The 124,499-nt window shown below is 41.0% G+C and overlaps 2 protein-coding genes across 5 annotated transcripts; one reads left to right on the forward strand and one right to left on the reverse strand.

The window, feature by feature from the left end:
* Nucleotides 1–29,900: 29,900 nt before the first annotated feature.
* LOC103458460 (SLIT and NTRK-like protein 3) lies at nucleotides 29,901–58,583 on the reverse strand. Its single transcript, XM_081603207.1, has 7 exons — nucleotides 57,659–58,583; nucleotides 52,486–52,767; nucleotides 52,068–52,319; nucleotides 51,723–51,838; nucleotides 48,928–49,860; nucleotides 46,721–46,940; nucleotides 29,901–35,643 (listed from the first exon to the last, which is right to left on the reverse strand). The coding sequence occupies exons 2-7, from the start codon at nucleotides 52,699–52,701 to the stop codon at nucleotides 34,483–34,485; spliced, it is 2,898 nt and encodes a 965-aa protein (XP_081459333.1). The 5' UTR covers nucleotides 52,702–52,767; nucleotides 57,659–58,583; the 3' UTR covers nucleotides 29,901–34,482.
* Nucleotides 58,584–69,349: 10,766 nt separating this feature from the next.
* Nucleotides 69,350–106,897, forward strand: nrd1a (nardilysin a (N-arginine dibasic convertase)). Of its 4 annotated transcripts, none has more exons than XM_081603534.1 (33): nucleotides 69,350–69,489; nucleotides 69,985–70,212; nucleotides 71,960–72,200; nucleotides 74,386–74,415; nucleotides 75,409–75,490; nucleotides 78,385–78,538; nucleotides 79,427–79,500; nucleotides 79,696–79,791; nucleotides 79,955–80,077; nucleotides 81,602–81,659; nucleotides 83,172–83,245; nucleotides 83,429–83,498; nucleotides 83,729–83,806; nucleotides 85,619–85,739; nucleotides 91,378–91,436; nucleotides 91,712–91,766; nucleotides 91,860–91,964; nucleotides 93,337–93,460; nucleotides 93,730–93,816; nucleotides 95,271–95,390; nucleotides 95,506–95,557; nucleotides 95,811–95,961; nucleotides 97,260–97,387; nucleotides 97,562–97,724; nucleotides 97,880–97,911; nucleotides 98,081–98,219; nucleotides 98,716–98,763; nucleotides 98,832–98,884; nucleotides 100,499–100,582; nucleotides 100,801–100,891; nucleotides 101,061–101,177; nucleotides 106,204–106,293; nucleotides 106,383–106,897. In XM_081603534.1, exons 2-33 carry the CDS (start codon nucleotides 70,037–70,039, stop codon nucleotides 106,614–106,616), a joined length of 3,309 nt encoding a protein of 1,102 aa, XP_081459660.1. In that variant the 5' UTR covers nucleotides 69,350–69,489; nucleotides 69,985–70,036; the 3' UTR covers nucleotides 106,617–106,897. The 4 variants fall into 4 exon arrangements, with proteins under 4 accessions (XP_081459660.1, XP_008397508.1, XP_008397511.1 ...); XM_008399286.3 differs by having other exon boundaries at nucleotides 69,386–69,489; nucleotides 69,889–70,212; XM_081603533.1 differs by lacking the exon at nucleotides 69,350–69,489 and adding an exon at nucleotides 69,508–69,754 and having other exon boundaries at nucleotides 69,889–70,212.
* The last annotated feature ends 17,602 nt before the right edge of the window (nucleotides 106,898–124,499 follow it).

The raw sequence follows: 124,499 nt of genomic DNA on the forward strand, positions 1-124,499 counted from the left end.
TCTGTGGCAGCCATCTTGGAGGCCCGCGTCCAACCCAGGTCTTTAACGGGAAGTGAGGTGATAAGAGCTGGCGTTTGATTGGTTGAGACTTAGAAGAAAGTTCAAGTGATTGAAATAATAAAATGACTTGTAAACTGTGCCAGAAAATGTTTGCTTGATGTTTCCTTTTGATAGATAATTGTCAATGTTTTTATTATTCATGTGAATTTTTCTTTTTCCGTTCTGTGATTGACCGATTTGAATTGAGAAGGCGGGGTCTGAAGTGGCTGGATGTAGCAAGAGACTGACGGTAGGGCGGCCATTTTGAAATCTGCTATGATTCCAGGAAATAAAGCAGCTTTGTAACTAAAGCCATAGAAAAAGGAAAGAGAAGAAAAAACACAAATCAGTGGACCCATGATGGTTTATAAATATCATTTTAAAAATAACTTTTAAATGATTAAAAAAAAAAACCTTGGTTGTACTTGAGGTTCAAGAGCAAACAACTGCAACAAATAGATGTAAATTGCACCACTTGAGCTGAATTCCTCCTACATGCATTTAGTGCAAACTGCTTTGTAAATCTACTGCAAAAAAAAAAGTATCAGGAGAAAAACCTTTTTTTTTTAAAGGGAGACTACTCTGCTTCACAAATACAGGTTTTTAATTACCCGAGTTTCCCTTTTTGAATAAACACCGAAATTAATTAATCTCTCAATGAGATTCAAATTCATCCGAGATGCATCTGCGATTTACCTAACCGAACAAAAGTGTTTATGTGGCTGTTTACTGAAGAATCAACAGCTCAGGTACACACAAACGCTCATCATCCTGCATTTACATCGAGTGACTGCGAGCTCATTGAATAGATGAAACATCCTGCAGCAGCAGCAGCGTCTGCATGCTGTTGATGTCAGACGCTGTGAAAAAAAGCACCTCAGTGGTTGTCAAACAAGACAAACGAGGGCAAACACAGGATCTCAGCTTGACTTTGGCTGTTCCGTTTTCTGTGTGGGTTGCTGCCTTTTGCGACAACCTGACAACTTGTGGGACAACACAAGCAGACACGGGGAGTGATGCTGATTCTTTTTGTTCTCGGGGTTTATTGTCCAGCAATGGCTGCCATTGTTGCAGTTACAGCGTGCCTACGGTGCCTTCGAGCTGCATTAGTTGGAGACCTAGTGGAGACACGAAAGTTGTAAAAAAAAAATGAAAAAAATCTCCTGTTTCAGTTGGCAGCTTGAGCTAAAATGCTTGGAATGACTCATAGTATTTTCCCCATTTATGCCACGTAAAAAAGAAAAAGGATAGCTTCACTCTTAAACTATCTGGTGCAGAATATACCCTCATCTAGGCGTGAGGAGTATGTTAATGCTGGAGTTATAATCATTTATTTCAATGTTTCCTTTTTAAGGGTTGGACTAACAAAACAACTTCAGTGATTAAAAAAAAAGATGCAACATTACATTTATAGACGTTAAGATTCCACATTTACAAATATATTGTTTTTTATAAATGACTCTCAGCAAATCGAAGAGAAGCAACACTGATTTGTTGCCATCAACAATCAGTTTGACAGAATACTTGACCTCTTCCTGGAACAATTCGTGGAACAGTTACTCAGATTGGCAGGTATTCTACCAAGAAACCAGATTTTCAGCAAAGTGCATGAATTTTTTATACGGCCGAGCTCTGAACCATTCCAGAAACATTTGAATCGTTTCCACTGAGCAGTGGGTCGATGCAGTGTTTTATGGTCTGGCACGTTCAGGAGAACATTTCCACTGCCAGCTGGCATCTTACTGGGAAGGCAGGATTAAACCCCCCCCATCCCCACATGCCAAACGCTGCGTCATGCTAGTGAGACGACAAAACCGATGCACCAGTGCCGTGTTTGTGTCGAGTCGTGACGTTTTTCTGTTCCCTAATCAACGAGATATTTTGCGTGACGCCAGATGCGTAAAGTTGTCCTGAAGATGAGGAGGGGTTTGGGGGGCAAGGATTGGTGCGGTTGTGCGAGCCGCTTCTACAACGGAAACAGACAAAGTAGCGTAGTGAATCGCAGCCACCCAGGCCTTACCGCTCAGTGGAAACGAGGCATCAGTCTAAGCCGTGTCCCTTTCCACAGTATTGTGAGTTTTATACCAGCTTGAACTGACAGTGTGTCAACCAAGAATGAAGCTTCTGCACTAAAATGGACCCTTTAAAGCTCACAGTGACAAGAAGCACGTTTGGTAGTTTGTTTTATGAAGATTTGGCAACTCTAATCCTTCGTTTGTATTGTCAAATGAAGGATTTTAGTTAATTAAAAGCAGTTAATATTTTGTGTTATACATTTCTGTCACTTTTGTTCATTTCTATCCTTGGTGGGGTTTTTTTTTTCTTGATCCATGTCTCTACTTGTAGCCAATATTTTCTTGAGTCTGCCTCCCATTTGCTTCAGCCTCTAATATTCCCCCTTAAGCCGGTGCGACAGTCGAGCTGAGTTGTATTTTTTATATATTTTTTTCTAAATCATGCAGTGCATGAAGGTTTCCGTCTCTGTCTCCTTTCCCTCTTCCTCCTCTCGCTGGTTTTTCCAGCAGACTCTAATAATGAGCACATAAACATCCACAACCTGCTGTCCATTTATTGATGGACCGATATGCCGGTTGGATCCGTCCGAGACAATTGCGCCGCAACAAATCGTGCTTTCTGGCATCATCATCCATCATCGCAGTGTGACATGTTCAAGTCCCGTACGATATTTGAAATTGCAAGCTGTAATTAGTTCTGCCCGGTTCCATAAAACAGTAATCCCTCCCCGCAGTATTTACACTATTTGTTTTTATTAGCTCCCTAAAAATGTCTCCATAGGCTCCACGTTTTCATCGTTTTTAATGCTTGATTCCTGTTAACTGCTGCTGTGTACGTTTTATGCTCTTACTTTCTTAATGGACTTCTTATTACCTGGATTATGCTTCCTGTCTCCAGTGAGGTTCTTTATGACTTCCACTCGTATAGATAAACTCTTAAAACCTAACAATACTTAGGTTCTGTTGGAAATATTACTTTTATTATGCTAGTTTTAATGCTAGCTTTAGCGCATGTTGAAATATTAGACTGATCCTGATTGTTTTGAGTAGGCCTCGATTTAGACTTATAGTTTAATCAATATATAACTTAATCACTAGAACATTTTTCTTAGGTATAATGATCCCGATTTGATTAAAATTAGTCTAATCAGTATTTTTTTTATATTAGATCACATTCTTAAGAGTCTATAAGTCATATATTCATCTGAAAAATGTTTTAGTTTGTTAAACCAAAGAAGTTGAAAACTAATCAGAAAATATTGAGAGTAACAGATGTTTTGGTATTGAAACTGCTCATGTCTGTTTTATAAGAGTTTGAAGATATTATATGAAAGGTGCTAATTTTTATAATCAAAATCTGCTGTTGGATGCACTGGGTCAGAGGAGAGGTCAGGAGAGCCAGTTTGAGGCAGTTTGAAATGAGAAACACAGATAGCGGATAAACTTTGGTCCCACTTTCTTGAGTAAAATGTTTCTGTATGAAAATTAACACATCCATTGTTCGTACCCTGGGAAAGTATGCAAGGAGGATAGCTTAGACCAGGGGTCCCCAAACTTTTTCCTGTGAGGGCCACATAACTTTTCCCTTCTCTGGTGAGGGGCCGGAGTCAGTTTGTAACAGAAAAAGTGTAACGATTGCAGGAGTGCCTAAATGTAAAAATGTATTGTTTTCCAGAAAGCACAATCAAATAACCCTCTCTGGGTTTTTCACAGAACAAGTCAGGAAATAAATAATAACACTATTAATGAAATAAATAATAACCAAACAACCTTCTCTGGGTTCTTCACAGAAAAAATCCAGGAAGGATTATAGTCCGTATTTTCCAAACTATAAGCCACACTGGACAATAAGCCTCAACCCCAAAGTTTTTTTTGTTGTTTTTTTTTAAAACCAGTAAACATGCACATATAAGCCACAGATATCTCTGCCGCTCCAGGTTTTCCACAACGATGCAGCAGCAGCAGAGGGGGGCGGACACCTAAAATTTGAGTAATAAAAGGTCATTTGAACATCACAATTATTACGAATGAAAAAGAAAAAGTTGCCAAGTTTAAATTTAACTGAACTGATTACGGTAGTTTCCGAACAATAACTGCAACAGTAAAAGTGCTGATCGTTCGTGTTGCTACTAGCATGTGCTAATTGAAAATAGGCGCCTTCTTCTTCTTCTTTAGATTTCAACGGCAGCTTGCATCCATTATTGTTGCACTACTGCCATCTACTGGATCCTAATATCTATACCTCAAATTCTCATAATGATCCCAGTATTTCCCCTCAATAGCATTGAGGGGAAAAACCTTCTTTTTCCCCTCAATGCTATTTAACTGATCAACAACATTCTCAAATTTCAATTCCGTTTTAATGGGTGCTTTCTTCTTTTATTTCCAATTTTAACTTCCAAGGATTCACTTCCTGCTAAAGAGCCCCCTGGTGGTTGAAGAAAAATCCACATATAAGCGGCTTATAGTCCGGAAAATACGGTATATGAAAAAAAAATAATCTGAATGCTCTCTGGTATTGTTCAGGGGGCCGGACCAAATGTGGAGGCGGGTTGGATCCGGCCCGCGGGCCATAGTTTGGGGACCACTGGGTTAGACAGTGGATAGATTCATCCTTTGGCCTTGGTAACACCTGCATGGTCTCTGGCATGCAAACAGCAACACGTCATTACGGGCTGTTTGAGACCACCTCTAAACAATACGTTAGAACGCATCTGACAGTAGAAACACACCTTGATATAAAAGTAACTGAGCTAAAACATCTGGTCAGATCACTGGGGTGGAACTGTCTTAAGGCACATCTTTGTATTTTTGTATTTGTTCACAGGTAATTAATGTTTCTTTTCCGGCTTGGTATTTGATGGTCATGTTGAGCTGTTGGTGTGATTTTATGCACTTGATTGTTTGAATAAATTCTGGTTGATTGTGAAGTTGAACAGTAACTGTTGTCTTTATGGTTTTTACACACGACATTAACGGACCTGGGCAGACAAGACAACAATGAGCAACATTTAGAAAATATCTTGTTTCTCAGCAGTGCCTAAGTACCTGAGGTAGTGAAACAAATGCTGAATATTTGTTTCGCTACCAGTGGTTCTGATGGCTTCGTCAAACTGGACTAATGGAGTATTAATAGATGAAGCTCCACATTCTTCCACTTCTCCTCAAACCAACACCTCTGAAGAGGAAACTTGTACATAGCCGGCTGCTTCAATAGGTCAATAACCCTGAACACAAGTCACATCTGATTCCTCATAATTCAGGCTAGAAATTCAGTTTCCCTGAATCCTGTTGAAGATTTATGGACTTTGCTTAAAGGTCAGGTTTTGTGCCAGGAAAGCGACCGTCCGTTTCTAATAACTCAGTGTTTGGTTGGGGTTCATTTTGCATCAATTACTGCATCAATGTGTGAATTTTTCCTCCACTTTAGAGTTTGTTGTGCTGTATTTATGTGTAAGCCTGACACTTTAATAGAATGCTTTACATTATTTTAAATTAATTTGCTAGGTTGCATATTACTATTTCAGTCCATGCGTTAATGAAGTAACGGTTCAAATAAATTATGAAAAGCTAAAAATAAATTTGAAATTCAATCCCAAGCTACTTCTGACTGTAATAATAAAGAGTTTGGGATGAATTTTTATTTTTATTTTCATTTATTGGAGCAAACGAGCTGAAAACTGAATGTCAAGAGGTAAAACAAAACAAACAAATTCCCTTTGGTTCAGTAAAAAGACACTCCGGATTTTTTATTTTTATTTTTTTTAAAAGTACATGGATGAGTTACAGAAAAATAAAGCCGGGGTTTTTCAAATTACTCCTACCTCATTTCGGTGTTTACGATTACATGAATTTCCACCAGATGCCGTTATGAGGATCAGCTTCGTGCGAGCTGCAAGCGCCTTGTGTTTTCAATAAAACATAAGCTCATAGTGTTCTGAAAGGTATTATAATAAATTTCCAGTTATTACAGTGGTTGCTGCTCTGTTTGGCTCTGCAGAGAGAAGTCACAGGACAGGCCTGCCTTTGCCTTGTGGGAGCTTCGCCCTGTCACTGTAACACAAGCAGACACTCTTGCTGCAACACCGACATCAGCTAATGTTGGCCTTTGCCATTCACAGTGCCTTGCAGACGTATTTGCTCTCACGTTGACTTATGTTGGAGACTTTGTAGTTAGTTTGCTTGGATTTTGTGTTGCAGATCGCCGCACAGCGGCGCATAATTCTGAAGCGGAAGAGAAATTACGCACAGATCTCTCGACTGTTTTAATGAATGCAAATCTGAAACGTGTGGCATGTCTCCACATCTGAAAGTTTTGACAATTATTCTTTACAGAATTGATAAAGTTCAATCAGGTCGGACGGAGAGCATCTGAAACTTGACTTAAGTTCTTTTTTGGACGTAGGTCTGAACTTTGACTAAGCCGTTTTGGCATTTTGACACATTTATTATCACCCATTATTCTGTTTACTCACCATGTTTCTCAGTGGACATGTCGATCTTGACTCTTACAAGAGTCGCTGTCTTTGGTGAAGAAAAGCCTCCCCGCAGTATAACTCTGCCGCCACCATGCTTTACAATTGAAGGGGTGTGTTCAGGATGATTTGCAGCATTGGTTTTTTACAAAAGATCCCAAAAAATTACATTCCAATTCATCATGTTACCATGACAAAATAAGGAAAACAAGTTGAATGAGTATGAATACTTTTAACACTGAACATACATAGAGTTACTTGTCTGTTTTTCTTCTTTCTGCTCCAGTTCGGTCTCAGCAACAGTTCAAACCGGCCTGCGAAACAAAAGACCGAGCACTCAGTCCTATAAAAAAAAAGCTCTCAGAGCTCCAAAAGTTACTGAACAGATCGACTGTGGGGCGCAACCTCCTACGGTAGCAGCGGTTGCTTTTAGCCTTCATCTTCTGGTCATTTCTTTATGGACCTTGAATCTCCCTGCAGTCAAATTTAGCAGAGTGCATACTGGCATGAGGCGCACAGTTCACCAGAGGCTATTAAAAACATTATTTTTTCCTCTTTTGAGTTAGCAGCAAGGATAGAGATGGGCGTAGCGTTTCCTAACATTGATGGCAAAGGTTAGCCGCCTCCTGCAGGCTCGTCTCTCTACTATCGGTCCAGTTGATCCGGTTCGATAGGGATCGTGTCTCCACGGAAGAACAACAAACCTGCACAAACAGTAAGTCTGCCATCACATCATATATTTGCATGACTAAAAATAAAACTCTTAGATGTTACAACCAGTCAAATGTGAAACATTACAACACGTGCAATTAAAAAAAAAAATGCGTTGCTCGACTGTCAGATTGAGGAAAAATCTTTACTGAAAAGATGAGATCTAGATCCTCTCATTAGAGGCTTCTTCAAGTAAGTCTAATTGCGGCCTTTTGTTCACGTCTATAAATACAACCTTAATGCCACTTTCAAGGGGAAACAAATTTGCACGCCAATAATCGGAAACATGGCATCAGAGCTAAGAGAAGTCAACCGCTAAAGCGAGCAGGCGAGAAAAGGACTTTTGAAGAGTCAAGTGATGGAGCGGCAAGGCCTTGTGAAACAGTGGGAATCGGATCGGTTTCATTAAAAGTCAAATCAGGCAGACTAGCGATGATGACACCATCAAAGGATCAATACGCGCGGCTTTGCTCACAGGGATTTGAAAGAAAAACTTTATCACAGAGGCATTATTTGCTAAATAAAGAACACAAGGATCCAATCAGCAAAACTCCCATCAAAAGAAAGCTGCCTCACATCGCTCTCAGGGGGACGGGCAGCGTCTTTAATCTGTTTCCCACGAGGGGAGACGGAGCCAAGCGCCTGGGAAACAAAGTTCCAAAGAAACAATAACTTCAGCATAAAGAATCATAGGAACAACAAAAGAGTTTGTGGAAAGAAAAAAAAGGGGAGAGATTCGGTGTTCTAAAACCACAGTGAAACCGCAGATTGGAGGTATTTTTTGCTTTTCTGAAACTGGACATCAGGCCCAAATTACCCCGGCACCTTGACCAAGAGGGCAAACACTCCCTTTTCTCATGACATGATCCACCCTCTGGGTTCCCTTACAGCAGGATAACGAGCTCTCGCTCGCCTCAGAGTTGTGGGAAAATGCCTTAAAGACGGAAGAAGACCAAGAAGCTCAGATCGCCTCGGCGACGGACTCACTCAGTTCAAAAAGGTAATGAGGCTACTTGAGAAACCCAGGAAGCAAATGTACAGAATTAAACGCTAAAACGCAACGGTAACACCAAAATTTAGTCTTAGTTTTTTTTTTTTTTTTACATTTTTTTGTATCTGGTAAAACTTCAATGCAAAAAAAGTGACTGAAAAACGTGGATGGAAATGCTAATTTCCATCCACGTTTCGCCAGAGCAGCCAAATAGTTGCCAAACATCATCCACTTCCTTTTTTTCTCTCCATTTAATTAGCTCATTTTTAACAGAAGCCTGCCAAATAGGAGTTTTGCTTCCAAAAATATATATATTTTTAATTTGTTGCTTCTCGGAGCTTGGACTGATCAAATCTACCTTAGTTAGAAAGAAATTTATTGTAATATATTCTTTCAGGATCTAAAAAGTAGAACAAAAGTCAAAACTGTGGTATTTGTGCTCAAGGTTACCGGCCATGAGAATCTCACATCGCTTCATATTTTGTTATGTTGAGTATAAGAGAGAGAGAAAAAAAAAAAAAAAGGTTGAAACTTTGAAAGATTTTAAAATACCGCATCTACGGGTAAAACTATTGAGGAAAAAAATGTTATTTGTTTCTCCCACATTCTGAACATAGACATAGGTCTACGAGTCAAATGTCTTTCTGCACGTCTGTCCTGTTATGAATGAGGAAATATACTTGAGTCCTTTACAGGAAATACTACCAGAGTAAATTTGGCACGTTCAAAGACCAGCGGTCTTTATGCAGATGGCACAGAATAAAAAAAATACCGTCCGCTGAAATCAGAGGTAATTTTAGGTAAAGAAAAAGAGTGAAACACGACACGCAGCAATGCTAGCTTTACAAAATGGTGGAGTTCTTCCTTTCATCTAGTGAGGACTGAGCGAGTGAGTGAGTGAGTGAGTGAGTGAGTGGGTGAATTAAGAGTTAATAGTGTGTTCACTAATGCAGCTTTATTTTTTGTTTTTTAAATATTGCAACAAATGGCTCCCATGCAGGCGTTAGGTGACTGCAGCCCCTCCAGGTTTGTTGCACTGATGATGAAACAAGAGACTCGAAGCGTTGGCGGGCTGCTATAAACTTTCTCCTACTTTGCTCCTCCGTTTTTAACATAATCACTGTGCTGGTATTTATCGCGATGTACTTTGCAAATCTATTGCAGCAGTAAAGCTAACAGAAGCTGCAAAGCAGTTACAAAATAGGGAGGAAATTGCAGTGGTGCATGAATCCTCCCACAACCCCCTCCTGAACCGAGATTCACTGAATTTACCTTGCTGTGCAAACATCCTCTGCAGATATTCCTTGCCTTGGGTTGTGTGTGGTGTGGTTTGCCGTTATTCACACAGATGAAATCCTCCTTCGCTCGCGTTGCACACAGTTGAACTGAGCCAAACAGAATCGTCTGGGGAGGAGCATCTGCATTCTGCAGGTGTTTCGGTCAAAAGCACTTAAATGGGCCAATTGGAGAATAGTGTGATAGTTGCTCAAAAAAAGAAATAGAAAACATTTTTTGATGTTTGCAAAAGTCATTAGTCTTCATTTGGTGGGTAATAAAAAAAATATGTGCGCAGCATTAAATCTATGGTTGGGGGGGGGGACTTCCAGTGCTGAGGTCTTTCATTTAAAAAGATAAAATGTCAAAGCTGCAGCTCGAGGAGGAAGATGAATGAAGGCGGGGTGAAACGGGGAACTGAAGAAAAAAAAACTGCCTACTTGGCTCGTCCAATATGGAAGGTCATAATTCATCAATATTTCGTTTTCTTTAAAAAAGTACTAACAAGCAAAAAAAGGATCTACCAAACAAACTGTTGTTCCCAAAGTTTTCTTTGAGGACTCGTCTTCGAGACGCATCTGCTGTCCGAAACGTTCCTTAAAAGTAAAAGAATCCAAACTTTCAACACGATACGTGGAAAATGTCAAATCTTTTTACTGTAACACAGTTTCTTGCCAGGCTCCCAAACTGCTATGATGTTTTTATTTTATTTTTTTATGTTTACTTGCCACCAATTAAGTTTGCCAAGTTTAGCTTTAACTGATCAAAGTGTTGCAAAGTTGTGATTTCTCATCATCTCTGCCATCTACCAGTTTCAGCTGAGATTGGCTGTGAAAGAGAAGCTTCACACAAATTAAAAAAAGAAGAAAAAAGAAGGACAATCCATACCAATGATTTTTGTGGCTGTGGAAATAAAGTTTAAGGAATTAAATATTTCACAGAGTCCTTTGATTTTGCTTCTTTCAGAGAGCAGGACCTCGTTTGTGAAATCAGGGTTTCTATGGATTTATCTCCCACAATCATCACCACAATTACCGAGTCTTGTCTCAGGAATATTCCAGCAGCCAGAAAAGAAAGAAAAGCTCTGATGTAGTGAAGCGTCGCAGAGCTTCACTGTGTTTCCCCCCCCACCCCCCCGAAAGCAAATCTTCCCCCTTCTCCTCCTCCTCTCCTCCACCCTGTTTGAAAATATTAAGTTTATTAAATTTCGTTTAAGCTGAATTTGTTCCAGTTGTGGCTCCAATATAAGTGATTGTTAGTAGCTCATTTGTTTTCCACAAGGGATTTTCTACTCTAATTACCGCAAGGCCTGAACCACAGTGGGGGGGAGAAAGAGAGAGAGGATGGGGGGGAGGGGGGGGGTAAAATACATTTCATATTTAACCGAATCATATTCACCCTCAAGAAAAAGAAGGGAAAAAAAAGGGTAAAGTCAGAAAATGTCAAACTTGTATGCGTTTTATTCATTGCTTTCCTCTGCAGTGAATGTATGCTTTTTGTTTGTTTGTCGGCTTGTTGCTGAATTGTGCGGCAGTGTTGGTGGTGGATGGACCCAAAATATACGTTCACAGCATTTGTAGTTTAAATCAAAACATATTCAAGTTTCATCAGACTCAGAGCCCCTAATTGCACAAAGCAGCTGGAGACGTGAAAAGACCCGCAGCAGTAAAGTGCCTTTAACCTCTTACCCCTAAGGGGTATAAATAAATTTCCGCCTGACAAAAACACACAAAGTAAATCACTTATAGCTCACAGCTATTAGATTAATAAGAACTTTGTACCTCTGTAAAGGTAAGATGTCATAGAATGGTTTTCTGGTGTCAGCACCATTGTAGCTTTGACCCTGCCTGAAATATTAGGGACAAAATACAAAATATTTTGCATTTTTTTGAACCTCGCCAAAATTTTCTTTGAAATAAACATTGAAAACACTACCAAAATAGTATTTGTAACACAAAAAAGTAGTACAGACTTTTAAATCTAAATGTTGTGTAAAAGTATACCAAATTTGGACTCAATCAGATGAATCATATTTATTTTAGAATGGTATTAGTGAGAAATTTCTTAGGCGGAGAGGCCATTTTGGCACATTTATCCAAAATGTCACCAAACTGTGCCAAATGTATTTTTTACATCAATACTGGGGGTTTGTTAAAATTAAATAGCTTATTACCATCTAATGACACTTTCTACATATAATATAACCATTGGTCATGACATTTACCCCATTTATATGCAAAATGTACCATTATGCACAGTGTAATATGTATAATAATGATGATGTGAAAGCTCTTTCTTTGACTCCAAATAGAAAACTTTTATTGAAACAAGATAAAACAGTCAAAAATACTTTTTGAATAATTTAAAAGAGCAAATAAACAATTTTGAAAATCCACCACCACCATCACCACCAAAAAAATGGACATCTTACCTCAAAGAAGGTGAAGAATCATGAGAGGTGGGGGAGGTGGGGGGAGGTTCAGCGTCACCTGAGCTTGATGGTTCGGCTTCCACTCGACTATAAATAAAAATAAAGTATTTGAAGAATTAGAGGTTTATTACAAAGTAATGAACCAAAGTAAACATGAAATCCTTACTAGTAAAATAAAACATATTTTAGTAAAACATAAATAAACAAATAACCACATGGTTTTACTTCCTGCCGTTATTACAAGCATATAATCACTGAAATAAATAAATAAATAGAACCAAAACATCAAATATTTTGTGTGAAATTGCGGGGGGAAACTTACACATCACCGAGATCAAGTCTGTCTGCTGTGTCCTGCTCTTCCTCTTCCTCCTCCTCGTCCGAATCCCACCAGCTATCAGAAGATTTAGCTCCACTCGTAGCAAATCGAAAAACTGTTGTTGTTCAAAAGCCTTCAAAAGCCTCTAAATCGTCCAGTTTCTGCTGCTATGATCGATTTATCATAAAAAAATCAAAACTGAACTCACGGAACCGAGATAACTCCACGTGCTCAGACTCCCGTATACCACACATGCTTACGCACGGAGAACGCTTGGAGAGCGCAAGAATTACGCATTCATTTAGATGGGGTTCCGGAAAATACGTTATGATTTTGCGTAGCCGACATCTTGTGCCATACTCTGAGAGTCTTTCCACTCTCACGTGAAGCCATAAAATGGCCGTGATGATCAGCTGATCGGGTGTTTTCCAGGCAGTTGCGTCATCGCCCGAGGACCTTTAAATCTCATCAGCTGTTTTTAAATAGCTCTAAAATCTTAACATTTTGGGCAAAACCTTTATGCGGAATAGTTTTTGAAAGATTAAAGCCTCTTTTAGCGGATAATAATAAAAAAAATTTAAAGGCACACGGAGCCTTTGTTTACAGAGCGAGTCGAGGTCACATGGCAGCTGGAACCCTCGGAGGGTCCGTCGGGCTTAACAGGTTAATGCACATGTCTCTTCTCGCAATTATTGCACTACTTTGTGTCGGCTTTACGCACGAAATCCAAATAAAACGCGCTTGTAGTAGCCCGGACCAAAATAAAACTCGACGCAACTGAACGAGAGAAGCGCGTCTAAAAATATATCCAAGTGCTTTGACCGCTATCACCGCAGGTGGGGGGAAAAAAAAGAAGATGAGTCCAGTCCAATCCAGTGAAGCGTTCGCCCTCAGATAAACTGTAAACAGCGTCCAATTCAGCCTCTCTGATCCTCTGCTTGACTGTGAGTGAAAGAAAGTAAGAGAAAGAGTCTGAAAGAAAAACATTGTGAAATAGACTGAGGCAGATGGGGGTGGGGGATAAAAAAGGAAAAGGTGAGTGCGCACGCTTCAGTGTTTCTATGAGGCTGAAATGAGAGAGAGAAAAAAAAGGAAGAGAGCTCGAAGGCAGTGAGGTGTATTAAAGTAATAAGGACTGAAAAGAATACTTGTTGAAAGGATGGAGATGGGAGTAAAAAAAATAAAATAAAAAATGGAGCTTCCATTCAGACCAACTCTTGCACGACAACTGGTAAATCTCTGTGTGTGTGTGTGCGGGGGTGTGCGTGTGTGTGTGTGTGTGTGTGTGTGTGTGTGTGTGTGTGTGTGTGTGTGTGTGTGTGTGTGTGTGTGTGTGTGTGTGTGTGAGAGTTGGTCTTCAACAAAACCATTATTTGGGTAGCAGAAGGCGAAGACTTGTAGCTGTAGATGTGATAATGCTGCATTTATATTGCAATATTTAAAAACCTTTTTTGGTTTGCTGCTTTTTTTTTTTGCTGGGTGTTTATTTAATTCAGCATTTTACTATCTGCGGCATCCTACTCTAATCTGACCAAAATCTGCAGTTTGTAATGTTAAAAAAAAAACAAAAGAAAAGCAAAGCTGAAAATAGACCTGTGCATAATTTGGTTTGTCTGTTGGTGGCCTAATGTGGTCTGAAATGATTTGCAGCAGCGTCCTCTCAGCAGCTGCTGCAGCCGGCGACAGCTACGCCCCGGTCTCCCATCGGCTCTCATCATTGCCCGGGAATGAGTGAAATTTCTTCTGCCATCCACTGTCCACATGTGGCTGGAGCACACAAGAGCCGCCTCGACAAAGGCGCACGCGGCGAGGGGGGGGAGAGAGGCAGAGGAAGAACGTCCTGCGGAGTGACAGAATGAAAGAGAGGGAGCAACAAACGAAGGCAAACAGCAGACTCCAAAAAAAGCATTTTTCAAACAAAGGATTCACACCTCCGAAAAGAGCCTACGGCAACACGCAAAATCCTCTTTTCTCATCAGAACAGCTCCGACTTTAAGAACTGCATAATTCGTTGCAGGTGTTGCAAATTCAATGGTGTTGAAACATCAAGATAGATAGATAGATAGATAGATAGATAGATAGATAGATAGATAGATAGATAGATAGATAGATAGATAGATAGATAGATAGATAGATAGATAGATAGATAGATAGATAGATAGATAGATAGATATGACCTCATAAAACTCACCTAGAGACACAAAAATATTATTTTGTGAATATGTGATACATAAAATGTTTTGTTACAAAAGCTAGAAAAATTTAACCAAAATGTATTTCTATTTTTTGATTTGTGAACAAAATGAATACCCAGGAAACTCCCCCCAAAACACAAAAGCCAAAAGAATTGAATGAGGTGAACCTTTTCTATAAAAACGTGAAATGAAAACCGTTTCATTTTTTTTAGAGCTGTGGTGAGCCCAATGCAGACCTCCACCCTAAATAAAAAACCCAGCGAATCCCAAAAGCCTTTGGAGGTCGTCTGATTGACAAATTACCTGCAAACGTTTCACCGTACGCTTTGAAACACGGCGGTGGCAGAATCATGCCACGGGAATGCTTTCTTTTGACAGAAAGCCGGTGAATAGAGAGGAAACTACGAATCATTTCCCACAAGCTTCACAGTTGTGCGCCACATTGTGTCGCACAACTCGTTTCTTGAGGTTGTGTAAATAAATAGATGCAATCTTCTCCCTCTGCAACAGAGAGAGAGAGAGAGAGAGAGAGAGAGAGAGAGAGAGAAGGCGGGTTTTTCTCCAGCTCGTCTCTGTGGCTTTGCAGAACAAAGTGTTGCACAGTTTCCGCTACAACAGACAACTTAAAATCTTCTGTGGGGATTTGATTTATTTTTTTCTTTTACAAAAAGATTGCTTTTTGTAAACAAAACAAAACAGAAAAACAGGCAAACAACTGCTGTCCCCATAACAATCGTTAACCTTGTGATGTTTTGTACACCTGGCACATGATAAACTATATTTAGAGGGAGCAATAACTACTTAATTCAGCGAGTTTTTTTTTTTTTTTTCTGGGGTCACTTCACATTTTCAGCCAATCTTTGTTGGCTGGATCGGCTTTTTAAATGGGAAGAAGTGCAAATAGAAGTTGACTTGTGTTGGCAGTAATAAACAGAAAGCAAAGAAAAAGTATATTAATCCCCGGAGGATCGAATGATTTTTGTGCTTCATCCTTTCAAGACAACTAAATGCTGCCGCAGAGATTGCTAGTAAAAGACGACGTTTTTGACAAACACCTGAATTGAATTTAAATCTCACCACTCAACGTAATGATAAAGTTATGACCTCCTCGCTGCTAGTCTCTGTTATTGTCTTTATCCTGGAGGTTCATCATTTTCAAGCCTGTAAGAGTCAAATATGGGTGAACATTGATTATGTTTTTGTTCATTATTATCTTATGTCTAAGGTTATGTTATGTGGAAACATTATGCAACAATCTATGTTGCTGTTATGAACTCCTTGCCTTACATGATGCATTTTGTGTAAATTCTCAATTTAGTTTAATTTTCTTGTTTGTTTTCTGAAAAAAGTGTTTGTTTTTTCCCCATCTCATATTAACAAAATTGACTTTACTTGTTTTGTTTTTTTTTGCTCAAAGTTGGTTAATGTGTGCATACATTTTTTATTTATTTTTTTTAAATGAAGCACAATTACAGTGGCAGGCTAACACATCAAATCAATTCAGCGCTGAATTATGAACACTGAATTATTTTTGCATAAACATACTCTCTCCCAAGGGCGACTTAGAGTGGTAAAGTGTATATTTTTGGGACATGGCGAGGAAGCCAGAATGATCCAGAAGAAAAGTTAAGACCCCACACCGAAAAGTCCAACTGCGCCACTTTTACAGCCCCGAGAAGCGAAATGAGTATCTGGTTCCGCATTTTATCGCCTCGTTTACGAGGATCATGTGGAGGCAAAATGGCCACATCCAAGTAGATGAGCAATTAATGTAATAAACACATAAATAAACACGCTGCGGTTTTACAAACCGGGGCTTTTCTGACGAGGACGTCTGCATGGCGGCATATGTTGCCACCAAACTTAACACACATATTGTTGAACAGCAACGGAGCCTCCGCAGATGTCTAAGTCACCGACGCCATATGCACGACTGCAGCCGCACCGTGACAGATGCTGGTTCTTAAATTTAGTGAGCATACAGTAACAAGCCATATGGCGCCTCTCCTTCTTAACCTGAAGGACGCCGCAGAGTCCATGACTTTGAAAACAAATTTAGATTTTGATGCTGTCTGACCACAGGGGCGCTCGTCCATTTCACCTCAGAGCTCCGGAAATGAGCTCGGACCGTCAGAAGGAAGCGACGTTTCTCAGTCTGCTTTTCCTTGTTTTTATCCTCTGTTTTTTTGGGGGGTTTGGGGGGTTTTGTATCTCTTTCTCTCTCCCTCTCAAGTTTTAACTTGTATTTGTGGACTGTGTTCGCTAACAATGGTTTTCAGAATTGATCCAGAACCCATGCGGGGATTTTCACCATCGAATCGTCTCTGTTTTGGAAAATTACAGCCATTCAGAGTTGGTTTGCAGCTTTGTTCTGCACCATGCAGTTATTTCTTTGGGCTCTCTATGCGTATATTTGGACACTTTGTACTGAGGACAACAAAGTCATTGGAATAGCTTTATTCATCCATGACTGCACCGTTTATCTACACACAAAGAGCAGCATATATCTCCTCTTTACTTGGAATGTTTTTATCTGGGTTTTTTTTTTTTTTTGCTGTTATGTCCAAAATTTGCATTATTTTACCTAATTTTCAGAAGCACTTCCAACTCTGAATGTCTCCAGTATCGGGGGGGACTTTTTATTTTTATTAATGGTGAGCCACTTCACTGTGACATATGAATCATTCAGGCACAAAAAGGCTTCTAAGCCTGAGAGAAGAACACGGATTGGTGCTCTGTCCACACACTACTAAGCAAATACACGATCTCAGACATGATCCCCCCCACCCCCCATCTCTTTTTTTGGACATGAAAAATTCCAGAGTTAATGGAGTTTCACAAATAAAACGACGTTTTAACGCGCAAGTGATTTCTAAAGCGTTGTTGGTTGGCAGACGAGGAATGACGCATCACTCAGGTGCTATATTAGGCCATTGCTGGAGGTTTTTTTTTTTTTTTCCAAAAGAAATGACTCAAAACTATTCAGCTGAAGTTTTTTTAGGCCTTACATTTGTTCATGGGTTTTATGGTTATGATCAAATTTGACCAGCTTAGAAAACTGGACAGAAAAAGACTTTTAAGAGCCGTAAAAAACCACTTTCAGAAATAAAAGTCTGGAAAGAGTCGCACTGATTTGTATTTATCCCCTTCTATTCTGATGCCTCAAAGTAAATCCAGTGCAACCAACCAGCCTAAGATGTCACCTAAGGAGTGATTGGTCAGTTTTAATGTGATTTAATCTCAATACAAACACAGATTAGTGATCAAACTGCATGAAGTAACACAACGGGAAGATCAGGAATTAAGTGATGGAGGTGTTTAACTCAGGGTTATGTTATAAAACCTTTAAAGAGAACCCAACCCAACAGAAAATCTGGTCATTATGGAGGAGTGACAAAAAGCGCGCTGTCACTTTAAGGCAGCATGCTACTATCCAGGGTTTCCTCCAGTGTATTATAAGCCTGGTGGGCCACCAGGTTTAGCATTGCTTATTTATTTTAGTTTTCTTTTTTAATGTTTGCATTTTTTAAAAAGATTATAGTCAATATTCAAGCATTAATCTTTCAATAACACAAAATTATCAGGAGATATTTTCAAATTTCCTGTCAACTTTAAACATTTTTAACTAAAAACACGACAGGCTGCTGGATGAATGACTGCCTTAGTGCCCCGACCACAAGGCTTAGCAAGCTTTCTGGGGGAAAGCCTGGATATGCCTTGATGCAGTGCAGGACAACATCTATTTATCCCAGAAAATGTGATGTAGATTATATATACCGGTACCTGCATGCTCCAAAAGATGTCTGAGTTAGACAGATTATTACCGTCAAACTAAAACAAAACAAAAACCCACTTCAGGGGGATGTTAAATATGTCTGTTTAGAGCTTTATTTTGATTGATTTTTAAAAGCGCTGTACCTTGTGTAATTATTATTATCTGTTATTATTATTCTACCTTTAGCATAATGACTTCATCTGTCTTTAATGGCATTCCGCTCTCAGACACTCTTCATGATGACAGCAGCAGCACATGCAGGATCCTCATTAAACAAGAGGGCGGTCTGCTCCACTTCTGCAGACGCAATCGACTTCAAGAACAACTAACTGCGCGTGCAATTTGTTGTTTCTTTCCCTTTTCTCTTAAGCAACTATTTGGAATATGTAAATCTGGCCCTTTGTGTGTGTGGAAAATCTACGTCATCCCACATCAACTCCATTGTGAAACATGGTGGTGGCAGAAGCATGCTGTGGGAAGTGAGTCAGAGTAGAAAAACTTGAGTTATTTTTCAGGAAATAATGGGAAATAATGCCAATATAGACATTTGGCAAATAACAATTGAAGCAGAGCACTTTTACAAAAACAACAACAAAAAACGGATTTACACTGAATTAAATTAAGGAATCAAGGTAAAGGGGGGTGAAAATAAAAGACATGCCACTTTTCAAAGTTTTATTGTGGACAAAAAGTTTTGAAATTTTCCTTATTCTTCACAATTATGCATCATCTTATGTTAGCCTGTTCCATAAAACGTGACAAAATCTCATGACGTTCAGGGGCACGGAAACGTTCGCCAGGCTTCGGCTAAAGACGTAACCTTTGACTTGAGACTTTTGCACACAGCCGCATGCACGACGCATTAAAACGCACAAAAAAGTCTTCAATTTCAGTAAAATCCTTTCTGTAGGAGGACTCAAAGGGAGTTAAGGAGAATTGCTTTCTCTTAGCCCTCAGAGAAAGCATTAAATAGATTTCACTGAACACTATAATTGGAAAAATAATTATCCTGACAAACAATGCTTGATTATTAAAAAAAGAAGAAGAAAAAGGAAAAAAAGAAAAACTGTCTGACAAACACAACATTTAATGTCAGGGTTAAAAAAAAAAAAATCCTGGTGTAATGAAGTTAGCAAATTAAATCAATGATGTTTGCGAGTTAATCGTCGGGGAAGCCTTATGGTAGCCCGAGGAGGAGAAGTGTCCCACCACAGCGGCGGCGGCGACGGCGAGTCGCATAACAACCGCCTGGTGAACTGTGAACACTCCCAGCCGCTGGGTTGTGTTTGCTGTTGCGGCCCCCTCTGATCCCACTGTCCCGGCGTTGTTAATGATAATGTCAGCAGTGATGGCAGCGCGCGGTGCGCTGTTTGCACAGCGCCGCGGCTCCTGTGTGTATCTAAAGCTCGGAGCGGCCTCGGCGTGAGCGCGACCCACAGGTGACCCCTGCGGTGTCCCTACTGGTCCGGAGCGGGGATAACACCCACCGCAGGCAATGCTCATTAATCATCCCATTCAAACACACAAAACGCAATCCATCCTCCCATCTTCTCCTCCTCCCGCTCCTCCTTCTCTCGCCTCCTCTTTCTTCGCCGCTCGGCAGCACCGGCACCCTGTAATGGGGTCAGCACACCCATTTAACAGAGACAGACAGAGTAGAGAGAAAGGAAAAATGCGCGAGGGGATGGAGAGAGGATATATACGTGGAGGTAGCGGCGCGGTGGGCGAGGGTGGAGGGTTGGCAAAAAAAATGAAGATTAAATAAGAAGCAACAAAGGGGGGAGGACAGCGAAGGTGGAGAATATAATAAAACGAAGCGGAAGCTGGGGAAGGAAATAATTACACAGGGAGGTGTTTGAAAGTGTGAGCGATTATCAGAGGAGAGGGAGATGTAATAGCATCAGGGCGAGAGAGTAAAGATATGGTGGTGGGGGGGGGGCGGCGGGGCTCCTACATGATGTGCTGGAAAGTTGAAAATTTTAAAGCGTGCTCTTTGAAAACGTGGACAAGAATCAGTGGAAAATGTCGTTAATTACGTGACTCCGAGTGTGTGATTCACTCTGATGCTGCGGGACAAGCGCGTGTGTACGTAAGCTGTCACACACACAGAGAGAGGGAGAGAGAGAGAGGCCCCAAAAAGCTGGCAGCGACACTCAGCCGCTCTCAGACACGCACAGGCTGTGGCGAGCAATGCCAGGGGGACGGCGGCAGAACCGGGTTCCTCCTCCTGCTGCATTATTCTCTTTGGAATGTTGTTTTTATTTCCTGGTTTCAAACTGTGCCGCACCACCCCCACCGCCACCCCCGCTGGTTATCCAGCGATGCGCAATACACACACACATGCACACACACACACACACACACACACACACACGCACACGCACACCCCCCCCCCCCCACACACACACACACACACACCACACACACACACACACACACACACACACACGCACACACACACGAGCTGCAGCACTCATCGTTGTCCCACTACCACTTTCGAGAAAACAGTCTGTGACAAGATGCCCTATAACCCAAATCAGACGAAGAAGAAGAAAAATCTGACAAAAAGTGTTGCTTTTATTGGCTTTGCGTGTCGATGAAATGTGTTGTGTTGTTGGAGGATGAACGCCTCTGGAAGAGCTGAACTTGAAATACATTTTTGACTGTTGGGGGGAAAAACGGTTTGCTGCTTTGTGCTCCAAATGCAAAGCATCGAGCGATGCGGCAGCAAACAAACAGCATCGTGACGTTGAGTCGGGAGGAGCTGCAGAGATTAAGGTGGAGAATCAGTGGACGGGAAAACGACTGGTTCACAAATCCAAAAGGCCACCTTTTTCAAATCGGACAAAATTGGTGTTAAATGTTTGTGCAGAGAACATTTTCATACGTGCTGCTCAGAAATGTTTCCTAAGGTCATGAAAGGTCATAAACCTCCATCCCCCTCATCTTCTTCTGAGATAAAAATTGGTGACAATCAACTCGACTATGTTTGTGCTGCAAAATGTTTTGTTTGTGCTGCTTCGGCTTTAAGGATATTAATGAAAGTTTAAAGGTCAAAAGGTCAACCAGCCCCCAACACACACACACACACACACACGCACACACACACTTTTACTAAATAAAGCAACCTTTAAACTTTCATTAATATCTTCAAAGCCAAGGCAGAACAAACAAAACATTGCTGCACAAAGAAAGTCAAGTTGATTGACACCAATTTTATCTGACTTGAAATAGGTTGGGAGAGGCTGGAGGGGGTGGTTGACCTTTCATGACCTCTGGAAACATTTCTCAACATCTTTAAAATGAGAGCAGCACAAAAGGAAATTTTGTAGCACAAACGCTTGACAAAGAATATTCGTTTGTTGGAATGACACAACAAACTTTTCTGAAGCAAAACTTGGAAACTGATGTCCACAGAAAAGTCACTGCTTTTTCTACATTGTCGAGTGGAAGAAGAAGAAGAGGAAGAAGAAAAAACTGGTTCTTCTTGCTTCAGACTTTGCTTAATCTGCCTAGCAACTCCTCCTAAAACTCAACACCTGAACCTGCGATTCTTTGTGAGCTTCGGTGAAGCACTGGAGAAAGTGAAGAGAGAGAGAGAGAGAGAGAGAGAGAGAGAGAGAAATGGAGATGCGAGATGCGGCGTGAGGTGGAAGGGACAGATGCATGTCGGTGCACTGATAACAGTTTGAAATTATTATGGCTTGGCCTGCTGATTTGGCCTGCTTATCGACACAGAGAGCAGCTGGAGCGGAAGCAGAGGCTGTGACACACAGCTCACAGCAGCAACAGAAGTAGCCTATTTTAAAACCTTTTGCGCAGCACCTGCTTTACAAGGTTTTATCAGTGGAACCTGCTTTCACAGGGTTGCACTGTACATCAGTCCCATATTTGATATCCCTCCACCCAGATTAAATACCACCTTTTTGTTGCAAAAAAAAAATAAAAAAAAACTACATACAGCCAAATCTGAATATGATAGATTCCACCCCTCATTGTGAACGTCTGGGGAAAAAAAGAATAGAGCTTAAAAAAGTTACATGTAAACAACTTTAAAGACTTTATATATACACTTGGATAAACTTGTAGCAAATTAGCTCTATCTTTTTATGTTGAATCACCTGTTTTCTTCTTTTTCTGCAGCGGCCTTTGGGCCAAAGACTGATTATCACCGTCACCATGGATGTTCATGCATTTCGTCAAGTCAGAATAACTGAAACTCAGACATGTGAACGTTTCTGTCGGCGCCCGTGGCGTAGACGTCTTAAAGAGCCCATAAATAAAAGTACTTTTTACTGCCGTAGTTTCATGACAAAGTGAGACATGTAGAAAATGAAACCTTTAGAAAACCTCTAGGTTAGGAAATAATTGTTCACTACAGGCGAGACTGGAGCGAAGCGGAGAATGAAATGTGTGGGAGAGCGCCTCGTCCTGTACCTGCGTAATCTGCTGGACTCCACCAGAAACCCATGTTTCAACAGAGTGATTATTCAAAACACACACAAAATTGGTTCAGCAGACAGTAAATCAGTCTTCTATGACCGTTTCAGCTCTCATGTCTAAATCCTGTAGAGTCTCATGAGGCGAGTTCAAAGGAAGAGAGAATAAGAGATGACCAGCAACTCTGGAAGATCTAGATCTAGACAGGTTATCTTCTCTGTATGCACCAAGTCTACGTGCTGTCTCGTTGGCACAAGTCGTGCAGAGAATAAACCGTATTTATCATGTTTCATTGGGGCAACACTGACCCACCATTGGAGGTCCACTAAGTTGTCTGTGTTTTTGTCTTAAAGGAAGAAAAGTCTCCTCATAAAATCCACATTAAGACGAACACAAAGGTACGCGAAGCATAAAAATGGAGTGATGTTTTCACCGTCTCTTTCTCAATAAAAACTTGTTCTAGTTTCGAAGGAGAAAGGAGTGAATTGTTTTCCGTTTCTTGCTTGTTATATTGTTTGCTTCATAACTGTCAGCTGCAGTTTAACATAACGCCCGCTCCGCTCACAGAGCCTCGCTGTTGTAGTTTGGATAAAATGTTTTTTTTTAAATATAAAATACAAAGGATTTTTAATCGTCACTCGATGAGACCGGCATTAGAAGATTTAAGTTGATTTCTTTGATGCTGACGCGTCTTTTCCCCTACACACAGAAGAAGTTTCTGCACATCAACAATCAGTTTCAGCCTTACGGTGGCGAAGCGCCCCATCAGGATTGTTTTCAGTTCATTATCAGCACTAAAGCGTGATGCTCAGGTTGTTTTCTGTGCATCCTGTCTTAGATCCTCACCTCCTCCTCCTCCTCAGGATCATGAAATACAGCGACAGGGTGATAGCTACATCCCATAACTTTATTCCGTGTTTGCTGTTTCACCCCTGTAAATGTTCATCTTATCTGACCACGGCGCTGAAATCATCGGCATGGAGCTTGTGGATATCTCCTTTCAGTCGCTTGATGAGATCCTTGATTGCCATCAAAGCCCTGTTGAGACATCCAGACTCCCTGGTTCCCAACATATCGACACCATCATAATAAAACACCACTATCCCATTACCAAAGTCTTTCTCGGCGCGTGGGGAGCTCTTGCAGTTAAAAGCAAACGATGATGATGACGATGACGATGCCTGAGTTCCTGATGCACCCCAGAGGATCTCTTCAAGGCCTTGCATTGATCAGCCAGGTCCTGGTTGATTTTTCAATGCTTCGGTGTGAAAGAAGTCTTGCACATGTTCCTTTTTTCTGTTAGTAATTAGCGGATATCTAATATTCAGTGTTATGTCTCTTTTATAAATATTTAAAAGCCCATGAGGTTTCTATTAAGATTCATCTATCCTCTGTTTATAGATTTCTCCGGACTCCCTGAGCATTGCAATTGTGTTGTGTCCTTCAGAAGACGAACAATTGAAGACGAAGAACAAAAAAGGATTTCTCATTATTTCTGAAATGAGATCAGGCACGACGAAGTGAAACATTCAATCCTAATCCAATCCTCGCGGAGGAGTCGAAGTGATTCCATCTTTTCCCGGTGTTTTGAGTCGGCCAAAGATAGCGTTACAGGCGGCCAGAACTGGCATCCATCTTCTCAGCGGAGAATAAGTGTAGGTCCTTTGTTTTTCAGCGGGCCAAAGAGAAGATCACGGCTGTTTCTTGTAATGGTAGTGATTTCCCCCAACCGAGTGCAGAGAGGTCTGGGCAGCTGGTGTCGAAACAGAGAGCTCTGTCTGCCAGAGACGAGGAAGCTAATTTATATAAGAATGGGATGAAGATTAAGACCTCTGAGGATATTATGGATTTGGGGAATTAAGCATAATGGATTTCATGTCGGGCTTTCTTTTACGAGTCTCCCGTTGGAGAGAGGTACCAAGTCTTGTTGAGAGCAGATCTGATTCATTTTACGACTGCAGCACTGGCATCGAGTGCAACGCATGTACACCCACACATAAACACGCATTCATTCGCTACGGCCACATTCATTCAACCAGCAGCAGCCCATAATGAAATATGGCTCATAAAGTGAATTAAAATGCCTTTTGTCATCCCCAAGTGCATATTTATGAGATACGTTTTTTTTTTTTTTTTTGCACTTCAGCTTTTAAAATTCCCAAAACCACAAACACACCCACTGCAGGATGTGGCAAATGTGTTATGTGAGACTCAGTGATGCAGCTAGACACAAAAGCAGGCAACAGTGGCATCAAGCAGTCTAAATATTGGCACCAGCGTTAATATTTCCCCAGCCGACTTTTAAAATACTGCAAACGGACGGATTAAACACAGCTCAATCATCAGAGAAAAGGAAAAAAACCCGCTGATTTCATAATATCAATAGCCTCAATAGTCAATAAGGAAATAAATTAACTGCAGGTTAACTGAAATGCAGGACTAGCATATTAACAAGTAAACTTTGAATGCTTCAATTAATTATTGCTTTCGGTTATATTAAAGTTGCAGCGACACATATTGATGCATACTAATGAATGTTCTGAGGTTCCACCTTGCTTCATCTCATGCACCCAAATCCTGAATAAAGAAAAGCATCCCATATATTTATGGCCTAATTAAACTCTTAAGTTTGTTTTTATTATTTATTTATTTATGTATTTATTTATTTATTTTCAGTTTTAATTGTTTTTGCTTGAATTTCCTTTGAGGTTTAAAACCGCTTTGATTTCTTTCTCTTTTTTTCCATTTTAATTTTTTTTTTTTTGGCCTCTGGGGGTTTCGGGCTAACATCCACATCTATTACACTGACATGCAGAATAATCGCCTGCAGGGCTCGGTTTGGGTTTGAGAATTTGTGCTTCGTGGCTGATCCATTTCTCAATACACCTGCAATGATATGATACGAGAAAAAATGGGAATACAAATGTCTGAAAACCACAAGACCACACGCCGATTGTTCAACTTCGGATGAAGTACGTTGGAACCTTTAGCCACTAAACATTCTGGTTTAGGGCTTCCTCTCAAAGCTGGAGTAGGATCTACTTCTCACTTCCAAAGCCATTGCATCGTTTTTACAGGAATCTGCACACAGCTGTTCAAATTGAAAAATATATTAGAGTGGTAAATTCGTAACTCAGTAACTTTAAAACACAGTTTGGGGTTCATGGTTTACTTTTTAGCAACCGTTTAGATGTTTTTGGTGGTTTTGCGCATGAGAACACCTTTTGAATTAGCCAAACAACCAGTACACATACACCATTCAAACCTTGAATACACAAATCAAATATGAGATGTTGAGCTTGATCTGCTAGTTACAGAGAAATGACCTAATGCTATCTGGAAACATTTCCTGCTCCCAACTCTTGTGTGAACAGTTTGTGGACGACCACTTCCCGTTCCAGCATGATAAAACAAACAACGCATAGAGAAAGGTCCACAGAGACACGGACAAAGAAGAAGAAATTCCCTACAGGAATTCATAAACCAACATAAATTTGTCTTCCATTTAAATAACTCAGATTTTATAGACGTAAACATTTTAAAGACGATACATCCATCACTAGCACAACTGGTTATCTTCCAACCCTGCCTTATCCATTTCCGGCATGAATTTATTGACTGTTGGGTCTTTAAAAACACATTTATGAATCCGATGTCTTCTTAACTACCGCTGGATGAGGGCGTCGCACCTCGTCCCAGACTCTACTGCAACAATACGATGAATAGGTTGACCAAACTGCAGTGTTATTGCTGCTCTACTGCCATGAATGCCTTTGAGTCATCTGAGTTCCCACTGCGCGGATTTCAGTTTATATATTCAAGGATGAGAGGATTAAAGTGTTTGCCAATGAATGGATGAGTTGAGGGCATTACAGTGCGCTTTGAATTTGCAAGCTCTGCTTAACTATATTTGCTGTCACCTGCTTTGCTGACAAACTAGGAAAATAAATGCGAAGTACCAACTCAAGAGAAAGTAACTTTGGACCCAGAGGGATAAAACAGAGACTTTGTGACCTTGCTTTGATGAAAACGTTGTTCCTCATTTGTTAAATCTCGCCATGCTGTAAAAAGAAAAGTGGAATTTTTTTTTTATTCTGCCTCTGCTCTCATTAGCTCTGCATCATGAGGACTCCTCCGACGCAAGTATTTTATTTTAATTAACAAAGAAATACGAATGTACAAACTGCACTGTGGCTGCGAGAATTGAAATGCTCGATGCCACAACTGCATTGGCGGAAAGAAAAATTTAAAGGCCCTGTTCCTGAATCTTGCCCAGCACACAGGGTTAATAAATCTCTGTTACGGCCCTGCGCCCAGACACATGACTGTAGCCGTGCTCCCCGGTTTAAAGCGGCACTTGGAGGGAGAGGGAGATATTCCGAGTTATCTTTGTAAACGGGCGCCTTCCCCTGGCTCGCGCTCCGCTCTCAGCTTCCCTGCCAGATAAACATGTTGTTCCAAACACTGGTTCTACACACGGCGTCGGGCGGAGATTAAGACCGACTTAAGTTTATCATAAATGAATTGCAAAGTCGACAGTTGTGTGGCCCACTGCCTCTCAGTTCTAAAGCCACCAGCTGTGGTATTTCGGAGGTGACGGGAGCCGCGCTAAAGGAGCCACGAGGCATTCCAGTGCTGAGGTGGGCTGTAATCCTCTGCTCCTGGCTCGTTCCTGACAGAGAAGAAAGCAGCGGGGAGACACATTCGCAAATCAGAATTTATGGTGCCCTCGGTGCCGCCTCGGAGCTGTTTCAGGGAGACAGCGATGCTCGGGGTACGTAGGGAGGTTTTCCACACGTCTCAATCTGGCATGAGAAAGCATGCAGTCTGAAGACGGCGTGAGCAGCTCTAATGTTAAACTGGCCGTCTTTAATTATTAATCCGCGTGTTTATGTAGACGGCGCACACCCACCAAGACGGAGGCATCAGGAAGAGACTCCAAAGTTTAGGTGGGAGAATGTGTTTATAGGACAACTAATGGTTGTTGTGCACTCACTCCTCAAAAATCTGGCGCGGCAAGAAGAAAGCCATTAGACACTCGGTTTCCCTGAAACCATGCAGCGGTTGAGAACGTGGGCTGCTGAGAGATGAGGCTTCAAATCGAACATTTCCGCCAACGAGCAAAACCGAGAGGACAATCCATACAGTGAAACACGGTGGCGGCAGCAGCATCGTGTTCTGGGAACTGCTTTTTTTTTTTTTTCCAGAAACAAGGAAGCCAGTCATAGTTGGTTGGTAAATGAATAGATCTGATGCCTGGAAGACAAACTGTTATAGACTTTAAGAAAAATAAATAAATCTGAGATTGAGGACGAGATTTGTGTTCTAACGCTTAAGAACAGTGGTTTAGATCCATGTTGACCCAGTCAAAGTCAAGATCCAAATCAATTCGGAGTGTTTGGGGAGATTAAAATTAGCCAATCACAGACCACCTGTGTGAGGATTTGGTTTTTTCTGTGTGTTTATTTGGTTGTCCCCAGCTGTCCCTCGTTTCCCTGATTACCTTCCCTGTGTATTTAATCCCACCTGTGTCAGTTTCCTCATCTGACCTTGCCTAAGTTGTCATTGTTTTCGCCAGTGCTACGTGTGTTGAGTTCACCAGTGCTGCCTGGATTTCTGTTTTTCTGTCAAGAGTTTTGATTAAATCATCTTTTTTTTCCCTCCACAACCTGGGTCCTCCGCATTCGTCCTCACCACCGACTTCATGGCAACCTGATCCAACAAGGCCGAGATTGAGGCTATTTTGCAGAAGAATGGGAAAAGAAAATCAGTCTCCACATGTGTAAAGTTGGCAAAGACATGCCCCAAAAGACTTGGCGGTCATAATTGCAACAAAGTCTGTTTTTCCAATATAATGGCTCCGGAGGGCTGAATACAAATGTACTCTAAATGTCATAACAGACACAAGAAACAGAAAGACGTACGATTGTTGGTCAAAAGCTTTGACCTTTCCAGCTTACAGGCAAACATAATGTGTTGCAGAGTATTAAATACGTTGCCATCCTTTAGATTGTTTTGGTTCAAAGATTGTTTAGGGTTCATGAAGCATGTTTATGTTTTAGTGGTGTCAGCATTTCCTGGTTTGGGAAGGAATCCTGAAATGTTTGGAGCAGAAAACTCGGATTTAAAAGCCACATGCGGAGAGGGTGTTTTCATGTTTTTCTGTCTGTCACAAAAACGCAGAAAAACCTTAAGACCTATAGACATGTGCAAGAACACATCAACAGAGCCTTCTTCATCACAGCGTATATAAAACCTCATGCGACGTTTTCCCAGCGTCAACCAGGCTCGTCCCTGCCATCTTAGCGTCTCTTCACCCAGCTTACTGCGGCAGTAGACTGACAAGGTAACAGACACGTATCAGCTTACTATAATAACACCTAACCAACACGCCAAGACATCTGCCATTTTGACTCGGCGCCCCATAAATAACTATTGTCGTGCTGCTCTCGCAAAGGCTCCCAAATCTCCCATCTTTTGACTGGAACCGTTTGGCGGGCGTCGAGCTCGAGCTCCGACTCTTGGCAAAGATCACGCGGGGTGACGTCGCGTGTCTTTTGAGAGCGGAGACGAAATACACACACGCTGACTCCATTCACACACTCCCCAATGAACGAATAAAGTCCTCCAGCAGCCTTAAGCCTGGAATCACCCGCTTGCTGATCTCTCGCACCTTCTTTTCATCTCCTCCCATCCGCTTCTAAATCTCCCCCCTGTCCTCTTTAGGCCCTCTCTCCCTCCCCGTACCTTCTCATCTTGCTCGACTGGTGTCTCTCTTTTAATGCACTTCAAGTCTCTTTGCTCTCCTGCTAAGTATTTCCCATGCTGATGTAGTCCATTGAGAGCCAGTGATTGTGTGTGTGTGTGTGAAAGCAGGAAAAAAAAAAAGAAAAGAAAGAAGAGGAGCAGGGCAGATCACTGCAATGCAGAGCAACATTACACAGCAGCGTTGCTCTGCGTGCCTGTTGTGTGTACAGTTTGTGTACATATTATTTAGCCGGACTTTGTTTGCTCTCGAACTTTTGTGTTTGCACGTGGGGGAAGCGTGCGTGCGTGCGTGCGTCCGTCCGTTCGTTTACGCCGTTAACGCGTCGCCCTGTGTGTATTTGTGAAGGATGACCGGGCGCAGCCGCAACTATTTGTCATGGCCGAACACCAAAGCCTCTGCAAGCTATGCACCATGACTTTTAAACAGATCTCTTTTCACTCACATCAAACCATGCCCGACTGTGCATTTCTTTTTTTTTTTTTTTTTTTTTTTTAAATATGCCGGCATGTTTATGCCTGCGAGACAAGAATATGGGTTTTTATGCCTTCACATAAACGCTCAGGAGGGACCCGCCCGGCTAGATCCATCATGCGAAGCGCCATTGTTCTAATCAGGCTAATTGTCCCGATCCTCGACACGTGCCTGCCGTCTCCACTTAACTGACGCCGCAGCCTCTCTTATTTTATTTCTTTCTTTCCAGAGGAATAAACGACACGGCGGTGGAGAAAGAGCGAGAGGCAATCTGAGCCGCAGAGGCCCACCGGCGTTTGAAGCCTAAAGACTCTTTCATCCTTGACTCTGGGAAATGAATGATTTCTTCTTTTTTTTTTTTCTCCTTCTTCACGCAGCGATGGGACAGTTCTGACAGGACACAAGCACATGAACCATGGCAAAGCTGTTAGCCTGGCAAAACACGCATGCTTTGTACAGTACGAAATAAGAATGATAATAAAAATAAAAAAATAGGATAGTGAAGAAAACATCCACCTCGCTGGAGTCGGTCCAGAGAGAGACAGTACTGTAAAAATTAGATGCCACGGGCGAGGAAGTGAGACGGGAAGCTTTAAACGTGAGGGTGGGGGTAGGGGTAAGAAATGGTGTGAAAAGGATGGAAAACTGTGCTTTAATTAGTCGTTTGTTGCTTTAACTGGCATTTAGTTTTAACCGTGCTTCTTTTGTCTGAGGACACAATGGGGCTGATGTGGTATGACTGAACTGCACAGTTTAGAGGATTAAGGCTGGACTGAGGCTCACAAACAGGAGACTGCACAAACTTCACACACTCTCCTTAAACACACACCCTCACACCTACAAAGAAACACCAACCCGCCCCTTTAATGCACACACACACGCACACACAGAGTCCCCAGTGTGTGTTACACACACACACCCACTTGGGGATTATCTGTGCAACAGAGTTCTGAACACAGAGTGAGGAGGAGGTGTCTGAAGAGCTCAAAGAAACACACACACACAGACTCTCTCTCCCACACACACACACACACGCACACACACACATATTTTCAGTGGGTGCTGCTACCTGTGTGCTGGGCAGCATATAGAGCAGCATCTCTCTGTGTCCGCCCTGTGAGGCTAAGATGACAGCCGGAGTGTTGAGAGAGAGAGAGAAGGGGAAATGGAGGAGAGGGGAAAGAACAAAAGCAAAAGGTGAGCCGGAGAGCGGCGGAATAAAGAGGCGAGGAAATGGGGAGAGCGAGGGAGGGGAGCGAATCAGACGGAGAGATGAAAGAAGAGGGGAGACCACTGCGCGAGACACGCAGGCTGGGGAAGGGGATGGTGCAGTGTGCAACCTTGGCCCCGGGGCCAGCGGCCTTACATGTCCTCATTTCACAAATAGATTGTATTGATTTCATACAGTTAATGTGGAAGATTGCCTCTATTAGCTTCTTTCCCCAGCCTTCAATGTGTGAGGAACGCTGCAGGCCATCAGCTTCGCCCGGCTTTCATCTGATCTCTCCAGCACTCTGCATGGACAAGCTCAGCGCACCTCCGGCCACTTTGTTCATGCGCTATTAAGAAAAGGAACATTCTGGATTTTTCCAAGTGAATATTTTTAAAACGTGTAAAGCAGTAGACCGCTTTCATGTCCTCCTCATTTGGTATCAATCCAAGAAAGTTAGTACTGGAGGCTAGAGCTTGCGGCTAGTCCTAAAGGGGCCCAGACCAAAGCAGAGTCACCAGCTGCTTGTTGTTTAATTGCTTGATTTGTGGTTGAGTTTATTTCAAAAACTGTTTTGTGTTTGGCTTTGCAGTTTGAAGGATTTCTACTGATAATGTAAATGTGTTCATGATATAATGCCTCATCTGTTTTTTGTTCTTGTTCCCGGTAAAGGCCGTACCACAGAGTATTGTTGAAATTTTGAGGCTGTTTTCATTCGGGAAGAGTGAAAACAGACATTGAAGATGGTACATGTACCAGAAGATGAGTATTTTTTTGGTAAAGAAATATAAGCAGATTGCACATTTTTTGTTTCGTTACTTTTTTAAATTGTGAAAATAAGTTTCACGGAGACCATCCCGCCACTTTGGATGAATAAAAGATGAATTAAAATGCAATTATTAGCATTTTCATATCTAATAAATGAAATGGCAGAACATTTCTGAAAGATGGGTTGCTTGAACACTTTGTGGACATATTTAAATCTTTGACTAAATATTTATTTATTTATTTTTAATTTTGGATTTCTCTAAGCTGTTTTACAGGGTTTAAAGTGAACTGAGGGCCATAAGCTGTAGCTGTCTTAATATTTATCCAACACATTGGATCTTGGAGATATTTGAAATCTATAGTTGCTTTGAGGTGGAAATCTCTGATTAAGATTAAAGATCAGCTAATAGTTACATTTTGCTAACATATATAGTTCTTCTGCCTTTAAACACCTTCCATCTAAAAAAATCCCATAGTAAATACTATTTTGAGTATTTTAACCATCATCAAATGTGGTTATTTACAAAAGAGATGATGATTTTGTTTAGAATTATGCAGGAAATGGAAGTTGGAGCTTGTACACCAACATAAATCTTCCCGAGTGAAAACGGATATTGAAGAAGGTACATTAAAAGCATTTCCAATGAGAAATCTAATATTTGTTTTGTATTAGATGTTTAAACGTTAAATTTGAGTTTTACACCAACTTTCTATTTTCCATTATGTGGTTACCTTGACCTGAAATGATTTACAAGTTCACCAAGCAGTTTCCAATATGGCTGCCACATACATGAAACATAGTGGAAGTCAAAGGTATAGACTATTTTACCCTTTCCTATTGATTACATTTCCCTAAACCAGTGTAAACAAAGAGTATGTTTGGTCAAAGCATTGAGAGAAATATGTTATTGACTTGAATTGAAATTAGTAGTTGGCAACAAAACACAGATAAACCTACCAACTCCACCCTAATCCTTGATTTGCAACAAAATGAAGACACCAGGAAAGTTACCTACAAAATTATGAACTATCCCTTTAAGGGAATGAAGATGGAGAACGTGAGAGTGCATGTTATTTGGGTCAGGTTGTGTGTAAGTGTGTGTGAATCTGTCACACAATAGCTACCAGGGAAAGTCTCTTTTTTTCTTTTTTTTTTTAATGTAGCACCCTTTATTGTACTTCGTGGGTCGGCGGTAAGAAGGCTGAACCAGATGCAGAATCATCCTATACATTAATATAACATGATCCCTTACAGGAGAGCTTCAACACGCAAAAACTAAGAATAAATATATTCACAACTGCCTCTACTATTGTTTGGAGATGAAAGCATAAAAAGTATCTCCATAAAAGATATTAACCAGTAGTTGATAGAAGTGTCTTTTTTTTTGAACAACAGAAAAAAAAATGCCTCTACACCTGCTTTTTTTTTGTCCTTTGTCTTTGTTGTCATTCAATATTTCCTCTGAGAAATACTTTAAAGAAAAAGAATACAATAACCTCTGTGCCTTTGTCGGGTGGAATAAAACATAAAGCAGAGGTCCTTGTGGCCCGGCTAAGTCTGAGAGATAAAGAAATCCAAAATGCATCCATTGGCTCGGTGTTCTTCTGTGGTCCTGCCTTCCTCGCTTTTGTTTCCCATTGAAACGATAGTAACAATAATAAGAACTTCCAAAATCTTTCCAGAATCTCGCTCTGCGACAATCCCGAATTAGTCCCCGTCATAGCCCTGTAAAGAAATCCAGATAAGCAAACTAAGTTTGACCGGATGAGATGAAGAAAAGTCAACAGAACTGCATACAAACAACTCCAATATTGACTGGGTAGGTTATTATTTTTGGCTCATCCAGGGAATGCAATTACTCTTCAGGTCCTTGATTAGTCTCAGTTGTCCATCAGCGTCCCGTCCGTTGGTAGTCAAACCTCTTTGTTTAGATAAATAGATCTGTATTTATAGAAAAATAAGCATTGACCATACTGCTGGCTGTTCATTGCTAAGGCACTTGGCTATATTCGGTTATTTTTCTTCTTCTTCTTGGGTTGTCTCGGCCGCTCCTCTGTCTCAACGTGCATGCCCAGCTCGCTCCAGGCCTTCGGGCTGTCGAGGTTCATGACTCTTGTTTTTGATGTTGTTAAGAGCTGTGTTTTTTTTTTTTTCACCTCCACGCAGGTCCTTTGAGAGTGATATTATGAGCATTAACGCCCACAGCCGTGCTGCAGCCTGCTAATTGTGGCGTTTGGTGGAAAAACGAAGCCTTTTTATCGCAATGTAGGACTGTGGAGGAAAAATAAAAAGCAGCGGTATCTGCAGCTGAAGTTTTGCCCAGAGGCAGAGATCCTGGTTCAGCTAATCCTTGCCAAATACCAACCCATGTGCCAGTAGTGGGGGAAAAATACAAAACCTGACCTCAGGTCCTGGAATAAAACACGGCGTTGTAGTGTAGTCCCACTCCCCCACAGGCTCCTCTGAAAACCAACCTCTGTACAGGAGGAGTCAATGTTACTGGGTGATTCATCAGCAGAAAGGGAGATGATGAGCAGACAAGAGAAAAAAATGGTAGCAGGAAGGAGGGAGGAGAGGAATTAAAGGGAGGAGGAGTGTTAAAACTGATAGGACCGGTCCAGAACTTCCATGTAGTCTGGTTTGGTCCTCAGTCTGGGTCTCTGCTCTCCATCTCCCTGCTCACTCTGGCTGCCGTGGCCACTTCCGGCTGACGAGCTGGCAGTGGTGACCACGAATGTCTGGTCAGGTCTCACTTCCTGTTTGGAGTCCTGGGTGCGGGGGTAGCAGGGCGGGGGCCTCCCGTACCTGTCGGGCAGATCTCTGAACTCAGGGGTGGGGAGTTGGAAGAGACAGTCCACAAGCTCCACCTTAGGAGTGGGACCCTGGCTGTCGATGACCGTGGGACACAGGATGCCATTCCCGTGGAGGCCAGCAAGTGCGCCCATTGCCCCTGTGATGGTGTTGATGGGGGATGAAGACACCTCCAGGGTCCACTCCTTCTCCTTCTCCGGCGTAGGGCAGTATCCTCCCTTGCACTCCTTCGAAGCCGTAAACGCCTGCTGCTGCTGCGCCTGCTGCTGCTGCTGCAGTTGCTGGTTCACATCTGCGTCCTGTTGGTCTTTGAACATCGGGTTGCTACACATGTGTGAGGCGGCGGCGGGGTCGGCTCCTTTCGCTGCCGCCTCTCGGGGCAAGATGGTGTCGTAGACGTGGTTGTGTTCGGCCAGAGGCAACGGGGGCTTTTCAGGCAGGTCGTGGTGAAGGTGGTGGTGGTGGTGGTGGTGGTGCGTCTGCTCTGTGAAGATCCCGCACTCCATCTGTATGCCGGCCAAGTCTACCTCTCCCTGGCGACGGAACGGCAGCTTTTCCCTAACCCTCAGGGCGTAGGCGATTAGTGCCGCCGCTGCGAAGAAAGCCGAGACGAACAACACCAGCAGGCTGAGCACCAACACCGACAGAGGGATCGAATCTATCCACGGAGGGGCGAGGGGTCCCAGCCCAGGCGTAGGGTACACGGATACATTTCCTCCTGCATCTGTGGAGTTTGCCATCTGCTCCTCCAGCTCGCGGCCCTCCTGGGGCTCCAGCTCAGGACAGAGCAGCTCCATGGACAGGGAGCGCAGGGCCACGCCTTGAGTCTTTTCGGGCGACTTGCAGACCGCCTCCCCCATAAGAATCATAGTGCTGAGCCCCTCGAGCCAACGCTTCAGTGGAGCCGCTTCACAGTTGCACTCCCATGGGTTCTGCTGCAGGTCCACCTGGAGAAATACATCACACCACAGCACACTGTCATTGCATAATAGTGGGATAATTACTGATCTGCCATGCAATGCAGATTCATGAATCATTCTGTTAACTGTTCACAAAAATAACTAATTTTGCAGTAGCCCTTGCGATGTATATTATTAATTTAAAAACATCTCCAAATAAGCTGAGTGCATGCATTAGTGAGGCAACAAGGAAGAAGAATGATGTTTACTAAATTCAAAAATCTTACAAGCACACTGAGCTTGTAAGATTTTTATTTGTGAAGGAAATCCTAAATAGCATGTGTCGTTTTTCTCTGCTTGTACTGCAGCTTTCCATGTAGCGCAAGCTTCTAAATTAAGGTAAAAATGTATTATGAGTAGCATAAATAAAAAAAAATACTGTCATTAAGTGTGGTGGAGAAAGTGAATGACCTGTTTTTTTATTGTTTGAATGGCAGAGCGCAGTATTTAGTTTTGAACCCGCTTGCGAAGGCTCTCAAAACAGATTCCTGCTATGCTCCAGCTGGTTATGGACAACCCAGGGTTTACATAAGTACTTTCTCAAAAAACAACTCCCAGGCAGGCGAACATGCGGGAGTACCGCAGCGCCGAGTCCTTAACAACAGGCAGGATGTGATGCAACTCTCCCCTGTGCCATAATCCAATAGGTATGCCCACAAATCCATTTTCTGCCTCCCAGCTATTGACTGCAGGTCCTAAAACAAACTCAAATATTCTCTTTGAAACACTTTGAAAAAGCTAAAGCAGATTATGCACAAAGGGAATCACATCAAGTTGTATTGTCTGCAGGACTGATCTGTTCCGAGTCTTTAGCGGCGACACTGGCAGTGAAAGCAGATATTCTCTCTGTCGCACTTCCAAGGCGCTGGCGCAAATGTTGTCATGCTAATTTGGTTAGGCCATCTCCTTGGCTTGCAGAGATAGATGGATGATTTTAATTTATTTATTTTTTTTAAAGAAGGAGATGATTCAGCATTGCTGTTGCGGGAGCCGCTCCTTTCCCGGTCATCTCGCGCTCAACAGCCGGATGCTTTTTTTTTTTTTTTCTTCCTTTATTGGCATCAGTCCACTGTGGGCTTTCACAATCATAGCTAGAACTGATGGGTGACTAGAAACAACGCACAGCTGCAGTTCTAAATTAGTTTCAACACTGCTGCTAAATACAAATTTTCATGCAAAAAAATAATATTTTCCAGTGTCTGCATTCTTGCAAGACGCGATTTAGCGTGAAGGAGCCAAATGACACACAAATATGTGGCCAAACTGTCAGCTTAGTTTTTTGTTGTTGTTTTCTTTTTCCCTTTCCGTCATAACTTTCACGGTGATGATCGTACATCTGTCTGAAATTCTCGAAGCATTTTATTGCACGCTTTCATTCAAATCCCTTAAACTCTGTCACCCTGTCTATCATTTAAGAAACTGTCCGACGTAACCAGGAGTGTTTACAGTTTACAAGCCTGGTCACCAAGTGTGCGATTTGCTGTCAAATTGTCAATCAAAGCACTACTTTGGTAAGAAATTACAGACCCTTGCTTACCCCCGACAGGTGTTACTATTATGTCAGCCCATGCTGTGTGCTTTTGTGAAAATGGAGGCCTGTGGTTTAGTACTTGAAAGAAATGCCTTTTAAAAACAGTCTAAAGCATTTTGTTACCAACCAGAACTACTGCAACGTGCTACACTTACATGCTGCATATGGGTTTTGACTTTTATCATTAATTTTTAAACTTATGGATCTGACATTGATAGTCATTCTCAGTAAGCTGATATTTGGTTTGTAAATTGATCGGGGCGCTAAGTAACAGGTTTCATTTGTCCAATAACCAAAATCTGGATTCTGAACAAAAGACCCAAGTTCACTGGAAAGCAGGTCAATAATAAATTTTTCCATCCAGAAGTAGCAATCGTTGCTCTCTGTCCATCACCTCTGTGTGTCGTCTCATGTACACAGTACCAGGATTCAAAGTCAGGAAAGGGTACACACACATCTGCGTTTCAGTCGAGGGAATTTTTTTATTCCTGATTTGCTGTTTTTGAATAAAACCCAAGAAAGCCAAGAAGATATAATACGTATTTTTAATAAGTTACAATGAAGCCCAACGTGTTCAGCCTGAAATGAAGGATTCCATTTATTTGCTGTTCTGGGCTCCCTCATTAACATGAAGATCAAAGATCAAGCAATTATTGTCCAAGATTTATTAGAGAGCTATAAAAATTCCCACCAGGGGAGAAATTCAAAATGTTCTCAGCAAGTCCCGTGTCTTCTAATTGATCTCTTTGCTCAAACAGTGATTTTCCTTCAGTCGTTAGGTTTGCTCTGGGTGGCTCCCAGAAATCAAGTCGATATGAAGCATGTGTTAGAGTTTCTGGCACAAGGATTTTAGCTGAAGTCTCTGGTGATGAGACGCCCCCTGAGCTTTAGCTTGCCAAGCCTTCACTCTTCTGATGAATGTCTTCCATTGTTTTATGAATAATAAGACTCGGAGTGAGCCTGAAGAGAGCGAGTTTGACAAACAATCAGAAGTGTTGGAAGAAATGTCTTTATGGGAAATATTTATTCTGTAGATGATATGCGGGTGGAGGGGGTGGAGGGTGGGCAAATTCAAACACTGTCAATATACAATTTCAATCACTTGTAGAACATCTTTAGCAGCCATAATTTAATAACACTTGCATTTATCGTTCTCTCGCGTCACTGCTGGTGAGGACATTTTGGCCAGTTCTTCTTTACCGGTGTGTATAAATGTACAGCTCACAAAAACTCCCATTAGACTTTGACTGAACCACAGCATACACTTTGATTTTTTCCAGTTTCTGCTATTCTGTTGTCGATATAAGCTGCAAGCTTTGGGCTCATCTACTTGCCTGAGCCCATATTAAGCTGCCATTCAGATGTTTGGCTCTAAAACACTCGATAGACACATAAGATCAAACAGCCCCTTTACACATTTATTCAGTTTATTTTCCTTTAATCCCACTTAAAGGTTTCAGATAACCAGCTTTTAATATCAGGCTGCTTGATTACACTCGAAATGCGGTTTTCAAGCGATGACTTTGTTTAGGAAAAAGCCATCCAGACAAGCTGACCACATTCTTTGAAGGCCGAGTTTAATTTCACCAGCCACACACAGGCCTCATTAACGTCTGTCTCATAAAATGAAGAGATCCTGTCTGACATAAAGCGGGCTACAAAATCGCAAAATGTAAAATATCTACAGAAATGTGGGAACAGATGAAAAACACTAATGGCATTTTTATTAAAGCTTCAGAGACCAGCATGAGGGTCATTATCCACAAACACAACAGCGTTTAAACTTCACCAGCCGACCAAAATTATTTCAAGAATCCATCAACAACTCATCCAGGAAGTCACAAAAGAGCCTGGAGCAACACTGAGGGAACTGTACTTGTCTCAATTATGTGTCCATTGTTCAACAGCAGGAAGAGACAGGAAAAGAAAAAAAATGACATTCCTGGGTGAATTCAAAGCTGAAAGTACTAAAAAAACAACAACAGGCTGACCCACTTACGCTAAAAACCCAACTTAAAGATTTAAGAATTTTAGACTGAGGGGGATTATTTTATTATTTCTTGGACTGTTTCTCAATTATCTGGATTATTTGTCCTAATGGGTGGTAGTAGTAATCCTGCTAGCAGAAAAATCATGTATAAAACATCCATTTATCAGTTTGTGTAGCAGGACAATGATCTGAAGAGCACTAGCTCTTGTAACCCTGAAAAGCTAAACTAAAGTTAGGTGTTGGGAATGGTCCAGTCAAAGTCTGGACTTAAATCTGGTTGAGATTCTGTGGCATGCCTTTACACAGTCAGAGAAAGCGTGAAATCCCTCTAGTGGGGCTAAATTAAAACAAGTGGGCGAAAATTCATTCATAATGATGTAAAAGACTCATTACTAGTTATTCACAAACTCTTGATGGCAGTTGTTGCTGCTGAGAGTGAAACAGCCTGATATTATTAGGCTGAGAAGGCAATTCACACAGGGCCAAGTTGCTTTGGACGGGATTTCCACTCCAGAATGAATAATATTATCATCTGAAAACTGCGGTTTGTTTCCACTCAAGTTATTTTTTTCTGTTCTGAAACATTTAACGATGACTAAAAAGCAAATGTAGAAGAAATTTGTAATGGCTACAAATACTCTGGCAGCGTCATCCAAAAGACGTCGTTCCAGATATGCTGCGTTTCATTCATCGGAAACTTTTACTTCTTGTCATTGTCCAGATTTTATGTAGCAAAAATATCTGCAGATGAGACACAAAGTCAAAGAACCATATCAAATCAATTTGCTCGTTGAAAATCTGCACTCATGCTGTTCGATTTTATGAGCTTGTGATGTTTTGGCACTTTCCAGGGAATGTTCTTCTTTTCCGTGGTGTTGTTATCAACTTTCATATTTACGCTCGCTTCGCCTGCAACATGCACTTTGCGTATTTTCCCGAGCGACTTCACCGACATCCCCCAGAGGAAAGCCGTGAACTTGTTCTGTACGGCGGTTTGCCTCTTCTTGTATATGGCGCACGGGGCGGATGTAGTAATAGCAAAGAGCGAAAGCATCTGGTCCACTGAGGCCGCTGTTGGTAGAGAAGCAGGCGCCTGTGTCTCTGTGTGATCGCTAAACATCCCTGCAACATGCTGAGTTTGGAAAGAAACCTCTGATCTTCTATTCTGAGGGAAAACAAATACAGACTGCAGAAGTTCAGATCGGCTTGGATGTTTGAGATTGGAACGTGTAGCTAGCTGTTCAGTGGAGTAATCACATGAAGATGTGAACTCGTTCTCGCAGTTCTGGCAAAACAAACGCGAGCAAGATCACCACCATGTGCATATGAAGTCATTTTGATGCTAAAATAATATTAAGATAATTAGTCTTTCACTAATTATGTCCTGGCGTATCATCCACCCCTACACATAATTAAATACCGACGGTTATTAACAGTAAATTACTCTTATCTGAATGGTTAGAACATTCTGTCTTTATTTAATAAGTGAAAAAAAAAAATCATCACTGAAGTTGAAAAGGCTTTATTGGCATGTAATGTAAAATCCAAATTACCGAGTCAGACAGCCAGTGAGCCTGAGACCTATCTTGTCTCTGTAAATAGCAAAGTGGTGTGGTCAAACTTCCCAGCTCATAAAAACCCATAATGACAGAAGCTTTTTTGCTGAGCAAGTCTATTTCGGTTTAAAACACCTATAGTGGTTTTGTTTTATGCTGTGCTGCGCACTTTAAAATAAAGAAAACTGGTTCATGTTACAGAAGGATCTAACTTGTTTTCCTCCACTTTTATTGTGCTGGTGAAATTGGATACACAGGATGTGCAGCCAAATAAAAGATGGTAGCAATTGCTATGAGTATGGACTGTGTATTGATTGACGTGTCTCACCATCAGCTCCCTTATCATCCAGACATTTTCCGTCATAATCTCATGCACAGTCATGGGATGTGGTACATCACCAAATCATGACAATGGGAACACAGAAGACAAATAAGTTCACACATACTATTACCAAAGAATAGTCACCAACTGACTGCACAACCATGCCTTGGACAATAGTAGGAAAGCTTAGTTCCTGTTCTGACACTAAAAAGACCAACTGAATCTACTTTGCTAGCTTCACTGGGCTTTGTAAGTCTGCATCTCACAAACTACAAGGTATTTTATAGAATTTTAATGTGACAAACCAACACAAAGTCTTTTTCTTTTTTGACAAATACAAATCGGAAGACTGCACGTATATGCATCCAGTCCCATCTACTCTACTACCACTGAAACCTGCAGCAGAGGTGTTCCACTACCAGCAGGACAACAACCTCAAATCTACAGATATAGCTACAGGGAACTGGTTTAGGTTAAACCATGTTTATGTGTTTGGATGGCCCAGTCAAAGTCCAGTTCTGCAACCAACTGACTTGAGAACTGTTGTTCAAAGTCACCCTTCACTTGTTTTGACCAGGCTTGCTCTTTTTTACTCAAAAAATTAAAACATCTCTCTTCACTTCACAATCATGCACTTTATCACATACTGTATGTTTGTAATTGTGAAGGGCAAATTACCCAATTTTAAATTAACCAATTTAAATTTCCTTTAAAGTAACTTTACTTGTATGTGAATGTCTTTCTTTCTTCTAAGCAGAAGTGGCTTTTAGCTGATGGCGCTAACCGTCAGCTAATGCTAAATGAACTAATGATTCAAACCATACAAACTAGCAGCTGTAACTTTCACAAGCCTAACAGTCTCATAAAACTCTTCATTTTCAAAAACTAGTTGCATTTAAATTTTATTTTGTCACATCATAACAGAGTAGAAAAAAGTGTTGTTTCCAGTCACTAACTTGCTTGCTAACTGCTAGCTTAGCCACATAATTTGATGGATCTGTATCATTTTGACTAGTAAGTTCTAGTAACTTTGCTGCTGGCTGTTTTGGCTTACATTTATAACATTACATAAAAGTACATCTATAGTTTTGCTCATGTGTTTTCACTTAACGTTTTATATATCACGTTGCGTTGTGTTTACTTGTAGGCTACTTGCATTTATCATTTTTGCATATTCTTCATAATTTTGTTTTAGTAGTTCGTGGTTAGTTTTGAGAACTCATTGCCCTCTCTTAAAAAATCTTCATGATGATTTTCATTTTACTATCAAGAATTAATTTCACAGTTTGCACAGCCTGCTCATTTTTACGGCATCCATAATGTGCTACTGCTAAGAACTTTGGTAATTGCCGTGCCGGTTACTGCTTACTTTATGCTGTGTTAAGAAGAGGTGCTCGCCCACACTGGGAAAGAGCCTGAAGGGTCATTTTTCCTGTAAAGATCAGCTGCTGGCAGTTTTTTTTTTTTTTCTCCAGCCAGCACAAAAGAGAGAATCCACTCATCATGTGGAGACCTCATCGTTGTCTCAGCCGTTGTGTCCTTGGGCAAGACACCTCACCCGTCTTGGCTGCTGGTGGTGGTCAGAGGGTTCAGTGGCCCCAGTGCATGGCTGCCTTCCACCAGTCTGCCCCAGGACAGCTGTGGCTACAATGTAGCAGCTAACCACCATCAGTCTGTGGATGTGTAAAGCACTTCAGGGTCTTCTGGACTAGATAAAGTGCAATAAAACACAGAGTACCATTTATGTTTTATTATTCGCTGTTTAATAGGTAGTAATTGCATAGATAGCAATGTGCTACACTTAGTTTATTTGGCTGTTTTAGGTCACTTATACTTAATTAAGTTCTGAGTCATCCTAAATTAACCTTTCATTAATTTTCAAACTCAGCTTAGGGATGCTATTTGTATTCATTCTCAGTAAAATGATATTTAGTTTGTCAGCTCCTCTGGACACTAAGCAAGTCATAGATATGTCATGGGGAGAAAAACAGCTTTGTTCACTTCAACAGAGTTTACCCTGAGAGAAAATTGGTTTTCAAAAATATTTTCCTAGTATCAAGGAACATCTGGGCTCTGAACAAAAGGCCATGCTCACTGGAGAGCCGCTCAATCGTAAATGTTTTCTATCGGGCACCATAATAATAGCCCTGGTTCTCTGTGCGTGATCTCAGGTGCACAATACCAAGATTTGACATCAGTAGAGGGTATAAATGTCTGCCTCTCATTCCAGGGATTGGATTTTTTTTTTTTTTTTTTTTTTTACAGATCTACTGTTACACTCTGTTAGAGTGATGGCTAAAAGGTTATCATCTGTTTGTATGGTCTCTGGGGTTTTTTCAATACCAGTGACATAAAATCCCAACAATTCCAGGCTTTCTGAAAAGCTCAACACTTGACTTGATTTAAATTCAGACACAATGGATATTTATTACCCTTGTACCACATACACACACACACACACACACACACACACACACGCACACGTGCACAAAAAAACCTCAAGTTTTGACTGAGAGTGAGATTTTTAGCAGGGACATGGGCGCTGATAACACTGGTGCCAGGACATATCTGAATAATTCAACAGTGATTACAGTGGATACCTTCCCTCTAATCAGTCAGAAATCCTCCCAAAATGCTCCACTGTCTGCCTCCGTCTCAGCTTTCCACACCGGACCATAATTGGTTATTTCTACACATTGTGTCAGTTGCATCAGGTTTTTTTTTTTAGACAGAATTGCTCCCCACTAAACGCCAAACCTGGCCACGGGCACTTTCTTGATTAATGCTGGCAATGACAAGGAAGTGTCTGCCTGAAACCCAACATGTTCTTAGCACGTACCGACAAAGACATATGTGTTCCTGGGCTGTACATATTTTTGGCCTCCTTTCAGATGCTCCTTCACTTAAGTTGATTTTATTACACATATATATATATATATCTCCCTGTGCTTTAAGGCTCGGTTGCTCTTGTACTGGCATTAATTTTCCAGTTGAGAAATCACACGCACCACAATGATTTTAATTTTCTCTTTAACGTCAGACTAATTTTTTTTTATCATTTTCTAACAGTGCGCTAAGGGAAATATTTTCCGTATCAGTTAAGTGGGTGTGACTGCATAATCTTGTTCTTGACGGCAGAGCTGACTGTAAGCTGTGTATGCTGCTGCTTTATCAGAATTGTGCGTTTCTTTTTGTTTTTCCCCAGCAGCTGGGAGCTAAATCCCGCTTCCATCAGTGTTAGCCTTTGATTTTACAGTGCAAACGCTGGCTCAGAAACACACAGCGGCGCCCACAAAAGCCCACGCCCCGAGCTTCAAACAGCCCACTAGTAAGCCAACAGGTGATATCGCTGTCATGTTGTTCTCTGCAGCCGACGGGTAGCGCTAATATGGCTTTGTTAGGGAAATAACGACCCCGATAAATGAACGGATTCAGTTACTGTGGCAGAGATTTCCAGCTCCATAATGGCGATGCAGCTGGGTTCCATGAATACGGCCCACTGGGTGCATCCAATTTGCGAAAGCTTAAATTCTCTTGAACATAAGAGCAATGCACAATAGGCATAATGCATTTATTTGTACGTGTACGCTTCCTCCAGCAAACATTTAGAAACTGCCGCTAAACTGCCAGTCTCACCCACACAAACCCGGAATTGGGGGTTTTGGGATTTTTATTTATTTTTTTCTTCCATCAAGCTAAATCAGAACAGAAATTCACAATGACATTCAGGCTAATCTACACCCACTTTACCTCATTCTGCTCTGGCTGTCTAAGAAAAGCTTACATTAAATTTGCTGAAGTCTTGGTTGAAAGGACTTAATATGTGTCCTTATCTGCGCGCTGCGTGCCGCAACCAGTCACTTAAAGGCTGTGGTGAGATGTGAGAAAAACCAAAAAAAAAAAAAAAAAAGAACATATGCTGTATTTTATACAGTCTATTTACTCTACGTTGCATTAATTAAAACCATGCTTAAACACTTAAAGGCTTCTGCTTTCTCCAGTCTGACTCCTGATTTATTAAGACCACTTATGCAAATGGAGTCTATTGCAATTTTCCAATTGGAATACCTGAGGCACAAACAGAGTCCCACATGCTGCAGCGGCGCTCTCAAAACAACAGATGATGGGAGAAAGCTCCAGCTGTTTCAAAGGCCAGCAGATCAGGGCCTGCCAGAAGTTTAAAAATACAGCTGGGGCCTGTCAGCACTTGATTCATTAAGATGTAATATCGCCATTTGCGGTTTCTTCGCGGCATGTTAGACTTTTGTATTTTTGTTGTATTTGAGAGAGATTAAACACATTTTTGCGAAGTGAAACAAAGGGTCCATCACCTCAGTTTTACACATGACAACAAAAAAGCAGAATATAACTACAGATACACTCCTGAACTCCAATCCTTAATGTCTTTTGCTGTAATTGTATGTATTAGAACAACACAAAGTAGCACAATTAGATGAAGAATTATGCTAAAATTAGCTCAAAAAAAGAAAACCTGGAAAGGTCAGAAAGTATTTTTTTAACCCCACAAGTTCATAGTTTTGCCACAGTTGCCTTCATTTGTCTCTACCAGGTTTGCACGTCCACAGACTGAAACTTTGCTCATTCATCTTCGCGAAAACAGCCACAAATAACTGAAATCAGTTCAACTAATTCCAGACTTTCTAATGTTGTCATGATTCGATTTAAATCTGCAAGAAGATGAACTTCTTTGTGTAGTGAAGTATATTAACTCAGAGTGCTGCATCAGTATAAAGATAACATATCTTTTTTACTTATCATTTTTTCATATACATTGCCTGTTTTCGGTTTAAAGATGCCTCCATAGGCTGACTGGTACTTAGTTGCTTATGGCTTAGTGAAATAACATTTAAGAGAAAGGGTAAACTATACAAGATTTTGTTTTTTCTTCCAACTAGTCCTTGTCATTCAAAACAAGGAGTAGGTTTTGTTTATATCAACATGTAACATGTTCATTTTAAACTGAAAATGAATGAAAGAAACAACTAAATACCTTTTTTGCCACCTCTGACATTTTCCTTCCAGGCTGCTGGAGAAAAACTCCTTCATATAATGACACTGCCATGACCATGTTTTACTGTAAGGATTGTTGTGTTAGATGCACAGTGCAGATTTTTTTACCTGACATAGCGATTTGCAAACCAGGTAAAACAGTTTAAATGTTATTTTACATAACGGCAGCATGTTCTTCTACATGTTTACTGCGTCTCCTACGTGGCTTGTTGAAAACTGCAAACAAGACTAGTTCTTCTCAACATTCTCCTAGAAAGGTCACACTTCTGAAACAAATATCCTCTGATATTGTGCAACAACCCTCTGAGGCCTTCACTTGTATTCTTACTGAGATTAAATTGGGAGGACTTAATTAATTAGCTCACTGAGTTGCACTAGATTTTTATTTAAGGGCAGAAAAAAGGGGGCAGAAAAGCATGTAAATAATTTTCTGGGTTTTCTTTTGTAAAAAGCAATTGAAACTAAAGCATCCATTTCCTCACCATCATGCCTGCATTTTTATCATATTAAATCTCATTAAATTACATTCCATTTTGTGACTGCAGTATGACGACGTGTGAAAAAGTTCACCCAATACTTTTGCAAGGCTCCAGTAATCAATGGTTAGAATAAGTAAAACATGGATTTCCACCAACCTGCACCAGTCCTCTAAGGTGTTCCAGCACACCCTCCACCGGCAGATGCTGGAAGACGTTGTTTCTCAGGTTGAGGCGAGACAGCTTGACTCCAGAGAATACACCGACAGGGAGGCTCCGCAAAGCGTTGTAGTTGAGAAACAGCAACTCAAGGGACGGCATAGAGTCAAAGGTGTCGGGATCTACCACACTGATCTTGTTGTTCTCCAAGTAAAGGAACCTAAGGTCAGGAAACAGAAGCAGATAATATCGGTTTACAGCAAGCAAAAAAAAAAAAGAAAAGACAAATGGGCCATGCTGCTACAGTATAATAAAACGGTCTATGCGCACAGTAGCCTAGTCCTCCTTTATCCCAATCTCGACAAATACGCAGCTGATTATTCGTGTTTCAAATTCATAGCAGAAATTTGATTTAATCTCCTCTCTGCCTCTTCGCAAACCGATCAGTATCAAATTATGTCAAATTTCACACAGATGCCTGATTACCACATTGGATTTTTTCTTCTTCTTTTAATTAGTAGAAGTGAGTGTGATATACTTTTCGATGACTGCAACAGATTCTGCATGTTTCTGAGAAACACGAAAGAAAAGAATATCTTCTTCGACTTCACTGTGATGTACAGCCTGTATCACTTAGCTGAATACAAAAAGATCTTCTTTGAGAAAATAAAGGTACAACATGAAAAAGCAGCAACTGTCATTTTGAATTATTGCGCACACCCTTCAACTACCACCTTTTGGCTCAATTCTAGCATTCAGTCTCAGGTTGATGCCTGCTATTCGTTATCGAGCCTCCGATTACCCATTATTGAAGTTCAGCCAATACGTAAAGCTGAAGGGATAGCAGGACTTTTGGAGTTAGTTCTGGTCTCCTCTGGGGCTGAACGACAAAAAAAATGTCCAGACTTGCCTAAACTATTCCCAATCATACTGTTAGAATAGGTTTTCTGATGGACGTCACTCCACAGACTTTCATAAAGAGTTATAAGGATTAGAAAATTTTGACCGAAAGCTTTTTGTTTTTGCTTTCTGCACTGAGTCCAGGCATTCATCGAAATCAATAATAGTACGGCTCCACCAGAGTTCGGGCCTCAGTTGGACAGGAAGTCAGTGACAAAGGCTGTGGAGAGGAGATTCTGGAAACTTCTTCAAGGTAGATGTGGGATGTTTAGAGACGGCAAACAAAGACTGAATGCTGGAATTACATCAAAAAAATATGATTCAACAACAGGTTTAGTTAAAAGTTTCAAAACTTGTGCAACCAGGTTGTTGCAACATTTTTGTTCTACTTTTCTGCTCAGATTGATTTGTTTGTTTTTCATTGTTAGTTGTGTTGGATAAATCTCACATTAACAGTTAAAAAAAGGTTAAAATAACTTATAATTGTTTCATATTTAAAAACAAGCAGTTTAACCAGGGTGTGTATACTTTTTACATCCACTGCAGGTCCAGTTCATGTTGCTCAGAGTGCTCTGTCACCATTTAGCATTTAACAAAGGCTAACGAGAGGTTAAGAGGAAGACATTTTCCATGTCCGCCGAGGATCTTTATTATTGATTAATAGTCAGATTAATGGCTGCAGATTTTCTTAAACCTGTCTGGAAATATAAAGACGGTGCGGCTGAAATCTGACACCTAGGTGACTTATCATTCTTTAGCTAGAATGGCATGAATTTTGATCTGTTGTCTTCATTAATGTTTAATGCACTTGCTGAAGGAAGATATGCATTATGTACAGATGAATCATCTTTCTGAGCTTAATCTGACAATTACATACATATGCATCGCTCTGACGAGCCTTTTCCCAAACACAAAATCCTGCCATCGTCCTGACACCTCGCCGTCTTATCAACACCTCTGTATGCAAATACCAGAAAACATTAATTTTCACATTGTCACTCAAAACCAGGCTTACAACTCAACTGGAGCATTGCATCAGACAGCGTGACTAAGTAATGACAAACATGGAAGAGAATGGGAAACCTTCATTTCAATCAAACTCCAGCATAATGGTAATCAACGTTTTCAGCGCTATCCGGTGCCAGGATTATACTGAAATTAATTCAACTTCTTTTTTTTTTTTTAACAAACAAATCTCTAAGTACCTTAAGCTGACATGTGGCTTCGGTTTAAAAAGAGAAAATGTGTTTGAAATGCTAAGAGGGGAGGATGTGCGTGAAACGCAGAGCGATGCAAACGCTCCTCACCTCAGGTTCTGAAGTCCCAGGAACATGTGGGGGCTCAACCTGTCCAGCTCGTTCTCATTCAGGTGGAGGGTCCTCAGGTTCACTAGGCTGGAGAAGGCCCCCTCCTGGATGAAACTGATGCGGTTGTTCCCGAAGTGAATCAGGTCGAGGCTGGAGAAGTTCCAGAAGTCGGAGCGGACGAGCTTTTGGATGAAGTTCCCTCCCAGGAAGAGCTTTCGGCCGTTGAGGGGCCGCGGTATGAGCTGGGACATGTTGCGGAAACCGTTCTCTTTGCAGTTGAGGGTTTGGCCCAGGTCGGCGATGTGCAGATTGCAGGTGCAACGGATGGGGCAGATGATGGGTATGGGCGGCCGCGTCTGGTAGCCCGCCACAGGGGGGTTCTGGTTGGGCATCAGGCTGCGAGCGGTGGGCGGTGTTCGGTTGGAGGATCGAGGCCTTTTAGTTGGCTTCAGCTGCTTCTCCCTCTCTTTACGCTCCGCTGAAGTGTAGGGGGACAAAGTGGAGGATGCGAGAGTGTTCTGTCGGGAGCCATGCACCATAGACGATGGCCTCGTCGGCCTGGCTCTCCCGGGATGGGAGTTGTGTTTAGAGTTTGGGGGCAGAGGCTGGGGCTGGGATCCCGCTGATGGAGCGCCTCTCTCTCCCTGGTGCTCTTTATCCGGCAGGTCAGCACACAGCTCTTTGCGGGGGATTTCCCTCAAGTCCTTTCCGTGAAGATGAAACGGGTATTCGCAGGTAACGTCCCCGACGACAGCCGTGTAGGGGATCTGACCCAGCCACTGCAGGAGCTCCACCGCCTCGCAACTGCAGTTCCAGGGATTCTCCTCCAGCTGCAGCTCCATCAGGGAGCGGCCGATGTACTGCAGCGTCCCGTCTTTTGCTAGGCTCTTCAGACGGTTTCCCCGTAGGTCCAAATGAGTCAGAGACACAGATCTGGAGCAAGAGGGGGAAGGAGAGGCAATGGAGTTAGATGAAAGGACAAAATTTAATTTATTTTTTTTCATATTCGATTATTAGTTCATCTTCTATGACATGCGGCGCTTTGCAAAAACATTTAAAAATCCCTGAGCTTTTTCATCATTTTGTCGCATCGCAATTAAAAGAAATAGTGTATTTTATTATGATTTAATTTGAAAAACCACACAAACTAAAATATGACTATGAGATGAAAGGGATGATACAAGGTTTGTGTGTGTGTGTGTGTGTGGGTGTGCGTGTGTGTGTGCGTTTTAAATTTTTTCTTTTTTGCAATTAATCTGATAATGGCGTGCATTTGTTCTCAACCACCTTCACCTTCTGGTGTGATTACAGCTGCAAAGACCTCGGCGTTTGTTTCTAACAAATTTCTTCTCATTCTTCTTTCCAACACCAGATTGAATGGAGAGAAGATCAATTTTTAGGTCTGGCCATTGATTCTCAAGTTAATTTCTGCACTGCATATTGAATTTCAGTCACCATCTCAGAAGCAATGTATGCTGGGTCACAATCACTAAGGGTTATTAGGAGATAATATTTAGCTTACAGTCACGAGGTCAACCTCTTGCCAGGATTGCCCTGTATTTAGCCCTGTCGCAATAAGCAATAAATCGATTAATCAATTAATCGCAGGATAAATTAAAATGAGCTCAATAATTTACATTTGCATGATTTTATTTTTCTGTCTTCTCTCTCTTTCTGCCAAAAACTGGATGACAAAAGTCTTCACTCTGGGTGTTTTGGTCTCAACTATCCCCCTTTTTTTGAAGGACATTTTGTTTATCGAGACTTCATAGTTCAATTTATTTGTTGTTTCCGTTGTTTTGTTTATTTTGGATATTTAAACAGTCTCTGAGTTTCAGAGGAAAATGTTCGTTAAAAAAACTTTAAGTCTATTGATCTTTGAGAATGTGTTCATACCAGTACTATTATAAAGTTAAAAATGGTGTCAAAACAACGATATTATTGATTATTACGATAACTTCTGGGACAATTTATCGCCTAGCAACATTTGTTATCGTGACTGGCCTTAGATTGGCTGATCTAAATCCAGCTGGACTAAGTCCAGCTTAGATCAGCTCTGACCAGCTTTCTTGTCCCTGCTAAAGAAACGTAATCCCACAACTTTATGCTGAAACCACCTTGCTTGACAGCAGTGGCAGGGTGATTGGGGTGATTGGGGTGATTATGTAGTGTTAGTTTCCTTGCCAAAAAAAAAACAATTTTGGGCTCATTTCATTAGAGCCCTTTCTTCCATATTCTTTCTGTGTCCTATGAATTTCTTCTTGCCACTCTTCATAAAGTCAGAGTGAAGATGATCCATCCACCTGATTTAGCTTAAAATGCCTCCACGACTTTCTCCTTTACCCGCCTTGGTCTTCATGCTATTTGACCTATAATGTTCTCTAACAAACCCCAGAGGCCTTCACATAACTCACTTGGACTCTATTGTACTTATTAGATGATTTCTGCAGCCGTCAGTAAAAAGATCTGAACACAAATGCGTAACAAACTTTTTAGATTTTCCTTTCTAAAAATGTTGAAAACTTTTCCTTCTACTTTAATTATGAACCTCTCGATCGATGTTGGTCTATCTATCACATAGCTTTTCCAGTATAGCACGTCAAGCTTCATGGGTTTAACGTGACTAATTGCGAAAAAGTTCAAGGGATATGAATGCTTGTGCGAGGCGCTGTGTGTGCGCTACAATAACCCTACCTCAGCAGAACACTGTGACTAACCGTGCCTGGCAGTGATATTTCTACAGATCAGTCCTGGCATAATTAAAAAGCTTTGGAGTAAAATAATCAGGATGTAACCTGAACAGATGAGCGGGCAGGACGGGGATCAGATTGTCATTCAGTATGAGAACCCGAAGCTTGTAGAGAAACCTCAGAGCGCCGCTGTCGATCCGTTTGATCACATTGTAGTCGGCCTGCGGGACAGAAAAATGCAATATGGACAAAGGCGTCAAAGCTCAAAATAAAAACGCGGCCACTCTCTGGTTCAAAAACAAACCCTAAAACTCTTCTACCCCGTTTCACCCAGACCAGCTGCCACTCCACCACTGTTTCTGGCATGGAAACGAATTGTACTCTCGCACTGATTCATCAATAATAAAGTCAATCATGGATAATTAGGACTGATTATGTCCTCGAGCTTACCTGGAGGTATTCCAGGGCCTCTAAACCGGCGAACGTGTCGTTTCTGAAGACCTCCAGCTTGTTCTCGTGGAGGTACAGGCGCTTGAGTTTGGCCAGCCCGTTAAAGGCCCCCACTCGGATGTCCTGGAGTGCATTGTTGCCAAGGTTCATCGATACCGCGTTGCCAAGGTGCTGAAACCCGTTGCTATAGAGACGTCTGAAAGAGTTCCTCTGGAGGTTGAGTTTGAAAGGGCGGATCCATGACTGTGACACCTGGATGATTAATTACAGCTCGGATTACTTAGTTTATTAATTAGGGGACGTGAACAATAAGAATGAGCCACGAGCCGATGTATTAGCATTGGAGATTCGGCTTTTTAAACGAGGTGACATTGTTGCTAAGGCCCGTGATGAACGAGGAGGTGAGGGGGAGGTTTACCTGGCTGGCGTTGGTGAAGCCCCGCCCGTCGCAGTGCACGTGCAGCACGCCCTCTTTGACCTCGCACGTGCACGGCTCAAAGCACGGCTCGTCCACTTCCTCCTCCGAGTTGTCCACCAGAGGGGTGTGTGTGGAGGTGGGTGTGGGAGTGGGGCCACGCGACGCCTGGGACAGGCGGGCGCACCCCAGGGCCACCACCAGAGTGACCCACTGCATCCTGCTGCTTCTCCCCTTTCAGCTCAGCAGCCTGGGGCTACGGTGCGACATCGGGCCTTTATCTCACTGCCAGGCGAGGCAAAGACGCATACGTTCAAACGCACACACACGCACGCAGGATCCGTGAGGACAAACAGACAGGGCAGGAGAAGGAGAAGTCATTTCAGGATGAATCAGTTTGGTGATACATCATAAGCATATTCAAGCAGCCTGGAAATAAATGTTAAATCACACAGACTGTTGAGCCATGGGGAAAGCATTTCATTATACGGAAATAATGATGTATAGGCCAGCTGGAGGCAATAGTTCGCCATGATATGAGTCAAAAAACCATGACAAACATACGGTGCCATGCAAAAATATTCACACTCCGTGAACATTTCTACGCCTTCTCCCATTACGACCGTAAAATTCAGATTTTATATGAGACACCTATGCAAAATACTCCATAATTGTGAAATGGAAGAACACTAATTCATGGTTTCCAAAATATTTTACACATACCCGTCTAAAATACCTCTAGCATGCATAATGAGTACCCGGGAAGCAATATTTTCTAACACTGCTGTTCTGCCGCTGGCTGTGTCAACACAGCTAAGCAGGTAGATAACGCCTCGGCAAAATGACAAGTTGCCATCATAACCGACAGAATGAAGCTGAAGCACGTCAGTCCACATGCACGGTAAAACATTCATCTTGTATATTTTTATGACTAAATGAAGACGCAATGACAAATACGCCATAAAAGACAGATGGCTCTAATTCCCCCCCCCCCCCCAAAAAAAAAAAAGCTAAAGAAGAATAATAAATGCAATCGAAACATTTTCATTACCCCACAATAGCAGAACGTTCAAAAAATGAATACAGTCTCTGTGTGGCTTCACCAAACCCTATGTAGTAGCGCCTGTACTCATCAAGTTTGCTGTAAAAATATGTAAATAATGAGTTACTCAAAAGGTAGAACGTCTCATAGAAATTAGTTCAACACAAATAATTCAAATGCAATGATTTCAATGATGCAACTGTAGTGTCTGCCGCTTACATAAATGATATGTACGTATATTAGTGGTAGAAAGAAAGAAAATGGATGTGCAGTAGGCTTTCAGGAGACATATTCCATCACCATAACATAACACAATAAATCGTGAGGCCCACTTTTGACAAGTTACTGTCCGACCAAGGTTAAGCATTGTTCTTGCTATAGCATACGCATCCTGATATCCCCTAATTACACACAAGAACACAACAAACTAAGGACGGGCTGTGGGGTTGTTCAGCAGTAATTCTTTAGTCTCCCCTACAGTAGCAAAGGTCAAAAGCTTCCTGATTTGGTCTTTCACTGGCTGTTGCTAAACATAAACTATGGAGCACATAAAAAAAATAAATTAATTAAAAAAAAAATCTACTCCTTCTGCTGGTGAGTTGTACATGCCAGAGCAACTGCCTGGCACGTTCAGACTCAAATACTAAATGCTTGCTTGCTTTTCTGTGCAAAAATGCTGCAGGTAGAGTCCAGTGAGATTGCAAAGAGGGAAAATAGTCAGTTTCAAGTCTTGCCTCAGATTATTTTTCTTGGTTTTGGAGCTAGACTTTGTCTTGGTAATTCCAACACAGGAATAAGCTCTGAGGTAAAGTATGCCATAACATCTTGGATGTATTTTTCATGTCCTTCACTTAAATCTGCCCACAGAACTGTCCTTTATTTACCTGCTTCTGTCTGTAAACCAAACCCCCACCATGATGCTGCTGCCACCACTATGCTTCATCTCTGAGGTTTTCACAGAACAGCTGTATTTATGTTTTTATTAAAATACACTGTTTGCTAATTGGGTGACTTGTAGAGGCACTGGGTTTAATTTAGAGGCATGTCATAGTGTCTTCAGTCAGAGGCTTTGCGCAAATGTGCTGTAACACAGACTGCTGCAAGAGATCTCTCCTGTTCTCTATCCACTGTAACTCTTTGAAGAATCTTGAATTAACCTGTTCATTTCCCTTTTTGATCAATAACATATTTTTGAATCGAATCAGAGTAAATACAAATGCTCGCCATGTTGTATTTTTCTTACACTTCAGAGTATTGTGCTAGTTTGTGTGGGTCTGAAGAATGTAGACGCCACAAAACATGTACATTTTGTGGTGGTAAAGCGGCAACGTGTGGAAACGTTTGAGCAGTGTGAATATTTTTTGCAAGTTAAGCTGAATCCAGCACTGGAAAACAATGCTTTATATATAAAGTGGGGCAAACGCTTTATGAAGGGAAGCCGAACAGTCTCTTAGCTGAGGCAGCAAACGCTTTTATATTGCAAATTCAAATAGTCACATTGTAAATGCAAAACAAAGACATAAACACGTGGGCCACCTCACCTGTGAATCACATTTCACCGAGTTCAGAGTGGCTTTTCGGACAAGTAGGGGACGAAAAAATAAATAAATAACAGCTGGGATGAATATATTCATCTGTATTCTCAAATGGCCGGCAAAGCTGAAATGTCACGCGTGTGTTGTTTTAATGTATGCGATATGAATATGAGTAAATGCAAATCAGATTCATAATGCCTCTGTCTAATGAACTGCTCCATTTAATGGGATGAATGGCAATCAGGGAACACAGAGGGGGTGTGGGGGGGGGGCGAGGCGCAAACTACCCGAGATTATCAATCAGCAAAAATATGTTGGGTTATCAACAGCCATCAAGGCCTGTCACAGTCATTATTGTGATAATGACAGTGGAGCTGAAGTACCGCTGCAAATCAAAACTCTTGGAAATTATTTATTTTTTTCTTTTCTCAAAAGCGAGTTGATGTAGAGGCGTCGCGGTGACAGGCAGGAGCACGAGCTGATGCTGATAGCGCTGCTGATGTAATAAGAGCAGGATTACCACACGTCTTTCACGTCCAAATTCTGCACTGTTTTGGCCAGACTCAGAGCAGCAGAGATCATTTCCGAAGGAATAAATTCAATTCTACTGAATTCGGTTCGTTTGCATGTTGCCAAATGACAACAAATGTCGTCTTGAGACGTTTTACAACAAGAAACACACAAAAAAAATGCAATCGATCACCATGTGGACGGATGGACTGAATCAACGTTCAAATTTAATGCTCTATTTTCTTATTCCATCTATATCCACACCTTGAAAACACTCCCAGGCCCTCCCAGTCTGCATGGGATCACTGCGAGGAGGGAAAACGAACAATTTCGCAGAAGTTAGACAGAAAGCAACAACAAAACAGAGACGGAAAACAGCTGAGAACGCAGAGTCTAGCACTGGAATATTTCCTCTCAAGCCTTAATGAGATCTAAATTGGATAAAGCATCTCGATCTGCTCATACAGTGTTGAACACTGGCACTCGGAATGCAATAATGATCATGATGGTATGGTAGCTGTAATCATCCAGCAATAATCTGGCATCGGCGGGTTAGAAAAGAAGGCAGCAGTGAAAACATCACCGCCTGGGAGAGGAAGAGCAATCACAGAGGTGATTATAACAGGAGGGGGGGGAGGAGGAGAGAGATGAAGGGATGAGTGAAAACCAGAGGAGGAGGAGGATTCAAGATGGGAGGAAAAAGGTGAAGGAATGGAGAATTAGAGGAAGACCAGACAGATAAGGGGGGAGAGTAATGGGTTATAGAGTGGGTGCAAAAGGAGGAGGAAGGGAGTGGGATTGCATAAGCAGTAAGAAGTCAGTCAAGTCTGCCACTCAGGATGAGAGCCTCGCAGTGAAACAGCTGAAATCTGATATTGATTACATCAAAGCCCTCCTCCTGCTCTGCACACAATGTACGCCCGCCTTCGGAGAGAAGCGGCTCCCGAGCCAAGTTTCTCACATGCGCGCGTTAGCGTGCGCCGAGAAACAATGCGAGAAAGGTCAAACCATATCCAAAAAGTATGCTTTTAAAGCCTGCCAGGGAACAGAAACAGGTGGCGGACGCACGTGTGGATGGATGGTAGGCTCGGGGTGGGAGGGGGGTGAGCTTTCGTAACGCTGCAAGACGCTGCTGGACGGCCTCGGGAAGGAGGAAGCTCACCAATCTGGGCTAAAGTGCTCACTGACAAACTGGAACAAGACACAATAGAGTCCCAGTCATCTTTTTTTTTTTTTCCTTATCCGAAGGGGGGGGGTGCACTGTTTATCTCTGAGCAAAAAACAACAACAACAAACAAAAAGCCCCTCCCCCTATTTGAAGAAGATCAATACTCAGCCCAGATAGACCAGTGGGATCCCTCCTGTTAGACTCTGCCTTGATGGGAAGCAACACAGTCAACACTCAAGCCTCCTTCTCAGATCAGCCAAGTGAAGTAGTCAGCAGTCAGCATAGCTCTGCATCATTATGGGAGCAGGAAAGGACTCTGGCTGAATGTGATTGTGCATATGTCTCTTGCTGCTTTATTTATAAGACAGGCCTGGCACAGGTGTGGCTTTCCTCCTTGTCTCTCTTGAGTTTTTTCTATCCTCTTCCCCTTTCTACCCCCCCACCCTATGTGCACACACACACACACACACACGCACACACACACACACACACACACACACACACACACACACACACGCACACACACACACACACACACACACACACACACACACACACGCACGCACGCACACAAACACACGCGCACACACACACTGACGCAAGCCAGCCAGAGATGACGGTCACTGCTTCTCCTTCCCCATATTATTCATGTCACATATTTCCACTGTCTGCCTCTGTGTCCTCTCTGGCGGTCAGAAAGCACACTCACTGTTTTTCTTTTTTTTCTTTTTTTTTACATAGGGCCCCTGCTCCCAGCAAAGCACAGACCCTGCACTATATCAGGCGAGCAGCATCACACATCAAATGCATGAGGGGCTATAACTCACAGCCACTCCAATTTAGACAGTAGTTAGAATAAAGCGTGAGCAGTTCATTCACTACGATACATACACAAATAAAGAGCATATCAAAAGCATTTACCAGGCTAGGTGTGGAAATCCTTGGCAGAGTAACGCAATCCAGTTGAATTCTTCATTGTCTGCCTCTCTTTCCCCCCCACACACACACTAGATCCACGCAGCGTCGCTCGGCTCAGTTCGGATGCAGGTAATACTCACTCACTCAGTCCGCCGGCAAAAAAAAAAAAAAAAAAAAAAAAAAAAAGCAACGAGGAAGCGACCGAAGGAACACTTTAGTGGCTGACTGTCGACATGTCGTTCACGTCCAGCCGCACTCTTCTCCCTCTCTCCTCTCCTGTAGCGGCCGAGGCGGATGGGGAGGATGAGGGAGGGTTGGGGGGTGGCGGTGCGGGGGGTGGGGGGGACGTGATAAGACTGCAATGAGGTAGAGGATGAAAACCGAGAAAAGGAGCGAGGGAGAGAGAGAGAGGGGACTTTAAATGAATAAATAAATAAATAAATAAGTCGTTTGGCTTTAGGATGCAGGGTCCGCTTCTCCACGGAGCAGCCCGTGGGAGCTGCGGCAGTGCGCGAGCGAGCGAGCGAGTGAGTGGACCCGGCGGTCGCTCGTGCGCTGCGCGGAGTTGGAGGCTGCGTAACGATGGAGAAGCCTCTCTTCATCTCTAACACAACTGGGTAATTCAGAGAGGAGAGGAGAGAGAGAGAGAGGGAGAGACAGAGAGAGAGGGAGAGAGGGAGACAGAGGGAGAGAGAGAGAGACGCGGAACGGAATTAATCATGCAATATAAGGCGGCGCGCAAAGTGGCCCTGTTTTTAGTTCATAAACAGATTACAGAGGAGACATCAGAGTCACACAGCCAGTGGGGCCCATATAAACTTCCCCCTCACGTTACCCAAGTGAGCGGCGGGTAAAAAAATGAAATAAAAAAATACTTTTCCGCTATACCGACGATAATTTATAATCTCATTAGTTTATTCATTTCTCCTCTTGCCCTTAAGCACCTATACGGATTTCGCTTTAAAAAAGGGAAAGAAATAACGGTGTGCGTTACCATGGTGATTTGGTGCCAGCTGTCTTTGGCTGCGGAGGAGACTGTGATGACTTTTGAAGAGGAACGAGTGTTTTTACACTACAGCAAGGCCCGACAGTCTGCGCGAACTTCCTCCAAGCGAAGAAGATGAGACGGCAACAGATGCAGCCCCGCTCACTCAGAGGCGACCTACGATGGATTTGTTTGTTTGGGGACGTAAACTGAATTTGATCTTGGAGGGGGGGGGGGGGCAGTCCACTCAACACTGCTCTACTGGAAATTAATTTGTGTCGTTCATGTTTCAATGTTTGCGGATTAAACTGAGACATCTGAACGAATTCGAATATTATTGTGAAATGAAGTTATTTCAATCATTTAGTTCAAAAAGCAAAACTGATATAGATCCATTACAAACAGTGATTTTTTTGTGTGTGTGTTCATTTTAATGATTATGGATTCAAACTAAAAGAAGAAGAAAAAAAAAATCAGTTTTTCAGGAAATTAAACCAAATAAGGTAAATAAACAATATTTTAAGGCCATGCGATTAAATGGGACTTGATAGTTTTCCAGTTGGTAGTGATTGATACAAGAAAGGCACTAGTTGCTAAAGCAGCAGACTCTTCACATTTTACTGTGTCAAAGAGTATTTGGAAAGTTAAGTGGAAGGAAAATATGTCCTAGAAAAAGGTGCTCAAGCATCAGATAGAAAATTGAACTCTGGAAATATGGCATTTGTTGGTGGCAAGAAGACAGCAGAAGAATTCAGTTTGCCGCTTACCATTGCTCTGATCAGATTAACCTTAAGCTTAATTTTTTACATGTTACAGGAATCTGCAAATCACCCTGAACACTTTGCTTTTTTTTCAGCAGAAACTGAGATTTTGAATATGCTTGATGGGGAGAGGAATGGAGCTAAATACAGACAAATCCTGGAAGAAAATCTGCAGATTACTTAAGAATATGGTCGGGGTTTTAACACTGAGTTAGACTCAGTCAAAGTCCAGACCTAAATCTAAGAATCTTTGTCAAAGCATGGAAATTTTAGATTTTTGTTTCTCAACAGGATGTAAAAGTACTTAGCTACAATTGTATTGGTATAGCACCTTTCACAGATCACAAAGGGCTTCGCAAAGGCAAGACAATTTTCAAACAGATAAACATCATCAACAACAACAAACAAACAAACATAAAATTAAAATAAATCCCGGTGTAATAATTACTACAATTTACAATATGCCGTCCTGTGTGTTGGTGAATCACATAACATTTTGATAAAAAGCAGTGATGTTTGTGACTGCAACCAAACGAGTGCTGGTTGTCTCAGACAAGCTGCTTTCTGTGATTTATTAACAGCAATTGTAAAGAAGTACCCAAACTTCTAAATGTAAAAAAAAAAAACAATCTTGTTTTCATTTGTATGAGTGTTCCTCAAAAAAAAAAAAACACTTTTGGAAACCTGAATTTCATGACAGTCTGGGGTGGGTGGGGCTCTCTGCTGCAGCCGCCTTGCTCTCTTTTAAAGAGAGTGTGCCGTGGCACCACACTCTCTTCTCCAGCGTTGAATTTAACTCCCCGCATAGGCTAATCACAACTTGCTAGGTGGTCGCTACTCCACCGATATTGCCTCCAAGTGCCAGCGACTGGGGTCCCAGTGAAGCCCGGGGTCCCCTGTAGGTCTCAATCAGACACATTGTGGCGTCGCATTGTTGAAAACATGCATTCAGTGGCGTTCAAATAGCAGGCGGCCAGTTTCACGGCTATAGGAAAAGATTTAATAACAACATGTCTCCCACGTTACTGAGCTGAAAGTTCAATTTTCAGTTCAATTTCACATTGATTTCTGCGTGCATTATAAGGTGAATCACCTTGAGGAAATGGAGAGGTGCATCTCTCCCTCTCTCTGTTCCTTCCACCCTCCCCGCCCCGTTCTTCCCTCTCCCGCTAGCAGTGGAGGGGAAAGCTCTCCCTGGAGATTCCTATCAGAAACAGTAACGGAGACGGTTCCAGTAATATCAGGGAGATGCAGATGATGGTTATAGATCTCAGGGCTCTCAGGTGCATTAGTCCTTATTACTGCCTCCCCACAAGGCTACTTAACGTTTGCTTGCAGTGGAAACAAGCAGGCAGAGACGGAGCATGCATGTATGCACGGCCACGTAGACGCATGTACTTGTTTAGAGTGCTTAAACATTGATGCCGGTCTGAGGCTGGCATACACTTATGAACCTGAATGTCACAATAATTTGGGATTTTTAATGGCCTATTTAAACCAATGTGTTTTTCCTGGATGGAATAATTATAGCACACTGTCACTGCAGACTCTCCTCATCTACATATGGTCTTATAGGTAGGTAGCTGTGGCTGTGTCGGTAGATTAGTCATCTTGCGATTAGAAGGTTGTAGGTTCGATTCCAGCTTCCTCCTGCCACATATTGATGTTCCTCTGGGCAAGACTGATTTGCATATTATGGGTGAATGTGACTGTAGTGTAAAGTGCTTTAAGTGGTCAAAATGACTGGAAAAGCACTATATAAGTTCAGTTGTTTTACCATAGACAGATAGTCAGTCAGAAGTGACGGGCATACAGTTAACTTGGTTGGTTGATTCTGGAGAACCATTCATACATTTCCAGTAGGTTTAAGAGCTAGGCCTTGGCAAAAGTTTAATGTCATCTTGCTTCATCCAAAACCAGCTTTGGTGTGTGTTTGTCCAACTCTAACTTAGTTGTCTATTTAAGATGAGGCTAATAAATCTGGAAATAGTCCTCCTCTTACTTTAGGGGTCAACCTCTAACTTCAAATTGGGCTGTCTGGGCCAGCTCAAACGGAGCCACTGCTCTTGTGGCTCCATTTGGTCTGATGCAAAGACGCCAAACCTGGGTTTGAACCCAGCCTCATCCAGGCTCCACTGGCAACAAATCAATGGCCATGCTGTTACCAACTTGCTGCGCAGATATTCTTAGTATTAGAGAGCATCAAATGTTTGTTGTCATTATGCAGAAAGCTCAACTTTAAGTCTAAAAGTTTCATCCACAGTAACTTTGCCCTATTCAAGTGGGCCTACTGCTTCTTTTATGGTTGGAATCCTCTCACTCCATTGCCATCTGCACAATGATACCAGTGTTCAAGTACTTCCCAGTTTATGTAAAACTTGGACCTGGGTTGTTTACTTTTCAACACCCTTTCCAATTTTCCTTCATCTGAACCTGACAGTTTGGGTCATGTGTTTGAAACTTAAGACACAATATAGGAAGCACCAAGGCTAAAAACTACTGTCACTTGAGTTATGCTGGAACAGCAGTGTCAGTGTAGGCATGAACTGAGATGGAGATGGTAGTTTGCTCCAATATTGACATCTCTTGACAGTAATTTAAAATATACTAAATTAATTTGTCAATTCCCCTCTGGAGAGACGTCCAAGCCCAAGAACACTATACCAGCTGTCAGGCGTGGTGGTGGAAGCATCATACTGTGTTTTGACTACTGGTGCATTTGACTAAGTGGAGGAAATAATAAAGATACCTCCAAATTCTTCTGCCTTCTTAAGCATTTGTGTTTAAGAAGCTAACTTAAGCACAACTGGACACTAGGCTTCTGGAGTGAAAACCTGTGAATTGTCTTTGAAAGCCAACTAGATAGTTAGAAACTCAACCATTTAAATTAGGATTGCAACTTTTGATTAAGAAAAGAGGTTGAATGTTGAGCCAGGATATTGTTGGTTGCTACAAAAACCATGTGAGTTTGTTGCTATTTGATTTGTGTCCTTTGATCTAAATACTAGGTACATTTTTGACCATGCACGAAATAAAGAAAATAAGCAACATGAGTAAACCTGCGGACCAAATTTTAGCTATCCTGCAATAAAAGTTCATAGCCCTAAATAACATGACATTTGCGGCCAAAGTATTGCAACTGTGCATAGGTTTGCTATTATTTCCATCCAAGGATGGAAGAATCAGAAACTTGAGCCCATGCAGAATGAAGTATAAAAGAGAATCTGTTGGAGAAAGATTGACTTTGTTCAATGAAGAGACGCTGTCGAACCGTGGAGGCTCGCTAAACGAAGAAAACAAATGGAGAGGAACTGAAAGACGATGGTTATGAGATCCTATTCGATACCTGGGTATCTTTTCTTCAGAGGCAGGAGCTGCTCTGAGCATATAGGGTTTTTTTGTTTGTGTTTTTTTTTTTTTTTTTTTTTTGGTGGGGTGAAGAGGGGAAGTGTTGACCGTGCCTCTAAAGTAGGGGATCTATTTATAATGGCCTAGTGCTGTCTCTGGAGCTGTCCACAGCCGAAATGGATGGGGATTCATGCTGTTTCATTTCAACCACATATCCTCTCCTCTTCCTCCTCTTCTATCTCCAGACTGAGTTTCTTTCTGATAATACTCAGATTCTTTGTATTTTATACCCCTTTCTTGTTTTCTTTTATCTCCTCCCCTCTTCTCCCATCCCTGCTTTGACTCTCCTGTGGGCTCTTATTAATTCGGACTGGTTTCCTCTTCACACTTTCTTTGATTTAATCCACTTTGTTTCCCTCTCCAGGCTCACTCCTTCCCCTTCCACCGAGGACGCACTGCAAAAAGTGGTCATCTCAGATTTGTGGCTCTCTCCAATTATGATCTTGCTCAAAAGATGTCCACCGGGACGAGCAAGTGCACACACTCGAGACTTGAGGGCAAGGCGACATGTCAAGAGGAGCGGGAGACGTGGATTATTCCTCCTCTCCGGCGATCCGCGGATGTCCTTTAAAAATCTTATTTGAATGTACACATTGTTCTCATGCTCCTGTGGGTGCCTGAATGCATGTTTTGGTTTCTTTGGGGGGTCTTCACCGCCCCTCCTGGTGTCTTGCTACTCAGAAGGCTGAGGTTTGTGGGAGAGGAAGAAGGAAGAAGGCAAGAGTGCTTTGAATTCCCCTGGTATAAGAAAGAGTCTCTGAAAGTTAGACGTACTTTAGTATACTTGTAGCCAGACTAATCATCGGTTCATTTAACGTATGTTGATATTTAAGCTCATTTATTTTGAAACAACTATTTTTGTAAAGCAAATTTGTATTGAGGTTTATTTATTGAACATATTTCTATGCAGTGGGCCAACTTCAAATATTCTAGAGTTTAGTGTATGACAGTTTGTTTAAATACTTCATTAGATTAATATGAACAATGTACTTTTTGTGCTATAAACACAATTAAAATGGATTACAACTCTACCCTTTGATAGGCAACAAATATGCCTGGGCAGCAGTTTTATTAAATTACTTCATTTCAATCAAAGTAAATTTATACTTTAGTAGTTAATTATTAAGATGTTATTACTTCACACATTATTTAGAGTTAAACATACAAAATATTACCAACAGCATGCTAAAGCCTTGTGGGACCATTTCCCAATCTGAACCTGGGTAAACAAAAAAATAAAATAAAATAAAAAATAAAAACAACGTTGCCCCCGTTATAAAAATCATGAATAAGAAATGAATCACAATTTTTGTAAACTCAAGTTCCTTTTCTCTTACTGTACCAAGGACTGCTGGACCTGTCAAAGAAATAATAGCATCACCTCAGTAGAACTAGTCTGACAACACGAAGTAGGCCAAAAGTTTTCAAACGCAAAGAAATTCAAGAGCAGTTGAGAAACAAAGTCATTGACGTCTAATTTCTAAGGAATTGGGACTTCAGAGAACCAGTCCGTTATTGAACAGACCAGGTGAATCTACATTGGAGTGGTCAATGCACCGAAATACCTAGAAGAGTGTAAAGATGACCTAACTAGGAAGTCTCAAAAGGACCAAGAACAAAATCTAAAGCACTGCAAGCCTCATTTGCATCTGTCAGAGTTCATGATTCAGCTGCGACACAGAAACAAGATGGCATCAGTTGGACGGTTTAAAGGCCAAAACCACTTCTGAGTCCCAACCATGAATCAATCAAGTTTATTTATATAGCACATTTCATCAATACTGAAGTTTAAAGTGCTTTACATCATAAAACCACAAAACAACAAACATTTTTACATTTTGATGAGTGCCATAAAAGAGCACAAAGACCGTCTCCCAATGTCCAAAGAGGCTCCACCCAACTCCTGTCACTTTTATGCAGATGACATTCAACTATCCTGCTCCATTAAGAGTTCTTCTAATTGTGCGATCTTGAGATTAATTAAAAACAATATGTGATCTTCAACTTCCCTCTGAGAGCAGCCTTCCTCTGACCTGTCAGCAGATGAGTCGTTTTAAATTCTGCCGTCGAGCCAAACTTAAGGAAGTTCGAGTTGTTTTTGAACAATCAATGTCACTTGAAGAACATTCAAAGAAATCTATCCAAAACGGTGTAGTCCGCAATAAAGTTGGTTTCAAACAGACCCTGGAGATGGCTATTAATGTTTGTCTTTCCTCTTCTTTAGATTATTGTAGCACACATTTTAAATTTTTTTTACAAGTATAAACAAAAAAATGCTTCAGTTGGCTCAAACCTCTGCAGCAATACACTTACATAATATATTCTGTCAACAGCATTAAGGATGATTTGTGTCCAGCTACATCTGGCATCAAACCAGTACAGCGTTTTAGAGAACTTTAGAGCGCCTTACCAAGGTGGTGTTTTGATGATCAGGGATTGCTTTGCTGCTTCTGACCCTGAAAAACCTGATGTAATTGACCGAACAGTGAAGGTTGCTCTCTCAGTGGAGGAAATAATCTGGCCGTCATTTTGTGCCCAAGGGCCAGAAGAATTATCTGAAGCACACCAGGAAGTTCACTTCTGAACGCCTATAAACGAGTGTAGTGAAGGTTTTTGCTGTGCTCTAGTCAAAGTTCTGACTTAAATCAGGTCGTTTGTGCTTGAAAACCTTCCAGTTGAGTACTGCAAAGGAGAGCGGTACAAAATTCCTCTACGGTCACATGATATTCATTGCCAGTTATTGCAACCACTTGTTATCACTTTGCCCACAATAGGTGTGAGTGGAAAGAACTTTGTCACAAATGTGAAAACAGCTTTTTGTGTTTTCTCTGATTATTGTCGTCTGATATTAAATCAGTGTTTAATGATCTAAAACAGTAAAGTGTGACAAAAAAAAAAAGTCAACAGAAGCTGTCAGGAGACAAATACTTTTCCACAGCCAGATCTAGACTAACAATAGTTACCACAGCATATTTTAAAAGATATACGCAGGTGTGTGGAATTTCAACTATTTTTACTACAGTTTTCATACGTGCAGCTGGAGAGGAACTGCTTCAGAGCCTACCACAAAAAATAAAAACGCCTGAAATAACCAGGCATAAAATCTGGTAAATTGGAGGCCAGGCATCACAATTTTCTCTGCATTTATGGAATACAGTTAAATGTTTAAATTGTTCGTTTGAAATTGTTTCCCCCTGTTATCTTCAAGTTCTTGTTCAGTGATAAACCTGACAATTTCAATTCTGATTTGTTTTTCTCTTTAAACTGTTTGTTCACAATTTGTAATAGACAGAAATGCTAAATAGCTATCAGACACTGAAAGCTGAGATTGTTCTGGAAGAAAAGAGCAAAAATACAGACTCAATGCACATTTTTTGAGAATTTTACAGCAATAAATAAAAAATTTAAAAAAAATAGGCGGCCCAGTTGTAAACTATGGTCATACGATTGAGATCAATTTGAAATAAGCTAAGGAGATTTATTCTCAAAAGAATCTAAAAGTGGGAAGAAAAAGGAAAAAAAAGGAAATGAAGGAGAAGAGGGGCAGACGGAGGAGGGAGGGGAGAGAAACAGACCAGCTGTGGGAGGGAGAAGACAATGAGCGGTGGGCATTGGAGGTTTGGTGAGATGTGGAGGAGGACGAGGACAGCCAGAAGGGCAGGTGGTTCTGTCATTAGCTCCAGATTAAAGCAGAGGGCAACTCCAGAGGACTCACCTCTGATTCACACAGTGGTTCTGCAGGCAAGGACGAGCCTCGCGGGAGACGCGGAACACATGCACACATGTGAGAGAGCGTCCGGGCCGGAGACGCTGGAGTGATTCACAGGATTACCCACGGGCCCGTGATTATACACACATAAATACACACATATAGCCGCACAACACCCCCTCCTCATTTACACCGTGACTCACAAGAACATGTCGACTCCCACACACACACATGATCTCTCACAGACACACACATCGCTGCACCACTTAATCAAATCTCCTGTTTTAATTAGGATTCAAATCAGTTGCCATGGGAACCTTGCCCCCTTGGAGTCTTAAAGGTAAGGCGCTGTGTGGTTTTTTTCCCTTCTTCTTCTACCTTTTTATTTTTTCCTCACCCCCTCGCCTCCAGTGACTCTGCGGGAAGCTGTCCAAGGAGGGGGACGAATTCATAATACCTACAGTGATTCAGCCCAATGTGTTCCACAATGCATTTTGCACACAGACACAATTTTTCTGGGGAGGCCCGAGGTGCCAAATCTGAACTTCAATTTGGGCTCAGTCACAGTAAGGGGCACGGAAATGAGGGGAAGGGTAGGAGAGGGGAAAAAGGAAAAAACAGAATTACGACGGCTCACGCTGCTATTCCTGATGATACGACGTCCTGGCTCTTGAAAAGGCCACGCGCTGGCATTAAGAAGGGGAGGTTTTTTTGCTTTTTTTTTTGCAGAGGCCTGTCCAATCAATCGGTGGCACTGTGAAAGTTTTCACATGGCAGGGCGCGTAAAAGCCTCTTTTGCGCCGCTCACACCGGTTGGTTTGCCATTCCCATTACAGCAGCCATGCTTTCAACAAGCTTTGGGCTCGCACAGATGTCCTACAACTCGACTCTTCAAAGAGGTTACAGGCTTGCTGATCAAAAGAATGCGCTTTAGAAAAGAAAGATCGCGCGCTGCACTTGGAGAATTCGCACAGTTTGATTTACTGCATTTTACAATGTTACAAACAGATTTTAATATTTTTTTTTTGGTGTGTATTACTGGACTGTGAGTTCGATGCCGACGGAATAGAGAAGTTGAAGGAAAATTATGAATGGATTTCAAAGTCAGATTGAAAATCATTCAACTTTGACATCTCTTTGTATTCAGCCTCTTTTGTTCAAGCGCTCCTAAATAAATAAAAATACTCTCAGGATAAATAAGGTCAACATTCTTCTGTGTGGATTATTCTTTTGCTTTTCATGGAAACTAGTCAGAGCTACATACAAGACAATGTCAGACTGAGACGCGTTGTCAAAACACTTGAAACAGGGTGGAGGCTCACATTAGCAGGAGAACTTCACTAACCATGTCAACATTAACCATGGAATAATATAGATGTGCGTTACAATGTCCTAGTCAAAGTCCAGACCTAAATCCAATCGAGAATCTTTGGCAAGATATTAAGTCAAATGTAGCCTTAGCTTAGCTTGAGAACAGTCAGAAATGTCTTCCTTTACATTTTCTTAGATGATGATACATACTCCAAAAGCACTTGCAGCTTTAAATGTTGGTACTATTCTCTTTGCACGTCACAATTATGCAGAATTTAGTGTCAGCTTAACAGATGATATCCAAAATGTAGTCATTGAGGTTTGTTGTTATTATGTGACAAAACAAGAAAATCTTCAAGGTGCGTGAACATACTTCTGGCAAAGAACTGTATCGATGTACCAGAATCGGTATCCTTCAGAATGTCAGCAGTTCTAACATTCGTGTTAATATTAATCAGACTGAGGAAATATTTATTCAGTGACTAATGCCGGCGCTCTGTTTAAAGTGATGTGGAGGCTTTAGTGTTAACACTAGCGTTTCATCTCACATGCTGATAAGACGAGCCAGAGGCTTATCTTTAAAAGACTGGATGAGAAAAGCTCAAAGTGCAGCCAAGCCGTGCCACCTTCATCCGTCCCGAGAGCCTTAATATCAGCTCAGGTGAAGGCTGGACGTGATGAATTAAGTGAGGAGGGGATGCCAAGCGAGAGCCATTAGGATACAAGAACTCGAGCGTTCGTCTGGCTTGCCGGTTGTCATGGTTGCGGTGTTTATCACCTCTTTCTGCCAACACGGGCCCAGGGGCAAATCAGATTGGCTTCAGACTGAGAGAGGGAGAGAGAAGGATACGGTGAGTGAGGGGGAGGACATATTGGCACAGCGGAGGGGTGAAATGCCAACACTCAGCAGAGTCAAGGCTGAAGAAGAGCACTGGACAAATGTCAATGTGGCTCATTCATGATAAGAGTGTATTTCCATCCATTTGACTCAGATTTGGGGGATTGAGACACAATTTGTTTACTACGCTGAAGGCTCTTTCTGTTTTGCTGATTTAATGCACAACAGATCTTCAGCAGATGTCAGGTGGCTCGTTGGAAGATCTCGAAATTCAGTGAAAACAGCATTATTAACCTATTATAGAGGTCTAGAGAGGCATCTAATCAGAAGTAAAACCTCCCCCATCTCGAGTGGCTTATGCCTGCCGCCTACCGGCCAAAAAAGCATCCAGGTCTAATATGACTGCACAAGTGGAGGGGAAAAGATCTGAAAGAGAGCTTAACTTTCATTCCGAGCAGGGGGGGGGGTCTCACAACAGCATTTATATCATCTTCAGCTCCCCCAAGCTGATTTAAATTCCGAAAGGATCAATTATAACATTAACTTATTATGAAAAGAGGCAAGCAGGACATTCTCAATCAGGCATCTATAATAGGTAACAGATGGTGTCGCCTTGTCGCTGCTGCCTGTCCCATCTCTGAGCACTGCTGTAACCACCGCTGACTGCCAGGCGCACACGTGGGAGCACCTGAGCCCCGCCCCGTTGATTTTGCGCAGCCAATCGGCGCGCGTCGTGGAATCCTCTCAGCCAATCACAGCGCTGTTTGTTGAGGAAAGCGGAATTGACATGATGCGGACGTCCTGCTAACAGCAAGGAGGAAGGTATGGATACATGATAAACACGCCGGCGTTAAAAGTTATTTCTACTGACCAACAGTTCTCCCAGGCGGTTGTTACACCCGTCTAACTTTCAACCCTGAGCAGAGGCGCTTCTTTTTATACACTAAGCTACATCTCCTCCTCGGTATTGTGTGTTTTTGGAGCGCAGAGATGTGGGGTTTGTTTCAGGGCGGTTGGGTTTTAGCTGACATCAAATTGAAAAGGGCGAAAGCCCCAGATAGCCGTTGTGAATAGCTGCATTGTGCTGGTAGGTTAGGCTTTGTGTGTGTGTGACAGCCCAGGTTCACACCTTTATCCCTCATGTCATATATGTATATATATATAAGAGTCCCGTTAAATGCTTTTGTTCACAATATTTCTGTTTGTTTTTGATGCCCGAAGGGTCTTCTTCATCATTGCCCTGTTCAGGCTGACACGGCGTGTCGCCGCGTTAACGACTAAATTCCCAGTGACGGCGAGCTGTCCTGTTGTTTACAGCCGCGCTCTGCTGTCAGTCCGCTGTGCCAAAGCCTCGTCACCTCTGCCGAGGATGCCGCAAACAAACAAGTCCACTAGCAGCCCGGCGGCTGACTCTCCGGGCTCGGTCCAGGCGGAGGCCCCGGCTTCCTGTGAGGAGAGCCGGGCTGCAAAAGATGATGGAGGAGGAGAGGACAATGTTGGAGACAGTGAGATCATCAAGTCACCCAGCGACCCGAAACAGTACAGGTACAAAGCGCTTTCTGACGTGTTTTGGTTGGTGAACTGCGGCTTTGCCTGTTTTGACAAAAGACCAGCACTTAATACAGCTGAGGAGAAGCACATTGGTTTGAAAAGTGCGGCATGCACTTAAATTCAACCCCCTCTGAGGTGATACTGTTCAGAAACATGTTTTACTTTTCTTTGTAAGAGGTCTTTCTTCCAGCTTTGCAAATCCAAAGACTGGTGCTTTCACGCCTCACTGACTGGTAGATTCAGTTCTTTTGGGCACCAAAATTGCAAAATTTGTTACATTCACAACTCGGGCGGTTCACACTCGCACTGCACTGTGTCACATGACGATTTAGGTCTGGCAGTTGACTCCTCCATTGGAACACATGGACGGTAAACGTCCAACCCAACTCTCAAGTCTTTTGCAGCCTCTAATATGTTTTTTTTTTCCTGGCATTGATCAATGTTTAGCCCCATTAATCGTCCTATGAATTACCAGCTTCCCTGTCCCTGTTAAAGAAAAACATGAAACTGCCATCCAATGTTTTGCAACTGGGATGTAAAACATCTTCAGGTTGATGTTTGTTGTCAGTCTTTCTTTACATACAACGTTTGGCATGTAATCCCAACTGTGAGATGGCTTTCAACAAGCTCTAACTTGGATTTCTTACAGCTTTTTTTTTCCAACGATGGTGTTATCTTTGCCAATCTCCCATTAAGGGAGCAACTAAAATTTATCCCGTCAACAGAATCCCTTGTCTGAGCTGTAAATCCTTCAGAGCCACCATGGACCTTCTGGTTACTTCTCTGAGTAATGCTCTCCTGTCACTTCAGAAGGACATCCATGTCTCATTAAGTTTGGAGTCGTGCCATCCTCTTCTGTTCAATCTGTCTTTTTCAAAAGACGGACCAAACAGTGCTCTGCGGAGTATTGCTTTAAAACCCGAGCCCTGCTTTAAACTTCCCCTCAACTTTCTGCCTGACCTGTCTGCTGTGCTCTCTAATGCTCTCCAGCAAACCGAGACAGCTGTGGTTATTCTGAGATTAAATTACACGCCGATGGATTTTAGTTACCGAATATAAGACTTCTGAAAGTATTTGGTTGCATTTCATGTAGGGCTGAAAATGTATGTGAACATCCAACCTTTTCCTTCCATTTCACAAAGATCTTCAAATCCTCATTGACAGGACATGCAAATAAGCGGAAGAAGATTTGGTTTGGGCTCAGCTGACTGAATTTATCGCCCCATGGCAGTAGTCCTCCCTGGGCAGCGAGCCATAAAGCCCTAACCAAACACTGCCTCTGGGTAAAGCTCCTGGGGTTTTAGTTTGTTCCCAGTCACAGTGTTTAATTTAATTTCACATTCACTGAAATCTATCAAGAAGAGCTATTTTCTTGGTTCGTAAATGTGAAAGTAGAGATAAAATGACCCAGATCTACTAACCCCAATCCACAAATGATATTGAGCTTCTCCTCCAGCTGGATCAGTGCATTGTTATTATTGCACTCTGATGATCTGATTTCATGCTTTAAGCACACATTGGTGCCCCGGGCCGCCGCGGCGCGTAGTCAGAAAATGTGCTGCGGAAAAAGAAGCACAGAACAAGCCTCAGAGGGTTCGTGATGGAGCCTTCAAAGTAATACATGATTTAACAGCCCTCCTAAAAATCGGACAAGAGAAAGAAGAAAGTCGATGAAACTTGCGACGTTGGAGTTCGCCAAAGGTGGTCGTGTGGTTTTTACCTTTAGTTTTATGCTCCTCAGGTACATCGTTTTAGACAACGGCCTCGCAGCTCTGCTCATCTCTGACTTCAGTGGGCCGGTGGTATCAGAACATGATGACTTAGACAAAGAAGAAGAGGGGGAAGATGATGATGACGACGACGAAGAAGAGGAGGAGGAAGATGAAGACGATGAGGAGGAGCACGAGGATGAGGCTGACGTGGATGAATGCAGGGAAGACAAAAAGAGGGCTAAAAAGAAGAGAGGAAGTGCAGACAAACAGGTACGACACTGGTGTTTTACTGAAAAGCCTCTATTAGACTGTAGCCTGCTGTACAAACGCTCAACATCCATTGAGTTTTCCTTTAAATGCAGATATGTTTATTTTTGCAACTTACATTTTTTCACTTATATTAAAACATTTAAAGAAAAAAAACAACAAAAAAAAGTGAAAGCAAAAGGATGAGTACAAGTCAGCAGAGAAGACAACCAAAAGTTTCAGAAGAGTGACAAAGTTACGCTCGTAACGGCAAACTTGGTTTATTAATGTGGAATAAAATATGAATCCAAAGCTGTTACAAAATGTGTGCAGTTTGAATTCAGTTTCATGAAGTTGAGGTATATATGGTAACATTTCCAGTAATTACAATAAAGTCTGAGCAGATGTACAAATGCAGCAGTTTGGATACCTAGCAAACCAACATCCCCTGGAGGGCCTTAAAAGCAACATGGCACTATCCTAGTGTGACTGAAATTTACAGCAGTGACAAAACTCAGAAAGCTCTCAAATAAACACAAATTATTCTCCTTTTCTGACCAGATTTGTTACACAGTTGTGCATGTCTGCATGTTCCCTGATGTAACTTTATGTTACCAAGCCATCCAGTATTTGTGCAGTTCTCAGTTTCTTCACCTGATTAATTTGCATTTATTCATGGGAGATTAGTTGCACTCCAAAAACGTAGTCATGAGAACATTATTCCAGGTACATTGTCTGATGCAGCGCTCAAATGCTACGAGTCCATGTGGAGTTAGTTTAGATACAACATGTCGTTTTGCTTTAAGACGTCACTTAAAGGGGCGGTACTATGCATTTTCCTGGTACGCAGTGCTATTTTTATAGCACAATCGAGGTTTGCAATTGGACAACTTGAAACTGGCCTCTGTCTCTTTAAGAAGCTCTATGATACCGGCATAGATATTTGCATGAAAAACACTCACGGTGCCTTTCTCTGTGTTGCTAATTGATGGCCATCCATTGCTTTGACATATTCCTGTTAAAAAGGTCATTTTATATTTATCCAGTAAACAGTCTGTGTCCTATGAACAATACCAGTCCACTGGTCTCTGGGGATTCAGATGACACGCCATCATCCATGTATAGTACAAGGTTACCAGGCTTTTTACTGTTAGTTATTTATCTGCTGCTTTAGAAAAAAAACAATAGAAAGGCTGATTATGATTTATTCATGTTCTATGTTTTTAGTATTCAGAGATTTTTTGTCATTTAAAAATATTTATTCCACGTAAAATTAGGAACAAACTAGAGCTTATCTGACTGCTGATTAAAGAAACTTTTGGTGCCATTTTCGGTGTAGACCTAGTAAATTTGCATCTTGCTCAACTTGTCAGCAGCTTTCATCTCCTTTCTTGTTGTCTCTCAAAGTTCAAAGTATTTCTTTAAAATCCCGCAGAGGGTCCAATAAAGTGAAACTTCCTAATGCATAATTCAACAAGTCCATTTAGGTACTTGCTTGAAAAACAACAGCCGATTCTTCCAGGGCGAAATTGCTCTGAACAGTGAAACAATGAAACAAAAGAACATTGAAAATGTGGTCAAAGCTCTAAAGACACAAATTTCAATATTGTTTTGCAGATTCCAAAAAAAATTAAACCTGAACCTCAAGTTTCTCTTTTTTTCACCTGACAGCCTTACCTGAGACCAGCTCTGTCACCTCTCAGACCCAACACTGCTTCCTAACTACTAATTAGAGGGAACTACATTTTTGAATTAATTGAAGTTGCTTATCTAGAACATTTGATGAATTTTTACCAGGCCAAAAAAAAAAAAAAACTGCACTTTTGGTCTCTACCCTTAAACCATGAATATAAATTGCCATATTACTGTATTTCTTAACTTAGAGGTAAAGTCAGACATTTGGTTTATCCGTAAAATGTGACAAAAATAACAAGTTTGCAGAGGACCTCTTGTAAGAATTTTAACATGCTGTGTTTTGGCTGGCATGATGATGCAATATGCGAGAAATATGTTTTGGGTTTCATTTCTTTTGGACCTTAACTTGTAAGTGTTTTTCTTTTTTCTTTTTATTTCTTACTTTACTGAAAATACAGCAATCAAGACTTGGGTACACATGTTTTAGTTTTATTTTTGAGGATTTTTCCTAGTGCACATTGTGTAAATTACACATCAGTACTTGCACTCTAATATTTGAATTAATGTCTTTTAGGGAATTACAGACAGATCAGCATTCTTCCAGGTAGAGTGCCCAAATTGCTTTATCCCTGTAATATAACCAGATGTGTTACTTCTTCAGATGACATTTAGCCTTTTATTTTTTTTTTATTGCAGCTGCAAATTTTAGCCAAACTTAAAGGTGTTGAGTTTTGAGAAGGAACTTCTCTCTTGCTGATGTTAAACTAACGTCACTGTTTTGTGTTCAAGCACAACAGTGATCCCAAAGACACATACGAAGTGAGTTTGGCTGGCTTACATCGTTAGAGGTAACTTTTAAGGCTAGCCGATAAGAAAGTTGGGCTAGTGTTTCTGATTGGAGGATTGATAAAATATGAGGCCGAAGCTATACATAAAGCTTGTTGATGTTTACCCGAAGCCTGTGGTCAAGTTGGGATATCTAATCAAATATTAATGGGCTGCGAAAAAAAGTCATTCCTTTCCACTGTCACCTCATGCTTGATCAGGATTGGATTATTGCAAAGTCAAACAATAACTTGGTTTCCTTATACCGTTTCACCAGCTGGCATTACGAACTAAATTTGACTGCTTTGTTCTGTAACTTGGATCAAATGGGAATGGATGTCAATGAATTTGACCTACTTTTAAGATTGGAAAGTGTTGGGTTTACTTTCTTTATATTTGATCACTTTGTTTTGTAAAGTGCTTTGAGCTGCATGGAAATACAAAGAACTGAATAATGAATCCTCTGGAAAAAGAACAGTTCAAATGCATAATAGAACAAAAGTGAACATGCTATCTAATGCATTATGCAGTGAAACCGCATACAACCAACATGGGATCACTCAATGAGAAAATAAAATGAATGCATGCTATGATACATAGCAGCAAATGATGCGACTGCATTCTTTTCCCCTGCTCCCATTACCGTTGTGTCTCTTCTTTTGTTCTTCTTTTGTTCTTCTCTGCAACTGCGTTGCTTGAAGCTATTTAACAGTCACACTACTCTGACAATCAGGACAAGTCTCAAAGATAATTTGATTTCTCTGTGTTTAAGTCTGCAGCGGCTCTGTGTGTCGGCGTGGGCAGCTTTAGCGACCCCAGCGACCTCCCGGGCCTCGCTCACTTTCTGGAGCACAGTGAGTAATTAACGCCGGAGAGTCCAGTCGAGTTCCTTCTTTTCAGCGCCTTGATACAAAACCGAGACGGGACAATTAAGGGGCTGATTCAGTGTGAAAAAGGTAAATTGGAACAGTGGATTCTGTAGATTTTATCCACACTATCAATCGGGACGTTTCATACCAAATGATTTTTGGATGAGAAAAGCTCCTAACTGAATGAAGTTAATGTGAGATTTAGTCAATTAATCCAAATTGTGGAAGAAAGGAGTCTCAGTGCTTCCTTTCTTCCTTCCTTAATTTATTTATTTTTTTATGTAAACCTTTTTCTTTGAAGTGAAAGTTAGCCCTGTCACATATTTCTTTTCTGCTGCTACATTCAAAGCATTTTTATTTTCATAGATATGCTTTGAATTTAGAGACTGGAGAGTTATCGTCTTGTGCGTACAGTTTTACTTTTGAGGCTTTTTTTTTCTGTGTGTGTGTGTGTTTTTTCTTTAGTTATTATCTAGTTCAAATAATCCATCTTTAGAACACATCTGTAGGGCCTGGCACTGCAAACCAGCGTCAGATCCTTGTGTAAAATGTCAACTCTTCTTTGCTGAATGATCGCCCTCAGGGCTTTTCCTTCCTATGTTTCTCCAGCCTCAGTAGAACGGGTGACGAGGTTGTGGGAAGGCAGCGCAGCTAACCGTGCCTTAGGAAGATCGGAGGCAAAATTTTCTATTAATACATTCTACCATCGCTCTTTTAATGTTGCCACTGATACCCATGTTTTAATGCGTTTTTGTTTCTTTGCTGTACGTGCCTTGTTTTCTTGTTTTGTCACGTTCAAGATCAGTTAACGGGATGTGACAGCTCTCAGAATAACCCTCTCCTGAGGCCATGGTCATCCAGTGTGTGGAGGGGGGCAAAGGACATAAAATTTTCTTTTAGGCTTTTTTTTGACCCACTTTTCTCTGCTGCTTTTATTTCCATTCAACTCATTACCTGCAAAAAAATCTAATCCCCCCCCCATGCAGACATTTTTCATGTTTTGTCATATCGCCAGCATACTCTTCAATTAATTGGATAAGACGTAGCATGATCAAGAAAGATGTTTTAAAAGCTTTGATGGGTACGTCTGAAACTCGTGGTATTCATATGTATGATTCCCCCAGAGTCAAAACTTTGTAAAATCTCATTTGCTACAATTACAGCTGCAAGACTTTTTGCATTCCTGTCAGCTTTGACGCAGAAGAAGAAGAAGAAGCAGCAGACATCCCTAACTTCCATTTTTGCAGAATAGCTCAAGCTTTAACAGACTGGACAGTAAGGATGTGTTCAGGAGGTTCTTAAGTAAATTTAGGTCTGGACTAGAGGTGGACAAAATGGACTCTTACCACAATGTTTTGTGGTGCTTTTGTGATAACAATAAAAAAATATGATAGACTGTTTATTGCTGCTTTTTTGGATAGCTAAAACAGGAGCAATATTCAAAAGCACAAATACTGTTATTGAAAAACATTCCCATATAAAATAGGCTTCTTCAGGATGCCAGTTATTAAAAAAAATTTTATTTATAGAACTAACCTGCACTAATTGCACATTCTTTCTAATTTACTGGCATTTATTGATGTTCTTGTTGAACAAACAGCGGAAAAAATGATAAAAAATAAAATTTCTGACAGTATTGTCAGTTTTGCTGTTTTATTTGATGTCATTAATTGAAATTTATCGAGACAATGAAAGATCAAAATTCTTATCACGATAAGAAGTTTTTCACAACAAACGATGATCGATCCGAAAATACCTGGCAAAATGCCCAGCCCTCGTCTGGACTTTGACTTTTTAAAAGATTCAGATCTGTTGTTGGTCGCATTATAACATTTATGTACTTTTTGCACTGTATTCTGCAGTGGATGAACAAAGCCCAGTAACTTGGGTGAGGTCTCCAGCACACCTCCTCCTGTCTAAATGCCTCATAATGCTCTCCTTCCTCAGCCTGTCAGTTTAGGTTCAGTTCACATCGGAGGTCATGGTGGCCTCGACCACACATACTAACCAGCTGGTTATCTGATGGACAAAAGTGGTGAATAATTGTGAAGCGGAGGGAAAATGACACCTGGTTCTTAAATGTTTTTACATGTTAAATGGCTCAAAATTGCGGCATGCATTTGTATCTTCATCCCCTTTTACTCTCATAGCCCTCAGTAAAATACAGAATATTCAATTTCCTTTAGAAGTCACCTTCTCGGCTGGAAGACAAGGTCTCTCTTTGCCCTGCCAATTTTTGGTCCACACATAAGTCTCTTGGAACATTTGTCACCCGCTTTCCATTTTTGGACAGTGGACTGAATATTGAACATTGTCAGACTTGGGAGATAATCTCAAAACCTTCAAATTACGGCCAATTCCGCAATGTCATCCGTATAGTAAATCAGTGGTTTACCGCTAATCTTTTGATTTACGTGGACTTTGGGTAATGTAGACGATGGTCTCCTGCTTTTAATTATGCAAGAGCAGGACAAGTCGGGAGAAGAAAGCTGGTGCAGCTCAGACCGCCGCACATCTTTAGGATTGCTGCCATCAGCAGAGATAGCTGAACATTGTTCTTAGGTCATTAGTCATAAAGGAAACCCATGCTTATTTTTAAAGTTTGTCATCCGAACTGTCAACAAATGCTCAAAGCTTTGCTTGGAGCCGTGTGAAGAGAGACAAAGCTATCATTTTCTGAAATGCGTTGTCAGGCTGTGTCTGTGCTTGGCTCATTGTCCAGGCAAACAAGAGGACCCATAAATAAAATACACATTTTTCAGAAAGCCTCTGTGATGGATTTTTCATTTATGCTATTTTATTTATTTATCCATTCATTGATGTACAGTCACTTTACGCTTCTCCTCCCTGTCACATCTGATTTCCTTGTTGTATTCCAGTGGTGTTCATGGGCAGCGAGAAGTACCCGTCAGAAAACGGCTTTGATGCGTTCCTCAAGAAGCACGGCGGGAGCGACAACGCCTCCACCGACTGCGAAAGGACCATCTTCCAATTTGACGTCCAGAGAAAAAGCTTCAAAGAAGCCCTTGACAGGTCTGGAAACTAGAGATTTCCTTTGTCTTTGTGTGTTTTTTCTTTTTCTTTTTTTTTTCTTTTTTTGCTGCTGTCACCCTTAACAGGCAAACTTATTGAGAGCTATTGCTTGACTGACAGATAAACAGAAAAGAGAGAAACGGAGCAAGAGAAGATAATTCAAAGAGGCCATTTAGACACCGTGAAAACATGATTCTGCTTGATTTTAGCAATTCATTGCAATGACATGTGGCACTATCCATGTCCAGCTGTTAAAGGGTATACAATCTGTTGGTGTCTTGCACACTTTGGATGATGTTTAGGAAGTTATTTTCTTCCCAAAAATGTGCAAGCCTGCATTTGCATTTTAGCTCAATTCATAACCTGAGCTTTTAGGAAATCTCAGGAAAATCTGGAACAACATTTTTTGTGTTCTCAAAGACCAGTGCTGTTTGCAGCTCAGAGTTTTAAAAATAATTTTGTCTTATCAGACAAATTGTCTCATCTGTATTTTAAATTTAATTTCATTTTTTCCCCCTTAAATGTAAAATACTAATTTTGTGCAGCTTTGTACAACTGTACTAATTGGTATTTTCATTTGCAAATACAACATTTAAATCCAGTTACTCATGTTCATCTTACAGTTGAGCCCAAAATAATTCATACTTTAGATTTAAAATGATTTTTATTAATCTGAGAAGTTTTGTTTCTCTGCACCCTTCTGAACAATCTATTGAGCAACATTAGTTTGCATTACGGAAATCAAATGGTGATAATAGTTGCACGTTTCCACTGGTATGTTAACGATTTCTCTTTGGTGATTTTTACTAATTCTCCATTTCTTTTTATCTCCGTGTCTTGCTAAGCAAGCTGCTAATATAAACTCTGCATGGCGTTTGTTGTTCTCAGGTGGGCCCAGTTCTTTATCTGCCCCCTGATGATCCGAGACGCCATCAACAGGGAGGTGGAGGCAGTTGACAGCGGTGCGTCTCTCTACCGCTGCATATCCCTTGCTCTGTTCTGAGATGATAAATCGTACCTCATCTATTTGGGGTTATAAACATCGCAGCTGCTCATGTAGCTCTTTTATACTCCATCTATTGTTGTGTGTTTTTTTTTGTTGTTTTTTAAAAAAATCTTTTGTCTACTCCTTGTTTGTGTTTTGTTTTTCCTGTCAGAGTACCAGCTGGCTAAGCCATCCGACTCCCACAGGAAGGAGATGCTATTCGGCAGTCTGGCCAAACCTGGACACCCTATGGGCAAGTTCTGCTGGGGTAAGTCTGGAAAAACCACCACTGGGACACTTAACACACACTGGGCCTCCTTGGAGAATGTGCAGCAATAACACACAGGTGTGGTGAATAAAACACCAATTTCTCACTGCATTCAATCTTTGCTGTCCCGAAACTATCTTTGGTTCTTGTTAATCCATTCTAGGTAACGCTGAGACACTGAAGCAAGAGCCGAAGAAGAAAAAGATCAACGTGTACAAGCGTCTGTTTGCCTTCTGGAAGGAGCACTACTCTGCCCACTACATGACTCTGGCTGTTCAGTCAAAAGGTCGGAAAAATCAATCCCGTTTTTCATTCATAAACGCGCATTTAGTTAAGAGAAATTAACTTGATCCTCTAACTTATTTCATGCGGCGAAACAAACTGATTCCTTGGGGGGGAAAAAAGGCAATCTGCAGGTTCATAAATTAAACTGGCATTTGCACAAATAAGGTTCCTCTTCAACCATGTGCAGCCAGCTGGAGATAATTGCTGTCAGATAAAAATTATCCAACAGATTTTCAGGGTTTCGCTGAAAATGTCACACAGGTAATTAACTACTTTATTCCAGTAAAATATTGACAAGTGTTGAATTTTTTTTGTGCTCCGAACTATCATCCTCATTAAACCGATGAGTTAATGGTCCTCAGTATAAATATGATCCCTTCCTGTTGGGAGTCGTGTGTTTTTCTCAATCTACGGCGGTATTGGGTGAAACAGATGTGTCACAGTCATCCTAATTAGAAAAGCAGGAGACAACGTGTTAGACAATAAAACGTCTAAGAACTATCGGAACATGGTAATACAATCAAGTTCAAGTGTTTTCGAGCGACACCCAACTTCTTAATTTTTTTTTTTTATGTTCGCTGCACATCTAAATCCTTTTTGTTAAGGAATAAGCCTGATAATAATTTGCGTTATAGCAGTAGGGAAAACATAATGTTTCATTCATTTTGATGATATGCAGGAGTAGGTAATAAACTTAAAACTTTATTACAAATACTTCATAAACTTTATAGTGGTGGTGAAATGGCATGACTAAACTCAGCAGTGTTTTTGGCTGTAAAGTGTTCACTGCATGCAGTCTAGAACCCCTTGTTCTAAACCATAAACACTAATTATTGTTCTCCTCATGGAAACAATATTGAAAACAGAATTGCTCGTAAAGCAAAAGTCAAAATTCTAACTAAGGATGGTGTGTGGTTTTAAAACATCACATTGTGAATCTGTTGTCAGATTCGTGTGAATCTGTTGACCTTTCTGTCATAACACATGGTGGATTTGCAAATTTGACACCCTGTTAGAAATCTTAGTTAAGTTAGTTTACTTTCTCCACGAAACACTACTGCTTACAAAAGCTAATGTATGATGCTTAAAATGGATTAAATATGTCTGATTAGTTAGTCTCTCCCACTTTGCCTTTACTCTAAATACAAATAAGATCTTTCTTTTCAATGTTCTTATTTATCATAATTTAAGAGACATTAGAATTTGCTTAAATCCGTACAGGCAGGTTGGAGCCTTCAAAAATCAGTCTGATTTATGGTTTATGGTTGCTTTTTATATACTGCATATGTATATTTCTCGTACTTTAAAGTTTTTTTGTGATATGTGTAGTCATGTGCTTTATCAGAAACTCTTCAAAATTGTAATTTATATTTTAATATCACTGTAGTGCTTTCAAAGATGGGGAAAAAAAATACATAGAGTTGAGTATTTACCAACGTATTTGACTTAAAACCCTAGAATGAAGTCACAATTATTGAGGTGATGATACTGAAATGTCTGCACCTTCACTCTGTGGGTCTCTTAGAAAAGCTGGACACTCTAGAGAAGTGGGTGAGGGAGATCTTCAGCAAGGTGCCAAACAAGTGAGTATGTGAGAAGAGGCTCTCAACAACTGAAGAGGTGCCGCCGTTCCATAGATCGAGCCTCGAAATCCTTCTCTTAAAAGTGAAGGTCGAATCGTCCTTCCTCTTTCTCTGCATCCTGTGATTAATACATTGATCTTTATTTTCCTAATAGACCTGAAATGGATCCATTTATGTGAGCTAAGTGTGTTCTTATGTAGCTCCAGTTCTATTTGCTTTATAAGTCATTGGCTTCCCTCTTTTTTTTTCTTTTTTTTCTTTTTTTTAGGGAACCGTCGTTGTTACATGAAAGCCACATAACCTTCGTGTTTTTAAAGGCTTTCATTTCGTCTAAACGATGACAGGATGCTGCATTTGGCTAATGAGATTTTTTTTTTCTTTTTTTTTTTTTTTTTCTCCCGCTTTTCTCGTAAAAACCCTTTCATGTGATTTCAACTCATCTGGCTGAACTAAACTCATTTTCATCAGGCTCGAAGACATGAAAACATTTTGGAGTTATGCTTTTGAAAAAAAAAAATCTCTGACATCGGTTCCGTCACCTAGCTATAAAAATATTCAGCCTGTAGTTTTTCTCTGAATATAGTAATTCTGAGTTTCTTGGTGTTGGCTACGTTTACTGGCACCCTGGCTAAAGATGTGTGAAAAACCTTAATATAAATTCATTTGTTGGGTTAACATAGTAAGTAGATGGCAAAATGGAGAAAATCGGACCTTTTAATTTGACTCAAATTTTATGATAAGTAATAGCTCCTTTAACAAAATAATTGTTAGTATTTCATTTAGATTTAGAGACTAAGATGGCTGTCAATGAAGGCCGGTTCTGTGTCGACCAAACATTTCTTTCCATTTTAGGATCATTATCCATAGAAAGATCCAACAACACCCTTTTTCAGTTTGCTGGCAGAAGCCACAAGGTTTAAATTTAAATTCTCCTGGTTTTGCATAAAGTTGCTGTGTCTTAAAGGCCTTTTCTGGAATCGGATAACCAAACATCTGATTAGCTTGTTAGTTTTTGCTTGTAGTTGTTACGGAGACCCTTTGCTGCAGTACTCTTATAGTGATCTTTTTTTTTTCTTTTTTTTTTACTTTGCTTGCCATCCTGCTTAACGTGCAAAGTGGCATCTGAAATATGAGTCCTCATCCAACCCAGTTGCCTCTGGATATAAGAAATTGACTTCTGAGTCAAGTTATATTCACACCCCTGGGAAACGGAAAGTCGTGGATTACTAATTAGAATTTCCTTGAAACTCGGATAAACTTGAAAAGTAAAATATGAGTTAAAGGGATTGTTTGGAGGTCAGTGGAGGTTTGTTTTAGGGTGGAGCTAAAACATTTCTATCCCCCCCCACACTGAATAAATGTTGGTGCATTAAAGGCTCTTTTTGATATACAAGATAAGTAGTAACCCTAACAATTGATAGGCAGGGGTGCTAATAAATATGTCCAATGCTGTAGATGTATAAACGCAGTTTAACCAGTTGTTGTGTATTAACATCTCTTGTGTCCCAACAGCGGTCTGCCGAAGCCAGATTTCTCTAATTTGCCGGATCCTTTCGACACCCCAGCCTTCTGCAAGCTCTACAGAGGTATGGATCCCCTCGACTGCTGACGTCTGCACACATCTGGCAGGCTCCGGCTCAGCCTATAAATAAGTGTTGACGACTTGTGAGATTGTTAAAAGAGGCTGACGGCTGATTTAATGATGGCCTGTGAACATATGCGAGCTGTTAACCCGCTCAGCCTTACGGCCTCTGTCTCCCCATTCGCAGTCATTCCCGTTAGAAAAGTCCACGCCCTGACCATCTCCTGGGCTCTTCCCCCTCAGGAGAAACACTACAGGTGAGTCACAGTTCATGACGGACAAAGCTTTCACCTCGTTTTAGAGAAATTGCATCAAACCTATATCTTGTATTTTATTTTATTTATTTCCTTTTTCTTTTTTTTGTGCCTCTTCATGTAAACACAGAATTAGACCAACCCAAACATGCCATGTGTTGCCCCGATTGGAGACGGATTGCATCAGTGTTTCTTTCTTTCTCATTTTCATGTTCTCTTGCTCTTCATTTCAGAGTGAAGCCTCTCCACTACATCTCATGGCTGGTTGGTCATGAGGGCGCAGGAAGCATACTTTCTGTGCTGAGGAAGAAGTGAGTGTTATTGCTTTTGGTCTGTTTGTTTTTGTGCTTAGAGGACACTCCAGATCGCAATTAAAACCTCCTCAATTTGCCGGGTGTACGCGATCCCTTTCTTGCTTCCAGTGAGCGCCGAGCGTTTGAGCCCGATCTTCAAAACCGTACGCGTCGGCACGGTCGCACTTGACAGCGTGATTCATGCGTTTTCATCCTAGGATGTGGCTGCACAAGAGCATTTCAGCCTCTCGCTGTTAAGTGGCAGAGTGATTTGCCAAACCTGGTGAAGTCCCACAATGCCGAGGGCCCTTTCCAATGCTCCCCTTGCCATCTGCACCACTTGGAAAGCTCCTTGATAAAATATTCCTGTTTATTCTGTGCGCGTAGTTCACTTGTTGATAAATGGCGGCAGTGAATTTTGGAGCGCACTCGCTCCGAGTTTCTTGTCAGAGCAAACCCACTGATACAGAAGAGCGGCTGAATTTAAATGAAAAGCCAAGAGGGTGGTTTTGAAATTGGGCAGATGTTGTCCCCCTTGAGTGGAAACGGGGAAACAGTGATGCATCTCAATAAATTCGGAGATCAAGGAAAAGTTCATTTATTTCAAGCATTCAGTTCAAAAAAGTGAAACTCATTATGTTGATTCATTATCCAACGGCTATGTTTCACTTCGAGTCAAAAAGACCTTATTTATCCCGAAAGAAAATAAAATTTTGTCGTGTCATCCAAGCGACTTCAAAGAGTGGTGGATGGTGACGCTGCGGGCAGGAAGGATCTCTGGTAGCAGTCAGTCATGCAGTGAATCTGAAGAACCCTCTGACTGAAGACATGACATGCTAACAGCTAAACTACACGAGCAGCAGAGACAGTATTCCACATTAACTTGTCCTGGATGACACCATCAGTTGCAAGCACTTCTAATCCACCTCATTTGCTTTTGCTGCTCCTATTTTAATTTCTGTCTGACTGCCAGACAGCGACGTTGGAGTCAAGGATATGATGGTTGCCCTTTTTGCTCGATGGGAAGAGATGGTGTCAGCTTCCTTTCTGCTTTTTAATCCTGCCTTGAAATAAATATTTAAAATTGATGAGCATAAATCGGTTGTTTGAACAGCCGCTTGTTCAACAACGGACTTTATATCTTCTGGTCCTTATTGAGTGTCCATGGTCCTGATTGTTTTGGACAAAACTGCACCTCCAACATGACATTTTCCTTTAGTAATAGTGATAGCTATTGGCTGTAGTTATCTTACTTGGAATTACGTGCTTAATAAATCTTTACTATACACAAGTTCTCCTTCTTGAATTGGATTGAACTGAATCCTGCTTCTCAGAGCCGCTCTTTTGTAACTTGTTTTTCCACGGTGTTTGACAGTTTTGTTCACTGCCAGAAAAAAGCAAAGTGTCTTTGAAAGTAAAGCCATAATGTTTTTTTCTCCTTTGTACTTTATTTTGTTTCCAGCTTCTTGAAATGTTGAGGTCATCGTCTCTTCGAGCTGCACTTGAACAATAACCAAGTTTTTTTTTGTTACTTGAAGTGCAGAAGTTGTTTTCCCCATTTTTTACTGCTAATAAAACCCTTCCACACAGGAAGGACGAACGCATAATAGGGTGACACATCAACCGCCTAAATTTTTAGATGTTTTTTTTTTTTTTTCCCCAAGTCTCCTCACCGCTCCTCCAGGAAGGCAGCCAGGAAATGTGAAGTGATATTTCTGTCACTTAACACCCCGCGTACACATTTCAGCACTTAATTTGATTGCTGTCGGATTCCTGTTTGCAGCCTGGCTGTGTGAGCATGTGCCCTGCGTCGTGTGTGTCTTTCTGTAGGTGCTGGGCGCTGGCTTTGTACGGGGGAAACAGTGAAACCGGCTTTGACCAAAACACCACCTACTCCATCTTCTCAGTCTCCATCACCCTCACGAATGAAGGCTTCCAAAACATCTACGAGGTAAAGAAAACTGCCTGTTGCCGCACTTTTTTTTTATTAATAAGGATTATGAGGATATAAAACATTCATCTTCAGTTATTTGCTTTTGTTGTCTGATCATCAGGTTTGTTTCTATGACACCCATATTTAGATGTTCATATGTAAACCAATGAGAGGCTGGGAACACGGCCCTGCAGGCTTGTTTCCTCTTGTTTCCAAAGGTATTCTTGAGGAAGCTGTGTGCGTTGTCAGTTGCCATGACAACTAACTTGTTAACCTCAGTCACAGTGGAGGATTGTTAAGCGAGATGGCTGTTTGCCTCCCTTTCCTACTTAATTGAAAAATGTATCAGGCTGCAAACTTGCAACAATAGCTGCTGTGGAAAAGATAAAATAACCTTGGAAACATTTACTTTCTTACTTTGAATGAGTCGTGTTCTGGATTTTGTGCAGAAGAACTTGGTCTTGCGCGATCAAGGCGACTCCTGCAAATGGTGCGGCCTCACTGAGGCTCTTTTCTTATTTACAGCTCCTAAACTTTCCAGATTTTGTATCGTTGCAACCACAAACTGCATGTTTTTTATCAAACTTTTATGTGACAGACCAACAGAAAGTAGGAAACGGTGATCAGATGGAAGTGGGAGTATGCTCTGCATTTCTGTTTAGTGACACGGAGGTTTTACCTTCCAGCAGGACAACAACCCTAAACATGCATCCAGAACTACAATGGGATAGTTCTTAGAATGGCCCAGTCAATGTTCATGCCTGTATAAAACTGAAAGTATTTGGTAAGACTTGAACATTCATGTTGACAGATTCTCGCTAACCAAATCGGACTGAGATTGAACTCGTTTTAGAAAGAAGCGTAGGCCCCAATTTTAGTCTGTAGATGTATAAAGCTGACCTACCCACAAGACTTTCTGCTGCAATTACAGCTGAAGAAGGATTTTAAAAACGTTGACTTAGCGGTGCTGGATTCAAATACATTGACACCCTTTTCAGTTTTGGATTTTACTTAAAAAAGCACAAAAAATACATTAAAGTTTGCTGTTGGTAAAGCATAGCAGAGTCTATACTTTTCTTCAGTGTCTTGGCATTATTCCTTAGAATATCTGGTAGATTTTTTTTTATGTTCCTTTTTGTTTTTTGCTTTTTTTTGTTGTTTTTTTTTTAAATGTGCCTTTTTGTTGCTGTGTAGAAAGACTCAAGGTGGATGCCAAAACAGCTTTCAGTCATTACATGAAAATGTCAGTGTGCTGCTGCAGTAATGTGTGCCTGACATGCAGTCTGCTTCGCTTTTCCTCTTGTACGTCATCCAGTATGTGAGCTCCAAATGAAACTGATGTTGGCAACAAAAGGGCTCAGTGCAGTTCAGGAAAGTGCCTCCAGCTGCAAGGCTGAATTGGTTTGATGGCTTCATCTTAGCAGTTTTACTGTATGGTTGAACTACAAGATTATATGACTTAACGGTTTAGTTAAACATATTAAAATACCGTAAATTTGAAGCATCACTCAGAACACAAATAAGCACCTCTAGAAGAAAAAAATACAAAACAGTATGTTCTGTTCCACACAATCTCTGAGGTTCTCTTCACACCAGATTGTGGGTGTCTGCAGGACCTCTGACCACTCGTTCCCTGCTAATCACAAAATATTATCCCAAAAACAATTGAAATATGAAATCCTCAAGATCCTAACATCTTCTTCGTACACACCATCTTGCCCAAGATACCACTCAGTGTAGCTTCCTGCAGCTAGATGTTTTTTAAACCTCTGCAGGAATTCATCTGTTATAGTTTTTCTCAGTCTCTGTGGTGCATTTCTCAGAACAGAATTCAAATTTTCAAAACTGCTTTTTCAATCTTCAAATCATTGCCACTTGTGAACATATAAAGGGACAGTTTCATGCCTTTGAGCAGTTTGCAATCGCTTGTGTACATCAAAACAAGCGATTATCTACAATTCTCTGCTTTTCCTACGTTTTCAATTGCTTTTGTCATGTCTGTTGAATAGTCGGAAACTGCACAACATGCAAGCATAATTGCATTGTATTAGTCTTAATATTTCATATTTTAGCATAGACCTCTTCCTTTTTTTCTTATCTGTCCTGAACTGGTTAATTGCTTCCAGATGAATCCTGAGTTTCTCCAACACGGATAAATATGTGAAACATAACATCAACCAGTTCTCTGAAATAGCATCTCATGAACCATCAACTGGCTGGTAAGTATATAGTGGGAAAAAAACACAATGTTACATTTCTGACAATGGAAGGACAAAGATTTGGACGAGTACAAGAACAGGAGGATGAGGAGTTGGAAGGAGAGGCTGAGGTTTCCATCGCTCAAATATCATCAGGATATGATTTTCAGCTCACAACAAGATGCTGGTTGACTTCCTCTCATCCTGCTCCTCTTTCCTCAACCCCTTGGAGGAGTTTTTCACGGCATGGAGATGGAAAGTATAGGAAGACTGCGCTGTAATTCCTGCAGCAACGTTTGTAGTTCTCCTTAAGGACATTGTCCTATGAGTTCACATGTCTACGCTTTCTTCCTTCATGCTCTGCATTGCTGTGTTTTTCTGCATATTACAGTGACATGGTCTTTCAGCAAAGCACAAGAAAAGCGTAGATGTCCAAACTCTTGCCATTGATCCCCCACTAATGTCATTTGCAGTACTTGTTATCAAAACTTTAGCCATAGTTTACAACAGAACATCCCACCAGAGTAACGCTGTTGTATTGACAACATGACTAAGCAATTTGACTGTCCTATCAATCTTCGATGAAACAAGGACTTGTCATTCTGAGACACTGGCATGTTCATTGAGGCAGATATTTACTTTTGAGAGATTATATAAGAAACTGCATTTTGCATGTAATCAGTGTTGTTTAGCTTTTTGTTTGAATTGTTTTGAGAAATGCACCATAGTGACTGATGAACACTGTAGTATAGGAGGTTTCTACTCCGCCATAAGTTTGACTTGAATGCGTTGGGGGATAATAGTTATTTAATATTAGCTGGTTAACTTGCGTTGCACAGCCATGGATAGTTGTGGTACAGCAATACATTACTCTGCTCTGCAGATGAGAGAAGAGACGAAGAACATGGGTAACTCTTGCCCTCCGTGTCAGTTTATTAAAAGACATTAAACTGTTCAAACAGAAAAATGTAACGGAGCAATTGAGCAGTTTTGAAATTGTTTTAAAATATGAATCAAAAACCATCAGTGCCTGCCCAAAGATTCAGAGACTGTTACAAAAAAGTCATTTTTTTAATTGTGCAAAATGTAATGATGACCTCTGTCTGAGATTAACAGTAACATATCGGAGGGAGAGGTTGAAGGATGTCAAGCGCATAAAAATACACAATGATCTTTACTATTCTGCAAACGCATCCTGTGGCAGATCGTCATGGATACATTTTCTATTTTAAAATGTTTTTTCCTTTGCTCTGTTTCTAGACAACTCTTTATACAATACCTAAACCATTCCCTTTTTTAATCCTAAAAAAGTCATCATCCAACATCCTAAGACACAAAAAACAAACATGTTGAGTTAAATCTGATCAATGTAAGAGCTGCTGTGGTAATTCTTGAATTTTAATTCTTCAGCTTTCTTAGAGTTTGCTTTGTAAAACAAAAAAAGCAAAATAAATATATATTATCTGAATTTTTTATGGTTTAGTCACTATTATTAAGCCATTTCACTGTAGATCTTTCTTGTCATTCACATTCTCCATCTTTGCAACAAGGTCAATGCCAGTGACCTTTCTGTATTTCTCTGCTTGTTGCCTGGCAACTGGTGTTGGCCAAGAAAAAGTCTGGTACATAACCCCTGTGTAAACAAGACATAATGTGTTAATTAGAGAGACTGAAGGGTTCCCGGTCGTAAAGATAGTTCAGCCAATCAGCCGCTGGCAATTGCTGCATGCTTAGCAAACTAACAAATAAATGGTGTCCATCTCTGTTTTTAAGACGGAGTCGGAGCGGTCCTGCAAAATAAGTTAAATTAAGAAGACTTATAAATATTTTCCATGTTAGACAGTCTTTTTTTTTTTTTCTCGGGTATGAAACATCCCCGACTAAATCACATTAATATCCCACTCATATTCCTTCTGTGATAGTTGCTGTCATAATGTTAGTCGAAGAGAAGAGAAGCTGAGTCTTGATCACCCTTAAAAATACTCAAATATTTGAGTGAGGGTCTGGTCCATTTAGGATCAATTTGTATGTTATGAACTTTATTTATGAACTATGTTTATTCAACAACTAATTACTGTGCATAGTGTTTTATGACAAAATTTAAGATTAAAAACCAGTCAACAAAAGTTAATTAAACAAGCAGCTTATAAAAATCAAAATAATTGGACAACAAAAAAAACCCTTCAAAGCTACACAAACCTAAACATAACTTTCATCTACGTGACAATAAATAGTTAAAACCTTTTTAGCAGTTGAAAACGAATAAAAAATATGAATTTCCCCCAAATATTTACTTAAATTCACCATGATGGATCTGGCGAAATAACCGTGTCCCCAGAGTGAGCCTTTATGTTTCTAATTAAAAGATGGAAACATAAACGATGTCAACATTTGTCGACGTGAACAAAATGATTAAAATCAATATTGATGGTGAGTTAAGTGAGTTTGGAGAAGACTCTGGAAAACATTTATTTTCAGATCAGTTTGGAGAAATAATTAAATATATTGGAAGGGAAATTAATACTTTCTTTAGACTGTTTTCATATGTCAAAAAGCAGAGATTTGGATCACAATCCTTTTGATCAAAAGAGTTTAATATTCTAAGGAGCGACATAATGCCACCGCAATCTCGCACACTGCACCTGGTGCTTTTTTTTTAAGAGGTTCCTGCTTCTTCCCTTTTATCTCCTTCTCCTGTCCCTCTGCATCCGTCTCTTCATCCTCACTCCTTTGCCAACTTCTTCTCCAGTCCCTCTTGTGCAACTTCACGACCACAGCTGACGCCTTCATCGTCAACCACGATAACCACTACAGCATTTTAGCAAAGAATTCATTATTTCTCTTTTTCCTAAAATCTCTTCTTTTGTTGTAATAATGAAGATATTTTTACTACTACCTGATGAGTTTATCGACTTTGACGCTTTAAGTGGTGCAACATGATCAAAGCTGCACCTTCTATCATTCAAATTAAAAGTTGTAAAAAATCTTTTCTTTTTGTACTTAAAAAGAAATTTGGGTTAATCACGTTCCCTCTTGCACTGTGCTTGAAGTTTCCTTCATTTTTACTTTTCAAATTAGCAACCTCGCTTTCATCACAGTAAAGGTTAAGTGAGGTGAAATTATATCACTTTTACACAAAAATGACTTGCCAGTAATATTAGCAATCTGTAGTTCTACGTGTGCAATCATGTAGAAAATGTCAGCTTTTCTTTAAAAAGCAACTTTTAACATGACACTCTATGAAACTTTTTTTTTATCGCAAATGATTACTGTCTTACTGTTTTATAAATTTATCATACAGCTGACATGCAATGTAAGCTGATTAATTACTTATTATTTATAACCAAGATAGTTTCTGCTGCTAATAGGATACAAATGTATTCTTTTAACAGAGCCTCTCTTTAAAAATCCTGAGGTTTCCGTTTAATCTCTGATATCCTTGTCTGTGTTTTTTGCAGGTCACTGATCTGGTGTTCCAGTATCTGAAGATGCTGCAGAAACTCGGACCACGGCAAAGGTACCAACACACTCAGATTCACATACTGACACAAAGTAGCAACAAAAACGTCTTCTAAAAACAAATTAATTTTTTTTTTTTTTTCCTAAAACTGTATTTTCTGCATTTTATGACTTAGCGACAGTATTTAATGTGTTTGCCTTGCTGACTGCTCGTGTGTCTGTTTGTTGTTTTTTGTTTTAACCTGCTTACTTGAGGCACATGTTGTGATGTCTGAGGTTTTCTTTCGAATGAATAAAAGTTAGAACTTTGATTATTTTTCTCGATGCCTTCAGAATATACGAAGAGATCCAGAGGATAGAAGCAAATGAGTTTCACTACCAGGAACAGGTAAGGATATTAACACAAATAGCTGAGGCTAGAAATATTGTGTTGTATGAGGGGAGAAAAAAAAAAAATCCTGTTTGCTTTCCTCCTTGTCAGATTGACCCCATAGAGAACGTAGAGGACATTTGTGAATGCATGCAGTTGTTCCCGAAGGAGGACTTCCTGACAGGAGATCATCTTATGTTTGAGTACAACCCTGAAGTAAGTAGCTCAGTCGTTCTGGGATTTACATTCCGAAAGGCAGCATTTCTCTTTTTAGACAAAGGTGTTAATGAAACAGGTCACGCAGATGTAAAAAAAAAAAAAAAGTCTGGGTTTTGTACAATAATGAATTTGCGGCTTACGTCTTTCTGTATCAGAAACAAGCTGTTGGAGTTGTGCACCTGTCTTGTGTTATGGATGGGAGCTACGATCTAATTCTGGCTCTTCATTTTGTCTGCAGCCTCAGTCACTGTGATATGCAGAATGCTTCTCGCAGTCGCTGCCTTGTAGAAAGGATTCATTCTCCTTCAGCTTTTTTTTATTTTTTTGCGTTTTGTCAAATTACAGAACCAAACTTCAAAGCGCTTCACTCTATTGTGCAAATAAATCTGAAAAGTGTGACATGCATTTGCATTCAGCTCCACCCCGAGTCGGTACTTTATAGAATCACCTCTCACTGCCGTCTCTGCCAGCTTGTAAAAACAGCAATTTTTCAAGTTTTGTTGGTTACCAGTTTGATCTGGGCTTTGACTGGGCCAAATTTACTACACCAATGTGCTTTAATATAACCTGTTTTTTTAGTAGCTCTGTCTATAAAGTTTGGATTGTTGGTCTGCTTGAAAGACCCTCGTACCCGATAATTACCTGTATCTGCTGAACAGAAAGCATCACCGCAGCATGATGCTGCCACTACTGTGTGTCACATTGGATGGTGTGTTTAAAGGTGCTGTGAAATGTAGGTTTTTCCAGTCAGAACATTCTGCTTGAATTAACATCAATACAGTATAGAGCTGATCTGTCGATTATTTTTTTTCAATTAAGCAATAACTAAACAGCAAAACGTTTTTTTTCTTTCTTTTTTTTTTTTTTTTACAGAATTTGAACCACATGACGCTAAAGCTGTCATTTACATATTTACAAGTTTTTTTTTAATCTTAATTGCAAAATGTTTATATCTTTTGTGCAGTTTTAGCTTAATTACTGCCCTGAGTGTTTTCTTTCAGCTAGTAGCCTGTGTTTGACTCTTTATACTCCTATTAACAATTCATCAATTACTAAATTAGTTGATGTTTATTTCAATTATCGCTCTATCATGATGAATCCAATTAATCCTCCCAACATAGTCTCCCCTGTACTTTTAATCTTTTCTGAGTTACAATAGACTTCTTGGTTGTTGCTTTTCTCCTTTCCTCTAATAAATGTTCATGCCTGACCCGTCAGTGTAGATAGATGTTACCTGACAGTGTTTGAAAGTTCAAGAGGGTATGTAGTACTTTTTTTTTTTTTTTTTTGCGAAACACTGAAAATAAATCGTTTAGGGAGCTGCTGTGACATGTGCTACAAACTGAGCTTGTTTTCTTTGTGTGTTCAGGTGATCAGTGCAGCTCTTTCTCTGCTAACCCCAGAGAAGGCTAACCTGATGCTGCTGTCACCAGAACACGAAGGCCAGTGTCCCCTCCGGGAGAAGTGGTTTGGCACACAGTACAGTGTGGAGGGTATGTGTGTGTGTGTGTGTGTGTTGTTTGTTACATTTTAATAGTGAAGCTGAAGAAAAAAAAAAAACTGATGCTGCTCGGTGTGACCCGTAGCCCATATAGTGGTGGGAAAAGCCAGCGCGACAAAGTCAGAACATTTTAATTAAAAAGTGTACAGAAGTAGGCGTTAGTGCCTCAGGTTTGCTACTATAAAGCGATTAAATAAATTAGCTTTATGCATTTACGGCGAAGTTTTCTTGCGCGCTGACGAATGTGTGAACTTCATGCAGACATTGAGAAGAAGTGGACGGAGCGATGGAGTGGAAACATGGAGCCAAACGGTGACCTCCACCTTCCTGCAGCGAACGAGTTCATCGGTGGGTAAATAAGCGCCTCTAAACCCAACAGAGTGAGAAAGTGCCCAGTTGCGTGCTACATAGCAAAGGGTCAGGAGTAAACAAGATTGTGTGTTTGCTCTGTATTCACCCATCCAGTAAATACAGTCATTACTGCAGTTTGTCAGGAGGCTTTTTCATGTGTGACTCAATTGTTAGAAGAGTTGGAATTCAAGCTAAAAGTCGTGAGCTCCCAAAGCAGAACAATTGATCTTTGTAGCTTTTCGGTGGACGCAGTGAGCTTGTTTATTTCGCTTTACTCTTTTTTTCTTTTTTTGAGCTCTTTGCTGTGAAGTTGTTTGATTGTTCTGTGTTTGAATGGTGGATTGATGTGAGTTTTGGCTGCCCTTTGTTATAAGACAGAGGAAGGTAAAAATTTGCTCTGCTGTTAGATGTGATTGGACTTATCACCCTGAATGTCTGAATGATTTTTAGGTCCAGACCCCTGTAGAGGAGGAGAAACTTTCAAGGACCCAAACTTAGCAAATTCTCGGGGAAATGGGGTGGAGAAATCAAAATCTGCATTTTTTTTATTTTATTTTTTTTACATTTTCTTAACTTTGTTTTGTTTTCCTTTTATTTAGGTGTTTCACACCTGTAAAAATCATTCTCCCAAAACAACCTGGAAGCAGACATTTCTCAAATTAACTTTGCAGAGTGTTTTAATTCAGTAATTTCTCTGATTTGGAATAGATTTTTTCCCCTCTTATCTTCTATGATAGAATTAGCATGAAATGAAAGATTTTAATAGGACTTCCAATGGGTGAACTTTGGGCAAAAACTTTTTCTCCGCACTGTACATCACATTTTCTTAACTCTGACACACCGAATGCATAACCACGCTAAGGATCTCATACAGAGACGGGCCTATTGAGAGTCACTTTCAACAAAAGTTTCAATCTCAAGACCCAGGTGGTGCCAGTTTAGTTAGTCGAACATTTCCAGCAGCTCCCTTTGGGGCCAAAGGGACTTTATTGCATTTGAAAATTTGCACCGCATGCCGTCACCACTCTTTGACAGGTAAGAGTGGTACTTTACCTCCTTTGACTCGACATGAGAGCTGCTGGTGGTGAAGCTCACCTGATTTTTACCCTCGGCGTGAGATAATAAAAGCAGCTCAGGTTTCTACGCAAGCCTAAAATCGACTGATAAAATACATACACGCAAAGGTTTTTCACACATTCGCTTAATTTTTGAGAGACTGCACTGACCGAGCCGAGGACGAGATGTCAACATAATTTATTTCATTTACCTAAACATGAGGATCTCTCTCTCTGCAGCCTGCTTCTAATATTGGGGCGAAATTTCAGTCACTGGAGGGAAACTTGTTTTTCCTCATTTCGCTCAACTCATGACCCGACTTGCTTCACCTTACTCAGGATTTGAGTTGGTTCTGAGTGGGAAGGTGGACGAACTTTCTGTGTGCCTTTCTTTAGCCACCGACTTCACCCTGAAGCCCTCTGACTGCCCGGACACAGACTTCCCCGTCCGGATAGCCACCAGCAACGAGGGCTGCCTCTGGTACAAGAAGGACAACAAATTCAAAATCCCCAAAGGTGTGTGCAAACCTGCACTGTTTCTCTTTGTGGCATCGCGCCAAATGCTTCCATAGATACATTTAATATCGGCAGAGACGTGCTGAGACTTGTTTTACCCTCTCTCCTCCTGCAGCCTACATCAGATTCCACCTAATCTCCCCCATAATCCAAAAGTCCGCAAAGAAGTAAGTTCAAGCTCAGATGTGAGTTTGGAACAGTAACGTCTGAGTCCTGCTTTAACCTACTTTATCACCTGTCAGCCTCTAGTTACTCTTAATATTTACTTTAACCCCTCCACAGATTCAGTTTTGTTTATCCTCCTGGCCTTGCTTTGTTCTTACCTTTGCTTCATACTTATCTTTTTTCTTTCGTGTTCAGATTTTTTTTCACCTTTTGATGTTTTTATTTTCTCCCTTTCTTCATCTTGTCGACCTCCAGCATAGTCTTGTTTGATCTGATGGTCAACATCCTGGGCCACAACTTGGCCAAGCCGGCCTACGAGGCTGAAGTGGCGCAGCTGGATCACAAGCTGGTGGCGGGCGAGCACGGCCTGATATTCAAAGTGAAGGGATTCAACCACAAGCTGCCTGTGAGTGAACTCGCCCATCAGTACACGGCACAAACTTCAATGTACTTTTAAGATGAAGGTAAAAAAAAACTAAATGAAATATGGTAAGTGCGGTGTGCCTTTTTGTTCTGCTCCCCTGAGGCGGAGCAGAAACATTTTTAACTCTGTTGGAGCATAACTACCAGCTTTACACATTTATAGCCTGAAATGACTTTTGATGAAGCACTAACTTCACAGATTGGTTGAACCCCATCGGTAAAGAGCAGTTTTTAAGTTTAGCTCCAGATTTCCAGTTTCACTCAATTTTTTACTTTGACTAGGCCTTTCTAAAACCAGAATTCACATTCTTTTAAGATTCTTTTTTTAGCCTCTGCAGGCTCTGTCCTTCTTCCCAAAAGTTCCCATCAACTCCCTTGTCCCTGCTGAAGAATAACATCCCCACAGCATCATGCTGCCACCACCAAAAAGTTTAGTTTTGATCTCATAGGACTGAAGCATTTTATTCCACAAATTTCCACAGAAACTTTGCCTTTAATAACACAAAGTTACCTAATTTTTAAAGTGTAATCAGTAATACTTTTATAACAAATTTATATCAGTAATGATTTCTTGGTTAGTGTCAAATTGTCATAACAAAGACATTTTGAATAATGTCAACTTTGTATTAAAAGTGTCATAATTTACAGAATGACGCTTTATGACAACAGTCATAAGTATTCATGTTCATGACAGGTGTTTATGACAGTGTCATGTCAGTCTTATTCACCCCCTTTCAAATAAAGTGTTACCTAAAGGATTATTGTGATATTTTGTGGTTCGATTGTAATCACAATAAAAGTGACGACACAAACTGTTTGACTTGTTTAGGTAACTGTTTGACTGTGACTGCATGATGCAGTAAGAATAACCCCCAGAAACACAAATGCTGCTCTTGAAGCACATTCTGATTAGTAATGTGCTTCGTTAGGACACCGTCACATAAAAAGTGTGATTTGTATCAATAACATGCACATAGTAATTGCATTTAACAATGTTTCCAATTATTGATCCTCTCATTGAACAAATAATAAAAATGGTAATCCCGACAATATAGACATTTTCCTAAAACGTTATTTGGAATTTATCACAATAAATGAAATCCTTATCATAATAAGAAATGTATCACGATAAGCGATACGATAAATGCTCACCCCCAGTTAATTTCACTTACAAACCCAATGAATACATTACAGTTTGTACAGTGTGCATCCCTGACAACCCAGATGGATTGTGGGAAAATCTCTCAGCCTCACTCTCTCTGACCACGTGTCTCTCCGCAGTTGCTATTTCACCTGATTGTCGACCACTTGGCTGATTTTTCTGCCTCCGATGATGTCTTCAGCATGTTCGCCGAGCAGCTGAAAAAAACCTACTTCAACATCCTCATTAAACCCGAAAAACTCGGCAAGTACGTTATGTACCCTCAGTTCTCTCTGCTTCCCCCCCGATATGAATCATCACAAAGTCTGCGTTGCCTTCTAGTGGTGAAACGTGCGACAGCCCTGAATAGAAAAGCCCTCCACATCTGACTCACCCTTTTAAATTCTCTGACTCGCCAGTGCTTCCTCTCTGCTCCTCCCAGGGATGTGCGTTTGCTGATCTTGGAGCACTCTCGCTGGTCCATGGTGGAGAAGTACCAGGCTCTGACGGCCGGTCTGACCTGCAAAGAGCTGCTGGAGTTCAGCCGCAGCTTCAAGACCGAGCTGTTTGCCGAGGGGCTGGTGCAGGGGAACGTCAGTAGGGCTGTGAGTCCATAGAGAAACTGCCTGACACTGCTATCGACTGACTTAAATGAATCTGCTGATGTTCACTTTAGCTGAGTTGAAATCGTATTGGACGTCTCCGTCTTTGTTTTGCTGAGTCGGTCTTATCATTACTCCTTATTGCGTTTCCTCCACAGGAATCGGTGGAGTTCCTGAAGTACGTCACTGAGTAAGTTCAGCTCCTGCTCTTCTTAATTGGCCTCCTAAGCAAAACACCAATAGCGTGAAATCAGATAGATTTGATTGCAGCCTCTCTATGCCTCACCTCTTTATCTATTTCACTTGCTCTGCATTTTCCTGGCTGACCACCTTTTTACCCGTTGTTATCCTCCTCACAGTAAGCTGCAGTTCTCCAAGCTGCCAGCAGAGGTGCCGGTGATGTTCAGAGTGGTGGAGCTTCCTCAAAAGCATCACATCTGCAAAGTCAAGTCCTTAAACAAAGGGGACGCCAACTCTGAGGTCACCGTTTACTACCAGGTAACAAGTCAAATCACAGGGTAAAAAATTCTTAAATTCATACAATTAAGGCCTTAAAATGTCTTAAATGTATTTTTAAAAAATGCCTTAAATACAGTGTAGGTTTTTCTAATGGGACTTTTGTGTCAAGAAAAAGTTTGAGTTGTGTGCAGACATCATCACTCGCTGCACCCTGTGTTTCAAGACGGTTCAGGTTGTCAGTGACAAGCAGCCAATACCTGCTATTTAGCTAGCGTTTTGCGTCTGTCATCCAAAAAATGCAAAAACAAACAAAAAACTTGAGAACAAAAAATCCGTAGGAATTTCACAATCCCTCCCTGGAAAAAAAGCATTTTTGATAGAGGTCTTAAAAACTTTATTCATAGTGGCCTTAAAAGGTTTTAAATTTAAATTAGTGAAACCCCCAGGAACCCTGGATCAGTAATTTCTCTAAAACATCCAGCATTTGTTTTTGTTTTTTTGCGTTCATTATCCTTTTATTGCACTTTTCTTCCAGTCTGGGCTCAAGGCTTTAAGGCAGCACACTCTGATGGAGCTGCTGGTGGTACGTGTTTAATCTCATCAGCCCTGGTGCTCGCCCCCTTGGGTACTGACTGAGTTGTTGTTTTTCAGATGCACATGGAGGAGCCCTGTTTTGATTTCCTCAGGACTAAAGAGACTCTGGGGTGAGTTTCAGCTGCAGGTTCAAAACATTTGCATGATTTGCAGCCGATTTGCCATTCTCCCTATTTTCCTTTCTATCCAGTAATAACACAAACATAACTGCTCCACTATATGTAAAAATAAATTACAATAATCCTTGTAATAAGTTGCAACTGATTGTGCCAAATTTCTGTTATAGATGAAAGAAACAAAGATATGATCTTTGTACTCCATATCTACATCTCCTAACATGTAGCTCCATGTACTTATTCTGAGCAATCCAAAAATTACAAAAGTACAATATTATTATATTTTATTTGCCATGTTTGTTCACACATACAGGGAGTTTGACTCGGTCCCACTTTGCTCTCAATGAAGACTTGTTAAGTATAGATATTTAATAAGGGAAATAAGTTATATATTTTTTAAAGTGTATATACTCCATCCATCCATTTTCTAACACCCTTGTCTCTTACTGTGGTTGGGAGGTGCTGGTGTCTCTCTACAGCTAACGTTCCAGGCGAGAGGCGGGGTCACCCTGGACAGGTCACCAGTCTGTCGCAGGGCAGCACACAGACAACCATGCTCACACACACTCGCGCCTAGGGAGACTTTAGAGAGATCTATTAACCTGACAGTCATGTTTTTGGACTGTGGGAGGAAGCCAGAGTACCCGGAGAAAACCCACGCATGCACAGGGAGAACATGCGAACTCCTTGCAGAAAAACCGCAGGCTAGGAATCGAACCCAGAACCTTCTTGCTGCAAGGCAACAGCTCTACCAACTGCGCCACTGTGCAGCCCAAGTGTATATACTGTGCAGTGTTTTTACACTGAATAGTGTAAAAGAAGAAGAAGAAAAGATTGAATTAGGGGAGATATGCTTGGTATTGATTTACTATCCACTCAGTCGAGTCCATCCTTGTTTCTTGTGCAACTTTTTCCTACACAATTTTTCCTTCCATTGAATTTTCCATCCAATAGATTCTTTGAACAACCTGTTTTTTTAAATTAATTTATTTATTTTTTCAACATTACTCATTTGTGACTTTTACAACTTGTCACTGCTGGACATCTGTAAAATCGGGAGGTTTTTCAAATGGTTATATGTGGGGAGGGGTAAATCTAAATAGTAATAGTAAAAAATTGGACTTTGAAGTTTCATTATGTTTAGGTCATAATTATCAAAGTTTCCCGAATGAAAACTAAAAATATATGTGTGTGATGAAAAGGTTTCATAAACGAGTCTCACTTTTTTTTTTTTTTTCAGTTGCTGAATTTAATAATCTTTTCAAGGATATTCTTCTTTATTGGGATGAACCTTTACATCAGGTTCTGGTTTTTTATGAGGAAGTAAAACTTGGCTTGTGGGAGCCGTTAAGGAGCCAGCAAATCTGTCTGTATCTGCACATCCCATTTCTTTGTGTTTTCCTCTTGTATACAAAAGAAGCCAGTAATGTGTTTATACCTGTGCTAAGTGCTGCTGTAATGCCAGAATGATGTTTTTCATAAATTTAAAGACTTTTCATGCCTGGATTTGTGCAAGACTTTGAAGCAATCAAATTTCACTCTCCCCCGCCCCCGAAACCATTTTTCTCTCCAAATCCTACCCGCTGTCTTTTGTTTCTCCCTCTACAGTTACCATGTCTCCCCTACCTGCAGAAACACCTCTGGTGTTCTGGGTTTCTCTATCACCGTGGAAACACAGGCGACTAAATTCAAGTGAGTCCGCAGCACAATTTTTACCCTTTAAAGATCCGATCTATCTTAACCACTTTCTCCCGGATCCGGGATATGATATATCTGACTGTTCACCCATTCCCCAGCTACAATTTATCTGTGTGGCGCTGGAAATGGAGGGAGTGGAGCTGATAAATGACTAACGGGATCAAATTCAACCCACAGCCTCTAATATCTCCCCGCTCTCATCTCTCCCCCAGCTCCGAGTTGGTGGAGTTAAAGATTGAGGAGTTCTTGGCTTCGTACGGGAAGGAGCTCGGTGATTTGACTGAGGAGGCCTTCAGCACCCAGGTCTGTGTGCGTGTGTGTGTATTATTGGAGCTTCTGCTGCTCATAAAGAAGCTAAAAGTTACAAAAAGTTTAACTGGAGTAACTTTTGTGGCGCGGTGGCTGCACGTCTTATTCATCTAGATGTCATATGTTTGCGAGAACCAGCATGCGGTGTGTGTTCTCCGTGCAGGTGACCGCATTAGTGCAGCTGAAGGAGTGTGAGGACACACACCTTGGGGAGGAGGTGAACAGGAACTGGCAAGAGGTGTTGACGCAGCAGTATGTGTTTGACCGGCTCAACAAGGAGGTGAGGGGGAAGCTAATCCTTTAACACGCTGTTATTTTCTCTGAGGTCTTCATCTGCTCTGTCATCTACAATTATCATGTCTGTTGATAAAATCTCTCCAGTCTGCACCCACCGATTCTGATCCGTTCAGGATTTCTGAACCTTTGGTGCCACCTAGTGAACCAGCTCCCATTTCTTCCAGTTCTTAGGCAGGTTATTGTCATTAAGTTCACATCAACACTTTTTGTGCGCCACTTCCCAGCCATGAAAAGACTTGTAGCGTCCTTATTTTGGTTTTAGCAGGGAATCGTCTTTTCTACTGTCATTTACCATAATTTTCTCTTGAAAATTGAAAAAAGAAAAAAAGATTGACATATATTTCTCATCCTTGGCAAAAGTATGTTGTTGTTTTCCAACAAAAGTCATTGTTGTTGTTGTTTTCAGTGTTAATTGTTTGATTATATTTGATACAACACCAAAGAGTGGTGGTTAACTGTGAAATAAAAGGATTTTCTTTCTTTTTAATGAAAAATATTGCATTAATTTAGCCTCCTTTACTCTGATACCCCTAAATAAAATCCAGTTTAACCAAACGCCTTCCGTCGGTGTATATAGCCTTAAGGTATTTATCATATTGATATAATTTATCATGATAAATTTATTGTCATACGAATATTGATTTATCCTTCATATTTTTTTAAAAAGTGTTTTATCAGGACTATTTTTTACAATTTTCTTCACAGTTTATCAATGAGAGCATCAGTAAATATGATTAAATACAGTTAGTGTGAGCAGTTTAGTGAGATTTAGTGAACAGCCAGCGACTCAGGAACTGCCAGCCATTCAGGACCAGCAACCTTCTCAGGAACTGCCAGCCATTCAGGACCAGCAACCTTCTCAGGAACTGCCAGCCATTCAGGACGGCAACCTTCTCAGGACCAGCCAGCGACTCAGGACCAGCCAGCGACTCAGGACCAGCCAGCGACTCAGGACCAGCCAGCCATTCAGGACCAGCCCAGCCATTCAGGACCAGCCAGCCACTCAGGAACAGTCAGCGACTCAGGAACAGTCAGCGACTCAGGACCAGCCAGCGACTCAAGACCAGCCAGCGACTCAGGACCTGCCAGCGACTCAGGACCTGCCAGCCATTCAGGACCAGCAACCTTCTCAGGACCAGCCAGCGACTCAGGATCTGCCAGCCATTCAGGACCAGCAACCTTCTCAGGACCAGCCAGCGACTCTGGACCAGCCAGCGACTCTGGACCAGCCAGCGACTCTGGACCAGCCAGCCATTCAGGACCAGCCAGCCACTCAGGAACAGTCAGCGACTCAGGAACAGTCAGCGACTCAGGAACTGCCAGCCATTCAGGGCCAGCAACCTTCTCAGGACCAGCCAGCCATTCAGGACCAGCCAGCCATTCAGGAACAGCCAGTGACTCAGGAACAGCCAGCAACTCAGGAACAGCCAGCCATTCAGGCTGGACCAGCCAGCGACTCAGGAACAGCCGGCCATTCAGGACCAGCTAGCCATTCAGGACCTGCCAGCCATTCAGGACCTGCCAGCCATTCAGGAACAGCCAGCCATTCAGGAACAGCCAGCGACTCAGGAACAGCCAGCGACTCAAGACCAGCCAGCGACTCAGGACCAGCCAGCGACTCAGGACCAGCCAGCCATTCAGGTTGGACCAGCCAGCCAGCAAATCAGGAACATCCAGCGACTCAGGAACAGCCCCAACTCAGAAACTGCCAGCCATTCAGGACCAGCCAGCGACTCAGGAACTGCCAGCAACTCAGAAACTGCCAGCCATTCAGGACCAGCCAGCGACTCAGGACCAGCCAGCGACTCAGGACCAGCCAGCGACTCAGGAACAGCCAGCCATTCAGGACCAGCCAGCCATTCAGGAACAGCCAGCCATTCAGGAACAGCCAGCGACTCAGCAACAGCCAGCCATTCAGGCTGGACCAGCTAGCCAGCGACTCAGGAACAGCCAGCGACTCAGCAACAGCCAGCCATTCAGGCTGGACCAGCCAGCCAGCGACTCAGGAACAGCCAGCGACTCAGGACCAGCCAGCCATTCAGGACAAGCCAGCGACTCAGGAACTGCCAGCGACTCAGAAACTGCCAGCAACCTTCTCAGGACCAGCCGGCCATTCAGGACCAGCCGGCGACTCAGGAACAGCCGGCCATTCAGGAACAGCAACCTTCTCAGGACCAGCCGGCGACTCAGGACCAGCCGGCCATTCAGGAACAGCCAGCGACTCAAGAAAAACCAGTAAGATCAAGGCACCAGTTTTCCAGACTAACCAGAGGAATTATAAGAGCCACGGTGGGACCCAGTACCTCGGTGTTCCCGACTGGTACATAGTCTTTAAAGTGGTATATACCCAATTACCTACTTTTCTCAGAGCTGAACCTCGTCCCTGGTTGCCCTCCTCTGCTGGTTCTCTTACCTTTGACTTAAGCAGAGCATTTTTCTGCCACAAAATCATGTTCTGCCTGTTTAATATCTCGAGATTTTCACTACAAAAGGCATTCAGGCTCCTGAGAACGTTCAGTTCTTCATGAAGATTTCTCTGCTCTCCAGATTTCTCATCCATGATTCTCTGTGCCGTCTTCAAATCTACCAGAATCTCCTGGAGTTTTCTTGTGAGAGATTTTTGAGAGGTTTCTAAAAGACGCCCCTCATCTCTCGTATTTTTGTATTCGCGCTCCATGTCATCAAGTTCTGTACAAACCAACACATACTCCGCACGGAGTTCTCTGTTTCGACTTGCCGCCATATCATATTTTGCTTGCAGGTTTGTTTCCCAGCAAGCATTTTCACTCGACTTGGAGCGCTCGAGCTTACATCAAAGACATTCCACAATATGCTTTAATTCACTATTTTCCTTCTCCAGTCTGTCCATGCTGTCATCAACAACTGTTTCTTTAAAAATGCTGGCAAGCTCACCCATCACTTCTTCGTCTCTACCTTCTTCAGACATTTTTTTCCGTTGGTTGCTCTAAAGTCCAAGGTATTTGGGATGTGAAATTGATTTCCGGTCTTCTGACATGTAGATCAAATGAGTTGCTCTGTGGAACTTGGTGTTAAAGGGTGATGTCATAGTCCATGAGTGATATCACTGGTTCATCAAAGCCACTAAAAGCCTGTTGTGTGTGTAAGTGTGTATTCTGTATTTTATGCATTGTGGGAACCATTGTCCTGGCACATACTACATTGTGGGAACTCGCTGCTCCCAAAGAAGAAATGCTGTTATGGGGTTAGGGGTAAGGTTTAGGTCCAAGGTGTGAATTAAGTTTTGGTTGGGGTTAGGCTGTAGAAATGAATGGAAGTCAATGGAAAGTCTCCACAAAGACAGCGAAACAAACGTGTGTGAGTGTGTGTACCAGGTTTTCATATCCTTATGGGAACCTATTTCTGTCTACAATGTGGGGTTATGGGGACCGTTGCACCTTGTGGGGACATTTTCTTGGTCCCCAAGAGGGAAATTGTTGTTTTTGGGTAAGTAGTTAGGTCTGTGATGGTTAGGTTTATGGTAAAGGTTAAGGTAGGGGTTATGTATGTAATGGTTAGGGATAGGATTAGGATTATGGGTAACGGTTAGGCTGTAATTAATGGAAGTCGATGTGAAGTCCCGACAAGTGATGAAAACACGAATGTGTGTGTGTGCATGTGTGTATCCTGTTGTGAAAGTTGTAGAGATGTTTAAAGCATCTGGTAACACTGTAATTTGACCAAAATATGGCTGGCCACCTAAACTGACTACACATGGGTATGAATACATTAGTAAGATGCTGTATGTCTGTAATTCACATATTAAATACTAGAGATGTACCGATCAGGTTTTTTCCTGCCGATTCCGATCACATAATTATTTTTTTTTATCATAAGCACTAGTTGTTGCATTATATAGAAAAAGGAACCATAAATTCACCTAGACAAAAACTTAATAACTTTTTCCAAGAAAAAAACAAAACAGGCATTGTGCAAATTGTACTGCTATCGGTAATACTATCTTTAACAGACTGAAAACATATGGAGGCTCTGAAGCGGCTAAATAATGCAAAGAGTCAAAATAAAACTTCTCAACATTGCCAAAAAATTCAAGTATAAAACTTAACATTCAAAGGCAAATACAGGATCCATTACAAAAAACAATCCTGAGTTACTGAATGAAAATTTCCTGATAGCATGGCGGCTAGCTGATTACTGCTAGTTCTGATTGACTGTTTCTGACTGAGCGGAGTAATTATGCAGAACAGGGAGGAGATCGATTATTTTTTCAGAGATTATCTGAAAAAATAATGTTAGGACAGCGAAAGTTTTAATACAATGTAAAATGTATTTTTTTAGGTTAGATGCTGCAGCTTTAAACAGAGGTTCAGTGTGAGAGTCACTACCAGGTGGAGCAGAAGCGGCGCTCCATCTGTGAAATATTACTACCTGTAGCGCGTAGCAGCAGTTCAACAGCGAGAACAGAACCAGCGTCTTACATCGCAGCTCGAAGACTTGCGGGTTATTTGTTTAGCTTTCTGACTGTCTTGCTAACTCGGGTGAGTGTTTGTAGCTGTGCGCTGCTTTACCTGCTATCTAATCCTCCATATGTCTTTTTTACTGCAGTGAGCCTCGATGTAGCCAAACTCCGTCAAGTATGGCATTGTTTTTATGTCGTATTAGTTTCGTTGTGTTGATGCATTTTGACTTGCTTCACCCCAAGGTAATTTTCCGCCGCAACACGTAAACTTCCCCATTCACTCAGTGCGTTATAGTTACACATCGCTTAGGATTTGTTGCTGAGCGTTTGTGCAGAGTGAAGGAAAGAGGAGACCAGCTGCACAGGCAGGATGCGAAATGAGATGCAGGTGATCGGTTTGTGTGATCGGCAACAAGAGCCAATGATCGCCGATCACCGATCATACACTTTTTCACAGAAATCGTCCGATTATGATCGGTGGCCGATCGATCTGCACACCTATATTAAATACCCATATAATTTGGTTTGGGATTAAATAACCAGTTGAGAGTAACTTCTTGACTTTTTTCAGATTGCTGCTCTGAAGCAGATGAGCAGAGACGAGCTCCTCTCCTGGTTCCAAAAACATCGGGACGAATCCAGCCGCAAACTCAGCGTGCACGTAAGCAACATATGGCTTCAACGCGGAGACAAGACATTTTCATTGCGCGGCTCACACGTCCGCACCTCTTTTTTTTCTTCTTTGTAAAGGTGGTGGGATTTGGTGCTGAGGAGAATGACGGGGACGGTGAGGGTAAGAAGAAACAGAAGGGAAAAGCAGAAGCAGATAACGAGGAGGAAGTGACTGAGTCTGCGTATGGCGAAGTGTCAAAGCTCACCTTGCTGCCCGCCTCCTCGAAGATAGAGGGCGCCATCCCCATAATGGACATACCAGATTTTATCAAAGGCCTGCCGCTCTTCCCTTACCACAAGATCCTCGAATGAACGTGAGCTGAAGCTGAGAGACAGACAGACGGCTGAGCTCCGCCTCTCGCTGAGCCGCACTCATGGACTCTGTCCTGTTAGAGACGCAGCCGCTAAATGTCAACATCAGTTGCTCTCGAGTTCTGGACGTTGCAGGTTTTAAATACACTGTGTTCATGAGAAAGGAGACTGGGAGTGATGGCTGGGGTTTCTTTTAACTGATTGTTTTGCATGCTGACATAGCAGAATGGAGGGGAAAAAAAGATGCCTGGAAAAAAATGAATTAAATTCTTTTCAACTTCTGTTTTCCTCTCAGGTTCTCAGCTTAATGCATCTTTAACATAAATGTAAAAACTGATTAGTACCTTGAAATCTGGATGCTTTAATTTCAGGAGTCGTATCCTGTCATGATGTGGCATTGTCATAGTGGAGGGAAAAAAACAAATAAGCGATTGAAGGAATGCCACTATTTAAAGTAAATTGATTAAACAATGCTGCTAAAACTGGAAGTATCTTGAGATTTTGAGAGGTAAGAGAACATTAACATTTATTTTAAATGATAAAAATGCCACTTGAATGATGTGACAAAATGATCAATTAATAATACAAAATAATGGACAGCTAAAGAACTTTTATCTCTTACGTTTCAAGAATTTAACATAGTCTGTCTTAAAATCGTGTTCCTGATATGAAGACTTTTAAAATAGCTCAACACTTTAGAAAGAATCAGAAGACAAATGTTGACATTTTTCAACAAAAATAAGAATATAACATTTGAAGAATAAAGATGTTTTAAAAAACTAAAGTATATTCATTTATATATACCTGAAGTCAAGCAGCAAGTACTTGACTTCAGGTATATACTTACCTGAAATATTGCAGCAATTCACAACATCTGTCATAGGAAAAATTGGTCCAATATTTGTCCAAATATATTGAACGAAGCCCAGTCCAAATTAAATTCAGTTCATTCCAGTACAACACAATGTAAACAAACTCTGATCTGGTTGCATAAAGTCCAGTTAAATGATAATTATAACACAAAACCAGGCGTTCTTAGAATGGCCTGGTCAGAGTCACAAGTAAAAGTCTGTGGAAAGTCTTAAAAAATTAACATGAAAAGGAAAAACAATGAAGCCGTTTATTGCCAGAGTTATTAATTTAACATTGAAAATTCCTCTAAATTAACAGCAACATTTTCTTAATGTTATCACTCAGATTCATTCAGTCATTTATGCTCACATTCAGAAGTTGAGTAAAAAAAAAAAAAGGTCAGATTTTTAAAGAACCAGGGAAAAAAATTGATTAAGCTTGGAGCCAAACTTTTTAATTAAGAGGGAATTTGCAGGGTGTTTGGTAATGTCCCTTAATCTTAATAGACCGGAGGAAAAAAAAATTTCCAAGAAAATTGAAGGCATAAAAGAGGATTTGCTGAGCTGGCAGAAAATGACTTTCACAGAATGGAGAAAAAGCCTACTAATGAGCTTAAACTAGGCGTGATCTATGCCAAAACTGGGGTGCTGTTACCACCAACTGTGCAAGGTGGCCAATCTTAAGCTTCTGTGCCAAGCCTTTATATATATATATATATATATATATATATATATATATATATATATGTATATATTCCAACACTGGAAAAAGACAGTGGCACTTTGCTCTACAGGATGTAATTAAAATCTGATCAAGAGCCCAGCAGAGCGTGTTAACACAACTGACTAATACGCCCACGGGAAAGTCTCCCCTGATAATAACGATGCAAAATAGGCCAAAAATAAAGGTGCTCGAAAAACGCAGCCAGATGTACCTGTGGGATTGACGCTGCGGCTCTTCTTCCCACTGACGCGGTGTGGAAATCTTTTGACGGGTTCTGGGCATATGCTTGCAACATGCTGTACAGCAAAGCCCCAATGAGCTTTCTTGGTGATGACAAACAGATCTAATTAGCTCTCAGCTTATTGTGATCTGAGCTGTGCCTCCCTGATGGATCGACCACGGTCATATCCTCTGGAGACTACAGGATATTAAGCATGGGTTACTTGTCCTACATTACACCGCATAGACCTGAGATGCTGCAGCTTTGATGGTGGAGCAAATTATGAAACGGCAGCCTTTTCAGCTCCAGGAAAGCGGTTCTCAGTTTTTTGTCTCTCCCTGCTGCCGCTACGTCCTCATGGGCCAAAACGTATAAACCGCTGTCGATTTTAACGTACAAAGAAAATTCTGCTCTTTCTGGCCCTGCAACATTTTAAAGAAAGCTTTACCCGTCGTGTTGGAAGCCAGCAACAAGTACTTGACTTCATCGTTTTACGTGAAATCCTATCAGAAGTTTTTTTTAGAACAAATGTTTTAAAATTTCCATCTGTGACTTCTTCTTAGAAATATCTGATTACGTACAGATACGTTTGGTGTGCAAACCATGTTTTCTCACAATATCTGCGGTTCTTGATCTGAACCGTGGCTCGTAAAGTTTTCCTCAATACTCCCAGAATAATAACATACGCTTGTAACCTAACTATTAGCTTATTAGTCTTTTTTGGATGATATTTGGATGTGAATATTCAGTAGAAATGTTCATTTCTGAGACATTCAAGTGTAATGTAAACAAACAATTAAAACCTTTTTTTTTAAAGTTTAACTTAAATAATTAGAATTCCTGAAAAGAAAAACCCATAACATCAAAGACGGGTTACATCAGGACAAGCCCTGAGCAATAGTGTACGCAGCATTTTGAAGGAGGTTTCAACCTTAATAATTCAGTCTGACGGTAACAGCCAGAGTGAACCCCATTGTGAAAGAGTCTGAGAAAGACTGCAGCTTGATTATCTGGAAAGGGATTTAAAGAGCTCTCAAAATGACTTGACATCACCCTTTCGTCATCTGGAGAGTAGTTTATGTGCGGAGAACATTTACAACATCGCCAAGTTCACCTGAATTGACCGCAAGATGCTAATAGGAACATTCAAACACCCTGAAATGCCTCCATAAGACATCAGCAGGTGCTCCCCACTGTTTGTAAGAGGGTATTTGATTGTAAAGTTAGAAAGAGACTTCACAAGTTTAATTTTTAAGGGAAAAAACGTGTCCAGTTAAAGGACCAGCTGTGACAGAACTGGAGGTGTCGGTCTGGCCTGGTCACAATCACATTTTCTACAACGTATCAGAGGGTGTTTAAGGAAATGGTGGACAATCTGGAAAGGAAAATAAATAAATCTCCAGCATAACTTGACCCTTTCAATATGAGAGTGGCCCCCAAATCTACCAGTAAACCCACCAAAGACTGGCTGAGAATGAAGAAATGGAAAGTCCCAGATCTTGGATCTCACTGAAATGATGCGAGAGCAAAACAAGCAAACGCCCTTTAAAATGTGTTAACTTTTGGTTTAAACAAGAAATGTTAATTTGATCATTTCCTTTGAGAGAGCAGAATAAATAACGGGCTGCCAGGTGAGAAATAAACTAAATCTTCAAAGGAAACTCTACAGCATTTTCACATATCCATATGTCTGCGATGTATTTTTGTTTTTGTTGTCTTGGTTCGGTTTATTAGCGAAGCTGAAATATGCAGCTACTCCCGCTGCTGCGCCTCACTTGTGCGCCTACGCAGACGGCAGCGAAGCAGTAACGGAGCTCACCGGATGAGAACAGTCATGATCGTGGTCTTTGAGGCATGCAGCCGTGTCACTAGTTGTTGAGCGCCTAAAAATGAACTCGGGCGGAGCTGTCCACTGTAGCTGGTCCTGCTAAAAGAGCCCTTGTGACTTTGTCCCACAGTGTTGTTTTCAAGCTGTGTTTCCCGTCAGAAGCTATTCGGTCTCCTTGTATGCTAGAAGGAAGCCTATCGCAAATGCATGCGGACAAGTTTGCTCGTGAATCAGCAAAGATTAGATTTGTTCACCGGACACACACACATGCACACACACACCTAGTATATTTACTTTAGATTAACATTATTAGCTTTTTCTTCTTTTGCTTTTTCCTTTGGTTAGTTATTTTGTTTGCATTTCCTTTTAATTCCTGTAAAGCACTTTGTATAGCCTTGTTGCTGAAAATGTGTTGAATGAATAAAATTACCTTTACCTTTCATACACACACACAGACGTTTTCGTGGCTATCTTTGTGGGGACTTTCCATTGACTTCCATTCATTTCTATAGTCTAACACCTAACCATTACACACTTAACCCTAACCAAAACTCAATTCACACCTTAGTCCTAAATCTAACCCCTTGCCCAAAAACAGCATCTCCCCATGTGGGGACCAGGCTTCGGTCCCACAAGGAGCAGAGTATGTAGTATGTGTCAGGAAAATGATCCCCACAAGGTATTACAAACGAACGCACACACACACACACACACACGCATACTTGCTCTTTTTTTTCACCCCTTGTAAACTTCCCACTGCTACACTGTCATTCCTGTTGTCTTTCTAATTTCATCTGAGGAACCCTGCCAAGGCTGGAATGAACTCGAGTCATGAGAGACCGCCGTGGAAGGGTGTGATGTGCAGCAGGGAAGAAAAAAACTGAGCAGGGAGGGAAGGCAGAGACGGTGTTAAAGAGAAAGAGGGCAAGCCAGGTTAACGTGACTCGTTTCTGTGACTTGTGTTTGTGTCTCTCCGTGAGCCGTGCGTAATGTTGTCCAGGTTTTTAAATTAATCAGTGCGGCGGGGCGGATCATCTAAGCTGGTGTAATGTGTCGACTCCTTTATTCAATTTGAGCAGTAATCTTAGCGCTCCCCACTGGCGCTGCCTTCATCAGCCCCCCGCTATAAAACTAGCTTCACTTAGCCACGGCCAGACAGAGCCAGAGAACTGCTACAGGGATGAGTCATTAACAGGATGTGGGTAATACTTAAATAAGGGAAGCCATGCAGACTAAAGCTCCTCATTATATTATATTACTATGGTCAAGAAGGACTTTGTTTGCATGAGCAGTTTGAGCTCTATTTGGAGTTAAGTAGATGGGGACAGAGCTACTATCTTTTATTTGAAGGGTCGTTAACCAGAATTACAAGTATTACTGCTAATGTGATTTTTACATTTTTTATTTTTTGCCCCTTTTTAAATTTTGACCTATGACTGATGTGCTCCACTATGCCTCTTTCACACTACCCTGCAAAGATCATCATAGCAGATTTAGAAAATCTTATTTTATCGTGAAATCAATTAGCATCCAAATGTATGCTTGGTTCTCGGGACATCGGTAACTCCCTGCTATTTTGCTAACCATCCGACCACAATGTCACCATTGGCTTCACATTGCACAGAGACGTTTCACATCATTCTGCAAATTTTTTCTGTAAATATAATGGGAGGTTTCTGCACCTCCACTGTCAGGTCCAGCTGTCACTCAATGATTTATTGTGGAAAAGACGAGACATTACTCTGACTTGATTTGGCGAAGCAGAAGCAAATCCATACTGATCTTAACTACCTAGAATTTGGTTGTCAACCAATTCTCGCCCCTGCCAGCCATTCTACGAAAGAGTTGGGTTTATTACAGGATTCCTCTTTAGCAGCGAGACAGGAACAGAATTTCTTAGAAAATTGGGTAATGTGTGAATTGAGTGGCTGTAAGACAATGACCAAACTATTCTCAGAAAACTAAACTGCATACAGTTAGTTACGTACCGTGGAGTATTTGGAACTGATTTTACAACATTCAAGTAGCTAATTCAGTTGAACATTTAAGTAAGAGTTCAGTGCTTTCTAACAAGGTCATGCCATTAATATTTTTAGCAGCTTATATAAAGGAGAGAATGTCTTGTTGAGCAGAAGAGGGGGAATAGGACATTTTTCCAAATTAATGTTACTGTGGAAAAGTAACATGAATAAATTCACAGCCTGTGTGTTTGTTGTATCCAGGTGATCAAACCAATGTTCAGTTTTTTTGAGTCATGATGCAATAATTCCAAAATCATGTCATTAACCCAATGGCCCACTGCTTCTGTCCTCCCTCCTCCTAAAGATGATGCCTAAGATTCTCTTTCACTGCTTCACAAATATATTTTGCATTTTAACAGCAGCCTACAGAACTCACAACTTGCCTCCATCACACAGCAACCATGTGCGCAATTTGGAGGTGTGGGCGCTTCTCCTCATCGTGGGGAGGGTGGTTCTTGTGTAATTTGCCTTTTCTCATCAGGAGACTTTACACGAATAAACTTCTTCAAAGTGCAACAGACAGAGAAGTTATATGTTTTTGTTTTATCTGGAGCTTTAGGACACTCGCCTCTCCATTTTGCCCCCCTTAGCATCTGCCTAATGTTAAAACTGTCTTGTCTGCGTAGAAGAGAGAATAGCTTTGCAATCATTGCTTCTCTTATCATAAACGTGTATTTAATGCCAATTTATAAGGCCTTGCAGTTTACTGTTGCAACTCCTTAAGCATTTTTTAATGCTATATTTATTTAACTTTCTGTATTTAGATTCAAGTCGCAGGTTACGTAATGAGGACGACTGCGTGAAGTTTATTCACAGCAACATCCTCTGATTGCAAATGTCATACGTTAGACCGCTTACAATATTGGCTTAATCGATGGAGAGATAATGGAGGAATGGCCCACGCCGGAGCATGAAATGGCTTTCGAGTCAATTATCTAATTAAAATTGAGCTCTGGATAAACAGCATGCTGCATACTGAACAGCAATAACACCTCACCGTTTTATCCAGTTCCAAAACAAAGCTGTGAGAATTAACTCAAAGCCTGCTCCTGCTATATTAATTGTAAAATGTTCAAACATTTGCACATAGACCGGATGGCAAAAATAGTTATTAAACACCTTTCAGGCCTCCTGGATTGTGTTGTTTTATGCAGACTTGGTGCTTTTTTTGCCCTTTGCATTAAAAGGAAAACATAGGTCGCCACTTCCTTATGCACTTTCCACTGAGTGAGATATCCAGTGTATATATCTCTTAAAGCCAGACATCCCTCGACTCAGCAGCACTTTGCTAAATGATCGTGAGGCCTTCCCAGGCCAGAAGGGATTTAGAAACCCTTTTTATAAAAATATCACATTTGCATGACATTGAATTGACAAATTGTGTCAGGCTACATCAGCTCTGGAGCAGACTGGCCTTTAGAAATACCAGGGGATTTTCTGAGTGGACTGCAGTATGAAAAGGCCAGTAACCTATGTGTTATTAAAATAAGTAGAAAAAGCAGCACAGGATTGAGTGAGTTGAGCATTTAGCAACCAAGTGTGGGGTAAAAGTGATGCTTTTTTTTTTTTTTTTTTGACTGGCTCTGCTGTGCTATGTGGTTTCACTTACACCAACCTTGGAGCGAATACAACTTTTATACTATGGTGGTGTTGCTCCATCTGAAATACAAACCAGGGCAGAAAGTAATTACATAACGGGGCAAACCGTAGTACCTAAAAATTGAGAGATTTAAAGAAAGCAGCTCTACCGAAGTGATCTTAAGCTCTTAACATCACTGACATGTTGTTGGTGCTGCTATTTCTACTAGCAGGAGAGAGAATAATAAGTAAGATAAAAGATTCAGAGGGTCAATTACTTTGGATCAGACAGCAGAGATAACAGTAAAATAAGCTAATGAACCCAAAAACAGCTTCTTCAGTGATTTCCAGAAGAGCCTAAAGACTAAGTAGTATACATTACCATAAGAGGGTAACAATACAGAGTATTTTTTAAAAGTATTTTTCAAGTCCAAATTTTCTTTTGTGCCATCCATCAAGCATCACTGTGGGGAAAGCTTAACCCATTTCTTTCTGGATAATTATTTTACTTCAACAATGGAGAGTTTTCTTCCATGAACAACAATTTAAGGTCCCACTTCACCATCACAGTTGGATCAAATCCAGGTTTAGATTTTTTCAAATGATCCTTGTTTTTGAGCCACTCAAATGGACTTGATGGATCGGATTCAAGCTATCATTAATTTTGTGATGGTGTTCAGGTCCTGAAACAGTAATGCATTCCCAGACCATCACACGATCACCATCATGTGTGACTGTGGGTAAAATACGTTTTCCGAAATACTCACCAGATATTTTCCTCACAAAAGGACGTAGCAAACTGTACTTTCTGAAGAAGTTCCACATTTTCTCCGTTTGCAGACCATGGCTCTCAATGTGGTTCAATGGAGTCCAAACGCTTAAGAAAGGACCTCAGAACCCTTTTCATATTGACAGATGTCAGGCACTTTGTTTGTTTTTTAACCTTCACCTATGTTTATTTATATTGGAGTGTGATGTCTTGCTTTTCAAGATTAGCCTACTTCATGTTGACATAAAGGTTATACACTGCGACAGACTGGCGACCTGTCCAGGGTAACCCTGCCTCTTGCCTGGAACATTAGCTGAAGATAGGCACCAGCAACCTTCCCGACCCCACTAAGGGTCAAGGGTATGCAGAAAATGGATGGATGGATGGATAAAGGTTATACAGGTCTGGATGAAGTCGTGTAGGGTGTGGCAAGACTTTATTGAACAAGATTTTATGCTAAATCTTGTTCAAATTTAGCATAAAACATTGGGACAATTACAGTTTTACAATGGGTTAGTTTGGTTTGAAAATATGATATTCCAAGGCACTTTGAACTCCATTTCTGCAACAATGTAGTTCAAAGTGGTTCACATCATAACCCAATTGTGAAACAAGCAATAAACATTACATTTTGATAAATGACATTTAGTCAAATGTCATCATAAAAATCATCAGGTAAATAAACATAAAATATATTGATCAATGTATTGATAAATGAAATCCTAGTTTGTATTTTCTTTATTTTTTTTATCTACTCAGCTAAATTGGGATCACTTTAGAAGTGACACCGTCGTTACCCAGAGTGTTTCTGTTAATCCCGCCCCACCGGGACCACTCGGCGGCAGCGGGTGTCAAACCTCCCCCTCTCCGCCGAGGACGCAGCCATGCCGAGCTGTGACGCTCCGCAGCCGGGCTGCTGCTGCTGCTGCTGCTGCTGCTGGCGCCTCGCCTCGTCCGTCTTCAGCTCCTCGCGCTCAGGGGAGCTGCCATGAGATCTCCTCGCGCTCCTGCTCACCCGCACCTGGCTGCTAGAAGACGCGCGTGAAGCGGGAAGCGGGACTAACCAGCCGCAGATCATGACTTCATAGGTTTCTGGTTCGAAAAACGGATAACCGGCTCCGGGCATCTCTAATTGCGCTGACCGGTGCTGGGGGTCGAGATCTCTGGACCCCGAACCCGTCACTCAAACAGGTTGTCGGGGTGTTCTTCACTCTGAAAGGTAAGGCTTTCAATTGATCTGAATGGATTCGTAATTAGGTTAAAATGGGCTTAATGAGGGCTGCGTAACTGACCTGGCAACCGGTTCAAACAGTACTTTCAAATGCGATTAATTCAGCAAAACTATCATTTAAAGTGGCTTTTACTGTATTTATCAGACTATACGGTCAGTGGAATTATTACAGTTTATCTTATTATTTTATATGTATAAAAAAACGAAAATAAAAGTAGAAAATTCTTCTTTAATTAAAGCATACACTGGTAATGTATGTATTACTGAGTTTCAAACCGTCTTAATGAGTAAATGGCACCAGATGTATCACTATTATCATATAAACTGACGTAGTAAATGTGTAAGAGAAGGACGGGTAAATGCAGAGCTGATGAATGAGATGAAAGTGATACATGAAGGGATGCAGTCCCCATCCTAACGAAGACAGATCTGTGTTTGTGACTCTCTGCCCTCACCTTGGCTCAGTCCAGCTCATCTGCTCTGGCTGCTGGGGGCGGAGGTGTCTCCTGACATCACGGCTGGACGTGAGCTCATCCCTCTTTCTTTTCACCCTCACAGGGGTCTTCGGGGCACAGCCGAGGATGCTACCCCCCAGATGGTGACTTCGAAAGGTAGAATTTGTCGGTGGCATGAGTGATGTCTCGTTTGAATGTGTTGAGGAAGTTGCAGGTGCAAACTGGACAGATGAGTCCATGTTGTTTTTGTAAGGGAAGGTGCTTCTTCTTCACTCATACGTCAGCCCAGATCTAAACAGTTGCTTTTGGTTTTGTTTGGCACAAAAAAACAAACCAAAACTAGAACTGCAAGCAGTTATTATGGGTTCATCGCCCGACCCAGCAGGTCATCATCACGCCTTTTTTCTCTTTCCTGCTGGATTTGTCCTCCCGTGCTCTGGCAGCAGGTGTCTCTGTCCCGAATCCAGTGGAGCCGGATCTGTTCCTCTCCTCACACGCCCAGCTTAGTGCTCTCAGTGGAAAGAGTCCAGATTTTACAACCTGGCTAAATTGCCCCAGTGATGGAAAAATATTGTTCAAGGAACAATACTTGAATAATTGAAGCCCGCAGGCTTTAAATTTTGCAGGGAGGAACTCGCTGTGATTTCCAGCGCAATGCTGGCCACCTCAACAAAATATTCATATTATTATTTCAGAATGGATATATCAGGCATCGCTGTCGTCTCTTGCTCTCTCTGTGTGTTCTCTGCATCAAAGCTGTCACTGGTTGTAAAATCATCCCATCGTGTCTTTTTCTTGTAAAGGAACAAACTTAGCTTTCATCAATAACTTTTAGGGGTAAGAAACCTTGATGTTGGGGGGTATTTTCTTGAAAATTTATAACAAAAGTGTTTTGCATAAACAGAAAGACGACGTTTAGTCTAACAATCCTGCTAAAATCATGTCAGATTAATTGTGCAAACAAATATTATGCATAATGTGTATTTTTTGTTAGTTTTACTTTGATAAAGAGACTGAAGTAAACAGCTCTGGGTCAGTTTGTACCTTCTCCATTTGTCAGTTCTACTCACAGGTTTCTTGACATTATTCCTCCATTTCATGCATATAAGCAAATCATTTTATACCCACAGGGTTCCTCTAAAGTCTACAAATGTCTGGGAAAGTTTGGAGAACAAAAGATGCAAAAAATAATTTTTTTTTCAGACTTTATTCCCTGTCACATTGTCCAAATGTTGAGTTCTTCTCTCTAGCCTTTCATTCTTTATTCCCTTGTTTCCTTCCTTCTCTTTATTTTGTCCTCTTTCTTCCTGTCATGTGTCCTTCTATCCTTTGTTATTCTCTTTCCTTACTTTCCTCTTTCTGTGTGCTCTTTCTTGTTTCTTTCCTTGCATCCTTCATTCTTTGGAGATTTAAAAAAAAAATTGTGTAGAACTTGAACCCGGTGATACTAATTGTATTTTCCAGGTGCTTATTGCGCTGAATGTTGCACCTTTTTTCATTCTGCTCTTGTTTTTTAGTGTCTTCTAATGTCTTTAACGTTTCTAAGCGGCAAAATGTCTCTTATATGTGTAAATCTAGTAGCATTTGTTCATCCAGCTAACTGTCAACTTGCAGCAACATGTGGGGGAAGGACAGCTCCGCATTTCTCCACACACTAAACATCTATTTGAGAGAACTGCTTGAGAGAGGCTGAAGTTTAAAGCTGCTTGGGATCAGATCACTTCTTTCCTCCAAGGCCACCAGGAGAGTCATCACAAACACTTTCACATCTAGTATCACCTGCATAATCACTTCATAATGCAAATGGATTGGCTTCTGGCTGTGTAAATCATCACCTTTTGTCTCTTTTGCACATTTTATTCTTCTTCGTTCACATTTCAGCTGCACCGCAGACCGTATACATTCCCACATGTCTTTGTGAGCTGCAGCTCACCTACAGACCCGCATCTTTCAAAAATAATCTCCTTTCCAGCTGCTAACATGAACAGCAAACTCGTGAGAAACTATCACAGACTGAAAAACGGTGTATAGAAAACACCAGCTTGGCTGACTTATTACTCTTGTTTTTGAGATTACTGAGATACTTATTGCCTTCTCCAAGTACTGTCAACACTCGTATTGCTTATTTTGCTCATTTTGAATCTTTGTAGTTTGGGAGAGTTGTCTGCAACAACATGCTTCGTGCTCCAATTCATACCTGCTGGGTCCAAAAATGTGATTTGTTTTTTCTTTTGATAAAGTAAAATATATGCATATATATTTAGTTTTTACATGCTCAACTACAAACTAAGCTTGTAATATTTCAATGAAATGACCAAAATAAGCTTTTGCTGAAATGGGATCTGTAACTCTTTGAAGGTTCCAGGTTTTCATGTATTTTTTTTATTTTTTTGTCCGGATTTTTTATGCTTGCTGTATGTAGTCAAGTTTAGTGAACTGATGCAACTAGATGTGCTTTTGAATAATAGTCATAGATGTTCGTGGTCCAACTTATGATAAAATTAATAAAACTACCTTAAATTACCTCTAAGGCCTGCATGGTTTTACAAAATGATTCAAAAAAGGCTAAATAAAAATAACGATAAAATAAAAACTAAACTAGAGCTGCTATCAATGATGATTTTGGTTGTTGACTAAATTATTAATACTTTGCACAATTTGCTGAATAAGTCAACAATTATTTCAATCTGTCTCAGTTTTCTGCTGGATCACCTCCTGTTGTCAGTGATAATATTTCACCACATCTGTTTATATGCAGGAATATAATTATTGCGTAATTAGGCATAGTAACGTAAAACACGGATTTTATGAACCTAGATGTAAAGCTTTAATCAAACTTTTGTAGTCAAACTTACTGTAGATGCTTTAAAACACAGTTTGTGGTCTGTAAAAATCTTTATTTTTGGAGGAAAAAATGCAGGGTTTGATTCAGCATCTAATTGTGAAGCACTCCAGTTTCCTCCTGCAGCAAAAAAATCCCACATTATCACGTTTCCTCCACCGTTCTCCCAAGTTTTGATGATTCCCTAAGCACTTTATCAACATGTAATTTGATTAAATGTTTGTTTTGGAGTAATTTTCCTGTCCATGTTGGTATTTTATTGTGAATAATGACATTATTTCTCAATGTCACTTGCTGTTTTTATTTTAATTATGTAAAGCACTTTGAAATGCCTTGCTGCTGAAATGTGCTATACAAATAAAATTTGATTGATTGATTGATTCTCTTACCAACTTCAGCCAGTATCTTCTCCATTTTCTTTTTTTTTTCATTCCGTCTTTTATCAGAAACACAGAACCAGATCCTTCTTAATTTTCTGTCATATTATTTAAGAAGTTTCGGAATGGGGATTCCTGTACTTTTGCGAGGCTAATAGAGATGACGCTTTCCATATTTAATAAGCTAACGCAGTATCTCTTCCTAGCTTTCTCTCAGCAGGAGTTTGAACAAATTTCGTACCTAAATGTCAGAATATTCCCATGCATCTCTGAGTTTCCTAATTAAATTTTTATTTCAAAGCTTCTGTAATTTCCATGGCTCACTCAGGGATCATCTGGGAGAAGAAGCGTCTAATTTCAGAACACAAATCAGCATCCCACATAAAATGTATCAGAGAAGATATTTTTTTATTTTATTTTTTATTTTTCTTACTTCTACCCCCTCACTGTTTGATTCATTTGTGGTTGTTTGTGTGCGCATGTGCATGTGTGTGTGTGTGTGTGTGTGTGGGCTACATGTGAGGTCTTGTGAGCCGACTGCTGCAAGGATTGTTTCATTTCCCACAGAGAAAACGAATTAAATTATGACACCTTTCTGTGCTGCCTCTCATCTGCTGCTTTTCACTCTGTCGAGGGATGACAAAGCCGCTAAATATAGGTCCACAAGTGGAGTGTGAAACCTCTCCACCTCGCTCTGCGCTCGTGTGGGTTTATGGCAGCCGAAAACAAGAGGCTGTCGTGGCAACCTGAACAAAGGTTTAATCGTCTCACAAAACAACGTGACGTGTGCGTTTTTGGAGTAAAAGGAGAGAAAAGAGTAAAAAGTGGGGGTCGTTTTAATTCAATATATTTCCTCGTGTGACGGTGCGGAGAGAGAGAAAGAGAGAGAGAGAGAGAGAGAGAAAGGACTGGAACGATGAAACCAACTGATTTCCTAGCAGGAGCACAACTGCATTAAAAATGATGGCAGGAACATCAAGTCTCTTAGGTGACTCGGAAAATGAAAAACGGGTAGCCCTTTGTGTTTGCAGTAATGATACAGAAAAAGGTTGATTTTTCGTTGTCGTTTCAAATAGTAATCATCCCCAAATTACACAGAGAATGGATTCAATTCATCTGCTGTAACACTAACCCAGAGAGCCAGACATACCCAAGGCTCCTTTAATTATTTCGGGGAGCGCTAGATATTTGTTCAATTTAGTCATTAGTTTTTTATAAATTATTAAGAACTTAATTAGACTTCAAAGGGCAACAGATCCAGTGCGTTTAGTTCTTAACACAGACAATTCATGAAGCTGTTTTTGTGAAGAAAAGATTGTTAAATACGTGAATGAAAAAGTGTTTGCCTTCCATTATAGATTTCTCTTCTTATGCTTTAATGTTTCAACCAAGCTTGAGTTGATAAATGAACTTGGTCATTTTTCCCACCAAACGTCAAATACTTTTGGAAAACTCTTGGAGAAAATCAAGATGTTTCTGCCAAATGTGAGGTGAGACTTTGTGTTCTTTTTGGCCAGCAGTGGCCGTGAACGTCCCTCCAATCTCCCCCAAACCCCCCCCAGAAACCTTTTTTCCAGCCTCTTCATTACTGTTGAACAATACTTTACTGAGGGAATGGAGGGAATAGAGTTATTTTTTTTGTGCCTTCCTGTTCCTTCCCTCCTGGAGTCATCTTGTTACGCTGACAGCTACTGAGAAAGTTACCAATAGTTCTGTGTTTGTACAGATAATGGTTCCTACTGTGGTCTGCTGGAGTACAAAAGCCTGGAAATGACATTGCATTCATTTTTCTAGACAGATAGTCGTCTTTCTCGTCTGTTTTCGAATGTCTTTATATTTGAATTTGTTGCGTTGTTGTTTGAGATGTTTCATCCTTCTTCATGCTGCCCGACAGCCTCTGTTGAAGCGATTGCTTGTCTTTTGCAGACGTGGCAGTAATGAATGAGGAAAGCACATTTGAATCAAAAGTTAATCACAATTACTTTGTTCACACAGGTCCAGGTTGGTTTGGTTAGCTTCTTTCTCTTAATTAATCAACCATAATTTGAAAATTGCTTTTTGGACTCGCACAGGTTACATATTTTTAATAGTAAAAAACAAAATAACCTCGCTTGCTGTGCAGCCTTGGTCAAAGTTTACGAAGAGCTAAAAAGGGGCAGAAACATCAGAGGGGGAGCTTAAATATAAGTATTTTCTTATATTTCATGGGACATGGGACCCACTTAAAGTCACACACTAACTTTGGCTCAGGGATGCTGACTGCAGAGGAATTGTGTGTCATTTGGCGTCTTCGTCTCTCCGTTCTGTTGGAAATTCTCTCCTTTGAGTCTGGTGGCATGTTAGTCAAAAACGTTTGTTTTTGTTTCCGAAACGGTTTCACCGCTCTGCTTGCGTCGATGATCGTCAAGGAGGACCGTATCTTTTGTAAAACTGTGTCACTTGAATTTTGTTTTTTTTACACAGGTCTCAGATTCAAACCGATGGACCAAGAAGGGAAAGACGGTCACTGTGCTGAAAAAGAGTTTACAGGGAATAAGGACTAAACAAAATTAGGGAGGAGGGAGAAAAGAGAGAAAAATGTGGTGCAAGAATGACCTCACTGCAGTTCTAACAACATTACCGTGGCAGTCGTGTGTATAATTTAGCACGGTGACACAATGGAGAGTTCTGCATGGGGGAGACGTGCATGCCATTTACACTCAGTGGCATAGCTTCATTTTTATTTTCTCTGATTATTTAATAAGTTGGAATTTGTCCAGTCACATCAGCATGTCTGCAGACTCTGGGAAATTTACAGTTTTAGTCTTGTTAGACTTTCATCAACCTTTGAGACCGTCAGCCACACACAGACTTTATCTCTTTGGTTTGGATTCCTACATCTTCGCAGTAGATCAGTAGTCTTTTTTTTTTAATTGGTCCGATGTAATGTTGTAATTTTAGACGTCTTATTTCCACACTGGATGGATGGATGGATGGATGGATGGATGGATGGATGGATGGATGGATGGATGGATGGATGGATGGATGGATGGATGGATGGATGGATGGATGGATGGATGGATGGATGGATGGATGGATGGATGGATGGATGGATGGATGGATGGATGGATGGATGGATGGATGGATGGATGGATGGATGTCAGTGAACAGACTTTTGGTTTCATTACTACCTAAGGCCATAATACCATTTTCTCAGTCGCGTTTCTCGAATCGTGACGGAACGACACCAAGATTGAACACGTAGTTTTTGAGAACTTCAGCTTTGTTCTGGGAAATGGAAAAAAAAAACTGTAATCAAAAATAAGCAGAAATAAATATAAATATGTCACTCTGACTAATGGACGCACTTCACACTTTTTCATTTTTTGAATTGATTCACTTGGATGAATTACCTTTCAGATGATGCTCGCGTCTGTTACCATGCAAATAAAATCATAAACCTTGAGTGTTTTTAATAGATGCAGCTCAGTCACATTGTTTTGACTGCTCCAAAGGAAGACAAACATTATTATAACACCTTTTTATCCGACTCTCGAGCTGAGGAAGACGTGTCTCTTAGAGCCAATCAGTTCATTAAGTCACACAAACACTGATTTATCAAAAAATAAAAAATGCTAATGCAGTTTATCAATCAAGTGTTTGAAGGTTTAATTTTTTAGCACGTCAACAAATAATTTCATTTCACTACAAATTAATGCTTTGTGGCGATTACTCAGGGCATAAAAACGGCATAAGTAGCACTCAGAGAGGGAGATTTTATATAATCAAAATATAATTAAATGTTGCTCCTCAGCTGAGAAATCTCTGCGTGTTTTAGTTAATCAAGTTGAACAGTAGACAAACAAAATTGCCTGGTGTTGTAATTACTATAATGGGAGTGTTTAAAATTAATCATTCTGCATGAGGTGAGCCACATAAATCATTCCAAATTAGTGTCAAAATCATTTGTTTTACATGCCGATTTAACGGGTTGTCCTCTGCAAGTGTTTTTGTCTTGGTTTTCTGAGCTGAGATGGTTTATGGGTATTTGATGCTTCTCTCATTTCTAGTAAAAAACAAGAAGGATAAATTCACAGCAGCCACTTGCAAAAAGTCTGGAGACCCTATGAGCGTTTTTAAAATGATTTCACATCACAGCGATCAACTTCTACGTTTTTTATTGGGATTTTTGAGGGTTAGACCGACGCAAAGTTTTGCCAGATTGAGAGTTGAAGGAAAATAATATATAGTAATAATAAGAATGTTCTTTGCAAATAAAAACCTGGAAAGCGTGTATTGTAGTTTGACGCCGCAGTTTTGTTAGAGAACATCAGTGAAGGGACATTTGAAGTTTGCTACAGGTGGTTTAGGGAAGCAAAATGTTCATGCTGAGGTTTGTGGTTGTGATATGATGAAATGTGTAGAAGTAAAGGCACTATGATTACTTTTGCACTGCGCTTTTCTTGCACACTGGAAACTTTCCCCTACAATCTTGGAACTCGAAGATTAGATAGACAAGCTGTTGGATAATCTTCTGAGTGTGCTTGTTTTCTCTGTTGGATGTGATTACACTTTGGATGACTTGATTTTAGCTTCCTTTTTCTTTTTCAAACTCTTTTTCCTCATATGTTTCTGCCAATCAGAGCTTTTTGTTCAAGACTTGCCTGGAATACGGAGAAGGAAAAAAAAGAGGTGTTGAAAATTCAAGCGCGGCTATTTTAAGATGGCTGCGACTAAATTTGTCTCATTTATGATCCCGGCGTTTTCTTTTCAGAAAATTTCATGATGGGAACTCTCCGCACAACTTTTAGAGGTTATTCTTAATTCAAGCCAATCTGGGTCTATTTATTTGTGCAAATAGAAAGTCATCTTAGGGAAGCAGAAGAAAGCTTCGGATGAGTGGACTGCACTCAAGAGATGCATGGATAAAAGATAAAAACTGAAGTTGATTGCAAATATCTTTCCTAGAAACATAATCTATATTGGTGGTAAACAACTTCAAGTTTCA

The sequence above is a fragment of the Poecilia reticulata genome, chromosome 22 (genome assembly GCF_904066995.2).
Source record: "Poecilia reticulata chromosome 22, P_reticulata-male-v2, whole genome shotgun sequence".
Classification (NCBI taxonomy): Eukaryota; Metazoa; Chordata; class Actinopteri; order Cyprinodontiformes; family Poeciliidae; genus Poecilia; species Poecilia reticulata.

Excerpts from the sequence above, each read along its gene's own strand:
- LOC103458460 (XM_081603207.1), bottom strand. The coding sequence starts at position 52,701 with ATGCAGTGGGTCACTCTGGTGGTGGCCCTGGGGTGCGCCCGCCTGTCC. Across the intron at positions 49,861-51,722 it reads CTGCCCGCTCATCTGTTCAG|ATCTGTGTCTCTGACTCATT; the intron begins GTTACATCCTGA and ends CTCTTGCTCCAG. Across the intron at positions 35,644-46,720 it reads ACCTTAGAGGACTGGTGCAG|GTGGACCTGCAGCAGAACCC; the intron begins GTTGGTGGAAAT and ends GTATTTCTCCAG.
- nrd1a (XM_081603534.1), top strand. The coding sequence starts at position 70,037 with ATGCCGCAAACAAACAAGTCCACTAGCAGCCCGGCGGCTGACTCTCCG. Across the intron at positions 98,220-98,715 it reads AGGTCACCGTTTACTACCAG|TCTGGGCTCAAGGCTTTAAG; the intron begins GTAACAAGTCAA and ends CTTTTCTTCCAG. Across the intron at positions 98,885-100,498 it reads AGGACTAAAGAGACTCTGGG|TTACCATGTCTCCCCTACCT; the intron begins GTGAGTTTCAGC and ends CTCCCTCTACAG.